The sequence below is a fragment of the Podarcis melisellensis genome, assembly GCF_964234715.1.
Source record: "Podarcis melisellensis genome assembly, chromosome: 2".
Lineage (NCBI taxonomy): Eukaryota > Metazoa > Chordata > Lepidosauria > Squamata > Lacertidae > Podarcis > Podarcis melisellensis.
Window position 1 is genome coordinate 124128937 of NC_138529.1, and position 121896 is coordinate 124250832.

Below are 121896 nucleotides of genomic sequence, written 5' to 3' on the forward strand. Positions count from 1 at the left end.
CACTTTTCCATAAATTTTTGTTTTGAATTGCCTCTCAGGGTATTTGTTAACTGCGCCATTTCAGCAAATTCTTGTAGCTTGTCATGCCAGTCCGTTATTGTCGGGGCTTCTTGTTCCTTCCACCCCTTTGCCACCAAAGTCCGAGTTGCGGCCATTGTATATAAGAATACCTCCCTAAAGGCCTTCTGGCATTTCTGAGCAGAGGCATTTTTGTTAAGCCAACAATGCTTAACAGAAATGCCTCTAGTCTTTTAAAAAAAGTTATTCCAAACATTTTTTTCAACTCCTCGTAAATTAAGCCCCAGAACACTTTGATCTTCCTACATGTCCACCACATATGATACATTACTCCCACCACACCTCCAACAAGTATTTGCTAAATTTTTATACATCTTCGATAGACTTGAGGGGGTGAGGTACCATCTGTGCTGCATCTTTAACATATTTTCTTTGATGTTATAACACGCCGTAAATTTAATATTTGTTCTCCAAAGCTCTTCCCATTTGGTCATCGTTATTGGACGTCCAATGTCCTGTGCCCATCTAATCATTGTTTCCTTAACCTCCTCCTCCTTAACTTCCCATTCCAGGAGGAGTTGATATATTCTTGAAATTACCCTGATTTTATTATTTATTAATTCTGTTTCGAGCTAAGAGGGCTGATTATCAATCCCATCTTTTTATCTTGCTTAAACATTTCGTATATTTGATGGTATTTTAAGCCCCAGAACACTTTGATCTTCCTACATGTCTCCCACATATGATACATGTCGCCATTACTCCCATCACACCTCCAACAAGTATTCACTAAATTTTTATACATCTTTGAGAGTCTTGAGGGGGTGAGGTACCATCTGTCCTGCATCTTTAACATATTTTCTTTGATGTTATAACACGCCGTAAATTTAATATTTGTTCTCCAAAGCTGCCCATCTAAACATTGTTGCCTTAACCTCCTCCTCCTCCTTAACTTCCCATTCCAGGAAGAGTCAATATATTCTCGAAATTACCCTAGAAGCTTCACCCGGGGCTGAGACCCTGGCTAGCGCCCCCCCCCTTAACTATGGCCCTGGACCTTCCACTGGGATGGTGCGAGAGGATCCCCCATTCCCCTCTCCTCCCTCCCTGGAAGCCTCCAGGTCCCTCCCTGCCTAAATCTCTGACCTTCCTCCCACATCTCCCTTGCCTCCCTCCCACAGTCCAGCCCAAGGTGAAGATCACCCCGACAGACAACGTTGAATCTTCACCACACAACACTCTGCTGATTTGCACCGTGAACCGCTTCTTCCCTGCGGGGATCGAGATCAAGTGGTTCAGGAACGGGAAGGAGGAGCCCAAAGTGTGGACCACGGACCTCATCCGGAACGGGGACTGGACCTTCCATATTGAGGTGATGCTGGAGACAAAGCCAGAACGTGGAGACGTCTACACCTGCCAGGTGGAGCACGCCAGCTTCGAAGGCCCCGTCACGGTGAAATGGGGTAGGACGCCTTCCCAGCCCTGACCCACCTACTGCCCAAGGAAGTGAGGGGCATGCCTGGGGGGCTAGATGGGTTGCTCTCCCACTCACAACTTTTTCTTTCTTCAGAGCCACAGTCGGACTCTGCCAGGAGCAAGATGTGGACGGGGATTGTGGGGATTGTGCTGGGGCTGGTCTTTGGGGCCACTGGACTCGCCCTTTACCTGAAGAACAAGAAAGGTGAGGGTGGGGTGCCAGGGGGAGAGGGAGGGTTGGGTGTGGGGCTGGACTGGGCTCCAGGCTCCCCTCCTCTTCTTAGGCAGAGGGTCTGGAGAGGGTTCTGTGCCTTCTCCACTCCTAGGAGGTCCCTCTTGGTGTCTCAGAATTTAGTCCAAACTGGTCTCAGGCCAGAATCACCTGCAGGACCTCTGTCTCTTATCTGAGACTCTTTCTATCTTTTTTACAATGTGGAGAAACACAGCTGTTCTTCTGGATTTAGAAGCCTTTGTACTTTCAGGGCTGTTCTTCTAAGGTCCTCCTGTCTTCCCTAAAGTGCCAGTGTGGTGTAGTGGTTAAGAGCAGTGGACTCGTAATCTGGTGAACCACGTTCGATTCCCTGCTCCTCCACATGCAGCTGCTGGGTGACCTTGGGCCAGTCACACTTCTTTGAAGTCTCTCAGCCTCACTCACCTCACAGAGTGTTTGTTGTGGGGGAGGAAGGGAAGGGAGATTGTTAGCCACTTTGAGACTTCTTCAGGTAGTGATAAAGTGGGATATGAAATCCAAACTCCTTCTCTTCTCCAGATCAAAACTGCTGAAAGCAGTAAGAGCAAGGCTCTCTTGCCACACAGAGCAAAAGGCCTTTGAGACACCCACAGCCAGGATTCCATCACCTCACTTGGACCTCTTCCTCATTTGCATGAATTACTTTGCATGCATTAATTAATAACTGGGCAAGGCTGAGCCCCCTATAGGATGCAACCTATGGAATGAGCGGTTTGTGTGGGACACTGGGGAGAAGAGTAGATTGCAAAACATCCTTTCTGTGTTGGGAAAGAAATATTCATTTCCATTTAACGAATAATCTTTAACCCCTTATATTCTGTTTTGCAGAGGGAGTTGGGAAACAGTTCTTAGTTGCGCCTTGATTGCATTATCTTGATCTTGGGAGCTCTGGGGTTCTCAGGGGATCTATTCCAGTTGATATTTGATGCTGACCAAGTATTGCTGTTATCTTTTTTCCCTCCCAGGGAGAGCTGTTCCCCAGCCTGCAGGTAACTTTCATCTCTCTCCCTCCCCCTCCTCCTTCCCCCACCCCTTCTCCCGGCTGCTTAGGGTGTCCCCCTTGCTTGCTTTTCATACAGCTGGGGATGGGGGATGGTTCTGGTTTAACCCCCCCCCCATATGCACACACTCTAATTTCATCTCCTGGAAGTGGGTCTGCAGGAGAATTCCCCACCTGGGACACTGTCAGGCAAAGCTCACTTTTAGGGGCCAATGAGGAGACCAGGGCTTGGTTCCCCTGCCCACATTCCAAGACACGTAGCCCAAGGGTGGGGAACCTTTTAAACCCCAAAGTGGGTGGAGCAACGCATGCAAATATCCCCTTTCCAGAATAGACTACTTTCTTTTTTGTTTTTGTTTAAATATTTATTGAAGTTTCCAAGAAAAAAGAAAACAAAAAGAAGAAAGAAAAAAAAAACATACACAGTACAAAAAAGAAAATAAAAAGCAAAAACACCAAAAACACAACCATTATAACAGTAATCATATCCTTTTTGGACTTCCTTCAACGTTACTGACAATCATTCATTGTTATCCTTTTGATACGCATTTCTTCCTTTTTCCCATATTGCCAATTATTCTTCCCTTCCTTACAATCTCTACTAGGCAATATTTATTATTTATTTACAAAGCCTCTTTGAATCCTACTAGCGTTATTTTTACACCATAGTTGCTTTCCAGATAACACACAAATTTCTCCCAGTCCTTTATAAATTTTTGATCTTTGGTATATCTAATTTTCCCTGTTAATCTATCCAATTCAGCATATTCTATCAATTTTGCTACTAGACTACTTTCTACCCCTCTCCGTTCTTCAGTGGTGTAGTGGTTAAGAGTGGTGGACTCGTAATCTGGGGAACTGGGTTCGCTTCCCCACTCCTCCACCTGCAGCTGCGGGGTGACCTTGGGCCAGTCACACTTCTCTGAAGTCTCTCAGCCCCACTCACCTCACAGAGGGTTTGTTGTGGGCGAGGAAGGGAAGGAGATTGTTAGCCGCTTTGAGACTAGTGATAAAGCAGGATATCAAATCCAAACTCTTCTTCTTCATCATCCTCAGAGTTCAAGGAGTATCCCATGGAGGTGGAAACACTTGAGGAGGGTACAAAGCAGGGACAAGAGGAGTCTTAGGGGCCAAAGAGAGAGAGTCCTGGGGGCCACCTCCTGGGCCAGAGTCCTGGGATTCCCCATCCCTCTTCAGAACCTCCTCTTTCCTATTGCCTAAGCCAGCCAAGACTCCATCCTCAGAGCCTCCCCTGCCAGACCCATAACCTCCAGGCCCTGCGGACTCCAACTCCCACCACCCCCAGCCAGCATGGCCAATGCTTGGAGGGCACAATGGGAACTGCAGAATCCCTGCTGAGTGGTCCCCCAAATCTTGCCAGGGATTCATCCCCCCCTTCGCTCCCCACAGTGATGGGCTTGTCTCTCTTTTCTCTCTGCCTGCAGGACTCACCGATTAGACTTAGCTGCTCCCTCAGGATCCCGGGATGTGGAGAATTCTTTCCTGCAAGTTGCCCTCTGTCCATGCTCAGAGGATGGGAGCTTTTCGTTGGTTGCTTTTTATTACTTCTTTTTCTGGGTGTCGCTTGGGGTTTCCATTGCTCTTTCATTTGGCAGATTGGCAGTTATTCTAGCCTGACGTAGCTTTATTTGCACATCTATGTTGGAGACGCTGTGCTCTGAATCTCCCCAGAGAAGCCTGAGCTGAGCCTTAAAGCAACGATGGATCCAGTCAGACTGTCAGGACTGAATGTTAGTTCTTAAAGCCCTGATGGGGAGCCTCATAAAATTTGACTCACTTTTTGGGGGGTATATTTTTCAATAAAATTTTCTTTTTTACATTTTAGAATATTCCTGTAAACAATTTTAAAATATAAATGATTTCCCTTCTCTTTCCATGGTTCATTTTACATACCATAAATCCCTGCAAGTGGGATTTCCCACCCATATATTCAATAAACATTTTCCAACCTTCTCTGTCAGATGGCAAAGGTGGTTGCTCACGGGTAACCCGGCAGGACTCCGACCTGTCTTTTACAGGTTTTATTAGGTGCAAAAACTATTTACAGTGCAGAACCCCAAAGTTCAAGTCTGCCTCAGTCGCTAGCAGAATCCGGGAGTGCCTGTTTCCTGGGCCTCCCCCAGCATAAAAGTCTCGTTACACCCAGCCTTTTCCTTCCCTCTTTGCGCTTTAGACTTCTGCGCAGGGTGGGTGACGGAGGGGGCGTGCTTCCCTCCTGGCCAGCTTTGCCAGGAGCGGTGCTGAGGCTCCCACCAGCATCCTCTGGTCCTTTCACCTCTTCCCCCCTGGAGGTGGGGTTTTCCTCATCACCGGAAGAGGAACTGCTTCGCAAGATTTTCGGAGGCTCCCTGTAACACAACTGCCCTTCTGTTTCCCGCCCCTGTTCTGATGGCAGTTCCCTGACATTCTCTAAATGTATGTTCTGCTTGTTCTCTTATTCTATATGTTAAATCTGAAAGCTGAGCATATTCCATCAGCTTAAGTTACCATTCATCTTTGGTTGGGACCTCACTCATTTTCCATTTTTGGGCTGACAAAACACGGGCCGCAGTAGTGGCAGACATAAATAACCTTTTTTGACACCTGGGAAATTCCGTCTGAATTATCCCCAACGAAAAGGGCTCTGGTTTTGGTTTTTTTTTGAAAAGCACCTTTAAACATTTTTTTAAATTCATTATAAATTATTTCCCAGTACTCTTTTACCCTTTTACAAGTCCACCATATGTGATAGAACATACCCTCAACCTCAGTTTCAAAAAGGACCTTCCTTCTGGACAAGAGTCCAAGTCTCCCTCCCTCCTTGTAGCCAATGAGACCCATCCTCTTCCTCCTGATCCAAATAGGAATTAGCCAACTGTATTGATACACTCCACCCCAATCTCTGAGTGGGGCAAGTTTGCAGGGGTCCAGAGTTCATGCTTTCTTTGGAACTGAGGTCCGGCAGAGACTGGTGTCTTTAGGACATATGGTTTCTTTACACATCTCTACAGCCTGAGCCTACAGTGGAGGGGCTCACAGCATTCACATCCCAATAGGTTCTTCCTTCTCCCCTGACCACAGCTGCCTTGGATTCTAGCAAGGCCCCAGCCATGGGTCTGATCCTCTCCCTCTAGCTTGCCACTTACAGACTGAAACCTTTTCCGCCACAGCAAACTGAAATCCCAAAAGCTCAAAACCCTGTTGTCTCTGCCCCCTAACTCAGAACTCAGGGTGGGGGTCCACCCATTTGCATCTGGCCCCACTTCCTTCGTGGCTTATCGCCTTCCTTTGTGAGGTTCAGGGCTCATAATTAGCAGCCAGGAAGTATAACAATATATTAAAGTATATTAAAAGCACACACCCCCCATTCTTCCTCCAGCTTGCCCCTCAACAGGTGGTATGAGTCCAATTTCAAGCGACAGCCCCCTCCTTCCCCTGCCCTGATGCCTTTATCTCCTCATAGTGGGTGATTTGTTAATTGCTCTGTAAAGACCCATCTATTTTGTCAAAATCATGATTTCACAGCCTTGGGATGATCTCCCCTGAGTTGCACTGTGGCAAGGCTGCCTAAAGGAAGTATATAAGTGTATCATTGTGCCTTAGATTATAGTGCCTAATTATAATAAACCAAATACTGTGTCTTTCACTGTGCCTTATTATTGCTGTGCTAGCAAAAACATGCATTTAGCTGAATTTGCAGTTTGCAGGAAAGACATCCATCATAGTCACAAGATGGTAATAGTCACCAGGTGTCCTCTGAAACAGAATATCCAAGTTTGATGCTTTCCACATAGGATGTCTGATAACAAGGGGTTTTTTTGCTTGCTTGCCAAAAGGGGATTTTTGCTTGCTTGCCAAAAGGGGATTTTTGCTTGCTTGCTGATAACACAGTATATGAGAAAATGTCTAACGTAATGAGCTATTGCAGAAATAAAGAAGCGATCTTTATAAGGACATAAGGAAGGCTGATGTCTAAGTTTATTGGCTTAATTTTGCTCTAGTACATGAATATGTAATGCCTAAAGCTAGCCGGAAAAAAGGTAGATATACCCATGGAACTGTTGATCGGGGTCCAGTCTTTGAGAGGAGACTCCACTGGGCCTATTGCTGTCAGCAATAAACTTACTTTCTATTTCTCCAACTGATGCGTTTGTGATCTTTGAGTTCACCCAGAACAAGGTTCCCAGGTTACCACGCAACATTCTGGTGCCGTGACTCGGATAGCAGGCTAGAGGGGCCTCAGGGACCCCAGGCCCTTGCCCACTGGGTGGGGTGGAATGTCGCTGGACCACCAGCTTTTCCCCAAGCGCCATTGGACACTGTCTCCAAGGAGGGGGACCGTGCTCCACTGCACTGCACCTTGCCTGCCGTGGCAACGGGCCGTGTGGAGAAATCGAAAATAACTAGAATCAAGGTGCGCCAGCAGGGTAAGTTGGAAGAAGGGGTTTTTAAGGTTATAGGGAACCCTCCATAAGGGGGAAGAACCTGGGTGAGCTTAGGAAAGGGTGTGGGAATTAGCTGTGAAGTGAAGAGTGAATGAATGTGAGTGATTGAAGACCCCAAAGGAATTGATGGTACCAGGGTGCCGGGCCATTGAGTGTGGACCTCTTATGTACTGCAGTTCCAAGTCGGGTGACCGCACTTGGTCGGGAACAGAGGGAAGCATATCTTTGAAAGTTTGGTGAAGGCACTTCACAAGGGACATAATAATGGGAGGGGGCTGTTCAACAGCAAACACACCATTAGGATGCATGATTGAAAATTTCAAGAAAGCCTTCTCAAATTGACCCCAGAGACCCTGAGGACACACTGTGAACTAAACTGGCCAAACCAGGTCCCAAAATGGCCATCTGAAGGCAGTTTTGATGTGGAATTCTGCAGGCAGGTGTGGGTCTCAGTGACTAGAGACCCAGGAGGCCACCCAGACCAATTCCTGGCTTTGGTCCAGTATATCTGAAGGAGCGTCTCCACGCCCTTCATTTTACCCGGACACTGAGATCCAACGCCAAGGGCCTTCTGGCGGTTCCCTCACTGCGAGAAGCCAAGTTACAGGGAACCAGGCAGAGGGCCTTCTCGGGGGTGGCGCCCGCCCTGTGGAACGCCCTCCCATCAGATGTCAAAGAGCACAGCAACTACCAGACTTTAATAAGACATCTGAAGGCAGCCCTGTTTAGGGAAGCTTTTAATGTTTGATGTATTATAGTTGTCAGGGAACTGCCATCTAAAGCGCCGGAGGCGCAAAGGCTCACTGAGGTTGAGAGAGGAGTAGCAGCGGAAGAGGGAACCAGTAGAGGGCGAGCAAGAACTCCAAGGGAAAGTGAGTCGGAGGGATGGCTCAGAGACGCTTCCAGCGAAAACAGTGGGGAGGTCTCAGGACCTCCTATAGGGACACCCACACCTCGACGGAAACTGTCACGCCGAGAGGCCAGACGACGTGTTTCCGTTAAGGAGCTTTTATGTTGGAAACGATTCCGAAAGCAGCCACTTTCGGATTCTACTAGTGATTGACGCAGCCATGCTGGAGGGGCTCCGTCACAGGCAGAGGTTTGAAAACCTGATCAAACTCTGAGGGACTTGCATTTTACGCACAAGCAGCTCATCGTCCCATCACAGCAATCCGAAAGTCACCGAAAGCCAGCTTGTGCAGGGAGAAGCATCATGAGCAACCCAGCCGGAACCGGAGGAGCAGCTGGAGGGGGTCCAAGCCTGGAAGAAAGGTACAGGGCGTTGGAGATCCAGTTGGCGCTGCAAACGGCGAGGCTTGAGGAGAGGAGGGCTCAGGATGCAGAAAAGGGAAAGGAGAAAACCACCCCGCTCGCCAGAAAGGTGCCAGGATTGGTGCAGAAATTTGGGGGGGATCCCAGGAATTATCATGCCTTTAGAACAGAGATGCAATACGCTCTAAACTTGCAGTTTGATGACTTCCCCGACGAGGAATCGCGAGTGGCTTTTGTGATTGGCCATCTCGAATCCGGGGCGAAAGATTGGGTTAGACCCCTGATGGCAGCGAATAATGAGATCCTAAAGGACACGAGGAAGTTTTTTCGTGCCATGGACCTGATGTTTTCCAGCGATATTGAGCAGTGGGTGGTGCGAAGGCAGTTAATGGCTTGCCAGCAAGGAAGCAGATCTGTCCGTGAGTACTGGACTGAATTTACTATGCTGATTCATAAATTGGGGTGGGACCTATCGGCGGAGCCCATCCAAATGCTTTTCGAAGAGGGGCTTTCTTCAACCGTCAAAGATGAGCTCTCCCGGGGGCCCAGGGCGGAGTCTATGGATCAGTTAACCAAATCTGCGCTGTCCATAGGAGCGCGCCAGGAGGCGAGGGCTTTGGAAAAGCGGGAAGGGAAAGGAGACCGTTGGAGGGAGTTCCGCATTCCAGACATTCCAGAGCCACCTTTCCCGCTGGCAGAGCCGATGGAAGTTGGAACAGCGCGGGCGCGCGCAGTTTCAAATCCCAGTGAAGGGCGGAAGAAGGAGGGAAAGAGCGCCAAGAGATGTTATCTCTGCCAACAGCCAGGGCACTTTGCCAGAGTCTGCCCACAAAGAAAGGAATGGCAAGGGATGGCAGGAGCTGTTGGGGGAAAGGAAGAGGAAGGCAAGGAGCAAGTAAAAGCCAACGCCTGGCTGCCACCGTCGGGGCACAGCAGCCAGGCCAAAGAGCAGTGAAAGTGCCCACGCCGGAACCTCCCAGACCCGCTTTAGTGATAGAGGTGTTACTAGAACTGCCAAACGGACACCCACTAAAGATCAAGGCGCTTTTGGATTCAGGCAGCTCCTGTAATTTCATGAGTAAGGAGTTTGCAGCTGAGCACCAGATACAGACCATCCCTTTAAGTAACCCCTTGCAGGTGACTACGATTGACGGCAGAGAGCTGTTGGGGGGAGAAGTTAGCCAACAGACTGTCCCGATGATAATGAGGGTGGCAAGGCACACCGAACAGATAGCGTTTAATGTGGCCATCCTGGGAGGAGCTCCCATCATTTTGGGGATGAGCTGGCTGGCGCTACACGATCCGCTAGTGGGCTGGCATCAGAGGGTGGTCTCCTTTGGGTCAGCGCATTGCCTAGAACACTGCAAGGAGGGGAAGGTTTCGGGAGGAGACAGAGTCACCCTAGCCGGGATGGAAGTAATGGACAAAGGGAAGGTGCCCCCGCAATACGCAGATCTGAGCAACGTATTCAGCGAAAGGGAAGCAGACAAACTGCCACCGCATAGACCCTTTGACTGTCAAATCAACCTACTCCCTGGGGCCCAACTCCCAGTAGGCAAGCTGTACGCCATGTCAGACAGGGAGATGCAGGAGCTGAGGGAGTTCATTGACAAAAACCTGAAGCGAGGTTTCATCAGAGAGTCCCGAGCGGTGGGTGGCAGCCCAGTGTTTTTTGTGGACAAAAAGAACACAGACAAACCGAGACTGGTGTGTGACTTTAGGGCCCTCAATGCAGTGTCGGAGCCCCTGGCTTTCCCTATGCCCCGAATTGATGACATTTTGACCAGAGTAAGGAAGGGAAAGATTTTTACAAAGCTGGACCTGCGGGGGGCGTACAATCTGATACGCATAAGGAAGGGAGATGAATGGAAGACCACCATGTTTACCCCTTTGGGAGCCTTTGAATACCTCGTTATGCCCTTCGGTCTACAAGGGGGCTCCGCGTGTTTTCAAGCTTTTATAAACCACGTTCTGGGACCTTTGCTCTACAAGAATTGTGTGGCCTTTTTAGACGACGTGTTGGTGTATTCGGAAGATGAGGAACAGCATGTGAGGGACGTTCGAGAAGTGTTGGGCAGGCTGCAAGCCAACCAGCTGTGGGTGAAACTGGAGAAGTGCCAGTTTCATACCAAGGAGGTGGAATTCCTGGGGTACCGCTTGTCAGACAAGGGATTGGCCATGGATCCAGGCAAGGTCCAAGCGGTACTGGAATGGAAGACACCGAAGACCAAGAAGGACGTGCAAAGATTCTTGGGGTTTGGGAACTTTTATAGGAAGTTCATCAAGAACTTTGCCCACTTGACGGCGCCCATCACCGACTGCCTCAGCAGCAAGAAGAAATTTGTTTGGACGGTAGAGGCGGATCGAGCCTTTGAAGAACTGAAAAGGGCTTTCGCCTCGGAAGAACAACTTCTGCATGTGGATTTACGAAAACCCATGAGAGTGGAAACCGATGCATCCGACCGGGCGGTAGGGGCGGTCCTTCTTCAACCGGGGAGGAGTGCGTCGGAGTGGAGACCGTGTGCCTTCTTCTCGCAGAAGCTGAATAAATCCGAGAGGAATTACACGGTGTATGACAGGGAACTACTTGCCATTCACGAAGCATTCCGGAGGTGGAGACATTTATTAATTGGGGCACAACACAAGGTGCAAGTGTGCACCGACCACAAGAATTTAGAGTATTGGAGAACAGCTCGAGTGCTCAACCAACGACAAGTGAGATGGGCACAGGAATTCTCCAAATTCAACTTTGAAATTTGTTATGTGCCAGGCCCAGAAAACGTCAGGGCGGACGCGCTCTCACGCAAACCAGAGTATTGGGAAGGGGAGGGGGTGATCGAAGAGAGACATGTCATCCCTGAGGACCGCTGGGTGTGTGGGGCGGCGCTGGTGGGGCAACGAGAACTGGTAGAGGAAACGGAAAATGATGAATATGCCCAGGATAAGCTCAGAGGTCTCAGGAGGGAGGGCGAGAGTCCCGGAGGTTTTGAGGAAAGAAATGGGGCATTGTATTACAAAGGGGCACTGTATATACCCGAAGGTGAATTGAGGGGGAGAGTACTCAAGCAGTTGCATGATAGCCCCACGGCGGGACATTTTGGACAACACAAGACCATGTGGTTGGTTACCAGGGAATTTTGGTGGCCTAAGGTGAGGGAAGATGTAAGGGAGTATGTAAGAGGGTGTGACCAATGTCAGCGAGCCAAAGGGGAAAGAAGGGCGCCGGCAGGGTTATTAGAACCATTACCCACACCAGAACGGCCTTGGGAAGCGATATCAATAGATTTTATGACGGATCTGCCAAAGTCCAAGGGGAAAACAGCCATCATGGTAGTAGTAGACCTGTTAACTAAGATGTGCCACTTTGTAGCATGCTCACATGCAGTCACAGCGGAAGAAACAGCGAAGTTGTTTGTAGAACACATCTTTAGGTTGCACGGGGCTCCCTTGAGGGTGATCTCAGATCGCGGCAAACAATTTACTTCCAGGTTCTGGAGGAAGCTCATGAGCTTGCTGCACGTGGAAGTCAATTTTTCAACTGCCCGGCACCCTGAAACCAACGGGCAGGCGGAAAGAGCAAATGGCATTCTTCAACAATATCTGAGGTGTTATGTCAATGACAGAGAGAACGATTGGGTCGAAAAGTTGGCGTTGGCAGAATTTGCCTACAATAATGCGGAGAATGTGTCCACGGGGATGAGTCCCTTTTTGGCTAATTACGGGTGTCACCCCAGGGCATTTCCAGGGGAAGGAGGGGAGAGATGGAGCGTCCCAGTGGCTGAACATTTTGTAGAAGAGATGGAAGCGATCCATCATCAGCTCCAGCTCAACTTAGAAAGGGCTAAGGCACAATATAAGAAGCAGGCAGACAAGAACAGAAGGGAAGGTGAAACCATAAGGGTGGGGGATCAAGTGTGGTTGTCAACCCAAGGGTTGCCGTTCAAAGGGGGTTGTAAGAAATTGAGGCCCAGAAGATTGGGACCCTTTGAGGTCATTCAGCAGGTCAACCCGGTAGCTTTCAAACTCCGATTACCCAACCACATGAAATTGCACCCAGTGTTCCACAGGTCGTTACTGTCACCATACAGGGGGGGACGTGAAGGGGAGTACGTCAGGGGACCAGCCTTGGAAGAGAGGGAACGCCGCAACCATGTAGCGGAAATCCTCGATTCCAGGTGGAAGGGAAATCAGGTGGAGTATTTGGTGGCGTGGGAAGGGGAACCGGAGTCAGAAAACACCTGGGTAAGTGCAGAGGAAGTCAATGACGAGGTTTTAACAGAAACGTTCCACCAAAGGTTCCCGAGGAAACCTCAGCCGATAGCAAGGTTTAGGAGGGAGTATTTCGGCACCACCGATGAGGAAGAGGAAATGGAAGGGTTCGCGGAGTCGGAGTTGGAAGAGGGAGTGGACTCCGATGACGAAGAGTACCTAGAGATTAGGAACAGCAACAAGTGGAGGGAAGTGTTCGCGACGTCGGAAGATGAGGGAGGTTCTTTCAGGGGTTTTACCTCCTCACCGCCAGTAGGAGAGGAGACGGGAGGGGGTGAAGGGGGCCCTGGAGGGGAGGTGGATGTCAGGGAACTGCCATCTAAAGCGCCGGAGGCGCAAAGGCTCACTGAGGTTGAGAGAGGAGTAGCAGCGGAAGAGGGAACCAGTAGAGGGCGAGCAAGAACTCCAAGGGAAAGTGAGTCGGAGGGATGGCTCAGAGACGCTTCCAGCGAAAACAGTGGGGAGGTCTCAGGACCTCCTATAGGGACACCCACACCTCGACGGAAACTGTCACGCCGAGAGGCCAGACGACGTGTTTCCGTTAAGGAGCTTTATGTTGGAAACGATTCCGAAAGCAGCCACTTTCGGATTCTACTAGTGATTGACGCAGCCATGCTGGAGGGGCTCCGTCACAGGCAGAGGTTTGAAAACCTGATCAAACTCTGAGGGACTTGCATTTTACGCACAAGCAGCTCATCGTCCCATCACAATAGTATTTTAATATTTCTTTTGGAAGCCGCCCAGAGTGGCTGGGGAAGCCCAGCCAGATGGGCGGGGTATAAATTAATAATAATAATTGTTTATTATCGACCAGTGGTACAATGCCTGCATAAAGAACTCTCCATAGATGAAGAAATGCATGGGAGCAGCCTGCCAGATACTGGAGGCCCGGAGAAATATAGATAAGCTTAAACCTCCAGTGCCTACTAAGATAATAAATCAAGGCCCTCCAGAGGAAGATTTTCTCTTCCCACCTCCTTATGCTCCATCACTCAGAAACCTGTCTCTACCACCAGCTCCACTGCCCAGCAACCAGCTTCCACCACCAGTTCTACAACCTGGAACCTTACCAGCACCAGCCCTACCTTTTCCTCAGGCTGGCCCATTGCAAGTCTTTTAGGAAGGAGAAACCAAAGCCTCTCCAGATCTAGAGACTCTAGGTGCTATAGGAGGGAGAGTGGCTGGAGGAATAGGTCCCACCCCAACAATGGAAAATCTGATTGTGGACTTTACCGAGATGCCCAGGGCAAGAGGCTATCGCTATTTGCTGGTTTTTGTGGATACATTAACAGGATGGGTCGAAGCGTATCCCACGAGGACTGAAACAGCTTGAGAAGTTGTTAAGCGCCTCTTAATGGAAATCATCCCACGATTTGGGCTGCCAAGAAGCATCGGCAGTGACAATGGGCCAGCTTTCATCGCCTTAGTGGTACAGGGAGTGTGCCAGGCCCTGCAGATACAATGGAAACTGCACTCTGCTTACCGCCCCCAGAGCTCCAGAAAGGATGAACAGAACTCTTAAAACATGGTTGGCCAAATTGTGCCAAGAAACTCCTTTGCCTGGGATTGGATGTGGTCTTGGATTCCAGGAGCTGGATGGTTACATGGCCTTTTAACCACCATCGCAGTAGGAGGACTAATATTATTGGTAATTCTGTGTGTCACTCCTTGTTGCATATCCCTGATTAGGGGAATGGTGGCCCGAAGTATTAAGAGTCTCACTGACATGCATATAATGGCCATATATTGAGCCTTACCGCCCATCCCAGAAGGAGACGACCATACTTATGCCAGACTAATCCATGAAATCCTTTGGAAGAGACAGTGATATATGCCGGAGTTCAACATGAGAGTAAAGCTGTTTTTTACACATTTCGTTATTTAATTCTTTGAAACATTTTAATCCCTTGATTTTGGTGAGAATAAACCCGAATAAATCCGAGACATGAACTTGGGGCATTCCCTCTGGGTAGGAAACACCCCATGAGCACCCCTCAGAAAATGGGGTGTGTGCCCCCTTCAGGATCCACCAGAAAGATGGGTGAGGGGGCAGCAGGCAAGGTCGGTCTCGGTGCCACCCCCACCTGCTTCCTACCTGCACTGCAGGGGGCTCCTCTCTCAGATCCAGCTCTCAAACTGAATCAGCTTCAATCGCCCTGATGGGATGACCTTCATCTCAAGAAGGACGAGGGCAGTTACTTCTGCTTGCCATTATATCTGGGATGTGACCTCCATCTGAAAGAATCAGGCAGGGTCCCATGAAGACTTTAAATATTTTAAATATTTTTTTAAAGGCACTCAGGAACAGGGTTCCTGCTCAGCCTTGCATCCTCTCCCCCTTGGTGAGATCATGTCACAAAGGGAGGGGGCTTCTTGCACAGGTGTGGGGAGGGATGCATATGAAGTTAGGAGAGAATATATTAGTTGGATACTGTATTATCCTTCCTTACTCATGGAAGCTGTTGATTACCTGGTTTCAGCTTTTTGATGAAGCAAACCAGGCTGCCCTTTATGCAGAATGGAATCTTCCTGGTATTCCCCCCCCCCCTTTATTTCCTTCTTCATAGAATCATAGAATCATAGAGTTGGAAGAGACCACAAGGGCCATCGAGTCCAACCCCCTGCCAAGCAGGAAACACCATCAGAGCACTCCTGACATATGGTTGTCAAGCCTCTGCTTAAAGACCTCCAAAGAAGGAGACTCCACCACACTCCTTGGCAGCAAATTCCACTGTCGAACAGCTCTTACGGTCAGGAAGTTCTTCCTAATGTTTGGGTGGAATCTTCTTTCTTGTAGTTTGGATCCATTGCTCCATGTCCGCTTCTCTGGAGCAGCAGAAAACAACCTTTCTCCCTCCTCTATGTGACATCCTTTTATATATTTGAACATGGCTATCATATCTCCCCTTAACCTCCTCTTCTCCAGGCTAAACATGCCCAGCTCCCTTAGCCGTTCCTCATAAGGCATCGTTTCCAGGCCTTTGACCATTTTGGTTGCCCTCCTCTGGACACGTTCCAGTTTGTCAGTGTCCTTCTTGAACTGTGGTGCCCAGAACTGGACACAGTATTCCAGGTGAGGTCTGACCAGAGCAGATAATAACAACAACACAAAACAGTCTTCCTAAAATAAGAATAAAGTTTACTCACTGTTAGTTCATATTCAGGCTTTGGTTGTAGTTACAGGCTCATTTGAAGATTAAATTGAAGAGAAGTCTGAGCTAAGGCTGGATCTATACAGATTGTAAAAACACTACAAAAAACATTACATAGCTCTCAATGCAATTTTACATTGACAATTTTACATTGCTCTACAGCACCCTCTGGTGTCACATGCTTATAACACATTTATGACGTTTTATACTGTCCAGTATAGATTAGTCCTAAATATCAGATTTACAACATGGGCCTATATACAGTGGTACCTCGGGTTAAGAACTTAATTCATTCTGGAGGTCCGTTCTTAACCTGAAACTGTTCTTAACCTGAGGTACCACTTTAGCTACTGGGGTCTCCCGCTGCCACCACACGATTTCTGTTCTCATCCTTAAACAAAGTTCTTAACCCGAGGTAATATTTCTGGGTTAGCGGAGTCTGTAACCTGAAGCGTATGGAACCTGAAGTGTCTGTAACCCGAGGTACCACTGTACTTTGTTATGGATGAGGCCCGTGAGCAGGCGCTCAAGCAACAGGCAAGAGAGAAGGAGCCAAGAGCGAGAGAGAGCTGGTTGCGCACAGGGGGAAGTGGCTCCCACAGGTTTGACAGGAACTCCTCCCTGTTTGGAGTCACATTCCTCTGTGTGCCCATTATGGCAAACAGGAAATGTGGACTTTTTGGGGGGATGGACCTGCCCTATTTCAGTGACATTTGTTTTAACTCTTTTTAATATGGAATTTTAAATGGCTGTAACCCGCCCTGGGTAATAAACTTAGTAGTGGTTATAAGAATGACAACCAGAACAACAACAACAGAAAACCACAAGGCACTGATACGGAAGGGGGGGCATGTCTTTGCTCAATTACTCTAGGACTCCATCACATCTCCCCTGTCCAGCATAATCCCTCAAGCAAGGTGTTAAGACCCAAATCCTGTCAAATCGTTCTGATCAGCCTTTCCTCCAGGCAATGTCAGGTGCCAGACTATGCATATTTGAGACCATTGTTTTCTCATCCCCAGGAAGTGTTTATCTGTGCATATCTCCAGCTCTGCATATTCCCCCCCCTCCTCCTTATGTTAATTTGTGTAACCCAACCTTCCTTTAATATATTCATGATGTAATCTGTGTAACCAAACCTCTCTTTAATGTATTCATGACGTGTTTTGCACTGTATTCTGGGACATGGAGGGAGTTTCAAAAGTTCATGTCACCCCCTTTCTCGCTGTTCAATCTCGCCTTGAACCTGTTGCGCAATAAACTTGGATCTTCTGCAGTTTGCTCCTGTCTCCGGCTGAGCTCATTTTCCTCCGCAGGGACCCACGGACTTAGTCCGATGAGCTGGGTGGCAGAGCAGCCTCACACCCAGATTTTTGCCGTAACAGCACACATCGACCTCAAGAAACGCGAAGGATCCTGTTCCAATTTGCAGAGCTCCACCCCCATTTGTGGTCTCTGCATAACGAAGCACACACACATTACAGCACTGTGATTAAGAAATAAACATGCAAACACGTACACAGCCCATCAGCCTTTGGCTCAATCTGGTTCATTTAAATTTAAACATAAATTATTTTCCTCGCTTTGAATCCCCCCCCCAAGTTCATTAATAAACCAACACTATATATTGTTTCAATGGTAACAGAAGAGGGAAAAATGACTCTTATACTTAATCTAACCTCAACCACAAGGGCTTCTGACTACGCAATGCAGACTGTTAATCTGTTAACTCTGTTCTATCCTGTTTCCTCTTTTTGTATTTTAACCGGTTCTTGAGCCAAGAACTCATGCAGTGAGCAAATTTATTCTGTTATTTTGTGATCTACAAATCGGTCACTTTAGTTGAACCTTTTTTCTTCCTATGGTCCTTGTTTATAACAGAGAGGAAGGGGGAGGATGCTCCCTGCCTTGGGGGTCTCCCTCCTCCCTTGAGTATCCTCCCCCTGCAGCCCTGGGACCCCCAGGCGCCCCAAGAGGGAAGAGAGACGAGACTCACTGGATCCCAGGAGGGGCCATCGAGGCAGCCTTGGCGGAGGACGAAGGAGGAGGGGCTTCCACTCTGGAGGACCTGGGACCCCCGCCCCCACTTTCTGGCCTCTCTAGGATTCCAGCTCGCTTCCTGTTAACCCTTGGCGAGCCGAGCACGCACACAGCAGGCAGTTCCTTCAGCTCCTGAGGGCAGAGGAGACTCTGAGGAGCTGCGCATGCTCCATGCGGGCGACCAAGGGCCTTCTCTCAAAGCAGGAAGCGGGGAAAGGGGGCGGCGGAGGGAGGGCGGGGCGAGGACCCGTGACGAAAGAACCCTGGCCCCGCCCCTCCGCCGGGAAGGCGGCGGCTGCTCTGAGGGAAACGGCTTTTCCCGCCTTTTTCCAACTTCCCGCCTTTCGAAACCTGACCTTCCCCTCAGTTTTAGGAGCCAATAAAGGCGGATCTGCACGGATCCTCATGGATTCTCCACTTTTTAAAAAAGAACTCCCAACAAATCCAGTGTCAAATCACACCTGGAAGGCACGCCTACAGACCGGACTATAAAAAACGTAGATCCAACACTGCAGCACCACAAAAACATGGATCCTCATCAATTCGTATGATTTTTATATAGAAACAAAATAAAAACACCATGATACACCACACTACGTATTTGTCTGTAGGCAGAACCAAAAAAACCGCACATCCACTGTTTGATTTGCACATCCTCCTCCCGGCCGAGTCCGGGGGCTTCCAGCCGCGCCCGCGGCTGAGACTTGCGCTGAGAGCCGGAGCCAGCGGCGCCCCCTTCCGCCGGGAGACCCTCACCCTCCCACCGGCTTCCTCTCGGAGGGTGTTGGGGAGCGCAGGGCGCGGTGAGGCCCCTCGGAGCTCTCCTCCCCCCCCAGTCGGCAGAAGCAGCCGCCGCCTGTGGCTGGGCCGAGGGGATGGCGGCGGCGGCGGCGGGGTGCGGAGGCTGCCCGTGCCGGCCAGGCGTTGGTGGTGGCGGCGGCGCTGCTGCAGCGGCTGCTCCTCCTGCGAGCAGTGAGTGGAGCGCAGCTGCAGCGGCGGCGGCGGGGGGCGCGCGCGCACTAGGGCGCAAGGCTGGCGGTGGCGGCGGGGAGCCCGGCGGAGTGTTACGGAAGGGGGGGCATGTCTTCTTCACCTTCTTCTTCGCTACAATATATCAATTTATTTCCAATTGTCAATGTCAAAAGGGACTAAAATCTATAAAATTCATAGAAAATCAACGTGCCAGTTTGCTCTGATCAGCCTTTCCTCCAGGCAATGTCAGGTGCCAGACTATGCATATTTGAGACCATTGTTTTCTCATCCCCAGGAAGTGTTTATCTGTGCATATCTCCAGCTCTGCATATTCCCCCCTCCCTCCTCCTTATGTTAATCCGGTGTAGCTCTGCATATTCCCCCCTCCCTCCTCCATATGTTAATCTGTGTAACCCAACCTCCCTTTAATATATTCATGATGTAATCTGTGTAACCAAACCTCTCTTTAATGTATTCATGACGTGTTTTGCACTGTATTCTGGGACATGGAGGGAAGTTTCAAAAACTCATGTCACCCCTTTCTCACTGTTCAATCTCGTCTTGAACCTGTTGGCCAATAAACTTGGATCTTCTGCAGTTTGCTCCTGTCTCCGGCTGAGCTCATTTTCCTCCGCAGGGACCCACGGACTGAGTCCGATGAGCTGGGTGGCAGAGCAGCCTCGCACCCAGATTTTTGCCGTAACAGTTGGCGCCCAACGTGGGGCATGCGGTTCTCCCGCGTTGCTGACCGGGGGCCCCGAAATCTTCAGCCGGCACCAGGCCATTTTGCCTGGGAAGATCCTTTGGACCCCCGGCCATCTTCCGGGCGGTAATCGAAAGCCCCAGGAGTTCAGCCGGGGAGCAAAGAGGGATCCAGCCGGCTTACTCATCAATCCCGGGATCATCATGGAAAACACGTGAGTATAAGGAAAAGGAAAAACCCAGTGCACTGGTGGGAAAGGGGTGGAAATCTCCTGGCAACTGAATTCTCTGCCCTCCTCTCTATCGCTCCTTCTCGCCTGTCTCTTGGTCCAATTGGTGAGAGAGACCGTGGACTGCTGCTCGACCCAAAAGGGGGGTTCTGAGCTCTATCTCTTTCTCTAAAACCTCTCCAGCCAGCCACACCAATTGGGAGTCCGAAAGTAAGACGGAGAGACCCGACTTGAAAAACAGCCGACTCTCCGCAACGGACGTCCCAGTTGAAAGCAAGGGGTTGGAATTCTTCTTCCGAACTTCCCGAGCGTCCTCACCGAGGGGGCAGGAAGGGGTCTGGCTTTCTATCCAATCCCAGCCGCACTGGTCGGTGCCACGTAACACGTGTATCGTGCGTGAGCCCGCTTCCAAAAGCAAGGGGGATTTTCGGTTCGAAACTCTATCCAGGGATCACCCGATCTGGCACCGCACGGCGCGGGCGTTCAGTAGGGCCCCTTTTCCTGAGATTGACGATAGGTAGGAGGTTGCCAGGAGGGATAGCCCATGAGGAATTGGGCGGGATCGGCAGAGTGGAAAAGGACCCCAGGTTATTGAGTAAGGAAATAGGAAGGAAATACCGGATAGCTAGAGCTCTTTAAAAACCCTCTAAGGAAGTTGCCAAGCGACTAAAGACCCCTCTTTACTATAAATCCCGTATTAAGTATATCAATCTCCTAGATATACCAATCCTTACCGCCCTTTCTCTTCTCTCTTTCTGTCTAGACACGCGTAAAACATAAAATGGGTACCCAGGCTTCCAAACGCGAGCGGGCTCACTCTGGGAAGAAGGCTTCTAGAAAGCCATCTCAGTCCCAGAAGGACCCTGACTCTCCTCTCCAATTTGTCATCACGTATTGGAAGACGATTTCTGGCCACAAATTATTATCGAAGCAGAATTAGAGAACCTCTGTTCTGAAATCTGGCCCGCCAGCACCGCCTCCGCCAAGCCCGAATTGCGTTGGCCGACAGGGGGTTCGTTTAATGAAGAATGCTTGAACCACTTAAAGAAATATTTGATGGAGGAAAACCCCAGTCAACTAAGCATTGTGAGCCCTGCCAGTTTGGTTAACTGGTGGTGTTTGAAGAGGCAAGGAGGCTCTTAAAACCATGTGGGACCTTCCTACTAATTTCACTTAATGAAGCTAAAGGAAGCAGCCCAACTCCTTGCAATAACCAACTAAAGGATGAGAGTATATATGTTTACATGTTGTCTGTTATGTGTGTTGTGTGTTAATACATATATGAGAATATGTGTGTTTACATGTTGTCTGTTATGTGTGTTGTCTGTTCCTTCTGTCTCTGACAGACTGCCTTTCTTAAGCGCGCATAGTTTAAACTGCAAGCTTGCTTCAAAATTTTAAATTTAAGGAAGCTATGCTGGACCTTATCAGTCCTAAATAAGACAAGATGAGAATGAAGGGTGCAAATGTTTACCCCACGTCTTGCTTTGCCGCAACTTTTCAGATCGTGAGTCTACAGTATTCCTCTGCAAATTCAGGAAAATTGTCACTTTTGTATTCCCTTTAAATCAAATCTATGGCTGTTTTAACTAAGAAAATGTTCACTTCAATCTTTCTCTAAAGATCATTTGTCTAGGAACCTGCACTCTAAGGAACTTGCACGTCTAAGGAAGTAAACTCAAACTAATCTCAAGATCTGCTAAAGGGTTCTGTATAAGTTGGGAATTTTTTATTTTCCTCTTCCTTAGTACATGATAGGAGCACTGATTGTGCTCTCTTCCCCAGTAGTGCCTGTGTACATAAGTATGTGTGTGTAGTACCAATCTTGCTGTGAAATCTTGCTGTGAACCCTTTATTTTGGAGGGTTGGACTAGATGACCCCAGGGTCCCTTTCAACTCTCCCAATTTGTGGCTGTGTGGAAGGACATGTGTCCGCAAGCATTGCAGGGTAATTCTTAAATTCTGGTGTGGTGATGGAGTTGAAATTCAGCCTAGCTTTGCTCTTTAGTTTTAAAAAGGTGAGAGGTGAAGCTGTGATGTTTTGAAGCACAACTGGTAATACCAAGCATTTGAGTGATTACAGTGTTTATCATTTTGTTTATCATTTTGTCTACTATTTGAAAATCAGACCAATACATATGGGCCTTGACCAATCCTGTAAATAAAGGGGCAGGAAAATTTTTGTCTGCAAATGGTAAGGCCGAAAAACTTAGAATGTTAAAAAAAAAAAAAATTTAAAAATCCTATGAATTCTGACTCTGGCCATTTTTTCCCATATATAAGGGCGCAGCATTGTTCCACGAATGGCCAGAGGAATATTAGCCCTTTCCTGTACATAAAGGAAGCAGTCGCTTTGCTTGGGCTGAAATTGCTAGCTTTGTTGGTGAATACTTCAATTGCTGAGTTTCTCTCTTTTGTTTTAAATCTAACCCTCTTTTAAAATCTACTCCTTACCCTTCCCTTATTCAAATTCTAATTTTGCCAAAAGATGCAACATTTCAATAGTATAAAAGGTTTGCTGAGACATGAACTCCACACATGCACAGAGACTAGATCAGCAAAAAAAAAAAAAGGATAGGAAAAGAGAGAGAGAGGAAGGAGGGGGAACTGTGGGGGGGGAGGAGGTTTATGTAAAACTTGGAACCATTGAGAGAAATCACCCTTAATGTGTCCCAAGTTTGAAATCTTAACATGCCAAATTCTTTTCACAGGTAAATATCAAAGAATTCCACGAACCATTGAGAGAAATCACCCTTAATGTGTCCCAAGTTTGAAATCTTAACATGCCAAATTCTTTTCACAGGTAAATATCAAAGAATTCCACGAACCATTGAGAGAAATCACCCTTAATGTGTCCCAAGTTTGAAATCTTAACATGCCAAATTCTTTTCACAGGTAAATATCAAAGAATTCCACCCCTCAATGGGATTTAAATCACAGACTTTGTTTGTGTGCATTTTAGGAACAGCATTTCCTGACAGGCTTCTCACATGAAATAATTTTCCCTTTTAACAGGATATGTGAACCCCGATAACAAAGTGTTTGTCCCTTTTTTCTCCCACAACAACTTTCTTTCTGTTCTGTGAAATCCCTGCTGTATTAACTTTCTTTCTGTTCTGTGAAATCCCTGCTGTATTAGTGACTTCCATCCCTTTGTGTCTTTGACACTTTAAAGTTATAAATAATCTGTTTCCATTTATTTAATCCGTTTTTTCATGATGTCTATGAAATTAATTGAAGCATAACCAAACATTGTTTGTGGAATGGTATTTGTTTACCTTTTGCCTGAGCATTTCTTATTAATTCTGTCATTTTGGCTAGTTCAAGGTACTTGCACAAAGTTACATTGCCATTAAGTCATTTTCCAGTATTTTGCTATTAACACTCTAGCCGATGTTGTCACATCAAGAAACACTCTTTTATTTTCATTGTTACTTCAGATCTCTTAAAATTCTGTGTCTTAGCATTTATTTATTTTGGTTCCTCATAGGTCATTGTGTGTGTGTGTTTGTGTGTGTGTTTTATTATTATTTAACTGTGTCTTTTAAGTCCACCCTGTCCTTACAGGATATCACTTCTACAAGTGTGTTACTACAGATCCAATGAAAAGCTTCGCTACCACGAGACTTATTACCTGCAACAACAAATTTCTTTCAAAGGGGAAGTGGGGCTGACAAAGAGGGGAGGAGTTGAATTGCAAGGACATTTTTTGACTCTTATATTCAACTGATATTTAATTAGTTTGTTGTGTATTATGTGTTATTATGTAGGAATGTTGAAATGTGTTTGACAGTGTTATTTCCACAAAGGGAAGAATTTTTTTTGTGTGTGTGTGTAATTGTCTTATGTTTAATGTATACTGTCTTATTCCTTATACCCCAATGGAGGATTTTCATACATTTTATGCTTTCAAATGGATCAGGCTATTGTGTAGTTCAATGTTTAGATAACCACATTTCGCTGTCCCACCTGGCACACTGCCAACCTTCCCTACCCATTTTAAAATGTGTTAAAACTCACTTTACCAAGGAGAAGCTTCAGGAAGGTGTATATGCCTTGATTTAGCAGGAATGATCCCTTATAGAGTTAAATTGACTTATTTGGACAAGTGCCCCTTTTAAGAATGGTTTTCTTTTAACAGATTGGTTTGAAGAGTTAAGAACCATGGGGCAAGATAAATTCAAATTGGACCCAGTGTGAATTGGGCATGTGTATCCAGGCTGCAATTAGCTTTTGGTCCTTTTAAGTGCAAGTGAGCAACTTCCCATGACTGTTGACCAGAGCCTCTAAAATAAAACCCCATAGAAAGGCCAAGGTAAAGACATTTCCCTCAGGACGTGTCCAAACCTGTGCCAGCTGTGATGGGTGCCAGGCAACATGGCTAATATGAAAGCCCTAAGTGGATTCACCAGGGATTGCCACTACTGTGACACGTGAGACCACAGAAGAGCTACCTTGACACCTGAGAACACAAAATGGCGGGGGGCAAAGCGAACTGCATTTTTTTCCAGTCAATAGTGGACCTTCCTGCTAAATGTAAAGCATAGACCACTACTGAACAAAATACAACAGGCGTTCCTTTATGCGATATCCTATACCCAGCTATCTGCACTACTATACTTGCAAATGGCCTTAAGAGGCATGATTTGCAAGTCCCCTTCAGGTTTGCACAAACCCACACATCTAGTACGGTAGATACAAAGTTATTATTTAGTGCATACCTATATAACATAAACATACATTGTATTGGTCCGTGTTGCTCCCTCCTTTGTTGCCCTGCTCAACCAACGTCCTTTTCCATTAGGGCCTATTCCCACTCACACGGCACCCCACCTTCACCGAGATTTAGGGTGCGGAGAAAAGATTTGCAAGTTCTTACAGAACTTTAATGCAAATCTATCTCCGAATGGGGGACTGTTACGGAAGGGGGGGGCATGTCTTCTTCACCTTCTTCTTCGCTACAATATATCAATTTATTTCCAATTGTCAATGTCAAAAGGGACTAAAATCTATAAAATTCATAGAAAATCAACGTGCCAGTTTGCTCTGATCAGCCTTTCCTCCAGGCAATGTCAGGTGCCAGACTATGCATATTTGAGACCATTGTTTTCTCATCCCCAGGAAGTGTTTATCTGTGCATATCTCCAGCTCTGCATATTCCCCCCTCCCTCCTCCTTATGTTAATCCGGTGTAGCTCTGCATATTCCCCCCTCCCTCCTCCATATGTTAATCTGTGTAACCCAACCTCCCTTTAATATATTCATGATGTAATCTGTGTAACCAAACCTCTCTTTAATGTATTCATGACGTGTTTTGCACTGTATTCTGGGACATGGAGGGAAGTTTCAAAAACTCATGTCACCCCTTTCTCACTGTTCAATCTCGTCTTGAACCTGTTGGCCAATAAACTTGGATCTTCTGCAGTTTGCTCCTGTCTCCGGCTGAGCTCATTTTCCTCCGCAGGGACCCACGGACTGAGTCCGATGAGCTGGGTGGCAGAGCAGCCTCGCACCCAGATTTTTGCCGTAACAGGAGGAAGGAACTTGTCCCTTCCCTCTGGACTCGCGCCCCCCCAGAAGTTGCGCCCGGTGCGGCCGGCACCCCTGGCACCCCCCACGCTACGCCACTGCCAAGGAGGCCGATTCCTGGCAGACCAGGCGGCAGTTTCCCTGGGCTCCCTCGTTTATTGGAGGATTTCTTTTCATTCTGCGTGATTTCTGTTTATATCTCTCGCTTTTGGAGCTTCTCTCTGCTCCTTTAGAGAGGCCTTCCCCTCCCCCGTCCTTCCCCAAAGATGAAGCAGTGCCTGGATGCAAAGGAAGAGCAGAGCTGCAGACCTCCTGGAAACTCGCCCCCCCCCCCGCTTGGCAGAGAGGAATGGGGGGCAGAACTCCTGACTTGGAGGTCTCCCCCCTGCATGCATGAGCTGAACAGCCCCCACCCCCATGCATCCTTCCCTTGCAGCCCTGGGACCCCCTTTCTGCCCCAGTGCACACAGAGGCAGAGCTAGCTGCTGTGCACCTGGGGGGAGGGTAAAGGGCGCTGCCCACAGGGGTGGGGTGGCAAGCATCCCAGGGGGTGGGGCAGCAATATCACCCCCCCTCGGGTGGCCCACACTCCCCACACTGTTAGGATTCTGTTAATAATAATAATAATAATAATAATAATAATAATAATTATTATTATTATTATTATTATTATTATTTATACCCCACCCATCGGGCTGTTTCCCCAGCCACTCTGGGCGGCTTCCAACAGAACACTAAAATACAATAACCTATTAAACATTAAAAGCTTCCCTAAACAGGGCTGCCTTTAGATGTCTTCTAAAAGTTTGGTAGATGCAGTCATGGGATTGTTTATATCACATGAAGGTGTACATTTTCATTCCACATTGTAGGAAGCGATGGAGACAGGATGTTTGCATTACTATGTTCCGTGATGTAGGACATTTGTCCTTTGTTGTTACTCTTTGCTGTCTGAAGAAGGGAGCTGAGTTGGAACGCTCCGAGTGTGCATAATGCAAATAAGTGTAGTTTAGCCAAATGCTGCGCTACTGAGTCTGAACGCTGACTGTCTGAACTCTGCTGATGCTGTAAGTTTGCTGATGCCTCTAGGTATCAGTCGTTGTGATGTTCGGGCTGGAGAAAGGTTTTAAATCTCCCGAATGATCGACCAGCAGGGAGAGAACATGCCAGTCGCGCATGTGTCTCTGGAAGACGCCTACATGCGAGTAGGACCTGCTGACATGCACCCCACTTCCTCCGCCAGTGACTGCACCCCAGTGCACAAGAGTGAAGATTCACTAGGTCCCAAAGGCACCTCTCTTGAAATCCAGATCTTATACAAATAGAACAGAGGGAACATATGTGGACTAAGGGGTGAAATTTACATTTTGTTACGATCTCAAAGATAATTTTTATAAAACGGTGTATCGCTCGAATTTAACTCCTGGAAAACTTTTCAGAATGTATAAAGATGTTTCAAATGTTTTCTGGGAATGCCAAGAACACAAAGGGACATTTTTATCATGCTGGGTGGACATGTAAAAAGGCTTTAAAATATATTAGATTCAAATACATACATCGATACAGCAGGCTTTTAAAGTTAAAATTCTTCTTCTTCATCATTTTTTATTTGTATGCCGCCTTTCCATAGTTAAAACAATGCTCAAGGTGACAAGATTTAGATAATTACCAACATAACAAAAGTCATAAACAATAAATAAAGCACCTCAAAAAGTACACAACCAAATGGAAAACAATTTCCACATAAATCATAAAATCTAAAACTAATAATAAAGCATTAATATGAATCAAAATTTAAATTACATAGATAAAAAATAAAAGCAATTTTTATATACAAAGAACAAACAGAGTTCAGCTGAAGGCAGAACTCTTTCTGGACACACTATTAGAAAAGGATTATGGAAGATTACTTCAATAAATGATTACAGCAGCAAGACTGCTATCACGTTTAATTGGAGAAAGTGGTTTTCAAATCTGGAGAAGAGCAAAACTTCACACGGTTAGAACCAACAATATGTGGGACACAAGACCTCATGTGAAACGAGCTGCAAGGCCTTGGCTGGAGACCTTGCCACCCAGAATGGTTTCAAAAGTACCTCATTTGTTGTGCTGGACTTAGTCTCTGTTATCACTGGGGAGGAAGCAGAACAGGGTCACCTACTTGGGGAATATATGCGAGACACTGACAAAAATGTGCCCCTAGTCAAGATCTGGTGCTGGGTTGCTGAATGAGAAGAGCATTGTTCCAGTTGTTGCCCCTGTAAAAATCAAAGTCTCCCTTAAAATAATACACACCCATTACTATGTTTCTATTCACTGTAAATTGATTGATGGGATGTGATACTGGCACCTTTACTAAAGCTCTTTCCACGTTCCATGCACTAATATAGCTTTGCCCTGCCGTGAGTTTTTTGATTGGGTGTGAGATTTTTCCTCTGACTTAAACTCTTTCCACGTTCTTGGCAATGAAATACTTTCTCCCCAAATTACCCACTGTGGTGTTGATGGAAGTATGGATCTTTATTAGTCTTCCCTACATTTTAAGCCCTGATATGCTTTGTATGGATTGTTTGATGGGGAGCTAGATTCCAGTTGAAGGTGAAGCTGTTTCCACATTTCTAGCATTGAAATGTTTCCTCCCCGTGTGAGTTCTTGCATGTAAATTGAGACTATCCTTCCGACTGAAGCTCTTCCCACATTCCAAGCACTGATAGGGTTTCTGCCCTGTATGAATTCTTTGATGCAAAGTGAGACCTGCCCTCCTTGTGAAGCTCTTTCCACACTCTTGGCATTGAAATGGTATCTCCCCACTGTGAATTATTTGATGGGAAGTGAGACCTTCTTTCCAACTGAAGCTTTTTCCACATTCCAGGCACTGATACGGTTTCTCCCCTGTATGAATTCTTTGATGGGAAGTGAGTTGGGTGCTCTGAATGAAGCTTTTCCCACATTCCGAGCACTGATAGGGTTTCTCCCCTGTATGAATCATCTGATGGGAAGTGAGATGGGAACTCTGACTGAAGCTCTTTCCACATTCGGAGCACTGATAGGGTCTCTCCCCACTGTGAATTCTCTGATGTTGATGAAGGTTTGTGATTTTATTAAAACTCTTTGCACATTCCGAGCATTGATATGGTTTCTCGCCTGTATGAATTTTCTGATGGTAAGTGAGACTTCCCTTCTGGCTGAAACTCTGTCCACATTCCAAGCACACGTATGGTTTTTCTCCTGTATGAATTATTTGATGGTAAGTGAGCTTTGCCCCCTGACGGAAGCTCTTTCCACACTCTGAGCACTGATATGGTTTCTCCCCTGTATGAATCATTTGATGAGAAGTGAGATTGGCCCTATGACTGAAGCTCTTCCCACATTCCAAGCACTGATGTGGTTTCTCCCCTGTATGAATTTTTTGATGGGAAGTGAGACCGGCTCTCTGATTGAAGCTCTTTCCACATTCCAAACACTGGTAGGGTTTCTCCCCTGTATGAACTCTCTGATGGTAAGTGAGACTGACCTTATGACTGAAGCTCTTTCCGCATTCTTCACATTTAAATGGTTTCTCCCCTGTATGAATTATTTGATGGGAAGTGAGATGGGAGTTCCGACGGAACCTCTTTCCACATTCCAAGCATTGAAATGTTTTTTGCCCTGTATGAATTCTTTGATGGAGCATAAGACCTGTCCTCTGCGTGAAGCTCTTTCCACACTCTGGGCATCGAAATGGTTTCTCTCCACTGTGAATTAGTTGATGTGAAGTGAGACTTACCCTCTGGCTGAAGCTCTGTCCACATTCCAAACACTGATAGGGTTTCTCCCCCGTATGACTTCTCTGATGGGAAGTGAGAATTGTCCTCTGACTGAAGCTCAGTCCACATTCCAAGCACTGATACGGTTTCTCCCCCGTATGAATTCTCTGATGGGATGTGAGACTCCTCTTGAACTTGAAGCTCTTTCCACATTCAAAGCACTGATAAGGTTTCTCCTTTGTATGAATTTTTTGATGGGAATTGAGAGTTTCCTTCTGATGGAATTTCTTTCCGCATTCCAAGCACTGATACGGTTTCTCCCCTGTATGAATTCTTCGATGGGAAGTGAGACTCTCCTTCCGACTAAAGTTCTTTCCACATTCTAAGCATTGATAGGGCTTCTCACCTGTGTGAATTATTTGGTGGGCTGTGAGATGGGCCCTCTGACTAAAGCTCTTTCTGCATTCTAAACACTGATATGGTTTCTCCCCTGTATGAATTATTTGGTGGACGGTGAGATGGGCCCTGTGACTGAAGCTCTTTCCACATTCCAAGCACTGATAGGGTTTCTCCCCTGTATGAATTCTTTGATGGGAAGTGAGGTAGGTGCTTACACTGAAACTCTTACCACATTCTAAGCACCGATAGGGTTTCTCCCCACTGTGAGTTCTTTGATGGGCCGTGAATTTCGTACTTTGACTGAAGCTCTTTCCACACTCTTGGCATTTAAATGGTTTCTCCCCACGATGAATACTTTGATGTCGATGAAAGTTTGTGCTTGTATTAAAGCTCTTTCCACATTCTAAGCACTTATAGGGTTTCTCTCCTGTATGAATTCTTTGATGGGAAGAGAGAGTGGCGCTGTGACTGAAGCTCTTTCCACATTCCAGACACTGATATGGTTTCTTCCCTGTATGAATCATTTGATGGCCCATGAGATGGGCACTCCGACTGAAGCTCTTTCCACACTCTTGGCATTTAAATGGTTTCTCCCCAAGATGAATACTTTGATGTCGATGAAAATTTGTGCTTGTATTAAAGCTCTTTCCACATTCCAAGCACTGATATGGTTTCTCTCCTGTATGAATTCTTTGATGGGTCTTTAGGTTGGTCCTCTGACGGAAGCTCTTCCCACATTCCAAGCACTTAAAGGGTTTCTCTCCTGTATGAATTCTTTGATGAGAAGTGAGAGTGGCGCTGTGACTGAAGCTCTTCCCACATTCTGAGCACTGATAGCCTTTCTTCCCACTACGAGTTCTTCGATGGGAAGAGCTCTCTCCACACTCCCAATCTTGATATGGCTTCCCTGCTGTGTGGATTCTGTTGTCTCCATTCTTCATTTCCAATCCATCACCACCTACAATGATGAGAGAATCTAATTACCGTATTTTTCACTCTAAAACACGCACCAGACCATAACACGCATGTAGTTTTTAGAGGAGGAAAACAAGAAAAAAATATTCTAAATGAAACAGGGGATATATGATTTTTGTGCTTCATGCTGTGGCCACAGACATGTGATCTGATGATGAGTTTGGGGTAGCCCAATTCAAAAATCCTGTGGATCCATGCTTTGTAACCACGTTTTAAGTGGGGAGGGAAAGAAAAGCACTCAAGGGACAAGGAGCTCATGTGGGGTGTGTGGAGAAGGAGCTTTTCGGGGAGCTGAGCAGGCAGGAGGGAGGGAAAGAGCACTGTTCCTTTAAAGGAGCCAACCGGACAGCAGCCGCTTACAGCAGTATAAGCAGCTCCTTCTCCTCTCCCTCTTTGCTGCTTTACACAGCTAATGCCGAATCCCCTGCAATCCATGTCCTGCTCACATGCTCAAACCTATCCTGCCTATCCTGCGTAAGTTCCCCCTCTCCCTCATCCCATGCCCTCCTGTCCCCGGCGCGCAGCCTCATTGCTCCGTTTAGAGAGCGCGCAGACCTTTGCTAGTGCCCGCTTTGCTGCCATGCCTCTCCTTCCCTCCCTCCTCCCCGGTTCCTCCGTAGCTCGCTTTAAAGCAAGCAAAGTTAGAGCGGGACAGAAGCCCTGCAAGCGGTTCCCGCTTTGCTTGACTGACGGCAGCCATGGCTCCGGTCCAGCGCATTCACTCCGTAACACGTACAGGCATTTCCCCTTACTTTCTAGGAGCAAAAAAATGTGTGTTATGGAGCAAAAATTACGGTAGATCCTCAGGAAGAAACAGAGTCCCCAATTATTAAACAGTGTTCTTCCTGTTTCACAAAAGTTAATTGTTGTTGTTTAGTCATTTAGTTGAGTCGAAGAGTCAGACACTACTAAACGACTAAACAACAGCAACAATGAACTTTTGTGAAACAGGAAGAATGGAAGACGTGAGGTCTTTCTACAGAGGCCATGGCCTTTATTGAACAACATTCTCGGACATACATATTTTTCGCTCCATAAGATGCACCTGACCATAAGACACACCTAGTTTTTAGAGGAGGAAAACAAGAAAAAAAATATTCTGAACGAAACAGTGGATGTATGATTTTTGTGGTTCATGCTGTGGCCACAGACATGTGATCTGATGGTGAATTTGGGGTGACCCAATGCAAAAATCCTAAGAATCCCTGTGGATCCATGCTTTGTAACCACGTTTTTGTGCCATTGCAGCCCCACACAACAGTGGGTGCGTGATTTTTTTGGTGCAGGCTGTGGCCACAGACATGCTATGTGATCTGATGGCGAATTTGGGGTGACTCAATGCAAAAATCCTGAGGATCCATGGGCTTTTACCTCCCCCCTCCCGGGCAGCCTTCTTTATTGCTAGCATCCCTTATCTCGCTCCTGATCGCTTGCCGATCAGCGGCTTTGTTTCAACACCCACTTCCCTCTTTAAAAAAAAAAAAAATAGAGCATGATCTGCTTTTTGCCCCTGGGCAACTCGGCTCCAGGGACCACACATTCGCTCCATAAGACGCACAGACATTTCCCCTTACTTTTTAGGAAGAAAAAATTGTATCTCATGGAGCAAAAAATATGGTATGTATGGAAACCAGAAGTTCAAAAGGTCTGGCTCTTTTCTAGGATTTATTTTGCCACAATCATGAAATCCACTCCAACTCTAACATCGGTCTTCTCTTAAAAAAACTGGCAGAGACTAAAACAAAAACCCCATAAGCTGACAGAAGTTACCTCAACTTCCCTAATAACTCCGCAGTCTGCATTTAAGTAGACCTGGTTAGATCAGACCCCCGGTCACTATTTTAAAAGCCATAACTTCCTGGCCTGCTGCTGTGGCTGCTGCTCAGAAAGGACTGGGGAATTTTGGGGGGGGGGATTTGTTGGGAATTTTTGCTGTTTTATTTTTGTGTTTAAATAGTTCAGTGTCATAGTTTTTCACGTGTTTTATTTATTTCTATGATTACTTTGATATATTTGTAATTATGTAAATCTTTTCATATTGTAAGCTGCATACAAATAAAATGATGATAACTGAAGAATATTCACAGAGTAAATCCCTCCATTAAGGGTTCATGGTGGGGATGTTAGAACCCCAGATGTTTGTTGAACTGCATCAAAATATTGGCGGTTCATCACATAGAGATACACATGGAATTTCAAAACATATATTATGATCCAGCAGGAAGCCTTACGGAGAGAGTCCAGGATCCCACGATTCTCCTCCATGACGTCCTTATGCAGAGCTCTCTGGTCAGGATCCAGCAACGCCCATTCCTCGTCTGTGAAATGGACAGCGACATCTTCGAAGCACACCGGATCCTAAAAGAAAGAGGGAAATGTCCTCCTCTTAGCCAACATAAAGATGATCTACTCCACATTGCTCTGTTGTGATCATGTTTGAATGGGATTGTTTTTGCACATGTTCAATATGGATGCTTATTTTAACATCTCAGTGTAATTCTTTTATTGTGTATTTTAATGATGGGTATTCATCCTTGTGGGGTATATGGGGCAACAGTACCCTTGGTGGGGGACACGTCCTGCTCCTTCTGGGGTAGTTTGTCCACCTTTGTGTCGGTTTCCAAGCCTGTCCTTGGAGCTTGCATACCGGTAACCTCCTCTGGCTGATATCTCGGACAGACCAGGGAGATTTTGATAGGCGACATTTTTGATTTTTGATAGGCGACATTTTCCCAAGCGTGGGTAAAATGCACAACCCCCTTCTCATGCTTCCGCAGGGGAAAGAAAATAAGTCAGAAATCTGTTTACATGATGTTTATTCCTGACATTACAGCACTAGAGAAAAACACGTCCTTTCAGTTCAGTTCTTCTAGCACATCTGACAAACTTCCTGAACATGCGCAGTCAGAAGGTTTCAAATTACACTCTTCACAAAGACTTATCCAGCCTATGAACGTCCTGGGAAATTCTTCTTTCCCACAGATAGGCGCATCATGTGATGTCAACAATCTGGCTGCCTGCAGCGGTGATGTTTCCATATACTGACACTTTGGTCCCCATCCTGCACTCCGCTCTCACCTGCGGCTCCTAGAAGCTGTCAGCATGAGACAGCGGCCACAATCTGGGAACGGCTTTGACTGACTGGCTAAACCAGGTGAGAAGAGCCAACAAGTCTCAAACCCTCAGTAAGTTAGTAATGTGTCTTGCATGTGACGATCATCCAGCTGGGAAGGGAACCCAACTGAGAGAAGGAAAACTTTGATCCTAAACCTCCTCTGCCTTGCGGGTTATCTTCGGGAGAAGAAAAGGCTACGGAGTGAAGCCAACACAAATCTGGAATGGAGTCCCTAAGGCGGATGGAGCCTTGTACAGCCTTGTCCCTAAGGCGGATGGAGCCTTGTACACCTACTTCCAGCAACTCCTACAGCCCAGCTGATGCCAAACATCTTCCTCTGCTTTCCTTTGGACCACGTCAGAGAGGCCAAGAGTGAGCTTTTGCCGTCTGGGCAGCCCAGGACCTCCATCCACACTGCCCAGGCTTGTGGCCCAGGTGAGGTCAAGTTACTAGTCTCTCAGCCACAGCAGACTCTTGAGTCAGATGGAGGCCAACAACAGCAATTTACCTTTCTGCAAATGGTGAAACACCACACTGTGCAGATGATGAGGCTCACTGGGTGAATCCTGGTCACTCTTTATGGTTGGTCAACTGCTTAGATTACAGCCTTTCTCAACCTTGGGTCCCCAGATGTTTTTGGCCTACAACTCCCATCATCCCTAGCTAGCAAGGCCAGAGCTCAGGGATGATGGGAGTTGTAGTCCAACAACATCTGGGGACCCAAGGTTAAGAAACACTGGCTTAGAAGCTTCTATTAGCGTTCAGTGTTAAATATATGAAGAAAACTGCAACTACTGACAAATAATATTTGCTTCAGCCTTTGTTGATGGCAATCATCACGGAAGCCAGGAGGAAGAGAGAGATTCAGATCTTGAAATATGGGTCCCCCCAACAAAATTCAAAATTTGGCTTTGTAATTCGGAATTTATGTGATGTGGTTTAATTTTATGTGATTGGCCAGTTAATAAAAATTATTTTTTTAAAAAAAAGAGATTTGTTTAGGCCCAGAGTCACCTGACTGCCCCACCCCTCGGCCTCTTTCCCCACACGTCTCCTTCCCCCTACCTGATCTGGTTCCACAGATGCTGCTGCTCCTTCGCCACCATGAAAACACGGAGGAGGAGGCCTTGCTGCCATTGTTCTCTCACCTGCGAGAGACAAAGTTAACTGGGAAACTCAGAGTGTATTGTTCTCTCTGAGATTCAGCTGCGCATCTCGAACTACAGATGAGCCTCAGATAAAGGTCTCACCTGCTAAGGGCATTTTGACATTTCTATCCATTTCATATTTTATTTGTGTTAAAATACTGTCCCCGCTCCTCTGCCCCTCCAAAACATGAACCCCCCCCCCAATTATTAGTTTCAAAATCCACTAAATATGACAGAGTAAAAACTCCTTCTTCCTTACCCACTGGCCTCTCTCTGGTGTCCAATGGAGTCCTTTCTGCTGCTGAGGAATCGGGGCCCATTTCTGCTAACAGATCCTTTCCCTGAAAGAACAACACAGATTCAGAACAGAACATGAAGGATTTGACATGGAACAGAAGAGGCAAAAACTTTAGGATGCTTTCCATTAGCAGAGCATTTTGGAATACTTTCCCTCTTGTTTGGAACTCCTTGTGAGTATCCTGAGGAAAGTCTCTCTCACCTGCTGCTTTGCCTGCTTCCTCTCCTCTGCCTGACTCAGGAGGAAACCTTCGGCCAGGGCCACCGCCTGGGAACTGGTCTCCGCTCCGCATTCCCTCACCCAGCTCTCCATCTCCGGTGGAAGGACAGCCAGGAACTGCTCCAAGATCACCAGGTCCAGCATCTCAGCTTTTGTGTTCCTTTCTGGCTTCAGCCACTGATGGTCTAGTTGGCAGAACCGGCTGCAAACTTCTCGGGGTCCTTCGGCCTCCTGGCAGCAGCACTGCCTGAACTGCTGGCTCTGCACATCTGAGCAGAGAGTGTCCTCCTCACCCAGGATCTTCTGCATGGAGTTTTCCCAGAATCCCCCACTTCTCCCAGTTTGCATATCATGGTCTCCTCCTGCTTCAGGACCAGCTGAGTCTTGCTCATCCATCTGTGCCCTCAGGAAGCCTCCAAGAGATCAGAAGGAATCTTCTGCCACGTTCTGTCTGTGCGAATCAGAAGTGCCAGCAAGTCCTACAAAAGAAATGTGTTGCTCTGTTGTAAAATTGATACACCATCAGGAGAAGTAAAGCGTTCATTGAACAAGCCTTCATGCTCAGAAAATTGAACTAACTACTGGCCAGTTTTCAAGATCCATTTCAGTTGTGGTTTAGGCCTGGTTTTGACACAGAAATTGCTTTGGTCACCCTGCATGATGACCTCTGTCAAGAGAGAGACAGGGGAAACATGTCTGGTAACCTCAAGGTTAGATTGCTGCAATGCCTTATATGTAGGGCTGCCTCTGAGGAAGGTGTGGACACTTCTGCCGGTGCAGAATTCAGCGGCCAGGTTGCTCAAAGTGCTGGTTTTGACGGCTCAGGGCCACAATGCCTCCAGGACCGCCTCTTTCCATATGAACGTACCTGGACCCTGAGATCATCTTGTGATGCCTGGAGGGCCTTCTCTGCAGTGGCTCCCCATCATTGAATGCTCTCCCCAGGGAGGCTGGCCTGGCATAAGAATTGGCTGCTATGCCCATGCAGTCATACCTTGGGTTACAGACACTTCAGATTGTGTGTTTTCGGGTTGCACATCACGCCAAACCCGGAAGTTCCAGAATGGGTTACTTCTGGGTTTCACAGAAACGCTAAATCGTGCTTTGCACATGCGCAGAAATGCTGGATCATGACCCACACATGCGCAGACGCGATGCTGCAGGTTGTGAACACTGCGGGTTGCGAACGTGCCTCGGATCACGTTGGCAACCTGAGTGTCCGCTGTATTTATTTACCTGTCTTATGGAGCTGTCCCAAAGCAGATGTACTCCAGGTGTAGTGGTTATAATAATAAATTTTATTTATACCCCGCCCTCCCCAGCCAAGACCGGGCTCAGGGCGGCTAACAACTGATATAAAAACAAATTGATTGAAATACAACTTAAAAACAAGATTAAAATACAACATTGAAACATTAAAACATTAAAATGCAGCCTCATTTCAATGGAAACTCAAATCAAAAACTTTAGAGTGCCAGACAAGGACCGAGGAGATCAGGGTTCAAATCCCCACTCGGTCTTCAACTCCCCCTGGGAGACCCCCCCTGCGAATGGTGCAGAAGGTGCTCGAGTCCTGGGCTAGGAGCCGGGTGGCCTGAAGGCTCCGCTTGCACATTTGGGGGATAGAGTATAAAAGTTTGTTGTACAAAATACGTCCCGGAGGTTGACATCGATACAAATGACCAAACTGATACCTGGCGATTTAGGTGTAGAGAAAACATGTGAGCCTAATAGGCTTCCCTGAGCAATGTTAGAAAGTTAATCCAATAAGAATAATCGATCTTACTCTATTTGCCCTGCTAACAATGTTTCTGCTGTCTCCTGGTCTCCTGGATCTGCCAGAAGAAAAGACACAGTAGCAATGTGGAGGGACCTGGGAAAGAGGAGGAAGAATACCCTCCCTCCTCAACTCTTTATGGAGAATAAAGGGCTTTATCCGCAGCCTCCCCCCCGACCCCTCCCTCCCCAAGGGGGCAGAGCCCTCGCCCCCCTATTTGCCCCCCCCTGCAGGATCTGACCAGCCCCCCCGCCCCCTTCTCCCCCTGGCGAGACTCACCCCGAGAGAGGGAGACCAAGCAGCCCCTCGGCTGGCAGAGGGGGGCTGGCGAGGGAGGGGCCTGGGCCAGGGAGGACCTCGCCCCCCCCAAGACGCCACTTCCGGTCCTCTCTAGGAATCCGGCTCCGCTGCTTTTAACCCTTGGCGAGCCGAGAGGAACCTCCTCCTCCGAGGCAGGAACCACGTGCATCGCCCCCCCCCAGATGCTTCATTGGGGAGACCCCCCACCAAGAAGCAGGGGACCCCTCACGTGGGAGAGTCTGGAAGGGGGTCCGAGGGGCGTCTAGTCCACCCCCGTCCCAGGCAGGAATCTCAGCTCCAGCATCCCTGACGGAGGGACCCCCCCTCGGCAGAAACCTCCCCCCCCAGGGCAGTTAGACGACTCCCCCAAAATCCCGAGTCCCCCCCCCGCCAGCCTCGAACTAAGGCCAGGACAAGGAGCCGGACCCCTCTGCTTCCCCTTTTACCCAAGCACCAGGCCTGCAGAGAGGCTCAGCCTGTCAAACTGTGGCAATAAGGAGATCCCGTGCATTGTCCTGTTTCCACTGATGGGGAGATGCTTCATTTGGGAGACCCCCCCCCCTTGAGCTGCCCCCTCCCCAGGCCAGAAGCAGAAGAAGCCAAAAGAAGGAGCTGGGGATGTTGAGCCTGGGAAAGAGGAGACGGAGAGGCGGTCCGATAGCAAGTGTTATAAGAATTTTAAGGTCATGAGAAGGGGAGGACAGAGGACGAGATGGTGGGACAGTGTTCTCGAAGAGACCAGCATGAGTTTGACCAAACTGCGGGAGGCAGTGGAAGACAGAAGTGCCTGGCGTGCTCTGGACCATGGGGTCACGAAGAGTCGGACACGACTAAACGACTAAACAACAACAACATGTATCTTTCTGTTTCCTCTGTGTATCTAATACAGTATAGAAAAGGTAGACTCTTCACAAATAATCACCAAATTTCAGTGGTTTGACTGATTTCCTTGGTTCCAATGGTTAATAACTCCTCTGGAAGAGGGGTATTCAAGGCTCACCCTCCCTCCATAATCCCTGAAGCAGGAGGTCACATACTCCTTGCCTCTCCATAAGGCGTGAATTTAGCCTCACAATAGGAGGCAGGAGGCGATCAAAGGCAGAAATCCAGGGATGGAGAATTGAGTCCTGATACTTTCAAAGGAGAAGCGCAGGAAAGCCTTGCGCCTCCGGAAAAACGGGCATTCCTTAAACGGGATACTGGGCCTTAAACCGCACCTCATGGGCACCCCTTTGACTATACTGTCCCTTTTCCTCTCCTTATCCAAAGCTCACCTGTAGATAAGGGTAGAGCGCTTGTGCCAAACTTTCCATTCATAAAACACCTGGCCAATCACCAGGAACCATTCAAATAACTATCATACCTGTTGTTGTTGTTGTTTAGTCGTCTCCGACTCTTCGTGACCCCCTGGACCAGAGCACGCCAGGCCCTCCTGTCTTCCACTGACTCCCGCAGTTTGGTCAGACTCATGCTGGTAGCTTTGAGAACACTGTCCAACCATCTTGTGCTCTGTTGTCCCCTTCTCCTTGTGCCTGCAATCTTTCCCAACATCAGGGTCTTTTCCAGGGAGTCTTCTCTTCTCCTGAGGTAGCCAAAGTCTTGGAGCCTCAGCTTCACGATCTGTCCTTCCAGTGAGCACTCAGGGCTGATTTCCTTCAGAATGGAGAGGTTGGATCTTCTTGCAATCCATGGGACTCTCAAGAGTCTCCTCCATCAATAACAACAGGCATATCAATGTCAAACTAGCAGCCAATAAAGTCCCCTTATGTTGACAGCTACTGATATAACAACCAATGGGAGTTACGGAACAGCGCCCCGCATCAGGGCTACACAGGTACTGCAGCTCTCAAGCCAGATTTGGCTCTGTTTAAGTAATCAGAAGCACCACTGGGAATAAGGGAACATGGAAACAGGCAATCAAAACTACTTTTGACACATTTGTAGTGAAAACCTTAAGAAATTCTTGTAAAATAACTCCACGGAGGGATTTACGCCATTCCAATGTTGTTCTACTCAGAACGAGGGGGTAGGAAGTCAAGTTTTCAAATGTCAAAATGAATATAAAATCAGTGAAATGTGTATAAAGGTAAAGGGACCCCTGACCGTTAGGACCAGTCGTGGCTGACTCTGGGGTTGCGGCGCTCATCTCGCTTTATTGGCCGAGGGAGCCGGCGTACAGCTTCCGGGTCATGTGGCTGGCATGACTAAGCTGCTTCTGGCAAACCAGAGCAGCGCACGGAAACGCCGTTTACCTTCCCGCTGGAGTGGTACCTATTTATCTACTTGCACTTTGGAGTGCTTTCGAACTGCTGGGTGGGCAGGAGCAGGGAACGAACAACAGGAGCTCATATATAACAACAGGAGCTCATATATAACAACAGGAGCTTTTCATATATATATGAAAAGTATTTTTTTTTAAATGTGTTTTTCCCCCACTTGTGGAAATAATCATGGAACTGTCTGTGTGCAGACAGTCTCAGCTTGCAAGCACAATCTGCCTTTTTGCCATTGAGCCAGTCCCCACATTTGCCCAGCACAGGTAAAGTGAAATCACTGGGTTATATTCTCCAAATAACATTAAACTCGTGTAAGCGAGTTAATGATTTCCCCACCTCCTTGAATTCCCCAGACAAATGAAATTTATGATACTTTAGCAGTGCAGATCACTGTGGATCAAATGGTGCATTTCTACTGTTAACATTAAATCTTAAAATATATGCTTTGATACAGAAGTAACTACACCCAATCTATAAATGGAACCTCAGAAAATCGAGTTGCACCAAAGGAACATAAAACAAAACAAAACAAAACAAAACAACAACAACACTGTTTGACTTTATGGATCAAAAGATAATTTCTGCTGGATTTGAAATTATATTATGAGGCGTCTTGTCTCAGCTGACTAAGGGAATGGATAACATTTAAGAAATACAGATATTTTAGACCTTGAGGGTCACAATAATAGATGTGGTTGGCATGGATATTTATGGTATGAAAAGACCAAATGGCATAAAGGATTTTTTAACCATTTGGCAAGAAAAACTACTTATGGTGTATCGGGGAAAATAAAAACCTATTAAAACAGAAGACACCATGATGGCTTTCCCCAGTGGAAGCAATATCCCTAAAAAATGTTAATGCAAAAGGTGTGTGGGCAACCGATAAAGAGTTGCTCATAGAAGTAGAACAATTGAAATTGAAAAGATTTGAACACCTAAGACAGTTAGTTACAGATTGGTTGCAAAAATCCAGAAGTGAACTGTACACACTTGTACAAGAACTCAATAACAGGCCTGATTTCTGAAGGGCTTTGCTGACCTTGTGAAAATGACCTAGCACACAGATTTATATCTCTAAGATCTTGCAGGCTTTGGCTGTGAACTCAGGCCCCACAAAAAATTTCAAGTTGCGCCCCAGAGTTTCAATTGGGCCACGCTGGTTGGCCTTGAGTCCCACAGTTGCTGGGCCCAAGTTGCCCTGCCCTTGCATGAAGTCTTGGGTTTGCAATTTGGGGAGAGGAGAGACTGCCTGCTGGGGGGCGGGCAGGCTGGGGAGGCCCCCTAGATTTAGCGGCCCTAGGATTCAGCCTACTTAGCCTATACATAAATCCGGCACTGGGTCCATTCTCATCTGTAAGTGAACTCACATTCGAAACAATGAATAAGAAGTCAAAGTGAATTTCCTGGCACGCATTTTATTCAATCTTACCTACAACTCTGTGTGCTGAACACACACAAACACAAAGCTAATATGAAATTCCTGGGAGTTATAGTCTCCAAACAACATTAAACTTGTGCAAGCAGGTTAACGATTTCCTCGCCTCCTTGAATTCTCCAGACAAACAACATTTATTATACTTTAGCAGTGCAGATCACTGTGGATCAAATGGTGCATTTCTACTCTTAACATTACATCTTAAAATATATTATGCTTTGATACGGAAGTAGCAACACTCCATCCATAAAGGGAACCTGAAAAAGTTGCCCCAAAGGAACATAACAAAGACACATCAATGGAACATTTTAAAAAACACAACTTTAAAATACATTCAAGTATGGGTGTGTTTTGTGGTGTGTGTGTGCGCGCACGCTTCAAATGTAGGGTATGTACAGTCTCAGGGGCATTCCAGGTCCCCCAACTTCAGATTTCTTGACCTAAAGCACTGGGCTGCTATAACTAAGCAGGTTAAAGGGTGTGATAAGATTTCTGCGATGGTTGCTTAATTCCATTTTAGAAGCTGGGTGTCCCAGTCCAGGCGCAGAGACGGTGATCTGCCAGACTCCTCTTTGGAAGCAGCAAAGCCCAGCATCGTGTCCTCTGTCTCTGGAGCAATGGTACCTCCTTTCAAGAAATTCTGAAATATTTTATTTTGATTTCATGTGGTTGTTTTGAGGACTGTTCTCTATCCTGGTCTTGCTTTCAGATGGGACTGTTGACACTGCAAAAAGATATCCTTGCAACTGTTCACTGGGCTGCATAAACAATCATCTGTATTTAATTCTTTTTAAATATTATGGGTTATATTTTGTGGAGCAGGACCTGGGAGGTAACAGAGAAGCTCAGCCTTGGGGCGGGGGGTGAAGTAAAGTATTTTAGCATTACCTGTGCCAGAACTGAGAAAAAGAGGTGCCAGAACTGAGTTCACAGGATTTTCACAGGAAAGCAAGGGAGCAATTCATAATGGCCGGTTACAATCTTGATTGGTTCCCTCATTTAGTAGAGAGGATTAAGCTGGATAAAAAATATTATGGTATAGAGCAAGAAAGGACAGACTTTAGAACTCCAGAGTGCACAGATGATGCGAAATGTATAAACCATTGCTGAAATTTGAGACTGAAGAACAGGTTAAAGAATGCATGATTAAAGAAAGGGGCGAAAACTCTGGTTATAATATACGGAAAGAACAGTGGGAACCTATGCGGACTAAGGAGTTAAAATTTACATTTTGTTATGATCTCAAAGAGATTTTTCATAAAGTGATGTCGCTGGTATTTAACTCCTGGAAAACTTTTCAGAATGTATAAAGATGTTTCAAATGTTTGCTGGGAATGCCAAGAACACAAAGGGACATTTTGTCATGCTGGATGGACATGTAAAAAGGCTAAAATATATATTGGATTCAAATACATACATTGATACAGCATATTTTAAAAGTTAATATTCATTTGACACCAGGACACTTTTTGGACACACAATTAGAAAAGGATTATGGAAGATTACTTCAATATATGATTATAGCTGCGAGATTGCTATATACACAAAGATGCCAAGATACAGTCCAACCCAGGAATGGCTGATTAAACTATAGGGGTTGGCTCAAATGGCAAAGTTAACATGCTTAATTAGAGACAAATCATCACTGACAGTTATCAAGGATTTCCATTTCTTGTGCAGTTTCCGCGTGAAATAGAAAAGGAACTTGTAATATCTGGATTTACTGGTTTAGAGGAGACAGAACATTTGGATCTGAATAAGTGAATAATGTGTTTTGCTGCAGGACAGAGCGCCAGAAATCCTTTAATCTTTCCTCCCCTTCCATTAATCCTTTTTCTCTCTTTCTCTTCTTTTGTCCTAACACGACAAAGGGTTAAAGCACCATTAGCAAGCGTAGCAAGAGGGTTGTTGTTACTCCTTGTGAATTGGATCTGCTTCCGCATATTGTTGAATATCCCCTGAAACCCTCCGTTTACACCAGTCCAGGTATTGACACTGGTACGTCCTTCAAAGGGGGAGGGGAATGATACCTGGGAGGCATGACAATACCTGAAAGCCATAACCCGGAAGTTGGCACATCACACACCCAGCTGAGTACCAGGTTGGTTGGCATAACTTCGTTCCCACAGTCCCCACCACAACGCATCCAGAGTTGATGAAACAGCAAGATGTTTCCCCGGTTGCAACCCCAATACCACTTACGCCTGGCCTGAGCTCAAGATAAGGATCAGGAAGCAACTGCCCTGTAGACAAGCAGAAGAAATTCCTGACTTCGGCATGCCTTCTCCATGCATGCATTGGTGTGTTTCCTACAGTTGTATAAAAGCTTTATGCATTCTTTGTTTTGGGTTCTTTTGGAGCTATCAAAACAAAGACTCACTCCTGGACCTTTGAATAACCACTTTTTAACTTGCCACCTGTTGCCTCTCCATTGACTGGAAGAGGGACAGCATCTTTTGGCATTTTGGGTGTGAGGCTTGGGTTCTTGTGCCAATGGCCCAATGCAGGAAGGGTGACCCAAGGTCCCGGGAAATTATCTTTTGTGGGTACAAACCTGGGACAAAGGGGGGGGGAGAGATTTGCCTATCCAGAAGGCGATCAGTCAAGAGTTCTAGTCAGCAGGAGTGCTGAGTTCTGTGAGCAGAGTGGGTGGACACGCATCCATGGGAACCCTGATGTTCTCTCAGAGAGTCTGCTTGATTCTGCTGAGGAGGGAGAGGTTGACACTGAACCTGCTGCTGAGGATCAGGTCTCTGACCAGGAGCAGGAACAGGGAAGGGCATCTCCGCAGGCTATTAAGCTGGAGCAAAGGAGTGCGCCTTCATCTCCACTTCACCAGTCCAGTGCAGAAGTTCAGAAGACGCAGTAAGTCAGAGGGGGAGTCTTCTGGTGATTTGGACGCACTAGCTGGCCCCAGTGGGTCAGAGGGGGCACCTGAAGTAGTGATCAGGCATTCCACACGCACTACTAAAGGGATATCTCCAGAGAGGTTCGAGGTCACTAGTGTGTGGGTTGGTTTGGCACAGTGCAAACCAGAGAGTTTTGAGGAAGTTCAACAAGTGCCTGAAGCAGAAGCCAGGAAATGGCAAGAGGCAATGGGAAAGGAGTTGAACTCAGTGAGGTCTCTAGGTGTGTTCTCCACCACGAAGCTGCCAGCAGGCAAGCAGGCCATGAGCTGTCACTGGGTTTACAGGATTAAGCCCACAGCGACTGGAGAACCGCAGTACAAGACTAGGCTAGTAGCCAGAGGGTTCACACAGCAAAAGGGGCTGCATTACACTGAAGTGTATGCTCCTACTTCCCGGAGTGAAACTCTGTCCATGCTCTTAGCAGTAGCTGCACAAAGAGGGCACCAAGTGCACCACTTTGATGTGGATGTGGCTTATTTGAACTCAGACCTGAAGGAGGATCTGTACATGCTCCCTCCTCCAGGGTTTGAGGGCAATGAGTCAGATGTTGTGTGGAAACTGCACAAGTCCATTTATGGCTTGAAACAATCTGCCAGAAATTGGAACATGTGTCTGAATGGGTTTCCAGAGAAGTCTTGCAGTCTTGCAGACAGCTGCCTATACCTGAAGGGGTCAGGAGAGACATAGGAGCTGGTCTTGGTGTTTGTGGATGACATCATACATGTGTCGCAGACAGGGAAACAGGTGCAAGGTTTTGCCAAAGAGCTTGGGAAGCATTTTAAGCTCAAAAACCTTGGTCCGGTAAAGATTTACCTAGGAGTTCAGATAGACAGGTCTGAGAAGTTTTTTGCTCAGTCAGAAAGGCAAGATTGAGCAGTTGCTTGAGAAGTTCAGGATGTCTGAATGTGCAGGGGTCAAAACGCCCATGGAGACAAGCTATGTGAAGGACGGTCAGCTTAGGGATTGTTCTGAGTTCCAAAACCCTGAGGTTTTTCAGTCAGCACTGGGAATCTGTTGTATCTCTCCCAGTGGAACAGACCTGACATAGCATTTGCTGTGAATCTGCTCAGCCAGGGGGCTACAAAGCCCAGTGTGAGTGCCTGGCTTGGCATCAAGAAAGTGCTGAGGTATTTGCAGGATACCAAAGATTTTTGCCTCACATTGTCAGCTGAAGGTGACGCTCGGCTCACGTGCTGGTCTGACAGTGATTGGGCAAATCTTGGAGAAAGGAAATCGGGTGTCTGGGATGGTAGTGAAGATTGGGGAATCCCTAGTTGGGTGGAAGTCCCAAAAGCAAAGTCTTATTGCACTTTCCTGTACTGAAGCTGAGTTCAGTGCGTTGTCTGATTTGTGTAGGGAACTGGAGTTCTACCGGTGTTTGGTCCAAGAGACCTGTGGGGATTGTTGCTTGCCCATTACTGTTTGGGAAGACAATCAACCCTGTCTGAACTTGGCAGAGTCAAGTCCAGAACCAAACATTTGGACATACGTTTCCAGAATGTGTGTCAAAGTGTCCAGGCAGGCTTGGTGCGGCTGAAGTACTGTCCAAGCCAGGAGAACCTGGCAGATGGGTTCAGTAAACCTTTGAGCTTCCAGCGTCATGGGGAGTTCTGTGAAGGGTTGTTTGGGGGTAAGTGGTTGTACTTACAGTTTCCCTCAGTATGCAGGACAAGAGGAGGTGTGAGGAAAAGCAGAACTTGCAGGGATAAACAGTTCTGTGTATCGTCCCTGCCTACTGAGGTGTGGTTTGTTCACATACGGGAATGTTTCTTTGTGTGAGAGTTACTTTCATTTTCCGCTGACGAACAGGAGGATGTCTGCTCTTCTTAGATTAGGTAGAAGCTTGCGTACGGACTGTTATTTATTGCACCCACACAAGGCACATACAATTGTTGTGAAACTGTTTGGAGCCAGGGAGAAGTCCAAAGGCACAGAGGCACAGGGAAGAGTGCCAGATGCCAGTCTAACTCAACACACACTCCTTATTTCTTCCACACTTCAGTTGGGCAAGAAGAAAAGGTCACCTGCATGAGGAATATACGTGAGACACTGACAAAAATGCCCCCCTGGTCAAGTTCTGTTGCTGGGTTGCTGAATGACAATAACATTCTTCCAATCCTTGCCCACATGCCAATCAAAGTCTCCCCAAATTAAATCCTATATATACCTATTGCGATGACACTGGCCCTCTTAATCAACCTCTTTCCACATTCCATGCACTGAAATGGCTTCTCGCTGCTGTGAGTTTTTTGATTGGGTGTGAGATTTTCCTTCTGACTGAAACTCCCTCCATATTCTAGGCACTGAAATAGTTTCTGCCCTTGGTGACTAATGTTATGTTGATGGAAGTATGTGCTTTTATTAAAGCCTTTCTTACATTTCAAGCACTGATATGCTTCCATTCTGTATGAATTTCTTCATTGGAAGCTAGACTCCTCTTGGAAGGGAAGCTGTTTCCCCATTTCTAACACGGTTCGTGCTGTGTATGAGTTTTTTGATGGACCATGAGACCTGCCCTCCTTCTAAAAGTCTTTCCACATTCTTGGCATCGAAATGGTATCTCCCCGCTGTGAATTGTTTGATGGGAATTGAGACCTTCTTTCCAACTGAAGCTCTTTCCACATTCCAAGCACTGGTAAGGTCTCTCCCCAGTATGGATTCTTTGATGGGAAGTGAGATTGTGGTTGTGACTGAAGCTCTTTCCACATTCCAAGCACTTATATGGTCTCTCCCCTGTATGAATCATCTGATGGGAAGTGAGATGGTTGGTCGTCCTGAAGCTCTTCCCACATTCCAAGCACTGATAAGGTTTCTCCCCTGTATGAATTTTTTGATGGGAAGTGAGACTCGCCTTCTGGCTGAAACTCTGTCCACATTCCAAGCACTCATACGGTTTCTCTCCTGTATGAATTATTTGGTGGGATGTGAGCTGCACCCTCTGACCGAAGCTCTTTCCACATTCCAAGCACTCATAGGGTTTCTCCCCTGTATGAATTCTTTGATGGGATGTGAGATTGGCCCTGTGACTGAAGCTCTTTCCGCATTCCAAGCACTGATATGGTTTCTCCCCTGTATGAATTCTCTGATGGGATGTGAGACTTACCTTATGATTAAAGGTCTTTCCACATTCTTGACATTTAAATGGTTTCTCCCCTGTATGAATTCTTTGATGGTAAGTGAGATAGGAGTTCCGACTGAAGCTCTTTCCACATTCCAAGCACTGAAATGGTTTCTGCCCTGTATGAATTCTTTGATGGAGCATGAGACCTTCCTTCCTTGTGAAGCTCTTTCCACATTCTGGACATTGAAATGGCATCTCCCCACTGTGAATTATTTGATGGGAAGTGAGCCTTGCCTTCTGGATGAAGCTCTGCCCGCATTCTAAGCACTTATATGGTTTCTCTCCTGTATGAATCATTTGATGGGAAGTGAGATGGGAGCTGCGACTAAAGCTCTTTCCACACTCAAGGCATTGAAAAGGTTTCTCCCCTGTATGAATTATTTGGTGGGATGTGAGATTCACCCTCTGACTGAAACTCTTCCCACATTCCAAGCACTTATAGGGTTTCTCCCCACTGTGAGTTCTTTGATGGGCAACGAATTTCGTGCTCTGACTGAAGCTCTTTCCACACTCTTGGCATTTAAAGGGTTTCTCCACGCGATGAATTCTTTGATGTCGATGGAAGCTTGTGCTTCTATTAAAGTTCTTCCCACATTCCAAGCATTGATAGGGATTCTCACCTGTATGAATTATTTGATGGGAATCAAGACTACTCTTCCACCTGAATCCCTTTCCACATTCCAAGCACTGATAGGATTTCTCCTCACGGTGAATACTTTTATGTCGATGGAAGTTTGGAATTGTATTAAAGTTCTTCCCACATTCCAAGCAGTGATAAGGTTTCTCTCCAGTATGAATTCTTTGATGGGAAGTGAGAGTGGCACTACGAGTGAAGCTCTTCCCACATTCTGAGCACTGATAGCCTTTCTTCCCAGTGTGCTTTCTTCGATGGGAACGGGAGCTCTGACTGGAGCTCTCTCCACACTCCCAATCTTGATATGGCTTCTCCACTGTGTGGATTGTGTTGTGGTCTCCTCCATTCTTCATTTCCAATCCATCACCACCTACAATGAAGAGAGAAACTAATTAGATCCTCCGGAAGGAACAGAGCCCCCAATTATTAAGCAATGCTAATGAATGTTTGTGAAAGAGAAAGAATGGAAGATGTGAGGTCTTTCTACAGAGGTCATGGCCTTTGTTGAACAGCATTCACAGTGTGATGGCCTGGGACTTGGGCTGCACTGGATCCTTCGCCTCAGGCGGCATCTGAACCAAGTCTGGGGCCTGATTCTGAAGAGCTCCAGTCTGCACAGGTTCCCCTGCAACAAACACCAGCTGGGCCAAGACAGGGGCCTGAGTCTGCCCTGGCTCCAGATGTGGGTATTATCTCATTGCCTTCAGCTGGGCCATCCCTTACAGCTGCTCCACTACTGGTTGGGTCAGGGGAGGCTGAGGCGGCCCCTGGGTCTAGTAACCCACTGACATCTCCCAAGCTGCAGAGACTGAAGTCTGAGAGAAGGAGAGACCTGAGTACTCGCAGGAGGAGTGCTCGCCTTCGGGCGAGACAGGGAGGTGAGTCACCGGGGGATCAGGACCGGCCGTTACCCCATCAGAGATAAAAGGCTGCTGGACCCCACCCCAGGTTGCGGGAGCAATGTTGCTGTTTGCCAGAACCTGCCTGTGATCCTGTGCCTGACCAACCTGGTTTCCTGCCTTGGCCCTGTTGGACTGACTCCTCGCGGAACCTTTGGATTCTGGACTGGACCTGGACTGTGTTTCACGGGTTACCCCTGGGCCCAGCACACACGGACATATTTATGGGAACCAGAGGTTTAAAAAGTCTGGCTCTTTTCTAGGATGGATTTAGTTTGCCACAATCATGAAATCCAGTCCAACTCTAACATTGGTCTTCTCTTTAAAAAAACTGGCAGAGGCTAAAACAAAAGCCTAAAACCTGACAGAAATTACCCCAACTTCCCTAACAACTCTATGTGTGAATGTTGCCTCTAAAATCCTGTGGAAAGGGTGACTAGGATTCCAGATGGCCCTTTTTTCAGTTAGGTCTGTTCTCAACTGTCGACTGAGAGAGATTTTCTGTGAGAGCAGCTGCTGCTTGTTTTATGCTGCTATGGGACTCAGAATAAGACCATAAAGTATCATATAGATAGAAGCACATGTCAGTCACTCTTAAGACTTAATGTAGCAGGATTATTTGGTGTTGAATTATTTTGGCTTTTTGTGTGTAGCTTATTATGTCTTGAATAACGAATGGATTAAATGTACAAATAATCAAAATCTATAAAGAATATATATCTATAAACTGGATATAAGAACATATAAACATGCTTTAGTATATCAAGTAATATAATGTCTTCTGCTTAAACTCTAAACAGAGAATCTTGTGCAATCTTTCCTAGGAGGGAAAAAGAGCTATATTTTTTTAAAGGGTCAGACGATCTGGGGCAGCCTCCATGCATATAAACACCACAGAAAAAGGGTTCTCTCTCAGACACTGATGTTAATAATTTGACCACTCGATGCCACTGTTCTCTTAATTATTCTCTCAAAAACAATTTTTAAAAGCAGATTAAAAAGAAGAAAGATTTTTTTAGGATGGATAGAGGAAATTTTACAGTGGAAAAGGAGACACGGGTGGCGCTGTGGGTTAAACCACAGAGCCTAGGGCTTGCCGATCAGAAGGTTGGCAGTTCGAATCCCCGCGACGGGGTGAGCTCCCGTTGCGCAGTCCCTGCTCCTGCCAACCTAGCAGTTCGAAAGCACACCAGTGCAAGTAGATAAATAGGTACCGCTCCGGCCTTTCCGTGCGCTGCTCTGGTTCTCCAGAAGCGGCTTAGTCATGCTGGCCACATGACCCGGAAGCTGTACGCTGGCTCCCTCGGCCAGTAAAGCGAGATGAGCGCCGCAACCCCAGAGTCGTCTGCAACTGGACCTAACGGTCCCTTTGCCTTTAGGAGACTGAGAATAGTCTTAGACAGACTTGAAGTGATACTATGTATTGAGGCAGGTGTCTCACCACCAGAGAAGTTCTTGACAATTTAAAGAAAGTTTATGAATTTACAAGGTTTCCTTCGCAATTTAATAAGAAACTTATTTAGACCAAAACATGAAGAAAAGAAAGATTGCCAGAGTCATGTGACAGAATTTTAAATATTATTGAAAAGTTAAAGCTGGCAGAATATTCTGTCTGAAGAACAGAATGGGAACAATATTCTAGGATCTTTTGGAATTCTTTTTTTATTTTTTCGTATCCAGAATGGATGGCAATCCAAATTTAACACTCTGAATTAACAAAAGAATGCATTGAAAAGGAGAGAAGATTCTTCAATCAGATTCTCTAACTCAAGCTTCGTTTCTCAGAGAAGTAACAAGGGCATTCATAAGAAGATTACCGTATTTTTCGCTCTATAGTACGCACCCAACCATAGGACGCACCTTGTTTTAGAGGGGGAGAACAAGAAAAAAAAATTCTCCCCCTCTCTGCCCAGCGCCCCTTCAGCGAAGTGGCGAAGGGACTGACTAGCCATGGAAAAGCCCGCAAGAGCCGCACGGAGCTTGTGTGCGGCTTTTGGCGGCTTTTCCTGCCTGTCTCCCCCCTGCATTCGCTCCATAGGATGCACACACATTTCCCCTTCATTTTTGGAGGGGGAAAAGTGCATCCTATGGAGCGAAAAATATACGGTATTTTCTACAACTGTAATAAAGGCAAAGGTAAAAGGTAAAGGACCCCTGGACAGTTAAGTCCAGTCAAAGGCGACTATGGGATTGTGGCGCTCATCTGGCTTTCAGGCCCAGGGACCCGGCGTTTGTTCAGGTCATGTGGCCAGCAGGACTAAACTGTTCTGGCACAACAGGACACCGCTGCAGTGGTACCTATTTATCTACTTGCACTGGTGTGCTTTCTAACGGCTAGGGTGGCAGGAGCTGGGACTGAACAACAGGAGCTCATCCTATCGTGGGGATTCGAACTGCTGACCTTCTGATTGGCAAGCCCAAGAGGCTCAGGGGTTTAAAACCCAATGCCAGCTGCGCTCTTGCAGCTGTAATAAGGAGGGACATACAGCCAAGTTTTGCAGAGCTCCAAAGGTGAAGAAATCTCAAAGTAAGCAATCAAACTGCAACCGAGCCAGAAGATACCGTTATCTCGTTCCACACGAAATTAGTCTGTCAGATGAGAAGTCAGAAGTGATGTTGGTTGACTCAGGAGCATGTCCATGCGTCACAATGTAAATTTCATTGGTGGTACGAGAAATGTTAACTGTTGATGGCGAAATTTTAATAGTTAATGGTAAAACTGTAAAAATATGGGGTAAAGGTTCGGGATATTTAAACTGCAATTGGGAACTGAAGTAAAGCAAATCAGAGTGTAAAGATGTTCTTTATGTACCACATATAAGTTGTAAATTTCTGAATCAAAGGATATTTAAGAGTCAAACGACCTGGGACAACTTCCAGGCATATAACTACCACACTGTGAAGCCCACATTTAAGACAGCCTGGCTAGTTCAGATCATCCTGGTCATTGTTTAAAAAGGTGTAACTGGAGGAAGAATATTCACAGAGAAAACAGTTGATACCCTTCCATTGAGATGCATCAAAATATTGGCGGTTTGTGACATAGAGGTACGCGTGGAATTTCAAAACAGAGATTATGATCCAGCAGGAAGCCTTACGGAGAGAGTCCAGGATCCCACGATTCTCCTCCATGACTTCCTTATGCAGAGCTCTCTGGTCAGGATCCAGCAACGCCCACTCCTCGTATGTGAAATGAACAGCGACATCTTCAAAGCACACCGGACCCTAAAAGAAAGAGGGAAATGTCCTCCTCTTAGACAACATAAAGATTGCTCTGTTGTGATCATGTCTGAATGGGATTGCTTTGTGCACATGTTCAATACGGATGCTTATTTTAACATCTTAGTGGAACTCTTTTATTGTGTATTAAAATTATGAGTATTCATCCTTGTGGGGTGTGTGGGGTGACAGTACCCTTGGTGGAGGACACATCCTGCTCCTTCTGGGGTGGTTTGCCCACCTTTAGTCCCCATCCTGCACTCCGCTCTCACCTGCGGCTCCTAGAAGCTGTCAGCATGAGACAGCGGCCACAATCTTGGAAACGGCTTTGACTGACCGGCTAAACCAGGTGAGAAGAGCCAACAAGTCTCAAACCCTCAATGAGTCAGGGACTTCCCCGTCCATGCTAAGACTAGTTTCAGCACATTGAGCAGAAGATACCAAGAGGAGGTCCCACAGTCGAGTTGGTGGTTGCTCCCTGTTCTTCAGAGGGAAGAGAGGAGCAGATGGGATTGGTCCACCTGGGAAGGGAGCCCAACTAAGAGAAGGAAAACTTTGATCCTAAACCTCCTCTGCCTTGCGGGTTATCTTCGGGAGAAGAAAAGGCTACGGAGTGAAGCCAACACAAATCTGGAATGGAGTCCCTAAGGCGGATGGAGCCTTGTACAGCCTTGTCCCTAAGGCGGATGGAGCCTTGTACACCTACTTCCAGCAACTCCTACAGCCCAGCTGATGCCAAACATCTTCCTCTGCTTTCCTTTGGACCACGTCAGAGAGGCCAAGAGTGAGCTTTTGCCGTCTGGGCAGCCCAGGACCTCCATCCACACTGCCCAGGCTTGTGGCCCAGGTGAGGTCAAGTTACTGGTCTCTCAGCCACAGCAAAGGCTGTGATTCTCCAAGAGTTTGACTTCACCCCCGGAGACGCACTCCATGGTCTTTCGAGCGCCAAAACGTGCAGCTGAGTTAGATGAATCCTGGCACCTTTTTATGGTATGTCAGCTGCGTCCAGAAAATTCAATACATGTGCGGAAATCGTGAAGGGCCACTTTGGCAGAAGCCAAGAAAAGGTGAGAGATTTGTTTGGCTCAAAGGCTGCCCCACCCCTCGGCCTCTTTCCCCACAAGTCTCCTTCCCCATACCTGATCGGGTTCCACAGACGCTGCTTCTCCTTCGCCACCAGGAAAAGACGGAGGAGGAGGTCTTGCTGCCATTGTTCTCTCACCTGCGAGAGACAAAGTTAACTGGAAACCCAGAATGTATGCTGCTCTCTGAGGTTCAGTTGTACAGATGACCCTCAGAAAAAAGTCTCACCTGCTAAGCGTATTTCAACACTTTAACCCATATTTTATTTGTGTAAAAATACTGTCTCTGCTCCTCTAGGCTTTTGGTCTCATATGTCTCCCGTCAAAACATGAAAAGAACCCAATTGTTAGCTTCAAAATCCACTAAATATTACAGTGAAAATTCTCCTTCTTCCTTACCCAGTGGCCTCTCTCTGGTGTCCATCAGAGTCCTCTCTGCCTCAAAGGAATCGGGGCCCATTTCTGCGAACAGATCATTTCCCTGAAAGAGTAAGAAGGATTCAAAAGAGAAAATGAGGGATTAGAGAATAAAAACTTTAGGGGTATCAGATCTCATTCCTTGGGTGCTACCCAAAAAAGGATGGGTCATTACTAGAGATTTTGAGATGTTCAGAGCCCCTTGGGAATATCCAGAGGACAGTCTCTCTCACCTGCTGCTCTGCCTGCTTTCTCTCCTCTGCCTGACTCAGGAGGAAACCTTCGGCCAGGGCCACGGCCTGGGAACTGGTCTCCGCTCCGCATTCCCTCACCCAGCTCTCCATCTCCAGGGGGAGGACAGCCAGGAACTGCTCCAAGATCACCAGGTCCAGCATCTCAGCTTTCGTGTTCCTTTCTGGCTTCAGCCACTGATGGTCTAGTTGGCAGAACCGGCTGCAAACTTCTCGGGGTCCTTCAGCCTCCTGGTAGCAGCACTGCCTGAGCTGCTGCCTCTGCACATCTGAGCAAAGAGTGTCCTCCTCACCCAGGATCTTCTGCATGGAGTTTTCCCAGAATCCCCCACTTCTCCCAGTCTGCATATCAGGGTCTCTTCCCGCTTCAGGACCAGCTGAGTCTTGCTGATCCATCTGTGCTCTCAGGAAGCCTCCAAGAGATCTGAAGGAATCTGAAGGAATCTTCTGCCACGTTCTGTCTGTGCGAATCAGAAGTGCCAGCAGATCCTACAAAGCGAATGTGTTGCTCTGTTTTAAAACTGATATACCATCAGGAAAAGTAAAATGTTCATTGAACAAGCATGCTCAGAAAATTGAACTAACTACTGGCCAGTTGCTAATCCCCCTTTTGTGAGCAAGGTTCTGGAGTGGGTGGTCAAGGACCGGACGAAGGCACTCTTAGAGGAAACTGATTTCCTCGAAACATACAGGTCACCCTGTATGATGACCTCTGTCAAGAGAGAGACAAGGGAAACGTCCGTGTTAATTCTCAACCTCTCAGCGTCTTTTGATACCATTGACGTGGAGCGCCTGTCCCTGTTAGGGGTGGCCCCCCTTTGCACTGGTCCTGGTCCTACTGGGATGGGTGTTCCCAGAGGGTGGGTGTTGCTTGGGGAGTGCTTTTCAACCTCATGGAGCCTTCAATGTGGGGTTGCTCAACATCTATACGAAACCTCGTGAAGAGGAGGAATACCCCCCTCCTCAGCTTTTTATTGAGAGTACAGGGCTTTATCCAGACAAGACGGAGGCCCAGTTAGTGGGGGGTTCCCTAGACCGGATAGAGTTTGCTATAGAGCTTTTTATAGTCTGCTATGCAAAATACGTTCTGAAGGTTGACTTCCATATCCATGACCAAAGTGACAACTGACAAGAAAAGATGTGAGCCAATAGACTTCCTTTTCATTAAGGAAAGAAAAAAGATGAGCAATGTTAGAAACTTAATCCAATAAGAATACAGTAATCGATCTTACTCTATTTGCCCTGCTAACAATGTTGCAGTTTCTGCTGTCTCCTGGTCTCCTGGATCTGCCAGAAGAAAAGACACAGTAGCAATGTGGAGGGACCTGGGAAAGAGGAGGAATAATACCCTCCCTCCTCAACTCATTATGGAGAATAAAGGGCTTTATCCGCAGCCTCCCCCCCGACCCCTCCCTCCCCAAGGGGGCAGAGCCCTCGCCCCCCCATTTGCCCCCCCTGCAGGATCTGACCAGCCCCCCGCCCCCCTTCTCCCCAAGGCGAGACTCACCCCGAGAGAGGGAGACCAAGCAGCCCCTCGGCTGACGGGGGGGGGGCTTGCGAGGGAGGACCTCGCCCCCCCCACGACGCCACTTCCGGACCTCTCTAGGAATCCGGTTCTGCTGCCTTTAACCCTTGGCGAGCCGAGCGGAACCTCCTCCTCCGAGGCAGGAACCACGTGCATCGCCCCCCCCCGAGACGCTTCATTTGGGGGACCCCCCCCAAGAATCAGGGGACCCCTCACTAGAAGCAGAGCATGGGAGAGTCTGGAAGGGAGCCCGAGGGGCGTCTAGTCCACCCCCTGCCAGGCAGGAATCTCAGCTCCAGCATCCCTGACCGAGGGACCCCCCCCTCGGCAGAAACCTCCCTCCCCCCCCCATGTCCTCGTTGTTGTCTTCTTGGTCACTTTGGGTCCAGAGAGGGGAGGGGAGGGAGAGGGGCCCCCTCTCCTGCGCCAGAGCCAGAGCTGTCAACATTCTCCTTTTTTTAAGGGAAATTCCCTTATTCCTCGCAAGAAAAGGGAAAAGTTGACAGCTCTGGCCCGAACTGCCTGGGTCTCCCCTCCTGGGAATCTCCCCTCTCACGCCCCCTGGGGTGCATTGGGAGAAGGGAGAATCTCAGGGCTGCATGCCGTGACCCCCAAGTCAGGGAGCAGAGGGTCCTGCCCCCTTCCTCTCGGCCAACCAGGGAGGGGGATGAGTTTGCAGGAGCTCCGCTCATCATTTGCGTCTGTAACCTGAGGGACCCCTGTATTCCCAAAAGAAGGGAAAGAGACAACACACACAGAGCCAACACCTGCGCTGCATCTGCAAAGCTGTATCAGACCATTTTTAAAAGTCTTTCTCCAAATAATTCTGGGAACCGTAGTTTGTTCAGGGTGCTGAGCGTTGCTAGAAGACACCCCCAACCCCACCTCCCTTTGCAGTCACAAAGCTGCACTTCCCGGAGTGGTTTACCAATCTTGCCAGGGAACTTTGGGAGTTGTAGTTTGTGCAGAGGGCGCTGGTGGGAGGGAGTCTTCTAACCACTCAACACTTGGGGGGAAGTGTCTGCCTCTTCCCCCTCCCCAGGCTGGTTTCTTTTCCAGCCAGATGGGCAGATGATTATTATTATTATTATTATTATTATTATTATTATTATTATTCCTGCAGGGTGTTTCCTGCCTTGCCTTCCATGGCTGGTGAGATCTGCAGGGTTTTGCCACTGGGTTTTCTGTTCGGTCTCAGAAGATCCTCTGAACACCCCAGGGCTTGGATGTCTGAAGGAGCACACGAGTCTCAATGTGACCTTACTGCTTTTGTTTGTTATTGTAGTGAAATAAAAAAATGAAGGTCTTATATATATATATAATAAATATTCATAAATGTACCAACTGTTATGGCAAAAATCTGGGTGCGAGGCTGCTCTGCCACCCAGTTCGTCGGACTAAGTCCGCGGGTCCCTGCGGAGGAAAATGAGCTCAGCCGGAGACAGGAGCAAACTGCAGAAGATCCAAGTTTATTGGCCAACAGGTTCAAGACGAGATTGAACAGTGAGAAAGAGGTGACATGAGTTTTTGAAACTTCCCTCCATGTCCCAGAATACAGTGCAAAACACGTCATGAATACATTAAAGAGAGGTTTGGTTACACAGATTACATCATGAATATATTAAAGGGAGGTTGGGTTACACAGATTAACATATGGAGGAGGGAGGGGGGAATATGCAGAGCTACACCGGATTAACATAAGGAGGAGGGAGGGGGGAATATGCAGAGCTGGAGATATGCACAGATAAACACTTCCTGGGGATGAGAAAACAATGGTCTCAAATATGCATAGTCTGGCACCTGACATTGCCTGGAGGAAAGGCTGATCAGAGCAAACTGGCACGTTGATTTTCTATGAATTTTATAGATTTTAGTCCCTTTTGACATTGACAATTGGAAATAAATTGATATATTGTAGCGAAGAAGAAGGTGAAGAAGACATGCCCCCCCCCTTCCGTAACAGTCCCCCATTCGGAGATAGATTTGCATTAAAGTTCTGTAAGAACTTGCAAATCTTTTCTCCGCACCCTAAATCTCGGGGAAGGTGGGGTGCCGTGTGAGTGGGAATAGGCCCTAATGGAAAAGGAGGTGGGTTGAGCAGGGCAACAAAGGAGGGAGCAACACGGACCAATACAATGTATGTTTATGTTATGTAGATATGCACTAAATAATAACTTTGTATCTACCGTACTAGATGTGTGGGTTTGTGCAAACCTGAAGGGGACTTGCAAATCATGCCTCTTAAGGCCATTTGCAAATATAGTAGTGCAGATAGCTGGGTATAGGATATCGCATAAAGGAACACCTGTTGTATTTTGTTCAGTAGTGGTCTATGCTTTACATTTAGCAGGAAGGTCCACTATTGACTGGAAAAAATGCAGTTCGCTTTGCCCACCGCCATTTTGTGTTCTCAGGTGTCAAGGTAGCTCTTCTGTGGTCTCACGTGTCACAGTAGTGGCAATCCCTGGTGAATCCACTTAGGGCTTTCATATTAGCCATGTTGCCTGGCACCCATCACAGCTGGCACAGGTTTGGACACATCCTGAGGGAAATATCTTTACCTTGGCCTTTCTATGGGGTTTTATTTTAGAGGCTCTGGTCAACAGTCATGGGAAGTTGCTCACTTGCACTTAAAAGGACCAAAAGCTAATTGCAGCCTGGATACACATGCCCAATTCACACTGGGTCCAATTTGAATTTATCTTGCCCCATGGTTCTTAACTCTTCAAACCAATCTGTTAAAAGAAAACCATTCTTAAAAGGGGCACTTGTCCAAATAAGTCAATTTAACTCTATAAGGGATCATTCCTGCTAAATCAAGGCATATACACCTTCCTGAAGCTTCTCCTTGGTAAAGTGAGTTTTAACACATTTTAAAATGGGTAGGGAAGGTTGGCAGTGTGCCAGGTGGGACAGCGAAATGTGGTTATCTAAACATTGAACTACACAATAGCCTGATCCATTTGAAAGCATAAAATGTATGAAAATCCTCCATTGGGGTATAAGGAATAAGACAGTATACATTAAACATAAGACAATTACACACACACACAAAAAAAAATTCTTCCCTTTGTGGAAATAACACTGTCAAACACATTTCAACATTCCTACATAATAATACATAATACACAACAAACTAATTAAATATCAGTTGAATATAAGAGTCAAAAGATGTCCTTGCAATTCAACTCCTCCCCTCTTTGTCAGCCCCACTTCCCCTTTGAAAGAAATTTGTTGTTGCAGGTAATAAGTCTCGTGGTAGCGAAGCTTTTCATTGGATCTGTAGTAACACACTTGTAGAAGTGATATCCTGTAAGGACAGGGTGGACTTAAAAGACACAGTTAAATAATAATAAAACACACACACAAACACACACACAATGACCTATGAGGAACCAAAATAAATAAATGCTAAGACACAGAATTTTAAGAGATCTGAAGTAACAATGAAAATAAAAGAGTGTTTCTTGATGTGACAACATCGGCTAGAGTGTTAATAGCAAAATACTGGAAAATGACTTAATGGCAATGTAACTTTGTGCAAGTACCATGAACTAGCCAAAATGACAGAATTAATAAGAAATGCTCAGGCAAAAGGTAAACAAATACCATTCCACAAACAATGTTTGGTTATGCTTCAATTAATTTCATAGACATCATGAAAAAACGGATTAAACGGATTAAATAAATGGAAACAGATTATTTATAACTTTAAAGTGTCAAAGACACAAAGGGATGGAAGTCACTAATACAGCAGGGATTTCACAGAACAGAAAGAAAGTTAATACAGCAGGGATTTCACAGAACAGAAAGAAAGTTGTTGTGGGAGAAAAAAAGGGACAAACACTTTGTTATCGGGGTTCACATATCCTGTTAAAAGGGAAAATTATTTCATGTGAGAAGCCTGTCAGGAAATGCTGTTCCTAAAATGCACACAAACAAAGTCTGTGATTTAAATCCCATTGAGGGGTGGAATTCTTTGATATTTACCTGTGAAAAGAATTTGGCATGTTAAGATTTCAAACTTGGGACACATTAAGGGTGATTTCTCTCAATGGTTCCAAGTTTTACATAAACCTCCTCCCCCCCCCACAGTTCCCCCTCCTTCCTCTCTCTCTCTCTCATTTCTTTTCCTATCCTTTTTTTTTTTTTGCTGATCTAGTCTCTGTGCATGTGTGGAGTTCATGTCTCAGCAAACCGTTTATACTATTGAAATGTTGCATCTTTTGGCAAAATTAGAATTTGAATAAGGGAAGGGTAAGGAGTAGATTTTAAAAGAGGGTTAGATTTAAAACAAAAGAGAGAAACTCAGCAATTGAAGTATTCACCAACAAAGCTAGCAATTTCAGCCCAAGCAAAGCGACTGCTTCCTTTATGTACAGGAAAGGGCTAATATTCCTCTGGCCATTCGTGGAACAATGCCGCGCCCTTATATATGGGAAAAAATGGCCAGAGTCAGAATTCATAGGATTTTTTTTAATTTTTTTTTTTTAACATTCTAAGTTTTTCGGCCTTACCATTTGCAGACAAAAATTTTCCTGCCCCTTTATTTACAGGATTGGTCAAGGCCCATATGTATTGGTCTGATTTTCAAATAGTAGACAAAATGATAAACAAAATGATAAACACTGTAATCACTCAAATGCTTGGTATTACCAGTTGTGCTTCAAAACATCACAGCTTCACCTCTCACCTTTTTAAAACTAAAGAGCAAAGCTAGGCTGAATTTCAACTCCCATCACCACACCAGAATTTAAGAATTACCCTGCAATGCTTGCGGACACATGTCCTTCCACACAGCCACAAATTGGGAGAGTTGAAAGGGACCCTGGGGTCATCTAGTCCAACCCTAAAATACAGGGTTCATAGCAAGATTTGTACTACCAGAGAGAGACACACATACTTATGTACACAGGCACAACTGGGGAAGAGACCATAATCAATGCTCCTATCATGTACTAAGGAAGAGGAAAATAAAAGTACCCAACTTTATACAGAGCCCCTTTAGCAGATCTTGAAGCTAGTTTGAGTGAGAGTTTGAAATGATATTTAAAGGAAGATTGAAGTGAACAGTTTTCGTAAGATAGGGAGAGGATCTCTTATCAAGCATAGTTAAAACAGCCCTAGACTTGATTTTAAGGGGAATACACAAGTGTTGCCCCCCCTCCCCTCTTTGCAGTTTCCTTTAAAGGAAGCTTACTTGGGAGTAAATTTACCTGGCACAGAAGTAAGAAGGGAGAAAACAACTGAGGGAGGCAGAGTGAAACAAAGGGGGGGGGCATTTTCTAACAAAAGAGGCCAGGAAGTCTTATAGAGACTGATATCAGGAGCCTTACAATAACTCTTCTGTCCAACCAAATCAAAGTTAAAACTGGACTCACATATTTTCTTAGAATGAACACCATACTTTCATAGGCATATGCTTAATGAAATACATGCACTGCATTTTAGCTTGAGAGAGCAGTTGGCTCAACTAGGCTTTTGCAGCAGAAACATTTGGTTAGCTTCACCTTCCAAAATAGACTGGAACACAGGTGTACTCACAAACTCAAAAGTTACAACAAAACACCATTTACCATTAGACTTAAACCACCCTCCTCACTTAACTAGAGGAAGGAGGTGGGGTAATCCTCCTTCCAGAACACAAGTAGCACATATACAGGATTTTACCACTTGGGAGGAAAACTCTCTTTTGGAGCCTCTCTCAAATAACAAACATTTGCACACTCCATTCTCCATTTTTTTTTGTTTTGTTTTAAGATTGATAAGGCCCAACATGGCTTCCTTAGATTTAAAATTTTCAAGCAAGCTTGCAGTTTAAACTATGCACACTTAAGAAAGGCAGTCTGCCAGAGACAGAAGGAACAGACAACACACATAACAGACAACATGTAAACATACATATGCTCATATATGTATTAACAGACAACACACATAACAGACAACATGTAAACATATATATTCTCATCCTTTAGTTGGTTATTGCAAGGAGTTGGGCCGCTTCCTTTAGCTTCATTAAGTGAAATTAGTAGGAAGGTCCCACATGGTTTTAAGAGCCTCCTTGCCTCTTCAAACACCACCAGTTAACCAAACTGGCAGGGCTCACAATGCTTAGTTGACTGGGTACCCCTTTATATATGCATGCGTTGTTGTTGTTGCTTTTTGTTGTTGTTTCCTTTTTTGGGGGGATAGAGAAGGGAGAAAGAGAGGGGTTGATTAGGATTTGGGTAACTTGTACAGGGGCTATAGTAAAGAGGGGTCTTTCGTCGCTTGGCGACTTCCTTAGTGGGTTTTTAAAGAGCTCTAGCTATCCGGTTCCTTATATTTCCTTCCTATTTCCTTAGTCAATAACCTGGGGTCCTTTTCCACTCTGCCGATCCTGCCCAATTCCTCATGGGCTATCCCTCCTGGCAACCTCCTACCTATCGCCACAAACTCAGGAAAAGGGGCCCTACTGAACGCCCGCGCCGTGCGGTGCCAGATCGGGTGATCCCTGGATAGAGTTTCGAACCGAAAATCCCCCTTCTGGGATTGGATAGAAAGCCAGACCCCTTCCTGCCCCCTCCGTAAGGGCGCTCGGGAAGTTCGGAAGAAGAACTCCAACCCCTTGCTTTCAACTGGGACGTCCGTTGCGGAGAGTCGGCTGTTTTTCAAGTCGGGTCTCTCCGTCTTACTTTCGGACTCTCAGTTGGTGCGGCTGACTGGAGGGTTTGAGAGGAGAAAGAGATAGAGCTCAGAACCCCCTTTTTGGGTCGAGCAGCAGTCCACGGTCTCTCTCACCAATTGGACCAAGAGACAGGCGAGAAGGAGCGATAGAGAGGAGGGCAGAGAATTCAGTTGCCAGGAGATTTCCACCCCTTTCCCACCAGTGCACTGGATTTTCCTTTTCCTCACTCATACTCACGCGTCTTCTATGATGATCCCAGGATGAATAAGCCGGCTGGATCCCTCTTTGCTCCCCGGCTGAACTCCTGGGGCTTTCGATTACCGCCCGGAAGATGGCCGGGGGTCCAAAGGATCTTCCCAGGCAAAATGGCCTGGTGCCGGCTGAAGATTTCGGGGCCCCCGGTCAGCAACGCGGGAGAACCGCATGCCCCACGTTGGGCAGCCAACTGTTATGGCAAAAATCTGGGTGCGAGGCTGCTCTGCCACCCAGTTCGTCGGACTAAGTCCGCGGGTCCCTGCGGAGGAAAATGAGCTCAGCCGGAGACAGGAGCAAACTGCAGAAGATCCAAGTTTATTGGCCAACAGGTTCAAGACGAGATTGAACAGTGAGAAAGAGGTGACATGAGTTTTTGAAACTTCCCTCCATGTCCCAGAATACAGTGCAAAACACGTCATGAATACATTAAAGAGAGGTTTGGTTACACAGATTACATCATGAATATATTAAAGGGAGGTTGGGTTACACAGATTAACATATGGAGGAGGGAGGGGGGAATATGCAGAGCTACACCGGATTAACATAAGGAGGAGGGAGGGGGGAATATGCAGAGCTGGAGATATGCACAGATAAACACTTCCTGGGGATGAGAAAACAATGGTCTCAAATATGCATAGTCTGGCACCTGACATTGCCTGGAGGAAAGGCTGATCAGAGCAAACTGGCACGTTGATTTTCTATGAATTTTATAGATTTTAGTCCCTTTTGACATTGACAATTGGAAATAAATTGATATATTGTAGCGAAGAAGAAGGTGAAGAAGACATGCCCCCCCCCTTCCGTAACACAACCAAGCGCATACATAGATGTGTGGACCACATGTCAGGAGCAGCACAGGAGGACGGCCCTGGAGCAATTTTGACTCCCAAACTGACCTCAAATTTTCTCTGCAAGGTTGAAGGAAAATGGAAAAGCCTCCGCATTGTCTTTTTGTTCACAAATCCTGTCTTAAGGGTATGTCTGTCTGTGTGTGAATAGGGTGAGCCTGTGACCTGACTCAGGAACTGAGTATTTGTCAGGCTCCCCCGGGTGTCCAATCAAGTGAGCATTAACAGGTAACTTGCCAGATAGGAGATTTCTGTTGTAGATCTCCTGTGATGTAGGTATGATGTATCTGGGGGTGGTCTTGGAAAGCAGGAGGAAAACGGGCATGAAACGAAACGGTTCAAGACCAGTGGGGAGGAGGTAGAGGACGGGGTGAAGAGGTTCCCCAAAACGAAGGATGTGCTGCTGATGGCATATTCAGGGAAAGGCTATCATGGGATGCACGTAATAGGCAGAATTTGTGGTCCTGGTCTAATGATAGGTGAGAACAGTGAACAGACCCTCCGTAGTTCTACACTTGAGGGCTTCAGCAGCAAAATGGATTTCGAAAATGTGTATTTTCAGCTGTGTTGCAGGTGTTTCTAAATTGACTGTGGACATTTCCTCCCACTTCTGGTGAGCCAGGGTGGCTCAGCAGCACAACTGGTGGTCTCCAGTGGAGGCGAGCTCCTCTTTCTCCTTCACGGAGGCACAAACCCTCCAGGCGATGAGAGTCTGAGTCCAACCTTGGCAGGCATGTCCAAAGTCTGTTTTGGGGGCCTAATCCGGCCCATCGGTTGGTTGAATCCAGCCCCTGTGGCAGTTTATTTTGTGGGGTTAAATCCTAAAAAAAACCTCAGCTTCAACCCTGAAAAAAACTCCACAACTTCACTTGGTCGGCCCTCACGGCCCTTCACATCATCAAATCTGGCCCTCTTTGAAAAATGTTTGGTATTCTCTTAAAGGCTCTCGTTTCCTTCTCATTCTGCATCCTGCAGCAGACAACTCTGGTGGGTTCGAGGATCTGTCTCTGAGTTCTGTTTCTTTTTCATGTGACCAGATCTAGCCTCCCAATGCCTCTCTGGAGAAGAGCGTTAAAAGCAAGGAGATCCATTCTGTAGTCTTTGTGATGGGAAGGTAAGCTGGATTCCAGGGTAGGAAGAGGAATCTGACCTGGAAAGGATCAGGGGAAGATTGGGTCAGGGAGGACCAGGAAGGGGAGGGGTCGGGAAGGAAGCAAACCCCAAGAGATTCAAAGCAGACCAGCCTCCCTCAGAAAGGAAGGCTCCCAGGGATCATTCTGCATCCTTGTGGGCAGTGCTTTTTTCTAAAAATAGGTTTAGGGGTACTCTCCTTTTCCTACTCATATTGAAATGCTGCCCCTCAATGAGGACAAACTTAGAATCACAAAATGTTTAGGGGTATGCGTCCCCCCAGAAAAAAGCACTGCTTGTTGGACAAGGACAGTATTTGCCTTCACTTTGTCCTGGCTAATTGGACTGAACTGAGGAGACAGGCTAACTTTTTAAAGAAAAACGAGAAATTCCTTGCCAGAGAGAAAGGAGGGGGTGGGACTTGTTGTGCCCCTTCCTTTGCCTTCTCCCACCAACCCTGTGATCACTGTGTGTGTGCGCGCGCACACACACCATTCCTCTGTGCCCAACCAGTCCATGACATCATTCCACCCCTTGTTCCTCTGTCCCTACAAGGCAGCTTCCCCCTACCTGATCTAGTCTGACAGCCACTGCTTCACTTCTGCCCCCATGAAAAGATGGAGAAGGAGGTCTTGCCGGCATCGTTCTGTCACCTGCAAGAGAAAAAAGGTAAGCAGGTCGCCAGGAGTGCCTGCTTCTCTCACGGATGAAACAGGGCATCTCTAACTACAGGTGGGCTTTGGAGAAAGTCTTACCTGCCGAGTGCATTTGGATGTTGGCCTCTCTCTGGCGACCAGCGGAGCCCAAGGTCCGCACTACCTATAAATCTTCAATGATGATGTCATCTGGATGGAAGAGAATGAGAATGAAAATGAAAATGAGATTTTCCCACAGGCAAAGGTCGCTGTCCTTTGGGCTTCAGGCGGAAGCAAGCCAGGTCCGGCCGAACTACTGTCATCTGCAGAGGAAAGAGAAATCGGGGTCAGATGGGAGCAAGAGAGCACAGAAGCAGCGCCAAGTCTGGAAGGACGGGTCTCCCTCTGTCTTGGGCCCAGTCCCTTGTTCCAGAGGACCTCCCTGGGCAGAGGTGGAAGGGCAGCAGCAGGAAAAGCCTCTGGCCTCATCCTGGCCCCCAGGGACACAGCCCGCATCATCTGCGCTAAAGATCACTTGGGGATGTGATATTGGGGGGGGGATGGAAGTAACCAAAGAAATGAATAGCAGAAGGCAAGGTACATACTCTGAGGTTGGGGAATTTCAGGGCAACGGCCAGCAGCAAGGAAATTCTTGCTTGCTGCTGCTGCTTCTTGAGCCTCCCCACTTTCCCCCAGGGCGTATCCTCGGAAGTCCTGCAGGAGAAAAGAGCGTCTCAGAGTCAGGGGCCAGTCGGGGCCAAAGCGGCCCCCACTGCCCCACCACGGAGTCCCTGGCACTTCTGGACCATGAGGGTTTGCCAGCTTTGGTCTTGGGGGCCCAAACAGGCTCTGTGCCCCAAAAATGGGGCAGTCCGTTGGGTAAGGGACGGGGGGGGGGCAACCCTAAAACCACCCCGGATGCCATGGGGACACTTACACTGAGAAGGTGGAGGAGGGTGCCAGGGTTGGGGGCTTCCATAAGGAGACTCCCCAACAGGAGCCGGAAGTGCCTCTTCAGTTCCTGCAGGAAAAGAGAGAAGAGAGTGTGAATGCTGGGTTGGATTCTGCAAGGGTGTGACAAAGAAGAAGAAAGAGCCTGTGAAGGGAAGTCAAAACCAAGGACATACTTCTCTCTCCTCCTCCTCCTCCTCCTCCTCAGCCCCATTCAGCACGGCCTCCAACATCATGTGCAGGATCGCACTGATCATATCGCAGCTGAATTTGGGCCTCATGGTGCTGCAGAAATGAAAGGGAGAGGGTTAGAGTCTCCCTTGCCCCCTTCTCCCTCCCGCCTGCTCTTTCCCCCTGGAGTTCTGCCCCACCCCCACCCACAACCCCATCCACGCCAAAGACCCCACTCACCTTAGCTGGAGGGGGCCCCCAAGGCAAGGGCCAGGGTCAGGGGCGATCCCTGAAGTGCCCCAAGGGCCCCAAGATGTCCTGGAAGAGAACAGAGGAGGAAAATCAGCTCCGACCCCAAACACCAGGCTTGGCTTTGCAGGGGAATGGCAACCCCATGGCCTAAGCCGGCAGGGTCCTCCTCCCCCCAGATGCACAACCCCTTCCCCCCACACCCCCCATCACCCACCAGAATGGCTTGGGCTGTCTCCTGCTTGGAGCACTTCAGGGATCGGAGCCCCCTGAGCTCAGCTGCCTGGCAGTTCTAGATGGCCCCCAGGAGGTAGAGCTGTTCATCCTCCAGCAGCTGAAATGCAAAAGTCAGGCTGTCAGTTCCTCGTGAGGGGAGGGCTTCTCCGCATCTGAGAGTGCAGAGTGGGGGGCAAAGGGGGGGCAGGTCTGAGGGATCCAGTCCCTGCTCTTGTTTTCTCCAATACTCACCCCTGGGGCTGGGATGCGGAACCGCAGCAGCACTGCAAACAGAAGGACAGGGGAACAGGTGAGTCCTCTTTTGCATCCTTGGACTAGTCGCCCCCCATGCCCATTCCTGCCCTCCTCTGGCCAAAAAAGGAGGGCCACTGGCTCACCTGGCACCACAGGCTGCTCTGGGTCTTGCTGGGGGGCCACCAGACGTGGCATCAGATGTGGCAGCGTCCGAACAGGCGCCTTAAGCACCTGATCCTAGAAGAGATGAGCAGAGAGAGCGACTCAGACGCCGGCAGCCCCAATTCTTGGGGGGTGTTTGTGTGTGAGGAGGGGCATCTGGAGAAAACAGTGAACCACTGCCGAATTTGCAGAACAGAAATACATATGTGGAGCCTAATCAATCCTTGTCTGCCCATCAGGACCAATTTCTTCCATCTCTCTGCAGTTCAGTGACCTGAAGGGGCATCATCAGAGCCTGAAAGAGGCAGCCCAGAGCATGAAGGGCTGGCAGAGAGAGAAAGGAGGTCCCAAGTGCTCTGGGTTCAAGAGCTACGGCCATGCCAGGACCCAGAGAGCCTGGTCCCCTCATTCATGCAGTCAAGTCAAATTCATGCAGTCAAGTCAAATAAGGGTAGAACATTTGCCCTAATGAAGGCTGAGCCTTTCGCTCGCAAGGTGCTCAACCAATCCGCTCAGACTATCCAAAGAACTGTCCAATAGCAACCAGTGAGTGCCACAAAACAGTGCTCTCTAGAACAAAGCACTGAGGGCACAAGGAGAAAGGGATGACAGAGGACGAGATGGTTGGACAGTGTTCTCGAAGCTACAAACATGAGTCTGACCAAACTGTGGGAGGCAGTGGAAGACAGGAGGGCCTGGCGTGCTCTGGTCCAGGGGGTCACAAAGAGTCGGACATGACTAAACAACAACAACAACAACAACAGAACAAAGCACACAGGCACTGCAGCTGCCGACCAGCCGTGGCCTCTGCTCTACAAGTAGGAATTCCCACTGGGAAATCAGAACCAGCCATGAAAACCATTCTTGGTCCATTGAAACTAGTCTTTCAAGTTTTAGTCTAGGCTCTTGCACTACCAACCCAGCTGTACGCTTGTGAAACATGGACCACTTATAAACGCCACCTCCAACTCCTTGAAAGATTCCATCAATGGTGTCTCTGAAAAATGTGACACACCACTTGGGAAGACAGGCGAACTAATACCAGTGTCCTGGAAGAAGCAAAGATCACCAGTGTTGAAGCAATGATTCTTCAACACCAACTTCGTTGGACTGGTCATGTGGTTCGGATGCCTGATGATCGTCTTCCAAAGCAACTACTCTATTCCAAACTTAAAAATGGAAGGTGTAATGCTGGTGGCCAACAAGAGGTTTAAAAACTCTCTCAAGGCCAATCTAAAAACATGTTGTATAAACACCAATGGCTGGGAAACACTGGCCTGCAAGCGCTCCAATAGGAGAACAGCCTTTACCAAAGGTGTCATGGGCTTTGAAGACACTTGAACACAGGACGCAAGGGAGAAACGAGCTAAGAGGAAGGCACGCTTGGCAAATCCACACCGTGATCAACTCCCGCCCAGAAACCTATGTCCCCACTGTGGAAGGATGTGTGGATCCAGAATTGGCCTCCACAGTCACTTACGGACTCACGGTTAAAACTCACTCTTCATGGAAGTCAATCTTACTCGGCTACGAGTGATAGAAGAAGAAGGAGAAGGAGAAGGAGAAGGAGAAGGAGAAGGAGAAGGAGAAGAAGAAGAAGAAGAAGAAGAAGAAGAAGAAGAAGAAGAAGCAGCAGCAGCAGCAGCTAATATCTGGTCCTAGCACTCGCCTGCTCTTGCAGTGGGAAAACCCCCAAATATTCATATAAAAGCAATCCAACACCGGGTTGACACTGTTCCAATGCTGCTCTGCTCAGAAGGAAGATGGCGACCAGAGGAGGCACCTGGGACATGGCTAGGGGCAGCCATCATCCCTGAAGCATGAGACCAGGTACCCAGCAACCCTTCTGCCGGGGTGATAATCACTGCCCTCCTGGTCTCTGAGTGCCAGACAGGTAGCCATCTCAAGGACAAAAGTGGATCTAACCTACATGGATTGGGGACTTGACCGGGACAATAGGGGGTACTCAACTTGGCTGGGAACAGGAACATGTATATATTTTCCTTTGTTTTACTTAATGGGTGTACGTGGAGTTCAAGGGAGGGACAGGGACAAACCTGATACTCAGGTGTCCGCCAGAAAAACCTCCCAGTTTGTGACACGCCCCCCCCCAGGAGATGAGGAGAAAGGGATGCTACTTACAGCCTGCCCATGTTGTCAACGAAAAGATCCCACCCACAGACGTGCACAAAGATATAAAACAAAAAAACAAAAAATTAAAATAAAGAACAAAAATAAAATAAAATAAGTGTTAAAAGAAAAGAATAAAAGAAAATCAAAATAAACAAAATAAAATAAACAAATAAAATAAAAGTAATAAATGAAATCAAAATAAGAAAAGGAAAAAAGAACAAATCACTAATCTTCCGCTTACTCTCCGCCAACTGCCACCACCACCTCTCTCCTCTCTCCTCTGACCTCTCCTCACTAACCCCACAATGGCTGCCTGCGAGTCAGTGGCTTTTAAAGGAGAAGCAAGAGATGTCACAAAGGAGGGTGGGTCCTTGTCACCGTGGCAACCCCCCCCCAGGACCTGGCCCCACCTGGCCCCTCCTGAGTGCTGATGCTCCTCTGTCAGAACTCGGAGGCACCTGCTGTTCCGCCTGCAGAATGCTCTGATCCCAAACTCTCTAGCCCCACAACTGGCTCGGCCACGATAAATCCTTTTGTTTCTAAGGTGCTTGGTGGCTCTCTGTTTCTACGTTTGCTGCGGGGGGCTTAATAATATCACTACCCTTCTGCTCTCTGTGAATCAAGCAGGGGCATGGATTTGCAAGCATTTGTAACTTCTGCCACATAATTTCCAGGTGGAACTCAAATTGGGAGAGAAAAGGGTATATGCAGCCTGATCTTTCCGTGGGGGGGGGGGGCACATTTCGTGGTGCATGCAAGTTTAATGGTGGGCCATATCATTAAAGGGACGCGGGTGGCGCTGTGGGTTAAACCACAGAGCCTAGGACTTGCTGATCAGAAGGTTGGTGGTTCGAATCCCTGCGACGGGGTGAGCTCCCGCTGCTCGGTCCCAGCGCCTGCCAACCTAGCAGTTCGAAAGCACGTCAAAGTACAAGTAGATAAATAGGTACCACTCTGGCGGGAAGGTAAACGGTGTTTTGTGGTGCAGGGTGTGGCCATGGCCATGATATTTGATCCGATGGTGACTTTGGGCTCATCTAGTGCAAAAATCATGAAGAAATCCTGTTGTTGTTTTTTTTTAAAGCATGTTTTTTAACCATGTTTTTGTGACATTCTGGTACCACAAAACAGTGGATGTGTGATTTTTTTTGGATCCACGAGGATCCGTGTAGATCTGCCTTTTACCCAGACCCTTTTATACCCTAAACCGCCCTGTGCCCCCCGAAACCCCTTCCTCCCTCCCCACAGACAAAGCGCCCCCCCTCTGATGCCCTGCACTAGAAAGAGCGATTGGGGGACGACTCCCTTTGGGGGATGAGTCCAGGGGTCACTCTGCAGCCCTTGTCCCCCAGTGCCCTCCCTCCCCGACAGGGCAAAAGATGAAGAGGGGACTCCCTAATCTGGGGGTCGCCCCATACAGAAGCTGAGCAGCCCCCCTTCTCCCCAAAGCACCCCAAGAGAGGATGCCAGGAGGGAAACTGAGGCAGCAGGCAGAGGAGAAAGAAAAAAAGACCCCAGCCCCACCCCTGGCAGGAAGGGACCTGGGAGGGAGGGGCTTCTGCTCCTTATTTCCTGGCCTTTCTAGGAATGCAGCTCAGTGCCTTTTAACCCTTGGCGTGCTGAGCGCAGCCGGCTCTGCCCTCTCCTCTCTCCATCTTCAGCAGGAAGACCCAAACTCAAAGATGCTGAATTTGGGGCGCGGGGGGGAACCCCCTTGCCCTTCCGAGCTGCTCTGCGCCTCGGCTAGAAAAAACGAGGAGCAGGAAACCCCATCCTAGAATTGACAGCTGTTGAAAAAAGGATCTGGTCCTCTTTCTGGCCAAAGGGAGAGAATAGTTCACAGCGCCGGCGGGGGGGGGGGAGACACCTCTCTGGGGGTCTCACCTGGTTCCCCCTGGACGGGAGGGAGAGAGAGAGAAAGCGGGTGCCCTTGGTTCGCCAAGGGTTAAAGGGCACGGAGCTACAAGGGAGGGGTCCTCAGAGCAGAAGCCCCCCCCTCTTGTCACTGCTCTCCCAAGGATGCGCAACTCGGTGAGCCTCTTCTGTTTCCTGCCATGAGGTGCTTTGGGGGAGAAGAGGGGGTCCCAGGACTTCAAGGGAGGATGCTGGGGGGAGCAGGTTCAACTTATGCATGGGGGGGCCTTCCAAGTCGAGGAGCAGAGGGTGTTAAGCATAATGCTGAAATGGGAATGTTGACTTACCTTAAATTACCTTTCCTCTGGCCCAGTTGGCTTTTGGGGGACTAGACAGGTTAGTACCTGGCCCTTAGAACAAGGAAGTGGGGACCCCACCACACTCATCTGTCTGCAGCACTTTGGAGGTTCCTGGTCTGCCCCACAGAGGACCTTAAGGTCCATGAATTATCATAGTTTAGAGGGCCCTAAGGAAGTCAGGCTATCCTCCACCAGGGCCAGGGCCTTCTCAGTGGTGGCTCCAACCTGGTAGAATGCTTTGTCCCAGGAGACCAGGGCCCTGCAGGATTGAACTTCCTTCCGCAGGGCCTGTAAGACGGAGCTATTCCATCTGGCCTTCAATTTGAATTTAGCCTGATCTTTTATTTCCTTTCCTTCCCTCCTCCTCCCCTTTTTATGGAGATTACCTGCTCTAGGATCCCACAGCTAATTCTCCCCTGGTCTCCTCACTGGCCCAAATAGGACTAATTCAGCCAGCTAGCCCTGGTGATCATCTAATGTTTATTAGATGGATTTCCCCCCTGAATTGATTTCTGAATTCTGAATTTATTGTTGTTCACGTTTGATACTGTACTTTATGCTGTTGTTTGTTTGTTTTTTGCATCAATTAAGTGTTTTAAATATGTTGTTAGCCGCCCTGAGCCCGGTTTTCTGAACCAGGAAGGGCAGGGTATAAATAAAAATTTATTATGCTGCAAAATGAAACCAAAGCAGGCAAGAAACAGGCAGTCCAGCCCTGATTCCTAGTAAGTCTTATCCACACATGCTCAGGTAACCTCTTTCTTCTAGTGCAGGCACGTCCCAATAGGTAGATCGTGATCTATCGGTAGATTACCGGAGGTCTGTGATGGATCACTGGCTTCACACAAAGAACCTCAACAGATTTGCCCCAACAATATTTGCCCAAACAAAAAAGGGGGTAGATCACTGCCAGTTTTGAACTGTGTGTAGATCGCAGTCCCTTGGGAGTTGGCCACCCCTGTTTAGCGGTTCATCAGTTTTATCACAGAATTATGGATTTGCTTTGTAGGATTTGCTGGCACCCCTGATTCACACAGACAGAACGTGGCAGAAGATTCCTTCTGATTCCTTCTGATCTCTTGGAGGCTTCCTGAGAGCAGAGATGGATGAGCAAGACTCCGCCGGTCCTGAAGCGGGAAGAGACCGTGATATGCAGACTGGGAGAAGTGGGGAATTCTGGGAAAACTCCATGCAAAGGATCCTGGGTGAGGAGGAGACCCTCTGCTCAGAGGTGCAGAGCCAGCAGGTCAGGAAGTTCTGCTACCAAGAGGCTGAAGGACCCCGAGAGGTTTGCAGCCGACTCTACTGCCTGGCTCATCAGTGGCTGAAGCCAGAAAGGAACACGAAAGCTGAGATGCTGGACCTGGTGATATTGGAGCAGTTCCTGGCTGTCCTTCCACCCGAGATAGAGAGCTGGGTGAGGGAATGTGGAGCAGAGACCAGTTCCCAGGCAGTGGCCCTGGCCGAAGGTTTCCTCTTGAGTCAGGCAGAGGAGACGAAGCAGGTGAGAGAGACTGGATAATCCTAAGGGGCTCCAAACAGGAGGGAGAAGATCCCAAAATGCTCTACAAAGGGCCCCATTTTTTGGAATGCATCCAAGGAATGAGATCTGATACCTGCCAAGTTTTTGCTTCTGTCATTCTTTTTCTGATCCTTCTCCCCGTTCTCTGTTTTAAATCCTTGTTGCTCTTTCAGATAAATAATCTGTTAGCAGAAATGGACATTGATTCCTGTGAGGCAGAGAGGACTCCGTTGGACACCAGAGAGAAGCCACCGGGTAAGGAGGAAGGAGTTATTTCTCTCTTTGGTCACATTCTGTTGATGTTCAAAATAATCCATGGGTTATTTTCATCTTTTAGGGGGAGTCACAGGGGGTCAAGAGCCCAGAGGAAATATTTTTACACAAAGAAAATATGAAATATTTACAGACATCCACATGCACCACTCACATAAGACTTTTTTTAATGTCCATCTTTAGTTGGAGATGCACTCCTGAACGTCAGAGAGAAGCAGGCATTCATGGCTTCCCACTTCCCATTGTCTCTGGCAGGTGACAGGATTATGCCGGCAAGACCTCATATGTCTTTTCATGGTGCCGAAGAGGAAGCAGCGGCTATGGAAGCAGATCAGGTAGGGGGCAGGAGACTTGTGGGGAGAGAGGTTGAGGGGTGGGGCTGGCAAGAGTGACTCCTTCCACCTCCTGCTTTCTGTCAAAGGTGCCCTGAAAAAAGGTGGCAAATGACGTTATGTGCTCAGAATAAGGCCTAAACCACTGATCCTCTTGGGTTTGCCGATCAGAAGGTTGGCAGTTCGAATCCCTGCGATGGGGTGAGCTCCCGTTGCTCAGTCCCTGCTCCTGCCAACCTAGCAGTTCGAAAGCACGTCAAAGTGCAAGTAGATAAATAGGTACCACTCCAGCGGGAAGGTAAAGGGCGTTTCCGTGCGCTGTTCTGGATCGCCAGAAGCGGCTTATTCATGCTGGCCACATGACCCGGAAGCTGTGCGCCGGCTCCCTTGGCCAGTAAAGTGAGACGAGCGCCGCAACCCCAGAGACGGCCATGACTGGACATAACGGTCAGGGGTCCCTTTACCTTCCCTTAGAACAATGGTTCTCAACCTGGGAGTCCCCAGATGTTGTTGGACTACAACTCCCCTCATCCCCTGAGCTCTGGCCTTGCTAGCTAGGGGTGATGGGAGTTGTAGTTCAACAACATCAGGGGACCCACAGGTAGAGAAAGGCTGCTCTAACGGGAAGTAAAATAATTTGGTTTAACTGTATACAGTTGGAGGGATGGACAAAGAAATTGGTAAGGGAAAATAAGGAATGTCGAGAATATACAAAATTCAAAAAGGTGATTATAAAAAAGGAAAGATGAAGAAAAATATAAAAGGGGAAACCAGTGAAATTTACAAAATAGTGGTAGAATCGGAAGATCAGCAAGATCAACTAAAAGGGGTGTGCGAAAAGGAGTTAACAGGTCAGATAAATAGTCAGAGCTTGGGGAAAACATGGGAGAAACATCCTCTGAAAAGGATATCTGTAAGAAAATAACTATACTGTAAGGTAGTATGGAGGTGGTAGTAACAGCCGTAAGACTAAATCAAATAGACAACAAACATTTGGTGTTATGTTGGAGGGGATGTCAGGAAACTGGGACATATATTCAGATGTGGTGGGGCTGTAAATTTGTACAAAATGTTTAGCAAAGGGTGTTGAAGGAGATAAGGGAAATGGCAGGGTTAAGGCTGAATGAAAGTCCAGAAATACCATTGCTATAAATCTACGATAAGGTTAAATGTACAGTGGTGCCCCGCAAGACGAATGCCTCGCAAGACGGAAAACCCGCTAGACGAAAGGGTTTTCCGTTTTGGAGGTGCTTCGCAAAACGAATTTCCTATGGGCTTGCTTCGCAATACGAAAATGTCTTGCGAGTTCCTGCGGGGATTTTTCCTTTTCCCCCCTTTTTCCCAAGCCGCTAAGCCGCTTATCAGCTGAGCCGCTAAGCCGCTTAACAGCTGATCCGCTAAGGTGCTTATCAGCTGATCCGCTAAGCCAGTGTTTCCCAACCGGTGTTCCGTTGCCGGGTGTGCCGTGGGAGGGAGGCGGGCGAGTCGGGCGGCCGAGAGGCGGGGCGGCGGCGAGCACACGCGGGGCGGCGAGCGAGCTCCCACATCCCATTGCCACTCGCTTCGGCAGGCCGCCCCGTGCTCCGCGCTGGTGTTGGCCAGCCTTGCGCACCCGGGGGATCTCCCCCCCGAGAGCGCAAGGCTTGCGGGCGGCAGCTGGCAGCACGGAGCACGGGGCGCCCTTCGGAGGCCGCCCCGTGCTCCGCGCTGGTGTTGGCCAGCCTTGCGCACCCGGGGGATCTCCCCCCAGGAGCGCAAGGCTTGCGGGCGGCAGCCGGCAGCACGGCAGGGGCTAAAGCAGCCCCAAAGAGCAGGTCAGGGAGCAGCGGCCATAGGCGCGCGTCACCTCTCCAGCTGGGAGAGCACGCACAGGGCTAAAGCAGCCCCCCCGCGACCCTCTCCCGGCTGGAGAGGTGGCGCGCGCCTATGGAGGCTCCTGCCATAGGCGCGCGTCACCTCTCCAGCCGGGAGAGGGTCGCGGGGGGGCTGCTTTAGCCCCATGCGTGCTCTCCCAGCTGGAGAGGTGACGCGCGCCTATGGAGGCTCCTGCCATAGGCGCGCGTCACCTCTCCAGCCAGGAGAGGGTCGCGGGGGGCTGCTTTAGCCCCGTGCGTGCTCTCCCAGCTGGAGAGGTGACGCGCGCCTATGGAGGCTCCTGCCATAGGCGCGCGTCACCTCTCCAGCCGGGAGAGTGCGCGCGGGGCTAAAGCAGCCCCCCGCGACCCTCTCCCCGCTGGAGAGGTGACGCGCACCTATGGCAGGAGCCTCCATAGCCGAGCGTCACCTATCCAGCCGGGAGAGCGCGACCCTCTCCCGGCTGGAGACGCGGGGCTGGGGCGGGGGAAGCCCGAGCTTCCCCCTCCCCCAGAACGGGACCCAGAGCTCTGGTAGCTTGCGGGGCTGGGGGAGGAGGAAGCCCTCCGCCAGCCTCCAAACCATGTCGGGAGACAGCGGGTGGGCGCGCTACGCCTCTCCCACTGTCGCCCGAGTTTGCGGGGCTGGCGACGGGGAAAAGCAGGCTTCTCCCCCGCCAGCCTTCTAACCAAGTCGGGGGACAGCGGGATGGCGGCGTTCCTTCGGAGGACACCCCGTGCTCCGCGCTGGTGTTGGCCAGCCTTGCGCACCCGGGGGATCTCCCCCCAGGAGCGCAAGGCTTGCGGGCGGCGCAGAGCACGGGGCGCCCTTCGGAGGACGCCCCGTGCTCCGCGCTCGTGTTGGCAAGCCTTGCGCATCCGGGGGGCGCGTGGGGCGCCCTGAAACAGAGGGTTCCCCATGCTGCGGACTGTAGCCTGCCGCCCGATGCACGGGGCGTCCTCCGAAGGGCGCCCCTCGCGCCAGGCAGACATGGGCCAGCCCCACAAGCTCGGGGGACAGCGGGGAGGCGCAGCACCGCCATCCCACTGTTCCCCAACCTGGTTTTGGGGGGGAAATAAAGGGGAAAAATTTTTCCTTTATTTCCCCCCCCCCCAAAAAAAGTAGGTGCGTCCTATGGGGCGGAGCGTCCTAAAAATACGGTACTTACTATTTCATAATAAAGTAATTATAAAATACCGGTACTTTCTTTGTGTTTATTTGATGCCTATTAAAGAGAGTTACTTTATATATAGTCAATATAGGCACAGAGTTAATTTTTTAAACATTTTCTAATGGTGGTGTGCCTCGAGATTTTTTTTATGAAACAAGTGTGCCTTTGCCCAAAAAAGGTTGGGAAACACTGCGCTAAGCCGCTTAACAGCTGATCCGCTAAGCAGCTTATCAGCTGATCCGCTAAGCCGCTTATCAGCTGATCCGCTAAGCCGCTAATAGCGCTAAGCCGCTAATGGGCTTGCTTCGCAAGATGAAAAAACCGCAAGGCGAAGAGACTCGCGGAACGGATTCTTTTCGTCTTGCGAGGCACCACTGTATGCAAGCTATGAAGGACTTAATCACAAATTTGTTGCAAGAATTATCATAGCTAGGAAATGGAAAGAAACAAGGTGGATTTCAAATAGATGAATGGTATAAAAAAGTGTGGGATATAGCAATTAATGGTAAATTAATGTTTGCTGTCAAAGTAAGTAGGGGAATGTGGAAGAGAATTTATTTTGAATTCAGAACCAGTGAAGGCAGTGAAGGTCCTGTGTGAGGGTCTGGAGGCAGTTGGAGGATGGATGGCGCCTAATGGATTGAGGTTGAATCCTGACAAGACAGAAGTACTGTTTTTGGGGGACAGGAGGAGGGCAGGTGCGGAGGACTTCATGGTCCTGAATGGAGTAACTGTGCCCCTGAAGGACCAGGTGCGCAGCCTGGGAGTCATTTTGGACTCACAGCTGTCCATGGAGGTGCAGGTCAATTCTGTGACCAGGGCAGCTGTTTACCAGCTCCATCTGGTACGCAGGATGAGACCCTCCCTGCCCGCAGACTGTCTGGCCAGAGTGGTGCATGCTCTGGTTATCTCCCGCTTGGACTACTGTAATGTGCTCTACGTGGGATACCTTTGAAGGTGACCCGGAAACTACAACAAATCCAGAATGTGGCAGCTAGACTGGTGACTGGGAGCGGCCGAGACCTACATTGGCTCCCAGTATGTTTCCAGGCACAATTCATAGTGTTGGTGCTGACCTTTAGAGCCCTAAACGACCTCGGTCCAGTATATCTGAAGGAGTGTCTTCACCCCCATCGTTCTGCCCGGACACTGAGGTCCAGCTCCGAGGGCCTTCTGGGTAGTGGCGCCTGCCCTGTGGAACGCCCTCCCATCAGATGTCAAAGAGAAAAATAACTACCAAACTTTTAGGAGACATCTGAAGGCAGCCCTGTTCATGGAAGCTTTTAATGTTTAACAGGTTATTGTATTTTAGTGTTCTGTTGGAAACCGCCCAGGGTGGCTGGGGAAACCCAACCAGATGGGCGGGGTAGAAATAATAAGTTGTTGTTATTATTGTTATTATTACTACTACTTTGTTTAAAAATCACTATAAATAAAAAATCACAATAAAATGCACAACAATTTCCTCTTTCTTTTAGGGTCCGGTGTGCTTTGATGATGTCACCGTTTGTTTCACGGAGGAGGAGTGGGCGTTGCTGGATCCTGACCAGAGAGCTCTGCATAAGGAGGTCATGGAGGGGAATCGTGGGATCCTGGACTCCGTTGGTAAGGCTCCCTGCTGGATCATAAGATCAGTTTTGAAATTCCAAGCGTATCTCTATCTGATTAAACACCAATATTTTGATGGAGCTCAACAGGACAACCTACAGCACCTGGAATTCTCACACCCCCATGGAGAGCTATTGACTGTTTCATCTGCGAATATTGTTCCTCCAGTTACGGCTTTTTCAACCATGATCAGACTTGTCTGAACTCACCGTGCCGTTTTAAATGTAGGATTTAGAGTGGTTGGGGAGACTGAGGTAGCTTCTGTCAGGTGTTTTGTTTTTTGTTTTTGCTTCTGTCCATTTTCAAAAGAGATGACTGACCTTGGAGATGGACTGGATTCCATGAATGGGCCAAACAAAATCCATCCCAGAAAAGGGACAGGCTTTTTGAATCTCAAATTCCCATAAGTATATAAGTTAATACCAGTCAACAAAGGCAGTGAACTCTGTAGTAAGATCTCACATCTAACTCTCTTCAGCTCATTCTCTTTCACAAGCATTCATTAGCATTGTTCTAGAATTACAGAAGGGACGCGGGTGACGCTGTGGGTTAGACCACAGAGCCTAGGACTTGCTGATCAGAAGGTCGGCGGTTCGAATCCCCATGACGGGGTGAGCTCCCGTTGCTTGGTCCCTGCTCCTGCACACCTAGCAGTTCGAAAGCACCTCAAAGTGCAAGTAGATAAATAGGTACTGCTCTGGCGGGAAGGTAAACGGCGTTTCCGTGCGCTGCTCTGGTTCACCAGAAGCAGCTTAGTCATGCTGGCCACATGACCCGGAAGCTGCACGACGGCTCCCTCGGCCAATAAAACGAGATGAGCGCCGCAACCCCAGAGTTGGCCACGACTGGACCTAATGGTCAGGGGTCCCTTTACCCTTTACCTAGAATTACAGACTCCATCTCTTCCTGAGGCTCTAATTAGCTTCTTTCCTTGTTTGTAGGTAATGATGAATTAGAAATGAAGAACGAAGGAGATATCCACACAGAGGAGAAGCCTTATCGATATTTGGAGTGTGAAGAGAGCTCCAGTCAGAGCTCCGATTTCACTTCTCATCAAATAAATCCCACTGGGAAGAAAGCCTATCAGTGCTTGGAGTGTGGAACGTGTTTCAGTCAGAGGGCCCATCTCACTTCACATCATCGAATTCACACAGGAGAGAAACCGTATCAGTGCTTGGAATGCGGAAAGAGCTTCACTCGGAACGAAAGTCTCACTTGCCATCAGAGAAGTCATACAGGTGAGAAACCCTATAAATGTTTGGAGTGTGGAAAGAGCTTCACTCGGAAGGAAAGTCTCACTTCTCATAAGAGAATCCACAGTGGGGAAAAACCTTACCAGTGCTTGGAATGTGGAAAGAGCTTCCACGCAGGCACAAACTTCCGTCAACATCAGAGAATCCACTGTGGGGAGAAACCATTTCAGTGCCAAGTGTGTGGAAAGAGCTTCATTAGGAAAAAAGATCTCACTTCCCATCAAATAATTCATACAGGTGAGAAATCCTATCATTGCTTGGAGTGCGGAAAGAGCTTCACCTGGAAGAAAAGTTTCATTTCCCATCAAAGAATTCATACAGGGGAGAAACCACACAAGTGCTTGGATTGTGGAAAGAGCTACAGTAAGAGGGCTAATCTCATGACCCACCAGAGAATTCACAGTGGCGAGAAACTGCATCAGTGCTTAGAGTGCGGAAGGAGCTTCACCTGGAAGGAAAATCTCACCTCTCATCAAATCATTCATACACGGGAGAAACCCTTTCAGTGCCTGGAATGTGGGAAGAGCTTCAGTAAGAAAGTAAATTTAACGGCCCATCAAAAAACTCACAGTGCAGAGAAACCTCATCAATGCTTAGAGTGCGGAAGGAGCTTCACCTGGAAGAAAAGTCTCACTTCCCACCAAAGAATTCACACAGGTGAGAAGCCCTATCAGTGCCTGGACTGTGGAAAGAGCTTCAGTCAGAGCGCCCATCTCTTGGTCCATCAGAGAATTCATTCAGGGAGGAAACCCTATCAGTGCTTGGAATGCGGAAAGACCTTCAGTCAGAGTGCCCATCTCACTGCCCATCAAAGAACTCACCACAAGGTGAAGCCATAGCAACGGTTGTCTTTAAAGGTAAAGGTGCCCCTGCCCGTATGGGCCAGTCTTGCCAGACTCTAGGGTTGTGTGCTCATCTCACTCTATAGGCCGGGAACCAGTGCTGTCCGCAGACACTTCCGGGTCACGTGGCCAGTGTGACAAAGCTACTCTGGCGAGCCAGCGCAGCACACGGAACGCTGTTTACCTTCCCGCTGGTAAACGGTCCCTATTTATCTACTTGCACCTGAAGGTGCTTTCGAACTGCTAGGTTGACAGGCGCTGGGACCGAACGATGGGAGCGCACCCCGCCGCGGGGATTCGAACCACCGACCTTTCGATCGGCAAGTCCTAGGTGCTGAGGTTTTACCCACAGCGCCACCCGCGTCCCTACAGTTGTTTTTAGGAATTATCATGCAAGTGAGGCTTGCAACGGCGTTCTTGGTCTTCGGCCACCCAGCAAAGAAGTTGACCGTGCCTCTCAAGACCATTGAATGCACACTTAACATCTGATTGAGAAGCAGTTCACGTACTTCCACCTCGAAAGCCACCAAGTTGCAAATTTGTGGTGCTCCTGACCACCAGTCATCTTCAGCATAACCAGGATGATGGTGGTGTCAGCTTCAAGCTCTTCCTGGAGTCTGCTGAACACTCACAGGACACTTCTTAGAAAAGCCACAAGTTTCACGCTTTCCTCTGCGAGAAGGTTTAGTCAAGAATTCTGTTGCTGCCGTCCTCTGTCAATAATTGGCAGAGGACGGCAGCAATGGAACATCATGGAAAGAGGTTTAGATGGAGCAACACGGCTTACTCCAGGGGTAGCATCAGACACCTTTTCCCACGCCATGTGGACAGAGCACCAGATCTTGACCAGAGGGACATTTTTGTCTGGGGCTCGCATATATTCCTCAAGTAGGTGACCCTGTTCTCCTTCTGTCCCCGTGTTAATTGGGGGAGTCTGTCATAATGGATGAGGTGTTTATGAAACTGTGCTGCACGCTTGCATGGTCTCTTGCCCAAGACCTTGCCGCTCTCTTCACATAAGGGCTTGCGCACCACATACTGTGGGTTCTAACACTCCCAAGAAGTCTTCTCCTCCAGATTTTGAAACGTGCAACTTTTGTCTATATAACTTTAGCCTAGCGTATCCTGCCTACCAAACTATCACCTGCGGTCTGTCCGTCCCCAGCTATTACTGAATGTGAAGGTCTCTGTTGTAACATTAGAACATGTTACAATATGCTTTGAAGGTTCTTTTATTATTATTATGATTATTATTATTATTAAAGATTTTCTTGATTTACAAAAGTGTTCCTTTGGTGGTGAGGGAGGTTGGGGTTGGCCGAGGGTGTGGTTGTTCATTTGTGGTTGGCTGTGGTGGTCTTTGTTTTCGTGTGTGAGTGGGGTGGGTGGGTGTTTTGGATCAGGTTAGCCATATTGATTTGTATGCTGTTGGTGGATATTTGTCATTGTCTTGTTGGACTGTGTGTCATAAAGGGGAGCCATACCGGGGTAAAGGCGTCTTCTGTTTGTCCCTGTGTCAGTTTCAGTTTATTGGTTAATTTTTCTAGCAAGGCTGTTTCCCATACTATTTGGTACCATTGGTCCATGCTTACTCCTGACAGGTCTCTCCAGTGTCTGGCTATGATGCTTCTGGCTGCTGAAAGTAGGTGCGTTATGAGTTCTTTGTGGTGTAAGTGGCCATTATTGTCTTGGAAGATGTTTAGTAGGGCCAGTTCTGGGGTGATTTCTAATACTTGCTTGGTTATTTTACTTATTTCTCACATGGCTTTTGTCCAGAATAGTTGGATTTTGGGGCACTCCCATCACTCTCTGTCTCTTGACATCAAGCAGGAACCTTGCTGTTCTCTTTTTGGTGCCTCCTTAAGCTGTATTTGTTCAAGCAAAACTCATTTTTTGTAATTTCTTTATTTCTTTTGATAATTTTATACATTTTAACATAACCATTTCAAACATTGAAATACAAGGTTCTTTTGAACCATCGGACCCGTAGGTTCCATGTTTAAGGTTAAATTTGCTGCATCTTTTACCATTATCCATCTGTTATATAACGATAAGTATCATACGATTTTAACTCTTTAACTGGAGTATGTGGAGATGGCAAAACTGACGGGGAAGATCCGAAACAAGGAAGATCAAGTATTTGAGTAAATTTGTAATTTATTTAAAGGACCACTGTAAACAAGCAAGACCTTGCACACACAGAGATGTATCTCAACACTCCTAATTTTAACATCTTGGCTGTTTTTATTTTAATTTTGCTGTGGAATTTATTTTTAATTTACAATTTTAACATTTCTAGTAAACCACTGAGATGTTTTCTTACCATCTAGCGGCATGTAAATATTATTATTAAATCCCTCCCATGTATTTTTGTGGAGCCTTTTTATGCGTGGAACACTTGCGATAGGGACTCCTTCGCAACCCAGCCAAAATGGGGGGGGGGGAATAAGGAGCTCTTGCATAGAAGCATGGAATTGGGAGTTGCAAGAGACCCCAAGAGCCATCTCCTCCAACACCCTGCAATTCAAGAACCTCAACTTAAAGCATCCATGACTAATAATAATAATAATAATTTATTATTTCTAGCCCCCCACCCATCTGGCTGGGTTTCCCAGCCACTCTGGGCGGCTTCAACCGAATATTAAAAACAACACAGCGTCAGACATTAAAAACTTCCCTAAACAGGGCCGCTTTCAGTTGTCTTTTTTAAAAAGTTTTTTATTTATACAACAAGAAAAAAACACACACACAAATACCAAATTACACACAAATTACAAAAATAACCATAGGCACATAATTTTCTTAGCAAACAATAAAACATCTATTGGTCTTAACACTAAAGACCCAACCTCCCGTCTATTCCATATTTCGAATTCATATTACTTTTTGCCAGTATGTGCTTTTATCATAATTAAACTTATTCTCAATAAATCTAATTTCTTATATCTACCTTGCGAGTATTACTGAAGTTCCTCGAATGCTGCAACAGAATTTATACTACTATATATATTTTTCAGATAATCTTTGAAAACCTCCCATTTTGAAACAAATTCCTGTTTTGATTTATTCTTTATTTTTTCTGATAAACCATCTAATTCGGCATATTCTGTCAGCTTTTGGATCCAATCTTGTTTAGAGGGGATTTCATTACTCTTCCATTTTGCTGCGATCAAAACTCTTGCTGCCGCCGTTGCATATAAAAAGATACCCTTCCTCTTTTGTGGAATATCCAAATCTGTTATTCCCAGGAGGTAGGCCTCTGTTTTTTTATTGAAAGAGATCTTTAGCATTTTTTGCAGTTCTACATGGATACTCTCCCAGAATACCTGTATTTTCCTACATATCCACCACATATGGTAGAATGTTCCTGAGTCTCCGCATCTCCAACAATTACTTGACACATTTTTATACATTTTTGAAAGTTTCCATGGTGTTAGATACCATTTTTTGAAAGTTCTCTCTAATCGTGTAACAATTTGTGAATTTCCAATTGATCTTCCATAAGTTTTCCCGTTGGGCCTTTTAAAAGTAAAATAGTTGTTTATTTCCCTGACATCTGATGGGAGGGTGCCACTACCAAGAAGGCCCTCTGCCTGGTTCCCTATAACTCTGCTTGAGCTGAGATTCCTGCCTGGCAGGGGGTGGACTAGATGCCCCTCAGGCTCCCTTCCAGGCTCTCCTATGCCCAGTTGCTCCTCTCCGTCTCCTCTTTCCCAGGCTCAACATCCGCAGCTCCTTCTTCTGCTCCTCCTCCTGCTTCTGGCCTGGGGAGGGGGCAGCTCAAGGGGGGGGTCTCCCAAATGAAGCATCTCCCCATCAGTGGAAACAGGACAATGCACGGGATCTCCTTATTGCCACAGTTTGACAGGCTGAGCCTCTCTGCAGGCCTGGTGCTTGGGTAAAAGGGGAAGCAGAGGGGTCCGGCTCCTTGTCCTGGCCTTAGTTCGAGACTGGGGGGGGGACTCGGGATTTTGGGGGAGTCGTCTAGCTGCCATGGGGGGGGGGGAGGTTTCTGCTGAGGGCGGGGGTCCCTCCGTCAGGGATGCTGGAGCTGAGATTCATGCCTGGCAGGGGCTGGACTGGATGACCCTCGGGCCCCCTTCCAGACTCTCCTAGGTGAGGGGTCTCCTGCTTCTTGGGGGGGGTGTCTCCCAAATGAAGCATCTCGGGGGGGGGCGATGCACGTGGTTCCTGCCTCGGAGGAGGAGGAAGTTCCTCTCGGCTCGCCAAGGGTTAAAAGCAGCAGAGTCGGATTCCTAGAGAGGTCCGGAAGTGGCGTCGTGGGGGGGCGAGGTCCTCCCTCGCCAGCCCCCCCCCGCCAGCCGAGGGGCTGCTTGGTCTCCCTCTCTCGGGGTGAGTCTCGCCATGGGGAGAAGGGGGGCGGGGGGGGGGGCTGGTCAGATCCTGCCAAATCGGGGGGGGGGGCAGGGCTCAGCCCCCTGGGGGGGAGGGAGGGGTCGAGGGGGGGGGAGGCTGCGGGTAATAATAATAATATTTTTTTTATTTATACCCCGCCCTTCCTGGTTCAAGCAACCAATTTAAAACTCTGCGTTTGAATGTTTTAATGTTGCATTTGTTGCATTTTAATCTGTTTTTTAAGTTGCCTTCATTCAGCCTGTTTTCGCGGGGAGGGCGGGGTGTAAATAAAATTTATGATTATTATTATTATAAAAAGAAGCACGAAAGACGGTATAGAAAACATGAATAAAGTTCAGAATGAGCTGATCCGCAGGGCGGGCGGGCTGAGTTGGAGGAGGCCGGGGGGAATGGGCTGCGGGGTCCCCGAGGCGGGGAGGGGAGGGAAATAAAAGACCAGGCTGAATTCGGATTAAAGGCCGGGCGGACCAGCTCTGTCTCGCAGGCCCGAAGGGAGGAGGCTCAATCCTGTGCCGGCCCCCCGCCCCCCCGCCATGCTGCTTCTCTTGCTCCGCCTCCGCCCCAGGTCTCGCCATGGAGGCAGGAGAGGCCTCCAGGGACAGCAAAAAAAAAAAAACCCCATTGCGTGGCAGTTTTTCTGGCTGGGAAGCGAAATCAGGTGGGGAGGCAGCCCCTCCCGAGTGCAGAGAGTGGGGGGGAGAGACCCTCAAACCCCCCCCCCACTCTCTGCCTGAGCTGCAATTCCCAGTTCCCTGGCAATAATTATAATTATTTATTTATAATAATTATAATTATTTACGCCCCACCCATCTGGCTGGGTTGTGTGTGTGTGTGTGCGCGCGCGTGCCTTAAGCTACGATCATTAACTTTGGCACAGTTCTGTATATAAGAAACCTTACTCTCTATTTTTAATAATAAAAATAAATTTTATTTATAGCCCGCCCTCCCCAGCCAGAGCCGGGCTCAGGGCGGCTAATAAACCTACAGTGGTACCTCAGGTTACAGACGCTTCAGGTTACGGACTCTGCTAACCCAGAAATAGTACCTTGGGTTAAGAACTTTGCTTCAGGATGAGAACAGAAATCATGCTCTGGCGGTGTGGCAGCAGCAGGAGGCTCCATTTGCTAAAGTGGTGCTTCAGGATAAGAACAGTTTCAGGTTAAGAACAGACCTCAGAACAAATTAAGTACTTAACCCGAGGTACCACTATACAGTAAAATCATAATAGGAAAAAATACCAGGCTCAGGGTGGCTAACACCAATAAAATCACAGTAAAAACATAATAGGGGGGAAAGGGGGGGAGAGGAAAAAACCCAATTTAAAATACAGGTTAAAATGCAATTTAAAATGTAGCCTCGTTTTAAAAGTAGCCCATATATCAGAACCATAAGGGGAGGGAAACATAAGGGTCAGACCGAGTCCGAACCAAAGGCCAGGCGGAACAACTCTGTCTTGCAGGCCCTGCGGAAGGATGTCAAGTCCCACAGGGCCCTGGTCTCTTGGGACAGAGCGTTCCGCCAAGTCGGGGCCAGTGCTGAAAAGGCCCTGGCCCTACTTGAGACCAGTCTAACCACCTTGCGACCTGGGACCTCCAAAATGTTGTCATTTGTGGACCTTTAGGTCCTCCGCAGCAGGGGGTGGGGGTGGCAAGAAGGGTGGGTGTGTAAAACACTCTGGGAATTGTAGCCTTGAGGCTGGAAGGGGTGGGGTCTCATGCCAACTCTCTCCACATTCTGAACAAACTACAGTTCCCATTATTCTTTGCAGAAAGTCAAGTCAGGACTTTAAAAAGTGGCCTGATCCTGCTTTGCAAATGCAGCGCGGGTGGCGGCTGTGTGTGTCTGTGTTGTCTCTTTCCTTTGTTTTTGGAATATTTCAATAGAGGAGTTTTTATATGGGTTGAAACAACCTTAGAGACCTTAGGGAAACTAAGTTTGCTCTTGGTGTGAGCTTTCGTGTGCATGCACACTTCTTCAGATACATCATGCATGCACAATTCAGGCATGTATGCAAAAGCTCATACCAATAACAAACTTCGTGGTCTCTAAGGTGCTACTGGAGGGATTTTATATTTTTTATTTTGTTTCGACTACGGCAGACCAACACGGCTACCTACCTTTAACTTTATATGGGTTGTTATCATTTCTTGTACCTCTACGGCTGCATCTGTTTCCCCAGGATAAGTTACAACCATTTTACAATTCCATATTAAAAAGAGTTAAAACCAAGGACAGTCACAGGAAATGGCTGGGTCATGAAAACAGGTTCCCAAGGCTTCCTTAAAGACTGGAAGGTGAGCAATTGGGGAGAGGGAATTTCCCAACCAAGGATCCGCCACCAGGATGCCCTCTCTTGGGACACCTGAGATAATGATGATGATGATGATAATAATAATTTATTTATACCCCGTCCATCTGGCTGGGTTTCCCCAGCCACCTTGGGCGGCTTCCAACCAAATATTAAAATACAATAATATCAAACATTAAAAGCTTCCCTAAACAGGGCTGCCTTCAGATGTCTTCTAAAAGTCTGGTAGTTGTTGTTCTCTTTGACATCTGGTGGGAGGCCGTTCCACAGGGCAGGCGCCACTACCCAGAAGGCCCTCTGCCTGGTTCCTTGTAACCTCACTTCTCGCAGCAAGGGAACTGCCAGAAGGCCCTCGGTGCTGGACCTCAGTGTCCGGGCAGAATGATGAGGGTGGAGACGCTCCTTCAGGTATACTGGGCCGAATCTGTTTAGGGCTTTCAAGGTCAGCACCAACACTTTGAATTGTGCTCGGAAACGTCCTGGGAGCCAATGTAGGTCTTTCAAGACCGGTGTTATGTGGTCTCTGTGGCCGCTCCCAGTCACCAGTCTGGCTGCCGCATTCTGGATTAGTTCAAAGGTAGCCTTCAAAGGTAGCCCCACACAGAGCCCATTGCAGTAGTCCAAGCGGGAGATAACTAGAGCATGCACCACTCTGGAAAGACAATTTGCGGGCAGGGAGAGTCTCATCCTACGTACCATATGGAGCTGGTAAACAGCTGCCCTGGTCACAGAACTGACCTGTGCCTCCATGGACAGCTGTGAGTCCAAAATGACTCCCAGGCTGCGCACCTGGTCCTTCAGGGGCACAGTTACCCGGAGATCATCAACCAGTGCGACCGAGGCGTGAGAGGGAAGGAAGGAGGTGGCCCTTTGCTGTTTTTTTACAAGCCCACCACATATGGAAAAAAATGTTCCTTCTGCCGTTTTACACTTCTGAAACATGCTTGCATTAGCTTTGTACATTTTGGGCAACTTGTTTGGTGTTAAATACCATCTACAAATCAGCTTCAGATAGTTTTCTCTTAAAGTGTAACAAGAAGCACACCTTCCACAACTTCTCCCACGAAGACACTTTTATATTATGTCCCACATCTCATTGCAACTTTCACCATTTCATCCTTAGTTTCCCATTCCAGAAGTCTTTTATCCATCTTAGAAATCAATCATCTTATAACCCCCTTTCAAAAACAGAGCTTCACTCGCTTCGGGTTGTGCGATTTCAGGTTGCGCACCGCTCCAAACCCAGAAGTACCAGAACGGGTTACTTCTGGGTTTCGGCACTTGTGCATGTGCAGAAACGCTAAATCACACTTTGTGCATGCGCAGAAGCGCCGAATCGTGACCTGCGCATGCGCAGATACAATGCTGTGGGCTGTGGACACTGCGGGTTGCATGTTCGCAACCCGAGCGTCCACTGTGTAGTCTAGTGATGCTTCATAATACAGTCTTAAATTTGACCGTGCCAATCCACCTTTCTTTAATATCTGTTAATGTTTTATACCTAATTCTGGGCTTCTTCCCCTGCCAGGTAAACTTTGAGAGCTCCTTTGTTTGAACCATCCTGCATAAATTATTATCGGGTTTGCCTGGAATAAAAACAACATTTTAGGCAAAAGGTTCGTCTTAATTGCATAAATCATTCCTTGCAGTGAGAGTTTAATTCTCCCCATCTTTCAAAATCCTTTTTTACTTCATACTACAACGTAATTGCCATGAAACAAATTTGGTCGCTTTCCTTCTGGGAGGGCTAGAAGCTTATTTCTCTTCCTTCCTTCCTTCCTTCCTTCCCTCCTTTCTTCCCTCCTTCCTTCTGTCCTTTATTTTTTAAAATTAAAAAAAGAGCTCAGAATCTGGGCTGTGGTCTGCTTCAGCCCTGGTTCCCAGGGAATGCTTTCTGCTCCTGACCATGATTCAATTTTATAACAGAACAATGGATTTGTTTTGTCCGAATTGCTAGCACCTCTGATTTCAAGAGACAGAACGTGGCAGAAGACCAAGGGGCTCCTTCTCATCTCTTGGAGACTTCCTAAGAGCAGAGATGGATGAGCAAGACTCAGCTGGCCCTGAAGCGGCCAGAAGCCAAGCCGTCCAAACTGAGAGCAGTGTGGGATTCTGGGAAAACTCCATGCAAAGGATCCTGGGAGAGGAGGACACTCTCCGCTCTGATGTGCAGAGCCAGCAGCTCAGGCAGTTCTGCTGCCAGGAGGCCGAAGGACCCCGAGAAGTTTGCCACCAGTTCTACCAACTAGACCATCAGTGGCTGAAGCCAGAAAGGCACACGAAAGCTGAGATGGTGGACCTGGTGATCTTGGAGCAGTTCCTGGCTGTCCTCCCCCCAGAGATGGAGAGCTGGGTGAGGGAATGCGGAGCAGAGACCAGTTCCCAGGCGGTGGCCCTGGCCGAAGGTTTCCTCCTGAGTCAGGCAGAGGAGAGACAGCAGGTGAGAGAGACTTTCCTCTGGATGCTCCCAAGGGGGTCTGAACAGGAGGGAGAGTATTCCAAAATGCTCTACCAATGGAAAGCATCCTAAAGTTTTTGCCTCTTCTCTTCTATTTCAAATCCTTCATGTTCTGTTCTGAATCTGTGTTGCTCTTTCAGGGAAAGGATCTGTTAGCAGAAATGGGCCCCGATTCCTTTGAGGCAGAGAGGACTCCGTTGGACACCAGAGGTAAGGAAGAAGGAGCTTTTTCTGTGTCTGCTCACATTTTGTTGATTTTGAAACTAATCCATGGGTTCTTTTCATCCTTTTCGCAGGGGCGGGGTGGAGACATTTAGGGCCAAGAGCCCAGAGGTTTATTTTTACCCGACAAAATGTGAAATGGGTACAAATGCCAAGATGCCCTCTGTAGGTGACACTTTTTCAGAGGCACTTAAGAGATGCACTGCTTCACCCCCCAAGAGAAGCGTGGAATCATGGCTTCTCACTTGCTTCTCTCTCTCTCTCGCAGGTGAGGGAACGATGCTGGTAAGACATCTTCTTCCGTCTTTTCATGGTGGCGAAGGGGATGCAGCAGAATCGGAACCAGATCAGGTAATAATACTAATAATAAAAAAAAATTATACCCCGCCCTCCCCGGCCAGAGCCGGGCTCAGGGCGGCTAACACCAATAAAATCACAATTTAAAATACAGATTAAAATGCAATTTAAAATGCAGTCTTGTTTTAAAGTAGCTGATAAATCAAAACAATGAAGGGGAGGGAAACATCAGGGTCAGACCGACTCCAAATCAAAGGCCTGGTGGAACATCTCTGTCTTGCAGGCCCTGCGGAAAGATGTCAAGTCCCGCAGGTCCCTGGTCTCTTGTGACAGAGCGTTCCACTAAGTTGGGGCCAGTACTGAAAAGGCCCTGGCCCTAGTTGAGGCCAATCTAACCTCCTTGAGGCTCGGGACCTCCAAAGGTTTGTTATTTGTGGATCTTAAGGCCCTCGATGGGACATTCCAGGAGAGGGGGTCCCGTAGGTAGTTGGTAGGGGGAAGGAGACTTGTGGAGAGGCTGAGGGGCGTCAGGATGCTGTCAGTGGTTCCTGGCTGGTTGCTCAAGAAAGAATAAAGACAAGGAAAATTTTCTTATAGTCCTTACGGAGAGAGGCTGTAGAACCCAGCCTCCTGGATAATGGCATTGTCCCAAGTGTATCTCCCCCTTCCTCATTCTTCACTTCTACCGGTGCTGCTATGTGCCCTCTGTCTTTGAGCTCTTTGCTCTCCTACTTTTAAGGCTCACCAGGTTCTGGGAGATGGAGGGTCTGGGATGCTTCCTAGTGACAACATGTCAGCCAGGTGTTGTTATAATATAATAATTTATTATTTATACCCCGCCCATCTGGCTGAGTTTCCCCAGCTACTCTGGGCGGCTCTCCATCAAGTGTTAAAAACAATACAGCATAAAATATAAAAAACTTCCCTTAACAAGGCTGCCTTCACATGTCTTTTAAAAATAAGATAGCTGCTTATTTCCTTGACATCTGGTGGGAGGGCGTTCCACAGGGCGGGTGCCACCACCGAGAAGGCCCTCTGTCTGGTTCCCTGTAACCTCACTTCTCGCAATGAGGGAACCACCAGAAGGCCCTCGGCGCTGGATCTCAGTGTCCGGGCTGAACGATGGGGGTGGAGACGCTCCTTCTCCTGGCTCTCCCATCATTTCCCAGCTTTCCCCCTCATCTGCCTCTGAGCTGCAACCTCCCTCAAACCCCTGTTGTGAATCTACACTGTCTTCCTTTTCCTCCTCCCTGGAAGGGTCAGGATGGGGGGGTGGTCTCTGCCCCCTCCCTGACAAGGGGGGGGGTGGGATTATGAGGGAGTCCGGTGCGCTTCTGCTGCCACTCAGCTTTCCGGACTTGTAGCAGAGTAAACACAGCGTGCGCTTGTGTGCAAGCATGCAGAAAAGGGAGTCGGTACGCGGCTTCTTCACTGATCTAAGAAGCTTTGTTTATGTACAGCAGCAATAATAAACCAGCATCTGCGGGAGACGCAGGAATGATGCCTCCCGTCTAGGTCAAAACCGAAAGCAGACACAACACTCTGAGCTGTTTAAACCTGTAAGCTCTGAATCTCATCACAGGGTGGGGTAGCCAGGGTGACTCTCTGCTTCTGTCAAAGCTGCACATAATAATAATAATAATAATAATAATAATAATAATAATAATAATAATAATAATTTTTTACTTATATCCCGCCATCCCCAGCTGAAGCCAGGCTCAGAGTGGCTAACAACAATAAAAGTAACACAGCATTCTAAAATCAACTCATTCTAAAATCAATTCAAAATCAAATTAATGGCAACCACAGGGCCAGAGTTCTGTGAGGATTGCCAAAGGAGGCGGTCAGACTGTGCCTTGGCCAAAGGCCTGGTGGAACAGCTCCGTCTTGCAGGCCCTGCGAAAAGATGTCAAGTTCCGCAGGGCCCTAGTCTCTTGCGACAGAGGGTTCCACCAGATCGGGGCCACGGCCGAAAAGGCCCTGGCTCTGGTTGAGGCCAGCCTAACCTTCCTGTGGCCCGGGACCTCCAAGATGTTTTTGTTTGCAGACCGTAATGTCCTTCTTCGGACATACCAGGAGAGGTGGTCCCGTAGGTACGAGGGCCCTAGGCCGTATAGGGCTTTGAAGGTTAAAACCAGCCCCTTGAACCTGATCCTGTACTCCACTATGAGCCAGTGCAGCTGGTATAGCACCGGGTGAATGTGATCGTGCAGTGAGGACCCTGTAAGGGGGGAAAGGGGGCAAATGCCATTGTCAGGCTGGCAGCAGTTGACCAGCAAGAATTATGGACAAACTCCTCCAGCCTCTGCCTCTCACCTTCACAGTCAAGGGAGAACCAAGAAAAATAACCAACCAGCCCCCAGCTGCCAGTTGCCAACTGGCCAATCCTTACCCCAAGACAGTGGTAGCTCAGGTTACATACGCTTCAGGTTACAGACGCTTCAGGTTACAAACTCCCCTAACCCAGAAATAGTACCTCAGGTTAAGAACTTTGCTTCAGGATGAGAACAGAAATCGTGCTCCGGTGGCGCGGCGTCAGCGGGAGGCCCCATTAGCTAAAGTGGTGCTTCAGGTTAAAAACAGTTTCAGGTTAAGTACGGACCTCCACTGTGAGGAAATTTAGAAATTTTGGGTAGTAGTACACGAAGAACTAAAGAAGATGTTGAAAATATCAATAACAAAGAAACCAGAGACATATCTCCTTGGATTGATAGATGAAGAGATACCACGGGGGGGGGGGAGAGTATTTTTCTATTTGCAAGTACAGCTGCTAGAATAGTGATAGGTGGAAGTCACAAACTATAATAATTATTATTATTATAACCACAAAGGAGGAATGGATTTGTAAACTAAATGAATATTTAATTCTGGCAAAATTAACTGCTATAATAAGAAATCAGTCGAATCAGAAATTTAAAAAAAGGAGTGGAAATGAATGAGTTTTGATGAATATATGGCAAAATATTGTTGGAAAAAAGATACGCTAATATGCCTAGATTAAAATGTGAAGTACTGGGTGGAAGAAAAATTAGTAAGGAAAGATAATAATAATATATAGTTGAGAATAATATATATTTGAGAAGGTTGTGGAATTCAAAGAATTCAAAGATCATTGTAAATTGTATAATATGGAGGTAATCGAGTGGGGGCGGAGGGAGAAAAGAATAATATGATGGATTGAGGAAATAGAAATGTAAGTGTATGGGGGGGGATGGGGAGGAAATGGTGTTGGCTTTGGTACATCTGTATTGTAATACAATATGGGGAAACCAATAAATAAATAAGAACGGACCTCCAGAACAAATTCAGTTCTTAACCCGAGGTACCACTGTACCCCGATTCTCTGCAAAATGCATTCCCAGTGACATGACATTAGAAATACTAACACGAGGCAGTTGACAAACCATAGAAAACAGCGGCCACGATTCACCTAACCAGCCCCATCAGTTGCACAGCGGGGCTTTCTGCACTCTCCTCCCCCTCCCTGGGCTCTCAGGTGGTGCACCGGGAGAGTAGAGAAGGGATCTTTCCGTCTCCCAAACGGGAACGCTTGAGCAGACAGAATGATTTGAAGAACACCGTGTGGAGTTCCACCCTTTGCCCAAAGATTAAGACCCATCATTCAAAGGAAGAGGAGACGTCACCTTAAACTCCCGTAATTGAAACGTACAGCAATACAATCCCATCAAAACAAGAGAGCAGTTAACAGGCAGGAAACAATGTCTAGCAGATCATCCTTACGCTGCCTAATAGGAGACCTTTCTCCTTTTTCTTTCAGGGTCCGGTGAGCTTTGAAGATGTCGCTGTCCATTTCACAGACGAGGAATGGGAGTTGCTGGATCCTGACCAGAGGGCTCTGCATACGGAGGTCATGGACGAGAATCGTGACATCCTGGACTCTCTCCGTAAGGCTTCCTGCTGGATCATAATATCTGTTTTGAAATTCCATGTGTATCTCTATGTGATAAACCGCCAATATTTTGATGCAGTTCAATAAGCATCTGGGATTCTAACATCCCCACCATGAACCCTGCATGGAGGGATTTACTCTGTTTACTCTGTGAATATTCTTCCTCCAGTTATCATCAACATTTTATTTCTATGGTGCCTTTCCACAGTTAAAACTCAAGGCGGCTTACAATATGAAAAGATTTGCATAATTACAAATATATCAAAGTAGTCATGTTGTTGTTTACTCATTTAGTCATGTCCGACTCTTCCTGACCCCCTGGACCAGAGCACGCCAGGCCCTCCTGTCTTCCACTGCCTCCCGCAGTTTGGTCAAACTCATGCTGGTAGCTTCAAGGACACTGTCCCACCATCTCGTCCTCCGTCGTCCCCTTCTCCTTGTGCCCTCCATCTTTCCCAACATCAGGGTCTTTTCCAGGGAGTCTTCTCTTCTCCTGAGGTGGCCAAAGTATTGGGAGTCTCAGCTTCAGGATCTGTCCTTCCAGTGAGCACTCAGGGCTGATTTCCTTCAGAATGGAAAGGTTTGATCTTCTTGCAGTCCGTGGGACTCTCAAGAGTCTCCTCCAGCACCATAATTCAAAAGCATCAATTCTTTGGCCATCAGCCTTCTTTATGGTCCAGCTATAACAACAACAACAACAACAACAACAACAACAACAACAATAAATTTATACCCTTCCCATCTGGCTGGGCTTCCCCAGGCACTCTGGGCAGCTTCCAACCAAATATTAAAATACAGTAATGCATCAAACATTAAAAGCTTTCCTAAACAGGGCTGCCTTCAGATGTCTTTTTTATTTTTTAATATTTTTTTATTACATTTTCCACCATAGTAACACAAACATAGTAATTTAAACATCTTGATTGACTTCCTCAAATCCCTCCCTTCTGAATTTCCTTTAATTATAACTTAATTTGTCCTAGGCCTATTTGTTTCTTTCAAGTAATTTCTAATTTTTTATATTACAATATTTGTTCAAATAGTCCTTGAATTTCCTCCAGTCCTCTTGAAACTCCTCTCTGGTCACGAAGAAGCCTTCAGATCTCTTCTAAAGGTCTGGAAGTTGTTGTTGCTCTTGACATTTTCTCTTCTCCAGTTATGGCTCTTTAAACAAAGATGAGGCAGTGAAAACTATAGTAAGGCCCCACAACTAGAATTGGGGGCTCAATTTCTTCCTGAGGACCTAATTAGTTTCTCTCTTTGTTTTTGTTTTAAATTTTTGTTGAGTTTTGCTTTACACACATCCACAGAAAGATTCCATCCACAGTTCAATTTAACTCTAAAAAGAAACAAATGCACAAAAATACATAATAACTAAATATCTTTCCCTCCACCAATTACGGATGATGATTATTCTGAATTATCAAATCTTGTCTTTTGAGTTGACTTCGGTCCACCACCTCAATTTGAGTCATTCTTTTATTTCCTTCCTTAACTGCCTTCTTTAGATGTTTTTCATCTCCTGGTTTTAACTTATTTAATTATAATAACTGTTTTGTCCTTTGCAAAAATTAATCAAAGCATAATAAAGGTTTTATTTGAGAACAATGTTTTTCTAGGTAATTTTTATAACACTCCCATTCCTTACTGAACTTTTGGCTTGTCGGGAACTAATTCTTTGTGATTTTAGCAAGCTCAATATATTCAAATAACTTTATTTGCTACTCTTCCATTGTCTGGCTATGAGCATTCTTGCCGCTGTAGTGGCATATAAAAATATCCTTCTTTTATCGCTTGGGATATCTGATGATAGTAAACCCAAGAGAAATGCTTCGGGCTTTTTGACAAAAGTTTGTTTGAACATTCTTCATAAATACTACCCTAAAAGTTCCTAATTTTATTACATCCCCACCACATTTGTAACATTGTTCCTTCTATCTGTTTACACCTCCAACATTTATTAGAATTGTTTTGTACAACTTTGCTAGTTCACTAGGTATTAAATACCATCTGTAAAACATCTTCATAATATTTTCTTTTAGTGTGTAGCACGCTGTGAATTTTAAATCCCTGATCCACAAATTTTCCCATGCATCCATCTGCATTGTATGCCCAAAATCATTTGCCCATTTAACCATGACTTTTTTTAGCTTCCCAATCAAGTAATAATCTATACATTTTAGATAATACGTTTGCTTCTATTTTGCATTAATTATTTTTCTAGCTTTGAATTTTCTGTTGTGAATCCATTTTTCTTATCTAATTTGAAAGTTTCATTCAGACACACACACACACACACACACACAGACCGAGAAGCAAAACGTATTATCCCTTTCCCCGCCCCCCCTTCCTGAAAATAACACTTGTAAAAATGAAAAAGAGAGTGGGGGAAATGGTTTATTGTATTAAAGCCCTTAAAACTAAATATTAATAATACCAAAAAATAAAAAAAAAGTTTCATTCAATTGATAATATTGCAGCCAGTCTGTCACATTATGCCTAATTTCTTCAAATTCATTTAACTTCAGTTGATTTCCCTCCTCTTCCAATAATTATTTATAGGCTGCCCAATTCTTTTCCTTATGTTTTTCTTTACTGAAATGGCTTCTAGTGATGAAAGCCACCAGAGGGTTTTCTGTTCCAATAGGCCTTTGTATTTATCGCATACTGTGTATGCTTTCCTTATTAAACAGTTCAGAAAACCCCTGTGAACCTTCACCTTTCCGTAACATAAATAGGCGTCATACCCAAATCTGTTGTCCAGTCCTTCCCAATCCAATAATTCCATAATTTGCAAAATTAACCATTCTTTTAACCAGCATAGACATGATGCCTCATGATAAATCTTCAAACCTGCCAGGGCAAAACCAACTCTTTCTTTAAGATCTATAAGTAACTTGTTTTATTCTGGGCCTTATGTCCTGCCAGATGAAGGTTGATAAGTCTCTCTTCCATTCTTTGAAGCTTCCTGCCCCGCCTATCACTGGGATTGCCTAAAATAGGAACAACATTTTGGGCAGCACGTTCATTTTAATTGTCCCCAAAAAAGAGAGATTCAGTCTTTTCCATATTAATAATTTTGTTTACCTCTTTCCAAGTCTTATGTAATTATCATTGTATAATAGACTAGGTGATGACTGCAGTTGTAATTTGTCTTGCACCTCCGTATTTTTAGCCAACAATTTAGTTTTGTCTGTATTCAATTTAAATCCTGCTACCTGGTCGAATCCGTGGATTCTTTCTAGAATTTTTGGTAAACTTTCAAATGGGTCTCCTGTTGTTTTTACTAAATCATTTGCATAGGCTTTTAATTTAAAGGCTTTATTTCTTACTCTTATTCCTTTTAACTCTGAATCTTCTCTAATTATCATTGCCAATATTTCCAGAACTAGGATAAACAGCAGTGGGGTTAATGGGCAACCGTGTCTGGTTCCCTTCTTTATATTGAAGCGGTCAGATATTTCATTGTTTATTATCAATTTTGCTTTCTGATTTTGATAAATTACCTCTGTGCTTTTCCTAATCCCATCACCTTTATGGTTTTTTTCATACATTTCCAAGATATATTGTCAAAAGCTTTCTCCGCGTCAACAAACATCAAGATTGTCTGCTTGTCTGGTGTCATTTCTAAGTACTCCAATATATTAATGCTTCTTACCATGATTCTGGTCCTTTTCCTTCTTTTAAGATCTTGTTCTTAACTGCTTTTAACAGTATTGCAAGTGAATCTTCTAATTTTTTTGTAATAGCATGCCGGCAGTCCATCTGGTCCGCGAGACTTCCCTGGTTTCGCCTTCCTTATGACTTGATGGATTTCCATCATTGTTATTGGAGAATTTAAACATTCAGTTTTGTCACTTATAATCCTTGGAAATTTACATTCTATTTTATCACTGTCTTCTTTTTCTGTTTGATATAATTTTTTGAAACAACTTTTTAATTTTTTATTTATTGCTTCTGGGTCATCAATAACCTTCCCTTTTTCTTCTAGTTTCTCTATAATCCATTCTTTTTGTTTCTTTTTTAGTTACCGTGCAAGCAGTCTTCCTGGTTTATTGGCGAATTAAGTTTTCTTCTGTTTTAATTATTCCGTATTTTTCCCTCTATAACACGCAGATTTTTTCTCCTAAAAAGGAAGGGGAAATGTCTGTGCGTGTTATAGAGCGAATGTGTGGTCCCTGGAGCCGAAAAATCAGGCAAAAATCAAATCGCGCTTCACGGAGAAGGGAAACCTGAAAAGAGGAAGCGGCTGCTTTACTGCATTCTGCCTCAGGGTCTTACTGCCCACCCTCCTCTGTTTCGTTGCTGTGTTTGCTGAAACACAAGCAGGCAAGCAGAGGGGAAAGCAGAGTGTGTCTCTGTGCTCCGGTGCTGCTGGGGGAGAGGGAGAGAGAGGGGGGAGGGAGAGAGAGAGAGAGAGAGAGAGGGAGAGAGAAGAGAGAGAGAGAGAGAGAGAGAGAGAGAGAGATATGGCTGGTTTAGGTGGGGGTAAACTTTTGCCTTTCTTTTCTCCCTCCCGTTAAATCCCTCTCGTGCATTCTTAGCCAGCTGCTTCTCTGCACACCCCTCTCATGTCCCTTCTTTGTTTTTCCTTCGCTCCCCACTTAAAATGTGGTTACAAAGCATAGATCCACATGGATCCTCAGGATCTTTGCATTGGGTCACCCCAAATTCACCATCACATCACATAGCATGTCCATGGCTACAGCCTGCACCAAAAAAATCACGCACCCACTGTTGCCTGGGGCTGCAATGGTGCAAAAACGTGGTTAAAAAGCATGGATCCTCAGGATCTTTGCATTGGGTCACCCCAAATTCACCATCAGATCACATAGCATGTCCATGGCTATAGCCTGCACCAAAAAAATCACGCACCCATTGTTGCCTGGGGCTGCAATGGCGCAAAAACGTGGTTACAAAGCATGGATCCACAGGGATTCTCAGGATCTTTGCATTGGGTCACCCCAAATTCACCATCAGATCACATGTCTGTGGCCACAGCATGAAGCACAAAAATGATACATCCACTGTTTCATTCAGAATGTTTTTTCCCTTGTTTTCCTCCTCTAAAAACGATGTGCGTGTTATGGTCAGGTGCGTGTTATAGAGCGAAAAATACGGTAATCTTTTGTTCAGTTTCTTGATTTATGAGTATAGAAAGTTGTGTTTATAGCATTTTGATATTTTGTTTCACCATCTCATTTTTTTGTTTTTCAACAGTTCTTTCTCATTAGTGCTAATCTCTTTCTTAATTTGCTCCATTTTCTTTTCTTTAGTTTTCCTCTGAATGCTGTTTTGTTGTATTAAAAAACTCCTCATTACTGCCTTTCCTGTATCCCTCACTGTATTTATATCAATTTATTCACTTACACTGATTTCAAAAAATTCTTTTAGGGTGCTTTGCGCTTTTTTCAGTATCCCTTTATCATTCAGGATGTTTTCATTCCTTCTCCATCTTTGTCTTGTTTTCCTTCCACCTCTCAGTCCAAAATAACTGGATTATGGTCTGAGATTAATCTAAGTAGAATTTCTGGGGGGTGGGGGTGGGTTGGTTTTCAACATTAGGCTACTAGACACCCATATCACATCACTTCTGTCCGCAGATTTTTTTGGATCTGAATAATGAGGGTACTCCATACAGATCTCCCAGTAATAGTTTTTTTTTAAATTACTATAATCTAGCATTTTCTCTCATAATCTAGGGTTCGTATATATTATCACTCCTCTTTTTTTATCCTGTCTGATGAGATAAATGCTGAACCCAGTTTTTTATTAAGACTCTTTTATGTTTTCTGGCAACGTGTGTTTCTTGCAAACAAATAATGTCCCTCCCCCCCCTTAATATGTGCTCTATTTTGTTTCTTTTCATCTTATTGTTCAATCCATTTACAGTCCAAGAAATATATTTTACATTCATCATTTAATTGTAATTTATTTCAATACTTCTTTCAACAAACAAACATATCAAAAAAATGAATGTAAAGAAAAAATTCCAGACATATTCCTAAACAGTAAAACCTTAACCTTAGATTCTCTTCTCTAGTCCTCTTGATCACCTGTTGAGTCTACTCTTTCCTCCCCTTTGTCTTTTTGTTGTAGGTGGTGATGAATTGGAAAGGGAGATTGACGAAATCTACACAGTGGATGAGCCATATACATACATGGAATGTGAAGAGAACTTCGGACAGAGCTCCTATTCTGCTTCCCAGGACATAAATCCCATTGGATTTCTCTATCAATATGATGAATGCATAAATACCTTCATTTGGCAGGATGGTCTCTCGTCACAGGACACAACGCAAAAGGGCGAGAAACCATATCTCTGCTTGACGTGTGGGAAGAGCTTCAATCGGAAGGACCACCTTGTTTCCCATGAAAAAATTCATACAGGGGTAAGACCCTATCAATGCTTAGAATGTGGGAGGAGCTTCATTCGCAGTTCCGCTCTCACTTCCCATCAGAGAATTCATACTGGGGAGAAACCCTATCAGTGCTTGGAATGTGGGAAAAACTTCAGCTGGAAGGAAAGTCTCACTTCCCATCAAAGAATTCATACGGGCCACAAACCGTATCAGTGCTCAGAATGTGGAAAGAGCTTTCGCCAGAGGGGCGATCTCACTTCCCATCAGAGAATTCATACAGGGCAGAAACCATTTCACTGCCAAGAGTGCGGGAAGAGCTTCACACAGAGCACTAGTCTCATGCTCCATCAAAGAATTCATACAGGGGAGAAACCGTACCAGTGCTTGGAATGTGGAAAGAGCTTCAGTCGGAAGGACCAGCTCACTTCCCATGAGAGAATTCATACAGGGGAGAAGCCCTATCAGTGTTTGGACTGCGGAAAGAACTTCAGTCGGAGGGTGAATCTCACTTCCCATCAGAGAACTCACACAGGGCAGAAACCATTTCCCTGCTTGGAATGTGGAAAGAGCTTTAGTCAGAGGGTGAATCTTGCTTCCCATCAGAGAATTCATACGGGGCAGAAGCCATTTCACTGCCAAGAGTGCGGAAAGAGCTTCACACAGAGCACTAGTCTCGTGCTCCATCAAAGAATTCATACAGGGGAGAAACCGTACCAGTGCTTGGAATGTGGAAGATGCTTCCGTCAAAGCACCTGTCTCGCTTCCCATCAGAGAATTCATACAGGGGAGAAACCATTTCCATGTCAAGAGTGCGGAAAGAGCTTCTCACAGAGCACAGGTCTCATTCTCCATCAAATAACTCATACAGGGGAGAAACCGTATGAGTGCTTGGAATGTGGGAAGAGTTTCACTCGGAACAACCAACTCACTGCTCATCAAAGAATTCATACAGGGGAGAAACCCTACCAGTGCTTGGAATGTGGGAAGACCTTCCGTGATAGGAGCAATCTGACTACCCATGAAAGAATTCACAGCGGGGAGAAACCATTTCAGTGCCAGATTTGTGGGAAGAGCTTCACACAGAGTACTGGTCTCATGCTGCACCAAAGAATTCATACAGGGCAGAAACCCTATCAGTGCTTGGAATGTGGAAAGAGCTTCAGTCAGAGCACACATCTTACTTCCCACCAGAGGATTCATACCGGGCAAAAACCGTTTCAGTGCTTCGAATGTGGGAAGAGCTTTAGTCGGAAGGAAAGTCTCAGTTTCCATGAAGCAAGTCACATGGGGAGCAGCCAGTTAAATGCTAGTGATGTGGAAACAGCTTCAATCTCAGGAGAAGTCTCACTCTCCTTTTAAAAAAATTATACTGGGGAAGGATACCAGTGCTTGAAACGTCTGCTAAGATGGAAAAAAAAACAGCAGAAAAACACGCTTGGCCTATCTCATAATAAAGGCCTCTCATAATAAGGACACCTCCCTCTTCTGGAGTATAATATCAGGCCTGCTTGAGAATGCTTGCAATCTTCCAGTATGTACTATTAGACCCAATGAAGGGATCCAATATCCTCATTCACTCTATCGTGGGCAGGATGATGAGGTCAACCAAATAACAGAATCTTTGGGAAACTTTCCATACTGGCCTCCAGTATCTATAATCGAGGTCAAGTATCTTACTTCACAGTTAAAAAATAATAAAGCACCCGGCATAGACTATTTGGCCCCAGAACTGTTGAAAACTAACATCGGCTGGTGGGCCTCCCTGCTGGCAGTAATATTCTCATTTATCGATTCATCCGGGTTATTTCCTGAAGTCTGGGCCACAGCTGCAGTCAGCCCTTTATTCAAAAAGGGCCTTCCTCCCGATCCGGCTAGTTATAGACCAATTCATTTGCTATCTGCAATTAGTAAATTATATGCAAAGCATCTTTACAGTAAGATAGTTGATTAGATAACCTGATGGGAGCTATTTTTGCCAAAGAGCAAGCAGGAATTAGATAAGGCAGATCTGCTATAGACCATTGCTTTTAGATAAGTATGTTATAGATAAGTATGTTAAGAAACCAGGTGGTGTGCTATATGCAGCTTTCATTGATCTGAAAGCTGCATTCGATTCAATCTCTCGAGTAAGACTGGGGTAAGTTGAACTCTTCAAGTATAGATAAAAGATTATTGTTATGGATTAAATGTGTGTATAAAAACGCCGTGCTGAAAGTGTGCTGCTCTACAAATGGGCAGCTCACAGGATCCGTACCAGCCACAAAGGCAGTTAAGCTTTGTTAAATTTATATATTTAATTTATATATAAATGATATTGTCCAGAGTTTAACATCTCCAGAGGATCCTGCCTCTACACTGGCCACAAAAGCCATTTCTATATTATTAGACAGAGATGATGCGGTACTTCTATCTAGAACAAGAGTAGGCATAAAAAGATGGATGAGGGCATTCTCAGGATACTGCCAAAGAGAACAGCTGGCTGTGTATTGCAAGAGAACTAAAGTTTCAAGAAATGATAGGGCCCATAGATGGTATATTGATAATAAGTTGACCGAACAAGTTAAAGTCTTTAAATACCTCTGCCTTGTTTTTCAGTCAATAGGGTCAGGGGGAGCACATCAGAAATGTGCAAAGGAAAAAGTGTCTCGAAGCGCCAAAATTCTGTAATGCTTTTTCCATACAAAAGGTGGCAATCACACACCATCAGCCCTTGAAGTGTTTAAAGCCTAGCACAGTTATTATATGGGGCTCGGATTTATAGAAGCTGTTCAGTCTATGTTTCTAAGGCAATTCTCCCCCCCCCCTGTACCATTCTGTGTTCCAAATTCTTCGTAGCGCTTGGAAGTAACCCGTTCTGGGACTTCCGGTTTTTGGCGTCCGCAACCCGAAAAAACGCAAGCTGAAGTGTCTGTAACCCAAGGCATGACTGTACAGCCTTCAGCTGTGCTTTAGGATCTGTTTCAAAGAATTCCCCTGGGAAAATGGTGGTGTCCCTGTGGAGATGGCAGTATTGAATCAGTAGCTCATGCGTTTCTGGCTTGCATTCTTTGTAAAGATTTGAGGAATGAGGTTATTGCCCCTCCGTTACTGCCCGTGATGGGTCACTCAACCATCGCTACTGTCTCCTTTCTTCGAGCAGATCAAGATAACCAGGTGACAGCAAAAACTGCAAATTTTTTAGCAGGGGCAATTAGAGTAAGATCTATTACAGTCATGCCTCGGGATAAATATGCTTCAGGTTATGCTCCGCGGCGACCCAGAAGTAACGGAACTTCGCAGCTCGCACATGTGCAGACGCACAAAAAGCGGCAAATCACGATCCGCAGACGCGAGTTGCGTTCGCTTCAGGATGCAAACGGGGCTCCGGAACAGATCCTGTTCGCATCCAGAGGAACCACTGTATTTGATTATTGATGTAAACTTCCAGAATGTATTTTGTATAGTTAAGTTTTTACCCCTATCTCCTGTCCAATGTGTTGTATTTTAGTGCTTGAAATGTGGGAAGGGCTTTATTAAAGGCACAGTAGTCAATGTGGGGGGGGGGCGTTTCAGTGCTTGGAATGTGAAAAGGAGGGAGAAGCCTGTGGGCTTCGGGCAGAGGCTCAGTCTCACAGCCCATCAAGGAACTTGCAGAGGGGAGAAAGCTTTTTTCTTTTTCTTTTTTTAGAAAAAGCTTTATATTCTCTCTTGAAAGTTCAGAAGTGCATAATTACAGGTGCACAAAGACACACACAAAAGAAAAACAATACCCATGTAGAAAACAAAACAGAATAATAACAAAAAAGTATAAATTCAAAAATAAATAAATGTTATTGTAGTTAAGCAGCCCTTAATATGGTTCTAGATAGGATTGAGCTTTCGGAAGTCTACATTTATACACGACTTGTTCACGTTTAGCGAGTTTGTACATATCTTCAATCCAATTGTGGAAGAGAGCCTCATTTTTATTTTTCCAGTTCATCTATACCTGTCCTTTTGCCATAGTATGAGTGCAGAGAGTTTGTTCGTATTGTCCCTTAATTAGAATCCATGTTTTGGGGATATAATTGAGAATGATGTTTTCCTCTGCAAATCTAGGGTTATTCCTTACAGTTGTGTTGATCATCTCTATTACCTTCTGCCAAAACTTTATCAATGGGCAACATCGTTCAGACCTGTGTTTCGGAGAAGCATTATCTCTGTTGTATCTCCAGCACCTGTCTTAGATGGTCCTTTCGCAAATATGCGCAATGGAGCCCACTAAGTTCTAAATATTATTTTTTTCTTTTATGTGCTTTACTTGAGGGCCAGAGATAACACAGTTTCCCATTATTTCGTCAAGATTGGCATATCCCACTCTTTATTTGATTTCTCCTTTATGAACTATGTATAAAACTGGTTTGCTATAATAAACATTTACACAAGGCAACAGAGGGTCTTCTTTCGTAACATAAATCAACTGATTTCATACCTCTGGGGTCTCTGAGGCTGTAAAAGCTGCTGGTCTGTAAAGAACCGTTCCCCAAGTGCCTTCTCTGAAGATACTGTCATTGAGCAGTTAAAGGTTATTCATATTGGTCTCTTAACACGGAATATGCATAGAATTCGCCCTTCTCATCTTGTAGAGTGGTGACCAACAGCCAAATGTCAGCCCCTTTTGTACCACCCAGAGACACTAGACAAGGCTGCCCACTTTCGCCTTTACTTTTAAGTATCTCGTGGGAACCCCTGACGTTTATTGCCAGACAGAATAATGAAATCTTTGGTTTAAGTGACTCAAATACACATTGGTAACATTCACAGATGACATTGTTTTCTTTATCACAAAACCTCACATTACTCTTCAAATATTAAGGCCAAATCTAGATGTTCTTGGCAAATATCTCAGGATATACTGTAGGGATGTGGGTGGTGCTGTGGTGTAAACCACAGAGCCTAGGGCTTGCCGATCAGAAGGTCGGTGTTTCGAATCCCTGCAACGGGCTGAGCTCCTGTTGCTCGGTCCCTGCTCCTGCCAACCTAGCAGTTCAAAAGCACATCAAAGTGCAAGTAGATAAATAGGTACCACTCCGGTGGGAAGGTAAACGGCGTTTCCGTGTGCTGCTCTGGTTCGCCAAAAGCAGCTTTGTCATGCTGGCCACGTGAACCAGAAAAACTGCAGACAAACGCCAGCTCCCTTGGCCTATAGAGCGAGATGGGTGCGCAACCCCAGGGTCCCTGACGACCTAACGGTCAGGGGTACCTTTACCTTTATACTATAAATTGGTCTAAATCGGAGTTAATGGTAATAGGAATTTAAGAGGGGGGAGAAGTCAACTGTTCAAACAACACTAATTTCATTATTCTATAGGCAACATTAAATATGTAGGCCCCGCAATCGGTGTTTCCTAAATTAATTTTCTGGAATAATCTGTGAGCAAGGATAGGCACAGAGCTCTTGTCCTTTGACAACCCAGCAGAGAAGTTGACATGGCCTCTCCCGCCCACCGTAACCCTGGCAACCTCCCCACCCCTTGGTGGTTTCCATGGCTTGGCTATCAGCACCACCTTTGTCAGGCCCTCTGGGCTGGTTGCCCTAAACGTAATGCAGCTGCGTTTGGTGCCTCCCCTTAATACTCTGAATATTAGCGGAATTATCCCATTTGCTAAACTGAGAATTTGGGGGGATCTGCCCTTCCCCCATTCATAACAACACAAGGTACCCCCAATAGGCAACAGAAAATAACGCCCCCCAACCACACTGCCCTGCATTTTGCCAGAAAATGGGGCACCCCTGGCCAGATCCAGTCTTCATCTGCACACATCAGACACAAGGAGGAAGATTAAGCTGGAACTAAGATTCAGAACAACGGCAATGTCTGACACCTTTCCCCAGGCCATGGGGACAGAGGACCAGATCTTGACCAGGGGGACCTTTTTGCCAGTATCTCACATACATTCCTAAAGCACAAGCCTTTGGAGGTCAAAAGCAGCCCTTTGACCCACAAACTGGTTGGCAGCCAGTGAAGCAGGCCAGGATCGGGGGAATATGTTCAAGCCATCTTCTCCCAGGGAGCGGCCTGGCCTCTGAATTCTGCACCAGCTGAAGTTTCTGCACCGCCTTTGGAGACTGATCTCTGTGTTACGCCTAGCAGTGGTCTAACCTAAAGGTTGAGTCTCACCTAGAGGTTGCCAGTGCAAGAGACGACACAGGCCCAGCTCTCCGTGCCCAGATAGGGGCACATCAGCAAAGTCTAGGCAACACGATGACCATGTACATACGCAATAAACAATATAGAATTCCTTGAAAACCATAACAAGTACAAAATGAAATCTTTAGTCTCTAAGCCTCTGAAAATCTTTAATTGAAGCGAGGTACCAGACATTGTACAATGAAAGACAAATGGGTATTCAGCCAATATGATGTCCAACACTGGACAGAGATTCCGGATATTGACTCCTGTTTCATAGAATTCTTTGTCAGCGTGGTGGGAGGATATAGAATAGCTTCATCAACCCATTTTATTTCAAATGAATGTATGCAAATGAAAATATCAAATGCTGTGGAACAGTGCTTGTGTAATAATGCAGTCACAGATAGGGGCACAGCTGGGCCACCAGCCGAAGCTGATGAACCGCAAAGGATCCAGGACTGGCCCCAAGCCACTGACCAGCTTCTCCGCAAGGCAAGACACGGACGGCTCCATCATCTGTGGCCTTGTGGAGAAGGAGAGCTGCGTGGCCTCAGATGCCTCACTCAGGGCTTGCTCACACTCACACGCACACTCCCTCCCAGGCCGAAACTGCATGGGGCTCTGGGTGCAGGGTCCTTCCTGGATCTCTCTCCACAAGGTGGGTCAGATGCTTCACCTCCCCTGACCTCTCTCTGATGGCTCCTCCATCTGGACGGGGTTTATTGGATGCTCCTTTCTCCCTGACCCCAAGACCCCTCCCCAAGGGGGCAAGCAGCGTCTGGACCCAAATGATGAGCAGAGCTCCTGCAAACTCATCCCCCTCCCTGGCTTGGCAGAGAGGAAGGGGGCAGGACCCTCTGCTCCCTGACTGGGGGTCACCGCATGCAGCCCTGAGATTCTCCCTTCTCCCAAAGCACCCCAGGGGGTGTGAGAGAGGAGGTTCCGAGTTAGCCCCCCCCCAAGCACCTCTGGTGCAAGAGAGGGGCAGCCGGAATTGGGGAGGGGGGATCTCTTGCTCTGGAGGATGAGGCCCCCTCCCCCTCTCCTCTCTGCCTCCGGACCCTGTTGACCTGAAGACAACAACGAGGACATGGGGGGGGGAGAGTGACAGGCAGGGCGGAGGGGGGTTTCTGCAGAGATTGAGGGCCCCTTCATCAGGGATGCTTGAGCTGAGCTTCCTGCCCGGCAGGGGGTGGACTAGATGGCCCTCGGGCTCCCTTCCAGACTCTCCCAAGCTCTGCGTCTAGTGAGGGGTCCCCTGCTTCTTGGGGGGAGGTCCTCCCAAATTAAGCATCTCGGGGGGGGTGTCCTCCCAGGCTCCTGCCTTGGAGGAGGAGAGAGCGGGGCTCCGGTTGTGCTCAGCCTGCCAAGGGTTAAAAGGAACAGAGCTGGATTTCAACTCCAGCAGAGATTATCTTTTGATCCATAAAGTCAAACAGTTTTGGTGTTGTTGTTGTTTCATGTTCCTTTGTGCAACTTGATTTTCTTAGGTTCCATTTCTATATGGAGTGTAGCTACTTCTGTATCAAAGCATAATATATTTTAAGATGTAATGTTAACGGTAGAAATGTGCTATTTCATCCACAGTGAGCTTCACTGCTAAAGTATCATAAATTTTGTTTGGGGAATTCAAGGAGGCGGGGAAATCATTAACCTGCTGGCACAAGTTTAATGTTGTTTGGAGACCAGAACTCCCAGGAATTTCATATTAGCTATGTGTTTGTGTGTGTTCAGCACACGGAATTGTAGGTGAGATGGAATAAAATGCGTCCCAGGAAATTCACTTTGACTTCTTATTCATTGTTTCAAATGTGACTTCACTTACAGATGAGAATGGACCATGGTGATTGCTGAATAATTACACCATCGTCCCCTCATTAATTTGAACAAGCCCTTGAGCATGAATAAAAGAGGCACAGCTCTGATCCAGTAGCCACTCATATTATGCTCTAGGATGCCATTGATATAGGGGGCTTAATGTACAGCTGGTGGAATCGGTGTTGGGAATTGCATTCCACCCTTGCTGCAGATATGTGGGACTGTTACATGTCACGTGTGTTTACATTCCAGCACAGATTGTTGGAGTCCTGTGAGCGGAACATCCGCTCTCTATTGCTTTTGTTTTTCTCTCTCACTGAGAAGAACGGCAAGGAGAGAAGCCATGTTTTATTTGTCCTGATTTATGTACAATAAACGTAGTCTAGTATCCACGCCTCGAGCCAGATCTGTTGTGTGTTTACTCTGCTGAGTAACGTGTGCTCATGAATGCACAGCAGTGTGAGTCACGGACGCACGTCAGAGGAGGATGACTGATGGATCTCCGCAGCGGCAAGGCTGAGAAGGGAGACCCAAGACAGCTGGCCTTCCACTTCCGGAGGCGGCGCGAAGGGTAATGGCTGCCCTTTCCTAACCGGGAAGGGAGCTCCGCTCGAAAACGGGTCGTCCGCTACGGCGAAGCGGAGACCCACAACGGAAAACCGCAGGCAGCAGAAGCCTGCGGTCTTGGGACCCGGCGGGCGCCAGGCGCGGCCCCCAAAACGGTGAAGGAACCCCGTAAGGGGCTCCGGACCCGCGGAGGAGGCTGCGGCGCTGAGGGTCGTTCCGCGATCGGCGGAGTGAAGCCGCGTAGCTGTTGCCGGTGAGCGCTGACCTTTCTTCTTGCAACTGCTGAATTCGGAAAGAAACAACCCGTGAGTAAATGGGACCTACAATTTTAAAAAACTAAAGATTTTGAACTTGGCTGAAAGCGGAGTGACGATAAACAGGAAGTCCGTCTTCCGCTAACACTGAACTTGAAAGTAAAGAGCAGGAGGAGTGGAGACAAAGAGCCAACCTTTTAACCGATTGATCTGGCACCTATTTAAATTACTGTATTGGGTGGATTAAGGACTATGAGTGGTTGCTTTTTTGTTGGACTTATACTGAAACAAAGATACCTTTCTTCTGTTGAGCTATTGGATACAATTTAAAGTAAGAACCCAGGCGTTGGAGCTGCCTGAGTAAGTGACTAGCCAGTCTGCAAAGTTGGATACTTGGAATCAGAACTCTGAAACATTCTGAGCTTGAATCTGAACTTTGAAACATTGGCTGTCAAAGCACTGATGGAAACATTGCTTGGTTTTAAGTTTCAACTCTGCTAAAATTTACATTGTGGAGGTCTCTGGACACTGAATTATATTTTATTGATTTGATTTGGATTTGTCTTTCTCCCCTAAGACATTACAAGCTCCCTCTAGAGGTTTTGGGATTTAAAGCAGTGACATTGATTTACTTTCTCTTTCCCGGCCTCCTGTTTGACTGTTACCATCTGGGTTGTTGCTTTCTCATGGGAACATTTAAGGCTGACCTTGGTTTTTAGATAACTTTGGAATGAGTGGAACAAGAAAAAGGGGAAGAACAAAACAAGCAACTCTAACCTTATCTGCAGTCTCACAGCGTAGATCATCTGTGCCTGCCTTGCCTTCTACTTTACCTCCTGAGGCAGAAGCGGCTTCCCTGCTTCAGCCAGGGGAGGGGGAAACTGAGGAATTACAATTGGAAGAAATGGCTGCAGGAGGAAGTGGTTCTATTCTGGAGAAAATTTTTGAAAAATTGGAGGCTCTGGACAGAAAAGTTGACCAGCAAACAGCAAAAATCGACCAAAATACAGAAAGCCTGAATAGATTAACTGGACAAGTTGCACAGAATGCTCAATCTATTGGAGAACTGAAAGAGGCTGCAGGTGAAAATCGGAAACTGGCCAAGGAGACTAGCCAAAGAGTTGGACAGCTTGAAAAAGAAGTGAGACCACTCAGCAAACAAGTAGGGGAACATCAGATCTACTTTTCTATGACAGAACTCCGGAACAGGGAGGCCAACCTGAGGATACGCTCAATACCAGAAGTGGAAGAAGGCAACTTAGCTGAATTTCTAACTAAAGAATTTTCCAAGATCTGGAATTTACAAGAAGGAGACTTTAGAATAGTATCTGCTTTCAGGCTTGGAAGGCTTATAAGAAAAGAGAAACCCAGAGATTGCCTGATAATATTGAGATCAAAGGAGGAAAGGGACAAGATTTTGGGCCTGCATTACGGAAAGTCACTGGACATTTTGGATAAAAGAATTGAAATTTACAAGGATATCCCTAAACAGCTGCTGGATCTTAGATCAGACTATTTGGAACTAGCAAAATTGCTAAGGAGCAATTCGATCATTTTCAGGTGGGAGTTTCCCCAAGGAGTATCGTTTACTTTTAGAGGGAGAAAGATCAAAATCAGAACGCCGGAGGATAGAGACAAGTTCTTGGTGGCACAGGGAGAAGATCTTCACAAAGGACTTGGATTGCCCCCAGGGCCTGAACCTTCAGGGGGACCAGCACCCTCGGATCCTCAAAACCCGGAGAATAAGGCACTCCCACAGCAAGAATAACCAGATTCTTTCAGGATGTCTCTGCAACTTCTGAGTTGGAACATAAATGGCTGCAACATTCCAGAAAAAAGGGAAAAGATCTTTCACATATTAAGAAAGGAACAATTGGACATTATTTGCTTACAGGAAACACATGTGACTAGGCTCCACAGAAAAGTGTTAATAAACAAAAGACTTGGTCAGGAATTTATATCTTCGGACAATGTGAAAAAAAGAGGTGTGGTGATTTATGCAAAAGAGAGCCTGTCACCTAAATTTCTGTTTAAAGATGAACATGGAAGAATTTTAGCAATAGAAATACAATACCAAGGAGAAAAAATTTTGATATTAGGAATTTATGCACCAAATGAAGGAAAATCGGAATTCTACAATAAATTGCATGAGACTATGCTGGACTATCTGGATTATAACAACATCATTATGATGGGAGATATGAATGGAGTCGCTTCAACGAACATGGACAAGTCACAGAACCAAAATGTTACTAAAAATGGGAGACTACCAAAGACTTTCTTTGAAATGACAGACAATATGGATTGGATTGACATTTGGAGAGTGAGAAACCCCTTGGGAAGGGAAGGAACATTTTTCTCTGAGGCCCAGCTGACCTGGACAAGAATCGACCAAATATGGATAACTAGAGGCCTGGCCCCAAAGATCAGAAAAGTGGAAATCTGCCCAAAGACATGCTCCGACCATAATGCCCTGAGAATGGACATGACACTGATCCCAACAGGTTCCTTCAGATGGAAGATGAATGATGGCCTGTTTAGAGACCAAGAGATTACTAAGAAGGCCCAAAAAGCGCTAAAGGACTACTTTGAGACTAATATGAACACTACAGTGGAAAAAAGAACTATCTGGGACGCGAGTAAGGCCGTGATGAGGGGGTTCTTGATACAACAGAACACGATAAAGAAAAGAAAGCAAAATGAAAAGAAAGATAAAATTTTGGAAAGAATCAAGGAATTAGAGAAGAAGTTAAGATCTAACCCGAAGTCCCAGCCGATCCTAAGAGAAATCAAACTCTATCAAGCACAATATTCAAAACTGATAAATCAGGAAATAGAATGGAAAATCAAGTTAATGAAACAAAAAACTTTTGAATCGGCAAATAAATGTGGAAAACTGCTAGCTTGGCAGTTGAAGAGGAGACAAAAGTTAAACACAGTGACAAATTTAGAGATTGAAGGAAGAAGTATCCAGAACCCCGGAGAGATTAGAAAGTGTTTCCAGAGATACTTCAAAAAACTATATACCCAAGGGCCGCAAGACGAAACTGAGATTAAACAATTTCTGGAGTTAAACGGACTAGCAAAGTTGTCAGAAGAAAATAGAACAATCTTAAATGGTAAGATAACACGACAAGAGATTGAGCAGGCCATCCAGAATATGAAACAAGGCAAATCCCCAGGACCTGACGGGCTGACCTCCAAGTACTACAAGACGCTGAAAGACTATCTGATACAACCACTGATGGAGGTCAGCAATGAAATTATGGAAGGAAAGAAGGCGCCGGAATCGTGGAAGGAGGCTTTCATCACATTGATACCAAAATCGGAAACTGAAAAGAATCAACTCAAGAACTACCGTCCCATCTCCCTTTTGAATGTGGATTACAAAATATTTGCAGATGTTTTGGCAAACAGATTTAAGAAGGTTTTAAACAAAGTAATTCATAAGGACCAGGCAGGCTTTCTACCAGGTAGACACGTCTGCTAACACAAGGAATATTATAGACATATTGGAACTCTTACAAACAGACATAAACACTAAAGCAGTTTTAATCTTTATAGATGCGGAGAAGGCCTTTGACAACATATCTTGGAAGTTCATGAAGGGAAATTTAAAAGAAATGGGAGTGGGTCGGGGGTTTGAAAATGGGATTGATGCAATATATTCAGAACAGAAGGCAAAATTGATAGTTAACAATGTGGTTACAGAAGAGTTTAAAATTGAGAAAGGAACACGACAAGGCTGCCCGAGTTCCCCGTTACTGTTTATTTCAGTCCTGGAAGTGCTTCTGAATATGATCAGAGGGGACCGGCGGGTGGAAGGGATACAGGTCGGAGTGAAGCAATATAAACTTAAAGCGTTTGCAGACGACCTAGTTTTAACATTACAGGAGCCAGAATCCAGTACGAAAAGAGCTTTACAACTGATTCATGACTTTGGTCGAGTGGCGGGATTTAAGTTAAATAAGCAAAAAACTAAGGTGTTGGGGAAAAACTTGACGGACATTGAGTCGGAACGGTTTCAGAGAGAGACAGAGTTAACTGTGGTTAAGAAAGTGAAATACCTAGGGGTAAACATAACAGCCAAAAATCTGAGTCTGTTTAAAGATAATTATGAAAAATGCTGGTCTGAAATTAAGAGGGACTTGGATAGTTGGTCAAAGCTAAAACTTTCCTTGTTAGGCCGAATAGCTGCTATCAAGATGAATGTACTGCCAAAAATGTTGTTTTTGTTTCAGACATTGCAGATTGTAGACAAAACGGAGTGCTTCCGGAGGTGGCAGAAAGATATTTCTAAATTTGTCTGGCAGGGCAAAAAGCCCAGAATTAAGTTTAAGATATTAACAGACGTGAAAGAAAGAGGGGGCTTTGCCCTGCCAGACTTAAAGTTGTATTATGAAGCCACAGCTTTCTGCTGGCTAAAAGACTGGCTACTTCTTGAAGACACGGATGTGTTGGATTTGGAAGGCTTTAACAATACATTTGGATGGCACACATATTTATGGTATGACAAGGCTAAGATTAACAAGGCTTTTAAGAACCATATTGTCAGAAAAGCAATATTTAATGTCTGGACAAAATATAAAGACTTATTAGAGAACAAAACACCGAGGTGGCTATCCCCTTTGGAAGCCAAGGCCCGAAAAAGACCCAATATGGAGGCCAAATGGCGGAAATATTGGGAAATAATAGAAAAAGATGGAAATAATCGGAAATTGCAGAGTTTGGAAAAAATGAAAGGTAAAGTGCGAGACTGGTTACACTATGCTCAGATACAAGAAATTTTTAAGAGTGATAAAAAGTTAGGATTCCAGGTGGAGAAATCGAAACTGGAAACAGAATTGCTAGAACCTAAGACAAAGGTACTTTCAAAAATGTATAACTTGCTGCTGAAATGGAATACACAAGACGAAATGGTTAAATCGGCTATGATAAAGTGGGCTCAGGACATTGGGCATAATATTATGTTTGAGGACTGGGAAAGTTTGTGGCCCACTGGGCTGAACTTCACTGCATGTAATGCTCTGAAGGAAAATGTAATGAAAATGATATATAGGTGGTACATGACCCCAGTGAAATTGGCTAAAATATACCATTCGTCTGACAACAAATGTTGGAAATGTAAAGAAAACGAAGGAACATTCTTTCATCTCTGGTGGACCTGCCCTAAAGTGAAGGCCTTCTGGGAAATGATATACAATGAGTTAAAAAAGGTGTTTAAGTATACCTTCATTAAAAAACCAGAGGCCTTCCTTCTGGGCATGGTCGGCCAGAATGTGTTAAAGAAAGACAGAACATTTTTCATGTATGCTACAACGGCGGCAAGGATACTTATCGCTAAGAACTGGAAAACCCAAGATCTACCCACACTGGAAGAATGGCAGATGCAGCTGATGGACTATATGCAATTAGCCGAGATGACGGGCAGAATTCGCGACCTGGGAGAGGAAAGGATTGAAGAAGACTGGAAGAAATTTAAGATCTATTTACAAAAGTATTGCAATTTGGTTGAATGTTAATAAGGATGCCAGATTAGAGACAATTGTCTATCACTAAATTATATTTTATATTTGAGTTTAAACAAAATTATTGAATTTATGAATATAAAACAAAATAATAATTTGCTTTGAAAAATTCTCTTTTTAAATATGTAAGTGGAAGCGGGAGGCGTGAGGGAGTTCATGGCAGAATGAAAAGATGTTATAAAAATCATCATGTTTGCTAAATATGTGTTTTTATGGAAAATTTTAATAAAAAATGATTTAAAAAAAAAACAAGACAGCTGGCCTTCCGTCCCACAGGACAATCAGGACAACCAGCGAGAGACAGTGGCATAGAAAGGGAAGCGGTGGGGGTGAGCCGCCCCGGGTGTCATCATGAGGGGGGTGACAAAATGCTCAACGTTTCCGAGCACAATTCAAAGTGTTGGTGCTGACCTTAAAAGCCCTAAACGGCCTCCGTCCAGTAGACCTGAAGGAGCGTCTCCACCCCCATCGTTCAACCTGGACACTGAGATCCAGCGCCGAGGGCCTTCTGGCGGTTCCCTCATTGCGAGAAGTGAGGCTACAGGGAACCAGGCAGAGGGCCTTCTCGGTGGCGGCGCCCACCCTGTGGAACACCCTCCCTTCAGATGTGAAGGAAATAAGCAGCTAGAGGGACTTCCGGGATAGCGCGATCGGGTAATGGCGGATTCCCTCCGAGTTCCGGAGGGAATCGGCTCCGTTGAGGACGGGTCTTGCCGTGCCGGCGACACGGGGACCCTTAAAAACCGCAGGCGCGGAAGCCTGCGGACCTGGTAACTCGGCGGGCACCTTAAACGCCCTCCCCGACCCGCGAAGAGCCTTTTTAAAGGCTGCGGAGTGGACTGGGAAGTGGCGCGGTGCTGAGAGTTCATCGCTACCTCAACGGAGTGAAGCCGCGAGCCATGACCGAGGAGCGCTGTCTTTTTTCCTGAAATCCGGACTGAAAATGCAACCCGTGAGTAAAAGGAAATTTCGGCATTAAAAATTTTGTCTAAGAATTCGAGTACGACCGGGGGACGTGTTAAAAAGGAAGTCCACACTCCCCCCCCCACCAAAAGACTTAAAGCAAAGAGAGAACACCAGGTCGGAAAAACTCTGGTGTTTAAATTGAGATCTTTCATAAACGGGACTAAGAAGTAATTTGTGCTGGAGTTGAAGAGAGAGGAATTCCAGAGGTTTTTCTTTTGTGGGTGGACCCCCCCCCAGACCCGGGTGGCGCCCTGTGCGGGAGCCCGAGAAACAGAACAAGGAGTTTGACAGCGGTCAAAAAAGAGCTGTCAAACGACTAGCCGAAGCGTGGAACTGTGTTACAACTATTTCTTTTCTTGGATTAAGTGTTACACTGAAACTAAATTGATTGAGCTGACTTGAAACAAAATAACTTTTAACAACAAAGTAACTAACTGCTGGTTGAGATTCATGATGGAAATCCCCCTGGAGGGAGCGGATGACATTGCAATGGCTGCTGAAGGAAAATTACTGGCTGAGATACAAAAAATGTTTTGCTTGGTGGGAATCCTGCAAGAACAGAGTGCAATCATGACTGAACAGCTTGAGACCTTGAACCTTAAAACTAGCATCTCTGTTGAGGGAACCAAACAAGTGGAAAAAAAATCTGCAGCTGCAGAAGGAGAGATAACATTATTGGGGGAAGGAAAAGAGGAAAGAGTTCAACAAGAATGTGAGCAGAAACCTCTAACTTTTGGGAATCAAAGAAACAGGGAAGATAACCAAGGGACCACAAGTCTGCAGGACCGGAGGAAGAAGGAAGCCCCCGGAACAACCACACTGAACCAACAAAGAATGAACAAGTTTGATGGGGACTTCTTTCTTGGGCTGGACTATGGGAGACTTGTTCCTATTGGACAGAAACTGTCTTTGTTTGACTTGGAAGAAAGAAGATATGAGGAGATGGCAACAGAACTCCACGGAGAAGGGAAGACCAACAAAAAGGACTATAAACAAAATCGGCGGAGAAAGACTAACTGGGGCCTGATGGCCTCGGATGTGAGAAATCCGGGCTAAAACTGTTGTTTTACTTTGAGAACACCTATTTGGACAAGGGCAAAACGGGGGCAGGAGGGAAGGGAATGCAAAGTGGTAAAAACCTGGGATTTGGAGCTGAAACATTGATTTTTGGGTTTTATATAAAGAAGGGTGAGTTTGTGGGAGAAAAAACTAGGCCGACCTTGGAGAATAGATCCAATATGGGAAAGGGAATATGTAAAAGTACGGCAACTTAAAATTGGGAAAAAGATAAATTGGAAGGAAAGATTTGGATAATTTTTAAGAGATCTAATAAATAATTTGCTGAGCTATGTAACGAAAATGGAAGGTGGGCAGGGGAGTGTGGGGAAGTCACTGAAAGAAGGCTACGAAAATCTGGTTATGTTTTGTTTTGTATTTGGTTTATTTTTTGTTTTAATTTCTTTTATGTAAGTTTGTCTTTTTTTAAAAAAATTGAAAATTGAATAAAAATTATTTAAAAAAAAAAAAGGAAATAAGCAGCTATCCTATTTTTAAAAGACATCTGAAGGCAGCCCTGTTTAGGGAAGTTTTTAATATTTAATGCTGTACTGTTTAACCCTTGATTGGGAGCCGCCCAGAGTGGCTGGGGAAACTCAGCCAGATGGGTGGGGTATAAATAATAAATTGTTGTTGTTGTTGTTGTTGTTGTCGTCATCAATGCCAGCCCCCAAAAGAAAGCAGCAGCTTTGGGCAAACAAGGCCACCATGCTCCTTCCGCCGCCACCTGTTGCTCTGGTGGGAAAGGAGAAGCAGGGCAGGGGCAGTGGGGGTGGAGGCTGAGGCTGGGGAGAGGTCAGCGCGAGCCCAAACCTCCAGGACACCGACCCTTGAGCCCTTCTCTGCCCCAGGGAGGCCACGTGACGGCCGGCTGTGTCACAAAAACAGAGTTAGGTTCCTTTTTACCTTTATCAGAGCATTTTCAAGAAAGACAAAATGACACAATTCTCTTCAGATTACAACCCTTTATTGATTATCAAGTAATAAGCAATAAGGACTCAATCATTCATCACTCATACATTCCTTTCCTACCTGCCAGATGGCTGGATCCACTAAAAGATGGCCAGTCTCTTCCATGGGTTGTCGGACAGCAGGCAGGACAGCACGCAAAGGCCTTCCCGGTTCTTATATAGGTCCAGGTCCCATACGGCTCCATTGTCTTGTATTGAAGGGGGCTGGACTAAGTGACTGCTGTCGTCACGCTTATTCCTCAAATAGACATGAATAGTGGAAAACAGTCTGGTTTCCGCCATGTTTGATTCCTCAAGTAGATATGAATAGCATGTTTCAAACAGTCTAGTTTCTGCCATATTGTCACTGTCCTTATGAATAGTACGTTTCTTTCCACATGTCTTCTTTAAGAACAGTCAATTGTCTCAACCGTATGTTTAGTTCTCCGGTTATTCTTTATTTCATCCAGACGTGTTGTCATAACATGTCCAAAGATTAGGAAAAGAAAGAAGAGGAAGCAGGATTGGATGAACATTCAAAGAGACCATAATTTTGGATTGTGTCTCGGCTGAGATTTGTTGGAACAGTTTTAATAAGGCTTTACAGAAACTGGACCTAGAAACTGGAGAAATACCAATTTGGATTATTAGACGATCATTATAAGAGTCATATTGAACTGTCTGAGTGGATAAGATTTGAAGGCTGGGCTAGGGAGGGAGATGCAGGATGTAGGAAAAGTGTCATCTTGCTGAAGGGGAGGAGAAAGGCTGGATACTAAATACAGCTGGGTTTATTCTGGAGTGCATGTTCTGAATAATTGTTGCTACGGATGATTTTCAGACGGACATGGGAGTTTCCTTTTCATCTCTTTTTGTATTTTTTATATTAAGATTCCTTTATTTTGAATTTAGGAGGACACACACAGGAAGAGGAGAGTTGGAGGTGGGAGGGACCTGCAAGGAACACAGGAAAGGAAGGATCTCTCAGGGTGAGATACGGGGAGAAGAGGGGGTCACACAGGGGAGAAGTGGGGGAGCCTGTCTTTCTATGGGTTGATGAATTATATGATATATATGATACAAATGTGATAAAGGGTATTTTAGTTATTCTTCCCCCTTCTCTTTTCTATACAGTGGTGCCTCGAAAAGAATCCGTTCCGCGAGTCTCTTCGTCTTGCTGTTTTTTCGTCTTGCGAAGCAAGCCCATTAGCGGCTTAGCGGATCAGCTGATAAGCGGCTTAGCAGATCAGCTGATAAGCGGCTTAGCAGCTTAGCAAAAGGGAGGGAAGGGGGGAACCCGCAGGAACTCGCAAGACATTTTTGTCTTGCGAAGGAAGCCCATAGGAAATTCGTTTTGCGAAGCACCACCAAAACGGAAAACCCTTTCGTCTAGCGAGTTTTCCGTCTTGCAAGGCATTCGTCTTGCGGGGCACCACTGTACAATTGTGTTTTGTTAGAGTTGTTAAATAATTTTCGCTTTATTATTTTTCGCTTTATTATTTTTATTTTTTTGTTTTCCCTCTGTATGAATTCTTTGATGGGAAATGAGACTTACCTTCTGACTGAAGCTCTTTCCACATTCCAAGCACTGGTTTCTCCCCTGAATTAATTCCTTGATGGGTTGTGAGATGGGTGCTTTTGTGGGATGTGAAACACAAGAGCAATCAAGTACAGTGGTACCTCAGGTTAAGAACTTAATTCGTTCTGGAGCTTCATTCTCCCCCCCCCCAAAAATATTCATTTTATAACACTAATAAACAACACAAACAGAAAAGCAAACAATACAAATTATTGTATTGTCCTTATTTTTTCTAAACATTGTTAGGTGGGCTTCCCAAATTCCCCTATCTGATTTTCATTTTACCTCATCTTTAGCAGTTACATATATCATAATTTCTAACCTTTTTTTTAAAATCACGCTTACTTTAACCATAAAAATATTCATTTTATTACTTACAGATAATACTATTTTAAAATACACTATCTTCTACTTCTAACCCTACAGCCTTTCTTAATAAATGTGTTTTTCAACACTTTTTTCAGTTCATTATAAATCCTTTCCCAGAACTCTTTTACCTTGGGGCACGTCCACCACATGTGGTAAAAGGTTCCTTCTTTTTCCTTACATTTCCAGCATTTATTATCATGAGTATGATACATTTTTGCTAACTTCACTGGTGTTAAGTACCATCTATACATCATTTTCATCAAATTTTCTCTTAATATATTACATGCTGTGAATTTAATTCCTTTTTTCCACAATTTCTCCCAATCCACCATCATAATATTGCGTCCCACATCCCTGGCCCATTCAATCATTACAGATTTCACTTGTTCATCTTTCGTATGCCATTCCAGCAATCAATTATACATCTTAGATAGATTTTTTGTTTTTGCATCTAATAATTCCATTTCCAGTTTGGATTTCTCTGTTTGAAAACCAATTTTCTTATCCATTTTAAACACTTCATTTATCTGAATGTACTGGAACCAATCATCTAATTTATCTTTCAACTGATCATAATATTTTAATCTAAATTGGTCCCCTACTTCCATCAAAATATCATTATACTTCAACCACGTGGCGTTTATATTCAACCTTTTATGGGTCTTAGCTTTTTTTTATATATAAAATTTTTATTAAGGGTTTTTTTTATAACACCAAAAACAGAACATAACAATACAATACACACAACAAACAAAAAATAACAAGTATAATTTCAGATCTTATTCTCTTATACCTTACTTCCCCGACTTCCTCATGCTTCCCCTTTCTGTATTCCAATTTCTAATCAATTGTTCAGCAAATCTTCTCATATTTTAACTTAGTTTGATCTTATTTTTCTCCTTATCTTAACCATTACTGCTAGCAACCATTTATTCACTAATCCATCATCGTTTTAAGCTTCATAAATTTTGCAATATTTCTTTAAATAGTCCTTAAATTTTCTCCATTCTTCTTCCGCTGCTTCTGTTCTCTGGTTTCGGATTCTGCTCGTCATCTCTGCCAGACCCATGTAGTCAATCACCTTCATCTGCCATTCTTCCAAGGTGGGTAGATCTTGTGTCTTCCAGTACTTGGCGATGAGTATTCTTGCTGCTGTTGTAGCATACATAAAAAAGGTCATATCCTTCTTTAACACCCCCTGGCCGGCAATACCCAAGAGAAAGGCCTCTGGTATCTTAGGGAAGGTATATTTAAATACCTTTTTCAGTTCATTATATATCATTTCCCAGAATGCCTTAATCTTCGGGCACGTCCACCAGAGGTGAAAGAATGTACCTTCATTTTCCTTACATTTCCAACATTTGTTATCAGGCAAATGGTAAATCTTTGCAAGCTTGACTGGGGTCATGTACCACCTATATATCATTTTCATAATATTTTCTCTTAAGGCATTACATGCCGTAAATTTCATCCCGGTGGTCCACAACTTTTCCCAGTCAGCAAACATGATGTTATGACCAATGTCCTGAGCCCACTTAATCACTGCTGATTTAACCGTTTCATCCTGTGTGTTCCATTTCAACAGCTAGTTATACATTTTTGACAAATTTTTAGTACTGGGTTCTAACAGCTCAGTTTCCAATTTCGATTTTTCCACCTGGAAGCCAATTTTACTGTCCATCTTAAAGACCTCATTTATTTGATGGTAATGAAGCCAATCTCTCACTTTCCCTTTTAATTTCTCAAAACTCTGCAGTTTCAGTTTGTCCCCTTCCTTCTCCAAAATTTCCCAATATTTTGGCCACTTAGGCTCCATATTTAACTTTTTAACTGCCTTAGCTTCCATTGGTGACAGCCACCTTGGGGTTTTGTTTTCCAACAAATCTTTATATCTAGTCCAAACATTGAATAGTGCTTTCCTGATATGGTTTTTAAATCCTTTGTGCGCTTTAACCTTGTCGTACCATAAATATGCATGCCACCCAAATGTATTGTTAAAACCTTCTAGATCCAAGACATCTGTATTCTCAAGAAAGAATACTTCATAGTAAAGTTTAAAGTCTGGCAGGGCAAATCCCTCCCTTTCCTTTGCATCCGTTAAAATCTTAAATTTTATTCTGGGCTTCTTGCCCTGCCAGACAAATTTAGATATGTCTTTCTGCCACTTCTTAAAACAATCCATCTTATCCACTATTTGCAATGCTTGGAACAAAAACAACATTATTGGCAATACATTCATTTTTATAACTGCAATTCGACCCAACAAGGAAAGCTTCAAATTTGACCAGGTCTCCAAGTCTCTTTTTACCTCTGTCCAAGTTTTTTCATAATTATCCTTAAATAAATTCACATTCTTTGTTGTCATATTTATCCCCAAATATTTCACTTTCTTAACCACAGTTAACCCTGTCACATTCTGAAACCTTTCTTTTTCAAACAATGTCATATTTTTTTCCAATACCTTAGTTTTTAACTTATTCAGTTTGAATCCTGCCAGTTGACCAAACTCTTGAATTAATTTTAAAACCCTTTTCGTACTAGCTTCTGGCTCCTGCAGTGTAAGTAGCAGATCATCGGCAAATGCTCTCAGTTTATATTGTTTAGCTCCGACCTGATGGGTCTTAGCTTCAATGGTGATATCCACCTGGGTGTTTTCCTTTCTAGCAAATTATTATATCTTATCCAAACATTGTACATAGATTTTCTAATTACATGATTTTTAAATCCTTTGTGAGCTTTTATCTCCTGACAGTAAGAGCTGTTCGACAGTGGAATTTGCTGCCAAGGAGTGTGGTGGAGTCTCCTTCTTTGGAGGTCTTTAAGCAGAGGGTTGACAACCATATGTCAGGAGTGCTCTGATGGTGTTTCCTGCTTGGCAGG

The 121896-nt window shown here is 46.2% G+C and overlaps 6 protein-coding genes and 1 pseudogene across 9 annotated transcripts in view; 4 read left to right on the forward strand and 3 right to left on the reverse strand.

Moving 5' to 3' along the window:
• Positions 1-6885, forward strand: part of LOC309364151 (H-2 class II histocompatibility antigen, E-S beta chain-like) — an 11448-nt pseudogene extending 4563 nt beyond the window's left edge. Inside the window, exons 3-7 of the transcript XR_014173450.1 lie at positions 1200-1481; positions 1589-1699; positions 2710-2733; positions 4190-6556; positions 6606-6885. The product of XR_014173450.1 is annotated as an H-2 class II histocompatibility antigen, E-S beta chain-like (transcript). The remainder of the gene's footprint in view (positions 1-1199; positions 1482-1588; positions 1700-2709; positions 2734-4189; positions 6557-6605) is intronic.
• Positions 6886-26827: 19942 nt separating this feature from the next.
• On the reverse strand, positions 26828-55125 carry LOC309364363 (uncharacterized protein). Its single transcript, XM_081901452.1, has 7 exons — positions 55085-55125; positions 54810-54864; positions 53560-54066; positions 53309-53390; positions 52967-53049; positions 32706-32832; positions 26828-30457 (listed from the first exon to the last, which is right to left on the reverse strand). Exons 3-7 carry the CDS (start codon positions 53971-53973, stop codon positions 27936-27938), a joined length of 3228 nt encoding a protein of 1075 aa, XP_081757578.1. The 5' UTR covers positions 53974-54066; positions 54810-54864; positions 55085-55125; the 3' UTR covers positions 26828-27935.
• LOC309364722 (uncharacterized protein) lies at positions 45783-51283 on the reverse strand. Its single transcript, XM_081902524.1, has 2 exons — positions 51171-51283; positions 45783-48079 (listed from the first exon to the last, which is right to left on the reverse strand). Exon 2 carries the CDS (start codon positions 48060-48062, stop codon positions 46419-46421), a length of 1644 nt encoding a protein of 547 aa, XP_081758650.1. The 5' UTR covers positions 48063-48079; positions 51171-51283; the 3' UTR covers positions 45783-46418.
• A 6661-nt stretch (positions 55126-61786) lies between the features above and the next one.
• Positions 61787-66006, reverse strand: LOC309363284 (uncharacterized protein; the record flags this gene model as incomplete). The annotated part of the gene is made up of 6 exons (XM_081899389.1): positions 66001-66006; positions 65766-65874; positions 65576-65659; positions 65244-65352; positions 64896-64961; positions 61787-61803 (listed from the first exon to the last, which is right to left on the reverse strand). The coding sequence occupies exons 2-6, from the start codon at positions 65868-65870 to the stop codon at positions 61787-61789; spliced, it is 381 nt and encodes a 126-aa protein (XP_081755515.1). The 5' UTR covers positions 65871-65874; positions 66001-66006.
• Positions 66007-71675: 5669 nt separating this feature from the next.
• On the forward strand, positions 71676-107710 carry LOC309364456 (uncharacterized protein). The gene is made up of 5 exons (XM_081901774.1): positions 71676-72492; positions 72684-72765; positions 89477-89559; positions 93284-93410; positions 99515-107710. Exons 1-5 carry the CDS (start codon positions 72091-72093, stop codon positions 101134-101136), a joined length of 2316 nt encoding a protein of 771 aa, XP_081757900.1. The 5' UTR covers positions 71676-72090; the 3' UTR covers positions 101137-107710.
• LOC309364888 (uncharacterized protein) lies at positions 73001-79849 on the forward strand. Its single transcript, XM_081902865.1, has 3 exons — positions 73001-73118; positions 77619-77745; positions 78690-79849. Exons 1-3 carry the CDS (start codon positions 73008-73010, stop codon positions 79838-79840), a joined length of 1389 nt encoding a protein of 462 aa, XP_081758991.1. The 5' UTR covers positions 73001-73007; the 3' UTR covers positions 79841-79849.
• LOC309365179 (zinc finger and SCAN domain-containing protein 12-like) lies at positions 84139-89429 on the forward strand. 3 transcript variants are annotated; one of them, XM_081903387.1, is made up of 4 exons: positions 84139-84196; positions 88057-88144; positions 88486-88968; positions 89127-89429. In XM_081903387.1, the coding sequence occupies exons 3-4, from the start codon at positions 88567-88569 to the stop codon at positions 89301-89303; spliced, it is 579 nt and encodes a 192-aa protein (XP_081759513.1). In that variant the 5' UTR covers positions 84139-84196; positions 88057-88144; positions 88486-88566; the 3' UTR covers positions 89304-89429. The 3 variants fall into 3 exon arrangements, with proteins under 3 accessions (XP_081759513.1, XP_081759512.1, XP_081759514.1); XM_081903386.1 differs by lacking the exon at positions 88057-88144 and having other exon boundaries at positions 89127-89428; XM_081903388.1 differs by lacking the exon at positions 88057-88144 and having other exon boundaries at positions 84152-84196; positions 88455-88968.
• Positions 107711-121896: the final 14186 nt, after the last annotated feature.

Bases quoted from the DNA above. Each gene is read 5' to 3' on its own strand.
- LOC309364722 (XM_081902524.1), bottom strand. From the start codon at position 48,062: ATGAAGAATGGAGGAGACCACAACACAATCCACACAGTGGAGAAGCCA.
- LOC309364363 (XM_081901452.1), bottom strand. From the start codon at position 53,973: ATGGATCAGCAAGACTCAGCTGGTCCTGAAGCGGGAAGAGACCCTGAT. The intron at 53,391-53,559 runs GTGAGAGAGACT...TTACTCTTTCAG, and splicing joins GAAAGCAGGCAGAGCAGCAG to GGAAATGATCTGTTCGCAGA. The intron at 53,050-53,308 runs GTAAGGAAGAAG...TGTCTCTCGCAG, and splicing joins CACCAGAGAGAGGCCACTGG to GTGAGAGAACAATGGCAGCA.
- LOC309364456 (XM_081901774.1), top strand. From the start codon at position 72,091: ATGGATGAGCAAGACTCCGCCGGTCCTGAAGCGGGAAGAGACCGTGAT. The intron at 72,766-89,476 runs GTAAGGAGGAAG...TCTCTCTCGCAG, and splicing joins CACCAGAGAGAAGCCACCGG to GTGAGGGAACGATGCTGGTA. The intron at 89,560-93,283 runs GTAATAATACTA...TTTTTCTTTCAG, and splicing joins CAGAATCGGAACCAGATCAG to GGTCCGGTGAGCTTTGAAGA.
- LOC309364888 (XM_081902865.1), top strand. From the start codon at position 73,008: ATGGCTTCCCACTTCCCATTGTCTCTGGCAGGTGACAGGATTATGCCG. The intron at 73,119-77,618 runs GTAGGGGGCAGG...TCTTTCTTTTAG, and splicing joins CGGCTATGGAAGCAGATCAG to GGTCCGGTGTGCTTTGATGA. The intron at 77,746-78,689 runs GTAAGGCTCCCT...CCTTGTTTGTAG, and splicing joins TGGGATCCTGGACTCCGTTG to GTAATGATGAATTAGAAATG.
- LOC309365179 (XM_081903387.1), top strand. From the start codon at position 88,567: ATGGATGAGCAAGACTCAGCTGGCCCTGAAGCGGCCAGAAGCCAAGCC. The intron at 88,969-89,126 runs GTGAGAGAGACT...TTGCTCTTTCAG, and splicing joins AGGCAGAGGAGAGACAGCAG to GGAAAGGATCTGTTAGCAGA.